At 48.5% G+C, this 108,741-nt stretch overlaps 3 long non-coding RNA genes across 6 annotated transcripts; 1 reads left to right on the forward strand and 2 right to left on the reverse strand.

Moving 5' to 3' along the window:
- Nucleotides 1–2,977: 2,977 nt before the first annotated feature.
- Nucleotides 2,978–64,786, reverse strand: LOC143975100 (uncharacterized). 3 transcript variants are annotated; one of them, XR_013272327.1, is made up of 2 exons: nucleotides 64,709–64,786; nucleotides 2,978–3,739 (listed from the first exon to the last, which is right to left on the reverse strand). It is a non-coding gene; the product is annotated as an uncharacterized LOC143975100 (long non-coding RNA). The 3 variants fall into 3 exon arrangements; XR_013272325.1 differs by lacking the exon at nucleotides 64,709–64,786 and adding an exon at nucleotides 64,554–64,701; XR_013272326.1 differs by lacking the exon at nucleotides 64,709–64,786 and adding an exon at nucleotides 29,771–29,999.
- A 6,495-nt stretch (nucleotides 64,787–71,281) lies between these two features.
- Nucleotides 71,282–108,086, reverse strand: LOC143975101 (uncharacterized). Its single transcript, XR_013272328.1, has 3 exons — nucleotides 107,955–108,086; nucleotides 87,164–87,339; nucleotides 71,282–71,447 (listed from the first exon to the last, which is right to left on the reverse strand). It is a non-coding gene; the product is annotated as an uncharacterized LOC143975101 (long non-coding RNA).
- LOC143976119 (uncharacterized) lies at nucleotides 88,268–95,167 on the forward strand. 2 transcript variants are annotated; one of them, XR_013272520.1, is made up of 4 exons: nucleotides 88,268–88,346; nucleotides 89,724–89,742; nucleotides 90,577–90,681; nucleotides 94,942–95,167. It is a non-coding gene; the product is annotated as an uncharacterized LOC143976119 (long non-coding RNA). The 2 variants fall into 2 exon arrangements; XR_013272519.1 differs by lacking the exon at nucleotides 88,268–88,346 and having other exon boundaries at nucleotides 89,653–89,742.
- Nucleotides 108,087–108,741: the final 655 nt, after the last annotated feature.

Consider the following 108,741-nt stretch of genomic DNA (forward strand, 5'->3'; position numbering starts at 1 on the left):
CTGTCATGTATTTCAGTTATCTTGCAAACCTGACGTGTAAAGGCCCATACACACGATCGGACTTTTTGACAACAAACATGCAAATTAGCTGTTTTGGAGCAACATCCGACCGTGTGTCTACGCTCCATCGGACAAACTTTTTTGGTTTTCATCGGACTTTTGTTGGCTATGCGAACGGACAAACTTTCTGGCAACAAAAGTCCGATGGAGCAAAGTCCGATCGTGTGTACAGAAAACCATCGGACTTTTGTACAAGGTACAAATACGCATGCTCAGAACTAATGCAAAAGATCAGACTACAATACAGAAGTTGACCAAAGGTGGCGCTGGAGTAATTGAACGTCCTCTTTTGAAGTGTCATCGGTACGTTGTGACATCACTACGTTCGTGTTTGTTGTCAAAAAGTCCGATCGTGTGTATGCAATACAAACTTGTGGACTATGCCCTTTGTACAAAAGTCCACGGGAAAGTTTGTACAAAGTCCGATCGTGTGTATGAGGCTTTAGTGGGCCCTGAGGACAGGGTTGATGACCACTGATTTAAAGGACAAAAAATGTCCTATGGATGTCATTCAAAATGTGAGAGCGCTGAAAATTGGTCTAGTTAGGAAAGGGGTTTAAGTGCCCAGTGGGTAAGTGGTTAATACTAATAACCGATAAAAAAACTACTGATAATATTAGCAGAGCTGTAATTCCAGCAATAAAATGCTTTGAAAATATGCTATATGGAACAATTGAACTGTACCAAATCAAATCAACATATTTTTAGTTTTATTTTTTGTCCTTTATTTCACACAAATAAAGCTTTCTTTTGGTGGTATTTAATCACCGCTGGGGGTTTTATTTTTTGCGCTATAAATAAAATAAAAAAAAGACCAAAAATTCTGCATTAATTTATTTTTTTATTTTTCTTAGTTTTTGTTATAAAATTTTGCAAAATTAGTAATTTCTCTTCATAAATTTTAGCCAACATGTATACTGCTACATATATTTGGTTAAAATAACCCAAATCAGTGTATATTATTTGGTCTTTGTGAAAGTTATAGAGTCCACAGGCTATGGTGCCAATGACTGAAAATTGATCACTTCTGATGTACTGACGGCCCATCTCATTTCTTGAGACAATAAGCCCTCTTTCACATGAGCGATCCGTTCAGGTCCCCATGTCAGTTTTTTAGGCGGACCTAAACGGATGCTCCATAGAGGTCTATGGAGCGTCGGATGTCAGCGGTGACAAGTCCGCTGACTTCCGACCCGCTCCGAAAAAGCATGACTGAGGAAAAACTTACTTTTCCATCCGTCATCGGATCGGATGACGACGGACTCTACGGTCAGTCGTCATCCGATCTCCCATAGGGGAAAGTGGCGCTATGACAGGTCCGTCCCTGTACAGTATGCAGAGACAGACCTGTCATCTTCCTGCTCAGCAGGGATCGATGGAGTGATCCCCGCTGAGCAAGCGGATGTCCACGGGGCCTCGTGTGAAAGAGCCTTAAAAGAAAAAAAAAAAAAAAAAAAACAGCAAATAACCCCCAAATGACCCCTTTTTGGAAGTAGACATTCCAAAGTATTTTTATTAAGAGGCATGGTGAGATTTTTTGAAGTTGTCATTTTTTCCTCACAATTCTTTGCAAAAATACATTTTTTTCTTTTCCACAAAACTGTCAAATTAACAGGTTATTTCTCCTCCTGAGTATGGCGATACCACATGTGCGTGACTTGCACAGCACGGCCACATACAGAGGCCCAACATGCAGGGAGCACATCAGGTGTTCTAGGGGCATACATTTCAAATCTAATTTAACTACCTATTACAATTTTGTGAGGCTCTGTAGTGGCACGGATGATAACTGATGTGGCGTAGATGAGCATGAATGAGGCATAAGTTAGCCGTGGATGGGGGTGGCTGAACATGCATGGGGGTGCCTGAATATAGAAGGATAAATGAGGCAGAAATGGGCACTACAGATCCAGCCCACATCGCTACTGCACCCGATCTCTCCCCTTTCATTGTATCGATCGGCACGGAGAGGGGAAAAGCTAAGCTGGGCATGCGCCGGCTTGTTAACAACTGATCGCTCCATCATTTGAGGAATCGATCACATGGTAAAGGGCCGCTGTCAGCTGTCATTTATCGTGATCTGCCGGGTCCTCTGGACCCGGATATTCCCTTGGGTGCGCGGGAGCAAGATCCTGGGAGGACATCATAGTACGCCGGAGTTATCCGACCATGCTGCAGCGATTTTTTTTTTTTGGAGTAGGAATACATATTTTAAAAGACTTTCAAAATCAGAGTTTAGTGTCACTTTTAAAGCCCTGTACACATGGGCCGAATGTCAGAAGACATCAGCCAGTTAAAAAAAATAAAAAATAAAACACACCGACATTCGGCCGGTGTGTATGCCACCCTGTCCAACAGAAGCCGGCCATTTGGTTGGCTTCTGTCAGACGAACATGCTGAAAACAAGGAGCCAACCGACTCTCGATCAGCGGCAATTGGCAATCAGCGCAGATCGCCAATTGGAGTGTTCTGGCGCGAAGGGCCATCCGTGGGGGAGATCGCTAAACTAACTTCACATAGTTAGTACAGCAGCTCTAACCGGAGCTGAAGTTTTTTTTCGTTTAACCCACTGGGTTGATTGGAAAAAAAAAAAATGTGTGCCAGGCTTAAGCCCATTGGGCTTAATGGAAAAAAACTGACAGTTCAGGAGGAGCTGCTGTACTATCTAATGTTAGTACAGCGCTCTTCCCTGCTGTGATACCGTGTTCAGACAGGGGGACGCCCCCCTACCCCTTGCCTGCCACAACACTCTGGTCAGCACACCTTTTTTGGTCATGCCCTCTTTGACAGAAGCTGGCTTTCATCGGACCGGCTGCAGTACACGGGTCGAATCCCCCCCGACATTAGGCCTGTGTGAACTAGGCTTCGGAGCCCCCTTCCCATCCAAGTATGAAATAATTTGGCTATAACACAAACATTAATACAATCATTGCATTTCTTTATTCAAAATTATTGTTTAACACTCGAGAGTCTATTGTTGTTCTCTCTAAGTTAATAAGATACCATAAAAAAACAAAAAATAAAAAATAAACACACACACAGGTCTGTTACATTACAGGGAGCACTGGGCAGGGTGGTCAAACTCTGGTACCCACATAGTCCTATTCAGACAACCTGCTCAACCATTACAAGGTTAGTGGAAGGAAGACCATGAAAATGTGAGTTTAGTATAACTGGCCAAATTCATGAAGCTTTACACAAGGATGATAAACTTTATTTTAGCCCATTTATCAATCATTTTTTTTTTAATTAGGTTCCTTATACTGATATTAAAGTTTTGTAAGCTGAGCCACATAACTGGCTGAATAGGACTTCAGTGGGGATTTCCAGATACAAAAGTGACATCACGAGCCTCATATCTCAATGATGTTACAAGTCTCCAGCTCCTGATGTTTGGCCAACAATGACCTCACAGTCCGCAAACTGGTACACACATTTGTCTAAAGAACATTTTGAAACAATGGACAATTTAGTGCAAAAGAGTCTGAATTCACATTATTCCAGTCAGAAAAGGTTGGTACAACAACATCTTTAATTATAGAGATGCTACTTCTTTATACATTGTGTGGTGCCCAGTCTGGGAAGGTGTCTAGATCAAACACGGGTATTCCTCAAGCATAAAGTCCAAAACATAAAACGCCAGCTTGCTGATGAATTTTGTCCCCAGTTCAGCTTTCATCTAAAAAAAGAAAATAAGGAAACAAAGATAAAGTATTAGAGCAAAGCCAATGTACACCATGTTCAAATACAATATATCAAAAGCTGCAATTGTGTCTAAATAGAAGAGGGGTGTGTATAGTTATTTGAATGTTGGTGTCCTTTGTGCATTTCTTCCAGATCTGTGCAGTAATCCAGCATGCAACAACTGCTGCACTTTCCCCTGTTCAGGAGCTTCCTATAATAAAAACCAGTCAGCGCTGCTCTCTCGCCCCGTTCAGGGTGACTGGCCTGGTGTCTGCCCCCCCCCCCTGCAGTTTCTTGCAGGCAGCCTGTAGTTTAAAGTGATTCTAAGAGGCAGAAGGTTTTTCAAAGCTTCTTTAAAGGCTGCCCGGGGACTCTGCTTCCTCATTGGCTGAGACAACAGCGGGCACCATTGGCTTTCGCTGCTGTCAAAGTCAGTCGGCCAATGAGTAGAGAGAGAGAGGGGGGGACCAAGGCCAAGCGCCGCTCTGCGTCTAAATGGACGCACAGAGCAGGGGCGAGGAAGCAAGCCTACTCGGGTGCCCCCACAGCAAGCTGCTTGCTCTGGGCAGGAGGGAGGAGCCAGGAGTGCCAGCAGGGGAACCGAGAAGAGGAGGAACAGGACTGCTCTATGCAAAACTACTTCACAGAGCAGGTAAGTATAACACAAGTATAGCATAACTTTAAGGATAAGTCCATCTTTGGGAACATGTGCCACACGTTTTTAGGGTGGAACATGTAACATGTTCCCAATTCTGTAGCCGCTGCCCAATTCCCCCTCCCTGTGACAGCAGTATGGGGAGAAGTTCCACGTACTATTGGTTAGTTTTTCAAATTAGCACAGCCATGCGGGGCTCTGCCCACACAGCTGCATCATTTATTCTTAGAGTTCTGTGAATGAACTACAAGTACCGACATTCTTTGCGGATGTCGGCTTGTAATTCTCAATGAACAACTACAGTGCTGTGGAGCTCTCTAGGTAGTTCATCGATTCTTCCTCTCAGTGTATCTGCATTGCCCATACGGGATGTACGGGCACACAAATGCACTGACAGGTCTGCAGGAGACCTGCACAGAACCAGCAATCTGCTGATCGCTAGTGCAATGTTTTTCAGGCTCAAAAAAAAAAATATATATTTTTTTTTAAAGCACTTTAACCTGCAAAAAAATGTTTTTTTCTTTTTAAAGTGAACTAATTTGAACAATTTTCAGCCCAGGTGTATTTTAGCATTCCTTGCCTACATGTAAAAATCATAATTTTTTGCTATAAAACAACTCCAAAGAACCCCCAAACATATATTTTTTAGCAGAGATCCCAGGGAATAAAATGGCGGTCAGTGCAACTTTTTATGTCACATGGTATTTGTGCAGCAATTTTTCAAAATGCATTTTTTTTTTAAAAACTGTTTCTTGATTAAAAAAATAAAAATAAATATAAAAAAAACACACACACACACACAAGCATTATGTTAGCCCAATTTTTTTGTATAATGTGAAAGATGATGTTACGCCAAGAAAATAGATACCCAACATGTCAAATTCGGTACTTAATCTCCATAGGCAACATTTTACAAATGTTTACAGGTTACCCGTTTATAGTTACAAAAGAGGTCTTGGGATAGAATTATTGCTCTCACTACAACATTCATGGCAATACCTCATATGTGTGGTGTGAATGCAGTTTTACATATGTGTTCACTTCTGTGTGTGGGACCGGGGTGCTCCAAAAAAAAAAAAAAAATTATATATATTATATATATATATATATATATATATATATATATATATATATATATATATATATATTTTTTTTTTTTACTCTTAAAAAAAAAAATATTGAAAAGGAAAAAAAGTGTAATCACTTTTATTCCCATTACAAGGAATGTAAACATCCCTTGTAATAGGAATAGTGCATGACAGGTCCTTGTTAGAGAGAGATGTGGGGTCTATAAGACCTCAGAAAAAAAAAAAAACACACACAATCTCAGCCGTTTCCGTTAAAAACACAGTAGTGTTTACATTTGCCGAGGCCGGAAGTGATGTCTTAACGTCGTACCCGGCCTCCGAAGGTCATAGAGATGGCCGGGGACCATCTGGTCCTTGGTCAGCTCTATGGTAAATGGCCCCTCCTGCCACCTGTAAAAACAGTGATTGTGATTGTCACTATGATTGTTTTTACTGTGCAGGGAATCACTGGCAGAAAAAAAAAATATCTGGATGATGCCTGCAACTCCATCATTCAGATATCTCCACTCAAAGTCCAGGACATCATATGACGGCCTTGTGAGGGAAGTGGTTAAGGACAGCTGTGCCCCTCCCAAAGCTCTGCTATCTGTACAGGATACATGCAGTACAATGATGATGCCAGCACTACTTTTACAAGGTAATATTGAGGTTTGCAAAGACCTTTGGTGCACACAAAGCGGCTATTGAGGAACATATTGAAAAAAAAATGTAGTTTGTTCTGCACTCGTGTAACCCGTTTTTAGCAGACAGTGGGCTGAAGTCCGCTGTCAGCTGACGTCACAGAACCGGTCCAGGCAAGATCGCGACACTGGAGGCGGGATCCGCCCACAAACCTGGACCAGCACCCGGCTTAGCCTCTCAGCGAGCCACTTAAAGCCTGAGCCGGCCGCTCCCTTCCAATCCACAGCCCAGCACTACAGTGAGCAGTGACTGAGCTCTCTACTCAGGGAGCTGTAAGAAAAGAGCGATCTGCGGTGTTAGATCTCTCAGTTCTCAGTGTTAGAGCCGGCGGGGGAGCGATGCAGCATCCACCTAGGTAAGTATAAATCTGCAAAAACCCCAAACCCCATACTTCTCTTTTAAATGCATGTCACAGCCACCATAGTTTGCCACTTAAAATGTTGGCAATGTATAGAGAATATGTCATTATGATATCCAGTGTTAGACGTGGATTGGCAGCAGGCAAAAGGAACGCACATGAGGCACTTTGGTTTCTTCAGCCCTTATCCAATGAAAACAAAGTTTAGTTTAATTTTAAATCTGAAATCTAGGCAGATATTAAAAGACAAGCATGAATGCAGTTCTGTAATTAATATATCAGTAAATGTGGGAAGTAGCTCCACAGGATGGTTTAGACGATGAGGAATCTATGAGGGAGTGGCTTGATTTTTTTAATGGGGTAGGTTTTAAGTTACAACAGTTGGTGTTAAGAAGAAAGGAAAGAAAGATGAATAAATTAAAGAAGGTGATCGACGATCTCTCGAAAGAAGTAGAGACCATAAAAGGAACACAACAATGGGTTGAATTTAACACACATATTAATAAAAAATTGGAGAAGATAGATAAAGACACTCAAAAAAAGAAAGTAAAAAAATTTCACAGAGATCTCAACGATTTCAGAAATGAAAGTATTTATATGTGGCAAAATAGACTAACCGGTAGAGCAGAGGAGAACGGGGCAACCTTAACCATTCCTCCTCAGCCCCCCAGAAGACATGCTTCAGGAAATAATTTCCAACAGACACATCAGTCATCTTCTCGGAGTGAATTGGGAAAAAACTCCCAGGCAGCACCGGGGGGAATTAGAAAAGATAAGAGAGGAAATAGCCTCAAAAGAAATGATACCTGGGGTCAGGCTAATGATATTCATATAGCTCCTCAACAACATTATAACATTCCCACGAATAATCGATTTGAGGCTCTGAGAGATATGGGTGGTCATTATCATAGCTCCCCCCGTCCTTTTTTAGGGAGAGGCGGGTGGAGAGGGAGATGGAAATCGCGGGGAAGGGGTCAAAGAGGAAGGAACAATTATATCCAAAGACCCTGGTTCCCACCGGGATATCAAGGTTGGAGCAATCCAACACAGAATCAAGGTTGGAGCAACCCAACACAGAATCAGGTGGATCCATTGCAATCAGTGGTCCCCCCACATCTATCCCAAAGAACGGGAACATGGCAATCAACACCCCGAAAAAAGACACCAGTAAAAAGATTACCCCCTCCCAGTTTAAAAGAAGGGGATGTAGAGCAGGCAAACGAATTCAACAAAAAAAGAAGAAGGGATCACGATCAACCGGAATCTACAATTTGAGCAAGGTATCACTAAATGTGCAAGAATCTAATATTTTACAATTAGGTCTTAAATGTGCCCCTAAAAAACCCATCAATAAATTTAGTGTGTATATGGACATTCATAAGTACATACGGAAGGTCAATATGAAAAAATATTTTTTAAATACGAATCGTGTACAACAGAATAATAGTGAAGGTGGGGTGATAGGGTTGGACAGTGGTCTGAAAAATCGATCACTGTTCAATCCTGCCAGTTCCACTAACCACCACATAGAGGTTTTTAAAAATTTAGTGATTAGGGATCTGGAAGCCATAGTACCCAAGAAAAACATTAATCCTTATTATATCAGTAACGGAATTAAATCATTGGAAGAGAAGAAAGAGATTATAGTGAGACCAGCAGATAAAGGTGGAGGCGTGGTTATTTTAGATAAATCATTTTATGAGGACCAATTACAAACCATGTTAGCCGATAAGGACACTTATGTGAAACTGAGTGGCGACCCGACAACAGCACATCATCGGAATCTAGAGAAACTGGTTTCTATAGGCTCTAGAAATAAAATTTTAAACAAAAAAGAAAGTCGGTACTTAGTCCCTAGTTTTTGTAAAGTACCCATCATTTACACGTTGCCAAAAATTCATAAGGATTCCACAGCACCTCCGGCAAGACCAATAGTGAATTGTATTGATTCAGTAACGGCTAGATTGGGCCAATACTTAGATCGTTTCTTGCAAACAAGCGTGCAGAACACAAGAGCTTTTTTGAAAGATACAAAGAATCTATTACAACTAATCGATCAAGTGATGCTTACTGACACCCAGGAGACTTTTTTGGTAACAGCAGACGTTTCCTCCCTTTATAGTGTAATCCAACACGACGACGTTCTTTTAGCCCTTAATTGGGCATTAAGCCAAAGAGAGGATATACCTCATGAGCAGAAAGTTTTTTTGGGCCAATCTTTAGATTTCTGCTTATCCCATAGCTATTTTTGGTACAACCAAAGTTTTTATGCTCAGAAAAGGGGTGTCGCCATGGGCGCTAAATTTGCGCCGAGCATAGCGAATTTATTCATGGCAGAATGGGAAGACAAAGCAGTATTCTCTAATCAGAATAGCTCCTTAATATTTTACAAGAGGTACATCGATGATCTGCTTATGGTGTGGGAAGGCACAGAGACCTCATTACATGATTTTATGAGACACCTGAACGCTAACACTAACAATATTCGTTTAGAATATCAATTCAGTAAAGACACCATTCATTTTTTGGATGTGGAAATAATGAGACGTGAACAAAGGTTGGTGACAAAGGCGTACTTCAAACCGACTGATCGCAACAGTTTTTTACCGATCTCGAGCGGCCATCACCCTCGTTGGTTAAGAAACATCCCAAAAGGGCAAATAATGAGGATACGCAGAAATTGCACAGAGAATGAAGATTTTCTAGTACAATCAGAAGTCATTAAGAACCGTTTCCTTGAGAAAGGTTATGATGAAGGTATGCTCAATAAAACAATTTTGGAAGTGGGCAATTTAACTAGAACCGAATGTCTGATTGACAAACCAAAAATAGAGGGATCCAAACAGGAGTGGAGCTTCTTTTCAGATTTCCATCATCAGTATAAAGATGTAGAGAAAGTGTTCAAAGATCACTGGCACATTTTACATCTGGATAAGAATTTAAACCAGGTGCTGCCAGTTAATCCATCTTTTGTATATAGGAAAGCTCCTAACTTGGGTGATAAATTAGTAAAAAAAGTTCTGAATCCTCCTAAACGCCCAGTCCCGTTCTGGGAACAAGATGGCTTCTTCGCCTGTAGAAGGTGTTCAACATGCGCGAAGACAACTCATCCGATTAGAGGGATGACTGTGTTCACTTCATCAGGTAATGATCGCACGTTTACGATTAAGGAATTCATTTCGTGTAACACGACACATGTAGTGTATGTGTTACAATGCCCATGCAATCTCATGTATGTAGGCCGTACTAAACGCACCTTAAAAAAGAGGGTATCTGAACACCAGCATAATATAGAAATAGGATATAAAGATCACAATGTCTCCCTTCATTTTAAGAAATTCCATAACCAAGACCCCTCTTTGTTAAAATTTTGGGGAGTAGATAAAGTTTCACCAAGTTGGAGGGGTTCAAATAGGGTTAGGGAGATTTCAAAGAGAGAATCACAATGGATATTCTCTATGAACACTTTATCGCCAAAAGGATTGAACGTTGAACTAGACGTAAATTGTTTTATTAGTAATTACTGATTCTGCAAACAGTCTTCTGCATTTTTTGGGGGGATCTGTTTTAACATTTTTTAACATTTTCTAGAATGCCTTTTTTAATATGTTCTAGAATGCAGTTTTTTTCATATACGTGGTTTTTTAGTTGTACTATGGATTGTTCATTTCATTTTGTCTCATTTTAGTATTTTCGTAATTATATTGATTTTCTATTTTTATATTCACTTTTATATTTATATATATATAATTCCCATCTTCATTTTTATATATATACCATCCAAGAGTTTGTAATTTCAATTTTAATTTTAAATTTTATATACACTTAGGATTTTATATAGATTCTCTTAGGAGTACATCTAATGTGTTTTAGGGGTTGGTATATCACGAGTATTTATTAATATCAAGGGATTCTCTGTTTATATATACATATAGACATATATATTTTTAGCTAGTCTGGACTTGGTATTAGCTGATGTTCCATATTTCAATCAATTTATATAGAGTCGTAGTCACTCTGAGAAGTATTATGGCCAGTAATTTCATTAATATTATTAAGTAATGTGTTGGGTAGAATATACAGTCCGCCAGTCATGCAATCAAATATGGATGGAAGTGAAAATGTGCATTTGTTTTCGATACAGTGTAATACTGTTGTTATGCTAGTTCTCTGTTAGTATCGCACAGAAGGGCGTTACAGCTGCTATTTTTAGTATCTTTCCCATTCCAATTGTAGGTCGCTGTGAGTATTGCTACTACCGACACGCATGCGTATCGGTGGTTGTGAGCGCATAGGAACTATGGGCGGAAGTATATCTCCCTTATTTTTTACGTTGGTAACTCAATATGGCGCTGTGCGTGACGCGCGCGTGCGCAGTAGTTAGAGTGGACGGAAGGGCAGTCTCTCTCGTCGAAGGAAGGGCGCATGCGCGGTTGAGTCGCTTGGTCACGTGAATGTGCGGCGCCGTGCAGTGACGTCACTAAGATGGCGACGCTGTACGATCCGAATAGGTAAGCGGGAAATTAGCACATAATTTGAGCCATTAAGCTGTGTCAAATTATTTGAGATGACACGGGGTATATACAGGAAGGAAGCAGACGTATCGGCACCCTCAGATGATGTCCATTAACGGACGAAACGCGTCAGGGTAACGATACAAGGACGCACTATAGTAAGAAGGTCAGAGGTACACATTCAGTTGTATGCCCGATGCAGTCCAGGGGTTAATGATCCAGTGGATTATACAGTGGTGATAATCTGAATTTGCCTGTTTTTGAATTATTGTTTGTGAGTGTATTCTTTGTTGCATTTAAATAAATCAGAGTGTTTTTACGGTATCACACTATATACCTTTTTTTGATTCTCCATTTACGTCATGTCACTATCATTGGGACGTCTGAAGTAATAGTCATAACTAAGATCTAAGGGAGGATGATGTAAAGAGAGGACCCCGTTGAGTATATGTGAAGCGCTGATTTGACCTATATATTCCGGTAAGGGTTTTACCAAAAGGGGGTGTTCTTTCCACCTGTCACTAAGAACCCCTGTGTGTGGAAACCACGTGTGGAGGTGTGATAAGAAGAACGGTGGCGGTGATTAATCTGTTTCAACACCAAAGAAACTTTTTGCTTGAAACGTGGATTGTTTACTCTCCCAGAAAGAACTGTGGCTTGTATACACAGGCGACATTGGTGCAGTGCCTCCTTCAGTGACATTGTATTTGATTTTGGGAGAAGAATAATAAAGGGAGAGTTTAAATATTCTCACCAGGACTGTATAACAATATCGTATTGCATTGTTCAGTGTATGATATATGAGACGGTCATACACATTTTTCATATGATTTGTATGTATTTACAGCAAAGGTGCACTGTTTTATAGCGCTGCTTGCCAGGGTACCAGTGGTAGTCTGTGGTCTATGTGGTCACTGATTGCCACTTCAGGTATATGGTATAATATATTATATCAGTAAATGTATTTTTAAAATTTCAAGGAGTGTAAGGACCTAAATCTGAGCTGGTGTCGGCCTATTGCAGTTTCTGTACAGTAAGTATGGAGTGTGATAAGAATAAGCAGCACAAGCAGCCAATCAGTTCATGTGCCAACAAGAATGTTGTTAGGAGAAAGCAGCGTGAAAGATTAGCTCATCGCTGTGTTGCTTCTCTTTTCACTGTCCAATCACAGGGGGTCCAGGGTGATCTGGGCTCAGAAGAAGTGGGTTGAATGATAATGGACATCAAACTCAGGTCATCTTGTGGCAGAAAAGACGTACTTACAGGGGAAATTCTCTGGATTGAAAGTGAATATTGCTAAAAAAGCGGCTTCATTTTTGCCAGAAGTTTTGCTTAAAGCGGAGTTCCACCCATATAAAAGTCAGAAGCTACAAAAAGTGTAGCTGCTGACTTTTAATAATCAGACACTCACCTGTCCCACGGTCCAGCGATGTGGGTGCAGGAAACCTCGTTCCTCTCCCCCTCCTCTCCACAGTGCCGTCATTCTGTGGGCGCCCGGCTGTGCCTTCACAGCCGGGCACGCACTGGGCATGCACAAACATTTAAAAAAGGGAAAGATCAAAGCTGATATTTTCCAGTTCCACCAGGTGGCAGCACATTACCAAAGTTTTTCAGTGCCAATGCTACTAGGAAGCCTGGGGGCTGCTTGTTATGATGTCTAAAAGGATAAACAATATTATTACTTTAGAACAGTTCACTAAAATTGTCTGTTTCATAATTCAATAAAAGCTTTCTCGGCAACAAGCGCGCACTTACTTTTGCACTCCTGTGACCCGGAGTCGGCTTATTATGGGCTATTGCCCGCTGTCAGCGAACATGGCAGGGAAGTTACAGCCTCTGGAAGGATCCCGACCATATTGTTGGGATCCACCCAGCTTCCTGATCAACAGCTTGCTCTGAATCTTAGAATACAGCCAAGAGCTGCAGCCAGCTGCGCCCACCCCTCTTCTTGGAGGAGTCGGAGGAGAACTGAGCGATCAGCAGTCTTGCGATTGCAAGTTTTCCCATCTTAACCGCATGCCGACCAGCCGCCGCAGTTGTACTCAGCAGTTGTTGGCTCAGCTGTGCGAATCACCGTTTTGCTACGTTGGTAACATAAACGGCCACTAGGGGGGACGTGCGCACCCAGCTCGCTCCCCGAGCCGCTCGGGGCACACGGAGAACCGGGAGCTGTGCATGTAAACACACAGTTTCCGGTTCTCTGAGCAGGGAACTGACAGATCGTCTGTACACACAGAGTATGGACAGCGATCTGTTAGTTTCCCTGCACAGTCCCATCCCCCCTTCAGTTAGAACACAAAATAGGATACATATTAACCTCTCTCCTGCCCCCTAGTGTTAACCCCTTCACTGCCAGTGACATTTTTACAGAAATCAATGCAATTTTAATCGCACTGATCGCTGTATTAATGCCAATGGTCCCAAAAACGTGTCAAAATTGTACGATGTGTCCGCCATAATGTCGCGGTCACGATAAAAATCGCAGATTACCGCCATTACTAGTAAAAAAAAAAAAATTTATGAAAATGCCATAAATCTATCCCCTATTTTGTCTATAACTTTTGCGCAAAACAAATCAATAAATGCTTATTGTGATTTTTTTTTTACCAAAAATATGTAGAATACTTATCGGCCTAAACTGAGGGAAAAAAAAAAAAACTCCAGGCTACTTTGTAAAAAAATTCAGCAGCTACAAATTCTGTAAATGCAACATTTAAAAAAAATAAAAAAAATAAGGACACTTACCTGTCCAGGGATCCCGCGATGTCCTATCCTGAGCCAATTCTTCAACTGGCTTTGGGTGCAGGCGCCAACACCTCTGGTAAGGGAAACAGGAAGTGAAGCCTTGCAGCTTTACAGCCTGTTACCTCCTGTGCATGCGCGAGTCACGCTGTGCCTTGTTAATGGTCCCGCAGTCTTCTGGGACCTGTGTGTAGGATGGGTAGGGGGCGAAGTTCCGGGTAAGTTCGCCATGGTGATCTGAGCCAGAAGTGGGAGCGAGTACTTGTCTAAACCAGGTAGCCCCCCGCCGCCCACAAAAGTGCCAAATGTGGCAGTGGAGGATGCAAACAAACAAAAAGGAGCTTTACCCTTTGGGTGGAGCTCTGCTTTAAATCCCGTATAAAGGTTTGTTTTTTCTTTTTATATACCCCAAACTTCTCCTATCAAGATAAAAAGCCTTCTCTGTTCAGCAGCCCCCCCCCCCCCAGCCCCCCTAATACTTGCCTCAGGTCCCTCTAAATCCAAAGTTGCAGAAGTGTCTTGGCTGCCCAGGACTCCCTTCCTCATTGGCTGAGACAGCAGAGAGGACAGACATTCTAATTAGTATTAATCACTTCAGCTCTGGAAGGTTTACCCCCCCTTCATGACCAGGGCAATTAACTGACAATTGCGCGGTTCTGCGACGTTGCACCTAAACAAAATTGACATCCTTTTTTCCCACAAATAGAGCTTTCTTTCGGTGGGATTTGATCACCTCTGCGGTTTTTATTTTTTGCGGGAAAAAAAAAGAATAATAGTTTTTACTTTCTACTATAAAATATATACAATAAAAAGATGTAAAACAAAACAAACAAAAAAATCAAATTTTTCTCATCAATTTATTGGAATATATATTCTGCTACATCCCAATAAGTGTATATTGATTGGCTTGCGCAAAAGTCATAGCGTCTACAACTATGAGATATATGATTTAGTTTTTTTGCTTTTTTACTAGTAATGGCGGCGATCAGCGATTTTTTAGCGGGATTGCAATAGACAAATCTGACACTAAGGCCCCTTTTACCTGAAAGTTGTGCAATTTTTGCCACGACTTAAAGCAATGCCTGTGTAATCTTTAGGTCTATGGACCTCAAGTCGGACCAAAGCAGGGCAGGGACTACTTTAAAGTTGCACAGATATGAATGGTACTCATTGGAAATCATGGGGTACGACTTGTCATGCGACTTTGTAGTCCCAAGTGTGAAAGGGGCCTAAGGTCCTTATCACACTTGTGCGACTTTGGACATAGGAATCACATGACAAGGCGTACCCCATGATTTCCAATGATCATCATCCATATCTGTGCAACTTCAAGTTGCACCAACTTCAAAGCAGTCCCTGTACTACTCTCTTCGACTTTGATGCAAATTGACATCCGTAGACATTAAAGCGGTTGTATACCCGCTAATGTTTTTTTTTTTGCCACCTGCAAAGGAAATGGCATAATGAGCTAGTATGCACCACATACTAGGTCACTATGAAATACTTACCTTAGAACGAGGCCCGACATCTGGCCCCGATCCACGCCGAGGGAGCTGACATGCTCCCTCAGCGTTTCTTCCGGGTATCGCGGCTCCGGCGCTGTGAGTGGCCGGAGCTGCGATATCGTCACTCCCGTGAATGCGCGCGGGAGATTTCATCCCGGTAGGGTCCGGCGACTGCCGGGCTTTCAGCCGAGTATCCCCTTGTGCGCATGCGCCGCTGCAGTCAGCGGCGCATACCGAGGGGAATATCTCCTAAACCGTACAGGTTTAGGATATATTTTTTTTACCTACAGGTAAGCCTTATTATAAGCTTTCCTGTAGTAAAATAAATTACTATACAACCACTTTAAGTTTACACAGGCATTCCCTGAAATCGCATTCCCTGAAGTCGCATGAAAATCGCACAACTACCAAGTCGGATGAAAGATCTCACTTTTTGGGGACCAGTGACACTAATACAGGGCAAAAAAATGCTCGGTATTAATGACACTGACAGAGAAGGGGTTAACAGTGGCCGCGATCAAAGCATAATATGTGCTCGTAGGGAGTGCTTTATAACTGTGTGTGGGGGTGGGGTGGGGGTGCCTTGACTGGAGGAAGACAGATCACATGATCTCCATCATCCTCTCTGAGGGAATGGCGGTCTGCCTCTCCTGAGAACGATCAGCGTGTCCGGGTGGACATCACATCCACTGGACCCGCTGATTGGCTTCCGCCGTGTCCAATCACAGCGGGAGCGGGTTCACTGGCGGTGCACGCCCCTGATCCAGCGCACAGAATCATGTACAGGTATGTGACCTTGTGTAGGAGGGTCGCCCCCCGCAGTTGATCTGCATGGAGAGCTCCATATCAGAGTAATACATAATTACTTCTCTCTCCTCCTTTCTTTATACACAGATTTCTCTTCTATCTCTATCCCTACTGGCTGCATCTAGTGCAGATTTATGGACATACCTGAGGACTGTGTGTATATAAAACCTCTAGAGACGGTATATACACCCCATATCATTATCACCTATATACAGTCTACTTGCATAATATCAAGGTCTCCATATATGGCTGAGAACAATTGTATTTTATCTCCAGGGCTCTACTCTCCCCCCACTTTTTCTCACCAAGCTCCTTTCATGTTTAAGTCAATCAGATGGAGGTCCCTCCCCTGTCACCTTTCTTTTTGGTGTCAGCAATGATTCATGCAGATATCAGAGGAACGAGGCAGTAGACAGAAATGAGCCTTAGGGTGCTTTCACATGGGGAGGATCAGTGCTGATCCGCCCCGGGGATATCCGCTTGCTCAGCGGGGATTGCTGGAGTGATCTCCGCTGAGCAGGAAGATGACAGGTCTGTCTCTGCACACTGCGCAGGGGACGGACCTGTCACAGCGCCGCTCTCCCCTATGGGAGATCGGGTGACTACGGACCGCAGTGTGAAAGGGGCCTTACTGCTCTGGACTGAGACAAGTACACACTATAGAGGGATATGCTTTGATCAGATTTCATTACAACTACTTCAACCCCCCAAATTAGCAGTCATGGAAGTGTCATTTATCCATCCCCACATTAGATGTCTGTGGCAGGAAAAAGGTGGGGTAAGACTTGCTGGTACACAGACTGGGGGGGCAGATGACACAACACGGCTGGGGGGGGGTTTGGCAGATGACAGAACACGGCTCGGGGGGGGGGGGGCGCGATGACAGAACACGGCTCGGGGGGGGGGCGATGACAGAACACGGCTCGGGGGGGGGGGGGGGGCGATGACAGAACACGGCTCGGGCGGGGGGGGGGGCGATGACAGAACACGGCTCGGGGGGGGGCGATGACAGAACACGGCTCGGGGGGGGGGGGGGCGATGACAGAACACGGCTCGGGGGGGGGGGGGCGATGACAGAACACGGCTCGGGGGGGGGGGCGATGACAGAACACGGCTCGGGGGGGGGGGGCGATGACAGAACACGGCTCGGGGGGGGGGGGGGCGATGACAGAACACGGCTCGGGGGGGGGGGCGATGACAGAACACGGCTCGGGGGGGGGGGCGATGACAGAACACGGCTCGGGGGGGGGGGGGCGATGACAGAACACGGCTCGGGGGGGGGGGGCGATGACAGAACACGGCTCGGGGGGGGGGGGGCGATGACAGAACACGGCTCGGGGGGGGGGGCGATGACAGAACACGGCTCGGGGGGGGGGGGGGCGATGACAGAACACGGCTCGGGGGGGGGGCAGTGACAGGACACGGCTCGGGGGGGGGGGGGGGGTGACAGGACACGGCTCGGGGGGGGGGCTGGGCGATGACAGAACACGGCTCGGGGGGGGGGGGGCGACAGAACACGGCTCGGGGGGGGGGCGACAGAACACGGCTCGGGGGGGGGGGGGGGTTGGGGCGACAGAACACGGCTCGGGGGGGGGCGACAGAACACGGCTCGGGGGGGGGGCCACAGAACACGGCTCGGGGGGGGGGGGGCGACAGAACACGGCTCGGGGGGGGGGGGGGGGGGCGACAGAACACGGCTCGGGGGGGGGCGACAGAACACGGCTCGGGGGGGGGGCGACAGAACACGGCTCGGGGGGGGGGGGCGACAGAACACGGCTCGGGGTGGGGGGGCGACAGAACACGGCTCGGGGGGGGGGCGACAGAACACGGCTCGGGGGGGGGCGACAGCTCGGGGGGGGGGTGACAGAACACGGCTCGGGGGGGGGGGCGACAGGACACGGCTCGGGGGGGGGGCGACAGAACACGGCTCGGGGGGGGGGGGGGGCGATGACAGAACACGGCTCGGGGGGGGGGGCGACAGAACACGGCTCGGGGGGGGGGGGGCGACAGAACACGGCTCGGGGGGGGGGGGGGCGACAGAACACGGCTCGGGGGGGGCGACAGAACACGGCTCGGGGGGGGCGGGACAGAACACGGCTCGGGGGGGGGCGACAGAACACGGCTCGGGGGGGGGCGACAGAACACGGCTCGGGGGGGGGCGGGACAGAACACGGCTCGGGGGGGGGGCGACAGAACACGGCTCGGGGGGGGGCGACAGAACACGGCTCGGGGGGGGCGACAGAACGCGGCTCGGGGGGGGGCGACAGAACACGGCTCGGGGGGGGGGCGACAGAACACGGCTCGCGGGGGGGGGGCGACAGAACACGGCTCGGGGGGGGGGCGACAGAACACGGCTCGGGGGGGGGGGGCGACAGAACACGGCTCGGGGGGGGGGGGGGGGCCACAGAACATGGCTCGGGGGGGGGGCGATGACAGGACACGGCTCGGGGGGGGGGGGTCGATGACAGAACACGGCTCGGGGGGGGGGCGATGACAGAACACGGCTCGGGGGGGGGGGGGGGGGGCGATGACAGGACACGGCTCGGGGGGGGGGCGACAGAACACGGCTCGGGGGGGTGGGGCGACAGAACACGGCTCGGGGGGGTGGGGCGACAGAACACGGCTCGGGGGGGTGGGGCGACAGAACACGGCTCGGGGGGGTGGGGCGACAGAACACGGCTCGGGGGGGTGGGGCGACAGAACACGGCTCGGGGGGGTGGGGCGACAGAACACGGCTCGGGGGGGTGGGGCGACAGAACACGGCTCGGGGGGGGTGGGGCGACAGAACACGGCTCGGGGGGGGTGGGGCGACAGAACACGGCTCGGGGGGGGTGGGGCGACAGAACACGGCTCGGGGGGGGTGGGGCGACAGAACACGGCTCGGGGGGGTGGGGCGACCGAACACGGCTCGGGGGGGTGGGGCGACAGAACACGGCTCGGGGGGGTGGGGCGACAGAACACGGCTCGGGGGGGTGGGGCGACAGAACACGGCTCGGGGGGGTGGGGCGACAGAACACGGCTCGGGGGGGTGGGGCGACAGAACACGGCTCGGGGGGGTGGGGCGACCGAACACGGCTCGGGGGGGTGGGGCGACAGAACACGGCTCGGGGGGGTGGGGCGACAGAACACGGCTCGGGGGGGTGGGGCGACAGAACACGGCTCGGGGGGGTGGGGCGACAGAACACGGCTCGGGGGGGTGGGGCGACAGAACACGGCTCGGGGGGGTGGGGCGACAGAACACGGCTCGGGGGGGTGGGGCGACAGAACACGGCTCGGGGGGGTGGGGCGACAGAACACGGCTCGGGGGGGTGGGGCGACAGAACACGGCTCGGGGGGGTGGGGCGACAGAACACGGCTCGGGGGGGTGGGGCGACAGAACACGGCTCGGGGGGGTGGGGCGACAGAACACGGCTCGGGGGGTGGGTGACAGAACACGGCTCGGGGGGTGGGTGACAGAACACGGATCGGGGGGTGGGTGACAGAACACGGCTCGGGGGGTGGGTGACAGAACACGGCTCGGGGGGTGGGTGACAGAACACGGGGGGTGGTGTGACAGAACACGGCTCGGGGGGGGGTGGTGTGACAGAACACGGCTCGGGGGGTTGGGTGGTGTGACAGAACACGGCTCGGGGGGTTGGGTGGTGTGACAGAACACGGCTCGGGGGGGGTGGGGTGGTGTGACAGAACACGGCTCGGGGGGGGGGTGGGGTGGTGTGACAGAACACGGCTCGGGGGGGGGTGGGGTGGTGTGACAGAACACGGCTCGGGGGGGGTGGGGTGGTGTGACAGAACACGGCTCGGGGGGGGGGGGGGGGGTGGTGTGACAGAACACGGCTGGGGGGGGGTGGTGTGACAGAACACGGCTCGGGGGGGGTGGGGTGGTGTGACAGAACACGGCTCGGGGGGGTGGGGTGGTGTGACAGAACACGGCTCGGGGGGGGGTGACAGTACACGGCTCGGGGGGGGGGGTGACAGAACACGGCTCGGGGGGGGGGGGGTGACAGAACACGGCTCGGGGGGGGGTGACAGAACACGGCTCGGGGGGGGGGGGGTGACAGAACACGGCTCGGGGGGGGGGTGACAGAACACGGCTCGGGGGGGGGGGTGACAGAACACGGCTCGGGGGGGGGGGTGACAGAATACGGCTCGGGGGGGGGTGACAGAATACGGCTCGGGGGGGGGGGTGACAGAACACGGCTCGGGGGGGGTGACAGAACACGGCTCGGGGGGGGTGACAGAACACGGCTCGGGGGGGGGGGGGTGACAGAATACGGCTCGGGGGGGGGGGTGACAGAATACGGCTCGGGGGGGGGGGGTGACAGAACACGGCTCGGGGGGGGGGTGACAGAACACGGCTCGGGGGGGGTGGTGTGACAGAACACGGCTCGGGGGGTGGATGACAGAACTTGGCGCGCGGGGGGGCGATGACAGAACATGGCTGGGGGGGGGATGACAGAACACGGCTCGGGGGGGGGGGTGACAGAACACGGCTCGGGGGGGGGGTGACAGAACACGGCTCGGGGGGGGGGGGGTGACAGAACACGGCTCGGGGGGGGGGGACAGAACACGGCTCGGGGGGGGGGGGGGTGACAGAACACGGCTCGGGGGGGGGGGGGGTGATAGAACACGGCTCGGGGGGGGGGTGACAGAACACGGCTCGGGGGGGGTGACAGAACACGGCTCGGGGGGGGGGTGACAGAACGCGGCTCGGGGGGGGTGTGACAGAACACGGCTCGGGGGGGGGGGGTGACAGAACACGGCTCGGGGGGGGGGGTGACAGAACACGGCTCGGGGGGGGGGGGTGACAGAACACGGCTCGGGGGGGGGGATGACAGAACACAGCTCGGGGGGGGGGATGACAGAACACGGCTCGGGGGGTGGATGACAGAACTTGGCGCGCGGGGGGGCGATGACAGAACATGGCTGGGGGGGGGATGACAGAACACGGCTCGGGGGGGGGGGTGACAGAACACGGCTCGGGGGGGGGGGTGACAGAACACGGCTCGGGGGGGGGGTGACAGAACACGGCTCGGGGGGGGGGGTGACAGAACACGGCTCGGGGGGGGGGGATGACAGAACACGGCTCGGGGGGGGGGGGGATGACAGAACACGGCTCGGGGGGGATGACAGAACACGGCTCGGGGGGGGGGGATGACAGAACACGGCTCGGGGGGGGGATGACAGAACACGGCTCGGGGGGGGGATGACAGAACACGGCTCGGGGGGGGGATGACAGAACACGGCTCGGGGGGGGGGGGGATGACAGAACACGGCTCGGGGGGGGGGATGACAGAACACGGCTCGGGGGGTGGGGTGACAGAACACGGCTCGGGGGGGGGGTGACAGAACACGGCTCGGGGGGGGGGTGACAGAACACGGCTCGGGGGGGGGGTGACAGAACACGGCTCGGGGGGGGGGGTGACAGAACACGGCTCGGGGGGGGGTGACAGAACACGGCTCGGGGGGGGGTGACAGAACACGGCTCGGGGGGGGGGGGGGGGGGGGGTGACAGAACACAAACTTCTGTCAGATTAGCAAACATGTGAGATGAGAAGGGTTGCCGCTACTTTTAAAATTCAAGATCTAAGTAGTCAGACAGAGTTGTAAGTCCTGTATTTCACAATATAAACTGACTTTACTGTGCGTTATAATTAATTGAAATTAGTTGATTAAAAAAATAATCGATTAATCGAACACAAAAATTTTAATCAGTAACAGCCCTAATATTTATATATATATATATATATATATATATATATATATATATATATATATATATATATATATATATATGTATATGTGTGTGTGTGTATAACAGATATTTTCTTTTTATACAGCATGCTTGTTGTAGTAATTGTAATTTTTTATGCTTGTAGTATATAGTAGTTTAAAAAAACATAAAAAACATAAACAAAAAAAAAAATAGTATAAATATATATGTATAAATGCGCAAGTATAACATATTTTCTTTTTTTTATGCAGCATACTTGTAATAGTAATGGTAAGTACTTGAAGTTTTATGATATTTTTGAAAAAAAATAAAAAAAACATTTTTATAAATATATATGTATAAGTATAACAAATATCTTCTTTTTATACAACATGCTTGCAATTGTAATTGTTTATGCTTGTAGTAGTTATATAGTTTAAAAAAACTATACTAAATATATATGCATAAGTATAACAGATATTTTCTTTTTTATACAGCATGCTTGTAGTAGTAATGGTAATTGTTTATACTTGTAGTAGTTTTGAAAAATAAAATAAAAAACCCCAAAAAAATGTATAAATATTATATGTATAACAAATGTTTTCTTTTTGTTTTATACAGCACGCTTGTAGTAGTAATTGTAATTTTTTTATGCTTGTAGTAGTTTTATAGTAGTTTAAAAAAAACATAAAAAGCAAAACCAAAAAAATTGTATAAATATATATGTATAAATGCGCAAGTATAACATATTTTCTTTTTTTATGCAGCATGCTTGTAATAGTAATGGTAAGTACTAGAAGTTGTAGAAGTTTTATGCTATTTTTGAAAAAACAAAACAAAAACATTTTTATAAATATATATGTATAAGTATAACAAATATCTTCTTTTTATACAACATGCTTGTAATTGTAATTGTTTATGCTTGTAGTAGTTATATAGTTTAAAAAAAAACTATACTAAATATATATGCATAAGTATAACAGATATTTTCTTTTTATACAGAATGCTTGTAGTAGTAAATGTAATTGTTTATTCTTGTAGTAGTTTTATAGTAGTTTTGAAAAAACAACCCCCCAGAAAAAAAAATGTATAAACATAATATATATATATATATATATTCTTTTTATACAGCATGCTTGTAGTAGTAGTAGTTGTAATTGTTATGCTTGTAGTAAATTGTATAAATATATACATATAAATGCATAAGTATAACAGATATTTTCTTTTTTATACAGCATGCTTGTAATAGTAATTGTTTATTCTTGTTGTAGTTTTATAGTAGTTTTGAAAAAAAAAAGAAGTATAAATATATATATGTATAAGTATAATGGATATTTTATTTTTTATACAGCATGCTTGTAGTAGTAATGGTAATTGTTTATACTTGTAGTAGTTTTGAAAAAAAAAATAAAAAAACAAAAAAATAATGTATAAATATATATGTATAACAAATGTTTTCTTTTTATACAGCATGCTTGTAGCAGTAGTTGTAATTGTTATGCTTGTAGTAATTTTTATAGTAGTTTTGAAAAAAAAAAGTATAAATATATATGTATAAATGCATAAGTATAACAGATATTTTCTATTTTATACAGCATGCTTGTAATAGTAATTGTTTATGCTTGTTGTAGTTTTATAGTAGTTTTGGAAAAAAAACAAAAAAAAGTTTAAATATATATGTATAAGTATAACAGATATTTTCTTTTTATATACAGCATGCTTGTAGTAGTAATGCTAATTGTTTATAATTGTAGTAGTTTGACAGTAGTTTTGAAAAAAACAAATAAAAAAAACAAAAAAAAAATGTATAAATATATATGTATAACAGATATTTTCTTTTTATACAGCACGCTTGTAGTAGTAATTGTAATTTTTTATGCTTGTAGTAGTAATGGTAAGTACTAGAAGTTGTAGAAGTTTTATGCTATTTTTGAAAAAACAAAACAAAAACATTTTTATAAATATATATGTATAAGTATAACAAATATCTTCTTTTTATACAACATGCTTGTAATTGTAATTGTTTATGCTTGTAGTAGTTATATAGTTTAAAAAAAAACTATACTAAATATATATGCATAAGTATAACAGATATTTTCTTTTTATACAGAATGCTTGTAGTAGTAAATGTAATTGTTTATTCTTGTAGTAGTTTTATAGTAGTTTTGAAAAAACAACCCCCCAGAAAAAAAAATGTATAAACATAATATATATATATATATATATTCTTTTTATACAGCATGCTTGTAGTAGTAGTAGTTGTAATTGTTATGCTTGTAGTAGTTTTATAGTAGTTTTGAAAAAAAAATAAAAAAACAAAAAAAATTGTATAAATATATACATATAAATGCATAAGTATAACAGATATTTTCTTTTTTATACAGCATGCTTGTAATAGTAATTGTTTATTCTTGTTGTAGTTTTATAGTAGTTTTGAAAAAAAAAAAGAAGTATAAATATATATATGTATAAGTATAATGGATATTTTATTTTTTATACAGCATGCTTGTAGTAGTAATGGTAATTGTTTATACTTGTAGTAGTTTTGAAAAAAAATAAAAAATAAAAAAAAAATAATGTATAAATATATATGTATAACAAATGTTTTCTTTTTATACAGCATGCTTGTAGCAGTAGTTGTAATTGTTATGCTTGTAGTAATTTTTATAGTAGTTTTGAAAAAAAAAAGTATAAATATATATGTATAAATGCATAAGTATAACAGATATTTTCTATTTTATACAGCATGCTTGTAATAGTAATTGTTTATGCTTGTTGTAGTTTTATAGTAGTTTTGGAAAAAAAACAAAAAAAAGTTTAAATATATATGTATAAGTATAACAGATATTTTCTTTTTATATACAGCATGCTTGTAGTAGTAATGCTAATTGTTTATAATTGTAGTAGTTTGACAGTAGTTTTGAAAAAAACAAATAAAAAAAACAAAAAAAAAATGTATAAATATATATGTATAACAGATATTTTCTTTTTATACAGCACGCTTGTAGTAGTAATTGTAATTTTTTATGCTTGTAGTAGTTTTATAGTAGTTTAAAAAAAACATAAAAAACAAAAAAAAAAAATTGTATAAATATATATGTATAAATGCGCAAGTATAACATATTTTCTTTTTTTATGCAGCATGCTTGTAATAGTAATGGTAAGTACTAGAAGTTTTATAATATTTTTGAAAAAAAAAAAACATTTTTATAAATATATATGTATAAGTATAAAAAATATCTTCTTTTTATACAACATGCTTGTAATTGTAATTGTTTATGCTTGTAGTTAGGGATGAGCCGAACACCCCCCGGTTCGGTTCGCACCAGAACTTGCGAACGACCAACGCGTTCGGTACGAACGTTAGAACCCCATTGAAGTCTATGGGACTCGAACGTTCGAATTGGAAAGTGCTAATTTTAACGGCTAATATGCAAGATAGTGTCCTAAAAAGGGTTTGGGGACCTGCCTCCTGCCTCAGGGGACATGGGTCACTGCAAAAAAAAGTTTTAAAAACTGCCGTTTTGGCGGGAACACTGATTTAATGACGATTAAAGTGAAAAAAAAAAGTGAAATATTCCTTTAAATATGGTGCCTGGGGGGTGTCTGTAGTATGCCTGTGAAGTGCCACGCGTTTCCCGTGTTTAGAACAGTCCCTGCACAAAATGACATTAAACGGAAATAACACCATTTAAAACTGCTTGCGGTTTTAATGTTATATCTGGTTCCTGCAATATGGTTGAAAATCATTGAGAAACATGGCATGGGTAGCCCTCCCTGCCCATTACCAGCCTATTTGGGTCTTGTACGCATATTAAGGGGAACCCCGTACCCATATTAAAAAAAGGAAATGCGTGTGGCCCCCAGGCCCTATATACTCAGAACAGCAGTATACAGGCGGTGCAAACAAGACAGGGACTGTGTAGGTTTGTTGTGTTAAGTTGAATCTGTTTGTCATTTTCAACCGGTACATTTTTAAAGTGTAGCTCCAGTCAAAAAAACTATCTTTAAGCTTTTTGGAAAACATAGGGAAGGGTTATCACCCCTGTATAATTTGTTTTGTCGTCCATCTTTTTTCATCTCACTTGCTGCTGTCTCCTTGCGTTTGCAAGTAGGAGATGTTTGTAAGTTGGATGTTTGAAAGTAGGGGCCTGCCCTATATTATAGCGGTATGTACTGGGTACAGAGCACGCAGACAGCACGCACTATCTCCTAACACTACTGACTGCAAGCTCTATTATTAACCACTTGTTAGCCCAATGTTTGCATGAAGTGAAAGATGAAGTTATGCTGAGTAAATGGATATCAAACATGTCACTCTTCAAAATTGCACATGCCCGTGGAATGGCGCCAAACGTCGCTACTTAAAAAATCCCCATAGGCTACGCTTTAATTTTTTTTTTACTGGTTACATGTTTTGAGTTGCAGAGGAGGTCTAGGACTAGAATTATTGCTCTCGCTCTAACATTCTCGGCGATACCTCACATGTGTGGCACATGCGAGCACATGGGGACATAGGCGCTTTAATTTTTTTTTTTTTTTTTTATTGTTCATTTTACTTTATTTATTTTAGTTTGACATTTTTTTCCCCAAAAATATATTTTTGATCACTTTTATTCCTATTACAAGAAATGTAAACATCCCTTGTAATAGGAATATGGGTTGACAGGTCCTCTTTACAGTGAAATCTGGGGGGTCAATATGACCCCACATCTCACCTCTAGGCTCGGAAGCCTGAAATAAAAAATAAAAAAAAGATTCTGGCTTTGATCGTACTGGCGAGTTGGTAGAAGCACGGGAGGGCGGTGAGGGGTGGGGGGCGTCTATGGCTGGGTATTTCAGGGTATCACCGAGTATGGCTGGGTATGGCAATTTATGGCAGGGTATTACAGAGTATTGGCGGGGTATTGGCGGGGTACTACAGAGTAATAGCAGGGTACTGCAGAGTATTGGGGGGTACTACAGAGTAATGGCAGGGTACTGCAGAGTAATGGGGGGTACTGCAGAGTAATGGGGGGTACTGCAGAGTAATGGGGGGTACTGCAGAGTAATGGCAGGGTACTGCACTGCAGAGTAATGGCGGGGTACTGCAGAGTAATGGCGGGGTACTGCAGAGTAATGGCGGGGTACTGCAGAGTAATGGCAGGGTACTGCAGAGTATGCACTGGTATTGCAGAGTATTGGCAGGGAATTGAGGGGTTAAATTCGGTGAGCAGCGATGTGGGCACTGCAGATGCAGCCCACATCGCTGCTGACACCGATCTCTTTCCCCTCCGCTGTACCGATCGGTACAGAGAGGGGAGGGAGGAACCGGCGTCATAACATGACGCCGGTTTGTTTCCAAGTGATCACTCCGTCATTTGACGGAGCAATCACGTGGTAAACGGCCGCTATGAGCGGCCGTTTACCGTGATCCGTGATGCGCCGGGTCCTGTGGACCCGGCGGTCACGGATGCTCTCGAGTGCGCACACCTCGGGGCACGCGAGAGCAGAATTCTGGGAGGCCGTTAATTAACGGCCTCTCAGAGTTAAACAACCGCCCTGAAGCCGTTAATCGGCAATGGGCAGTTGTTAAGTGGTTAAAGCTAGATCACTAGCTATATAGGTGAGGTGAATATAGTGGTGTATACTGCAGTCAGGGCACAGACAACAACCACTACACAGCAGCAAGATAGGAAATCAGCCAAAAACGATTGGTGTGTACTGTGTTGAAGGTACACAGAACACCCACTGCTTCAGATGCTAAGTAACACACTACACGAAGCCGCCTCAAAGGCGGCCTTATATAGTGTGGGGCGTGCACTACACAGCCTGAGCTATGATTGGCCACAGGCAGGATGCCTGTGGCCAATCATGGCTCTCCTCGTTGCCGGCGCTGCGATTGGCCAAGCATGCGGGGTCACAGTGCATGCTTGGCCAATCATCGGGCAGCAATGCACTGCGCCAACGCAGTGCATTATGGTCCGTGCGCGCGTCATTTGAATTTTGACGCGTACGTTCGACTCGAACACGAAGCTCATCCCTACTTGTAGTAGTTATATAGTTTAAAAAAAACTATACTAAATATATATGCATAAGTATAACAGATATTTTTGTTTTATACAGAATGCTTGTAGTAGTAAATGTAATTTTTTATTCTTGTAGTAGTTTTATAGTAGTTTTGAAAAAACAACCACCCAGAAAAAAAATTGTATAAATATAATATATATATATATATATATATATATATATATATAATTTTTTTTTTTTTTTTTTTTTTATACAGCATGCTTGCAGTAGTAGTAGTTGTAATTGTTATGCTTGTAGTAGTTTTATAGTAGTTTTGAAAAAAAAAAAAAAAAAAAAAAAAAAAATTGTATAAATGCATAAGTATAATAGATATTTTCTTTTTTATACAGCATGCTTGTAATAGTAATTGTTTATTCTTGCTGTAGTTTTATAGAAGTTTTGAAAAAAAAAAAGTATAAATATATATATGTATAAGTATAACGGATATTTTATTTTTTATACAGCATGCTTGTAGTAGTAATTGTTTATACTTGTAGTAGTTTTGAAAAAAAAAAAAAAAAATGTATAAATATATATGTATAACAAATGTTTTCTTTTCTTTTTATATAGCACGCTTGTAGTAGTAAATGTAATTTTTTATGCTTGTAGTAGTTTTATAGTAGTTTAAAAAAAACATAAAAAGCAAAACAAAACAAATTGTATAAATATATATGTATAAATGCGCAAGTATAACATATTTTCTTTTTTTATGCAGCATGCTTGTAATCGTAATGGTAAGTATTAGAAGTTGTAGAAGTTTTATGATATTTTTGAATAAATATATATGTATAAGTATAACAAATATCTTCTTTTTATACAACATGCTTGGAATTGTAATTGTTTATGCTTGTAGTAGTTATATAGTTTAAAAAAACTATACTAAATATATATGCATAAGTATAACAGATATTTTCTTTTTATACAGAATGCTTGTAGTAGTAAATGTAGTTTAAAAAAAAGAAAAAGTATAAATATATATATGTATAAGTATAACGGATATTTTATTTTTTATACAGCATGCTTGTAGTAGTAATGGTAATTGTTTATACTTGTAGTAGTTTTGAAAAAAAAAAAAAAAGTATAAATATATATGTATAACAAATGTTTTCTTTTTATACAGCGTGCTTGTAGCAGTAGTTGTAATTGTTATGCTTGTAGTAATTTTTATAGTAGTTTTGAAAAAAAAAAGTATAAATACTGTATATATGTATAAATGCATAAGTATATCAGACATTTTCTATTTTATACAGCATGCTTGTAATAGTAATTGTTTATGATTGTTGTAGTTTTATAGTACTTTTGAAAAAAAAACTAAAAAAGTTTAAATATATATGTATAAGTATAACAGATATTTTCTTTTTTATACAGCATGCTTGTAGTAGTAATGGTAATTGTTTATAATTGTAGTAGTTTGACAGTAGTTTTGAAAAATAAAATAAAAAGAAACAAAAAAATGTATAAATATATATGTATAACAGATACTTTCTTTTTATACAGCACGCTTGTAGTAGTAATGGTAATTGTTTATGCTTGTAGTAGTTTTATCGTAGTTTTGAAAAAAAACAAAGAAAAAAAACAAAAATTGAATAAACATATATGTATAAATATATAAGTATAACAGATATCTTGCAAAGGGGGGGGGGGGAACTTCTATTGACGGCCTCCTGGCAAAGTAGATCTGCGATACAGCCGTCATTCGGCTATAGCACGGATCTGAGGGGGTTAAATATTAAATCTCACTCCATTCCTTTTTTTCCCCAGCCAGGGACACAAAGCCCTGGAAATTATGTTGAGGAGATTGCCAGCAGGGGACCCATCAAAAAGAAGGTTAGGGGCCGTTCTGTACAAAACCATCGCACAGAGAAGGTAAGTATAACATGTTTGTTATTTTAATTAAAACAAAAAAAACTGATGGCACCTGCCATGCTGGTCCTGGGTTCGCTGATAGGGAGGAAGACTGAAACAGAAAAAGGAGATAAGGTCACGTTTGCTGATCTTCTTTCCTGCTACCCAGTTGCATTCGCCATGCAGATTCTGGGTTCACCAATGGGTACATGGAGCCTGGAAAAATGTGGCGACAGAACAAGTAGGAGACCAGCATTTTCTGGGGTATGCGGAAGTGATCTGCCAGAAGAATAAAAAAGTAAAAAAAGGAATCAACCAGCGCAAAATACAATAAACCCGAAAAATACTGCCGCTGAATTACTAAGGGTCAAAATATCAAATCCCAAATAAATCAATGTAAATAGGAAGTACAGCGCAGATAGAACTCACTATTACAAACTAAAACTAGAATCAAAGAGAGAAATAGTCCATTTTCTTTATAATGAAAAAAATCATTGATGAAAACAGCAGAGAAGACAGCAGAAATCCAGTGAGATAGGTGATCTAAGAGTCAAGTATGGTGACTTAAGTGACAACCTCCACCACCGATAGTAATGGCTGCTCACCTCAGACAATGGACCCCTGAGTGAATCAACAGTCCGGTCAAACACAGCGGTCCCTTTAAGGGATTATGTCAGCAGAGTCAGCAGGATCAAATACTGGTAACGAATATTGGGCTTGCTATATCTCAGGCATATCATCATCACCAGCTCCCAGATAAGGTACATGAAATGAAAGCAACGAAACATAGTGCTCTCTGAATACTAAAAACTATTTTAGAGTGCTAAGGGGAAATCTGGGATGTAGAGGAGTCACAGTGCTGGGGGGATATCTAGGGTGTAGAGGGGTCAGAGTGCTAAGGGGAAATCTGGGGTGTAGTGGAGTCACAGTGCTGGTGGGATATTGTCACGATCTGGAGTCAGGCTCAGAGACCAATAGCTATAGCAACAGAGCAGATATTCACACAGGTCACCCTGGCTGATGGCACGGGTTCACCTGAGGTGCGGGGTCTAAGCACTAACCGGTATTCACCAGAGCTCCCAAAGGTGGAGATGGGCTTGGCTGCGTGTTAGTGCCAGGTCGCGGTCCTCAGGATAGCCCCACCAGGAGGTGAGCAAGCCGGGGGTCTGGTAGCAGATATAGCAGGTAGAGATCAAGCAGAAGCGTAGTTGAGAAACAAGCCAAAAGTCGGTAACCAATAGTTGCAGGTTGGGATTCAGCAGAAGCGTAGTCCAGGAGCAAGCCAAATGTCGGTAACGGAAGGTAGCAAGGATACGGTCGGCAGCAGGAGAGATAGAAGCAAGATATTGGCTGGTAAAGGCACAATATTCTGGCAAGGAGGAAGTGCAGAGACATGGCTTATATAAGAAGTTCATGGGAGGAGCAAAGGGTTCAAGGTTCAAGGCAAACAAGATTCAAGACATGATCACTAAAGGAATTGTCCAAGGAACTGTCCAAGGAACTGTCCAAGGAACTGTCCAGCATTCCAGGTGGCTCAGCAAGCAGAGTCACTGCCAGACACAACAGAGGTCCCAGGTTCAAGCCCAGGTCCTAACAGTACTCCCCTCCTCCCAGGACGTCCCCTGGACGTCTTAGGGCCAGGTTTCTGAGGAAACCTCTGGTGGAATTCCCTTGTTAATCTAGGGGCATGAACATTCTCCTCAGGCTCCCAAGAATTTTCTTCTGGCCCATATCCTTCCCATTGAACCAAATATTGCAATTTGTTCCTAGAGATCCTGGAGTCAAGAATTTTTCCCACCACAAATTCTTCTTCACCCTGTACCTCGACAGGTGGGGGAGGAGGATGAATTCTTCCAGAAAAAGTATTTTCATGAAATGGTTTGAGTAGTGATATATGAAACACAGGGTGAATCTTCATATTGTCAGGAAGTTTTAGGCGAAAAGTGACCGGGTTGATTTGAGCAGAAATCTCAAAAGGTCCCATAAACTTTTGACCCAACTTAGCACATGGAACTTGAACTTTTAAATTTTTGGTAGATAACCAAACTTTCTCACCTACTTGAAAAGTGGGAATTGACCTACGATGTCTGTCAGCAGCCCTCTTGTAATATTCCTGCGCCTCCTTCAATGTATCAGTCAATTTCTCCTGGATCTCATGTAATGAAGTTAGTCTGTTGGTAACAGCAGGAATTGAAGTTGAGATGGGGAGATCAGGAATAAAAACTGGATGATACCCCGTGTTTAAGAAAAATGGGCTTTGGGATGTGGAACTATGTTTAGAGTTATTATAAGCAAACTCTGCCGTAGGAAGGTAGTCCACCCAGTCATCCTGAAGATAACTCACGAAGCATCGAAGGTATTGCTCCAGAGTTTGATTGGTCCTCTCGGTCTGACCATTAGACTGCGGATGAAAAGCCGAGGACAGATTAACTGTTACACCCAAAGCTGAGCAAAAACTTCTCCAAAATTTTGAGGTAAACTGTACCCCTCTGTCAGACACCACATCATCAGGAATTCCATGAAGTTTAAAAACTTCTCTAACCATTACCTCAGCAGTATGTTCGGCGGAGGGTACCCCTTTAACTGGAATAAAATGAGCCATCTTAGTGAGACGGTCAACGACTACCAGAATGGTGGTCATCCCTTTTGAAAGAGGAAGGTCAACCACAAAGTCCATAGAAATTGACCCCCATGGTCTTGATGGAACAGGTAGTGGTAGAAGTAACCCCAGAGGAGAAGATCGAGGTGTCTTATTGCGAGCACAGGTTAGACATGAAGCCACATAACTCTTAACATCTTTCTTGTACCCAGGCCACCAAAAGGAACGTGATAAGAGTTCTTCTGTTTTAGAAACCCCAAAATGACCAGCAAGCTTAGAGTCATGTACCAACCTGAGGGCTTCTACCCGAACTGATTCAGGTACATAGAGGCAATGCGCTTGAGTCCAAAAACCATTGTTGTACTTGAGGTTAATGTCCTTAGGAGGATTATTAAGAAGTGGGTCATTCTCATACCCCTCCTTGAGAAGATTAAGAAATGTCTTTGAACTCATGGCCCCTAGAAAGTTCTTTTGAGGCAGGATTGTACATTCAGAGGTGCTTTCCTGGAGAGGCCCAGACAACATCCGTGATAGGGCATCAGCCTTACCATTCCTTGACCCAGGGCGGTATGAAATAACAAAATTAAACCTGGAAAAGAAAAGGGTCCAACGTGCTTGTCTAGATGACAACCTTTTAGCAGACCTAATAAATTCTAAATTTTTATGATCGGTGAGAACGGTTACAGGGTGCTTAGCTCCTTCCAGCAGATGCCTCCACTCAGAAAATGCTTCCTTAATTGCCAGCAGCTCCTTGTTTCCAATGTCATAATTCATCTCGGCTGAAGACATCAGTCGAGAGAAATAAGCACAAGGATGAAGCTGCATTTTTTCTCCCATTCGCTGAGAAAGGATGGCTCCTACAGCAGAATTAGAAGCATCAACTTCTACGATGAAAGGTAGTTCTGGATCTGGATGTACCAGGATTGGTGCAGAAGTGAAGAGAGTCTTCAGTTTACTAAAGGCAGCCTGTGCCTCAGGAGACCACAAAAAGGGCACCCCTTTCTTTGTCAACTGTGTGATTGGAGCAATTACCCTAGAGAAATTCCTTATAAATCTTCTGTAAAAGTTGGCAAAACCAACAAATCGCTGTATCTCTTTAACATTCTTAGGGGCGGGCCAATCCACCACAGCTTTGATCTTATCGGGATCCATGCTTATCCCTTCAGAAGAGATTATGTATCCCAAGAACTGAATCTGAGTTTGTTCAAACTCGCATTTCTCTAATTTTATGTAAAGTTGATTTCGCCTTAATCTCTCGAGAACAATACAGACATGCTTGCGGTGTTCTTCCAAAGTATCAGAGAAAATGAGAATGTCATCCAAATATGCTATTACAAACTGATCAAGCAAATCTCGAAAGACATCATTAATAAAATGTTGAAAAGTTGCAGGAGCATTGCAAAGCCCAAAGGGCATGACCAAAGACTCAAAATGTCCATATCTGGTTCTGAAAGCAGTTTTCCATTCATCACTGGAACGAATGCGGACAAGGTTGTATGCCCCCCGTAAATCTAATTTGGTAAAGAGCTTGGCAGAGCGGAGTCTCTCAAGCATTTCTGGAATCAGTGGGAGTGGATAGCGATTCTTAATTGTGATCTTATTTAAATCTCTGTAGTCAATACACGGACGCAGGGTGGAGTCCTTTTTCGTCACGAAGAATAAGGCTGCGCCAGCAGGAGAGGTTGAGTGTCTGATAAAACCCTTCTCAAGATTCTCATTAATCCACTCCCTGAGCACTTTCAGTTCAGGTTCTGATAAAGAATAAAGGCGACCAAATGGTATTTCTGCCCCTGGAAGCAATTCAATGGGACAATCATAAGAGCGATGAGGAGGCAGCTGATCTGCGTTCTTTTTATCACAAACGTCCCGAAACTCAAGATATTGTGGAGGTAGCTTGTCATATGACTGGATAGTTGCCAAAACTGCTTGTAAATCTTGGGTTGGTGGAGGGCTTATTTGATCAGATTCTTTGCAATGTTTCTTGCAATGGTCAGATGTAAAGCTTAAAGAACGTGTCTCCCAGTTGATGGAGGGATTATGGATAGAGAACCAAGGAATGCCCAGGATAATAGGGAACTTGGGTGATGTAATCAGCTCAAAGCTGATAGTCTCCTGATGGTCAGTTTCAATTAGGAGTTTAAGTGGGATTGTCTCGTGGGTAACAGGGCCTGAAGTCAAAGGTGAGCCATCCACAGTTTCCATATCAATTGGGGCAAGTTTATTTCTTATTTGAATGTTATTACTTTGGGCAAATTCGATGTCGATGAAGTTTCCCCCAGCCCCTGAGTCCAGCATAGCAGAGCAAGGTATTTCATTGCTTTCAACAATAAGCTTTATAGGGATGACAAAATGAGTTGATAAAGAATTAACTTTATTTGCTTCCTGAATAGTGATGGACGAACTTCCGACGGGACGTTTCGCGAACGCGAAACGCGAACGGACACAAACGTTCGCGAAAACGACCGTTCGCCGCGGGCTCCATTGACTTCAATGGGAGGCGAATTTCGCAAACCTTTAGGTCGAATTTGCGGCCACGGGGTAATTATTAGGGGGTAGCACGTAGTCCCACCACCTGGACAATAGCATAATACATGTATGAGGTGAATTTGGGATCGATAACTACAAGCATTTTTTTTTTATTTGGGAAATTGTTCTGACAATTCAGGACTATGGAGCTAATGAAGGCAATGGAGGAGAGGGAAGGTCAGGGACCAGGGTAGGCAAACAAGAGGGTGCAGGAGATACAGAGCACTGACAGCAGCACCGTAATACAGAGCACTGACATCAGCACCGTGACATACAGCGCTGACAGCAGCTCCGTGACATACAGCGCTGACAGCAGCTCCGTGACATACAGCGCTGACAGCAGCTCCGTGACATACAGCGCTGACAGCAGCTCCGTGACATACAGCGCTGACAGCAGCTCCGTGACATACAGCGCTGACAGCAGCACCGTGACATACAGCGCTGACAGCAGCTCCGTGACATACAGCGCTGACAGCAGCTCCGTGACATACAGCGCTGACAGCAGCTCCGTGACATACAGCACTGACAGCAGCTCCGTGACATACAGCGCTGACAGCAGCTCCGTGACATACAGCGCTGACAGCAGCACCGTGACATACAGCGCTGACAGCAGCTCCGTGACATACAGCGCTGACAGCAGCTCCGTGACATACAGCGCTGACAGCAGCTCCGTGACATACAGCGCTGACAGCAGCTCCGTGACATACAGCGCTGACAGCAGCTCCGTGACATACAGCGCTGACAGCAGCTCCGTGACATACAGCGCTGACAGCAGCTCCGTGACATACAGCGCTGACAGCAGCTCCGTGACATACAGCGCTGACAGCAGCTCCGTGACATACAGCGCTGACAGCAGCTCCGTGACATACAGCGCTGACAGCAGCTCCGTGACATACAGCGCTGACAGCAGCACCGTAAGCAGCCCCAGGAGGAAGTCAGCACAGCACAGGGATGGTGTGATCCCCTCATAATAAGAACCCCCAGGAGGAAGTCAGCACAGCACAGGGATGGTGGGAGCCCCTCATAATAAGAACACCCAGGAGGAAGTCAGCACAGCACAGGGATGGTGGGAACCCCTCATAATAAGCAGCCCCAGTAGAAATATGACACCGCTCAACCTCTTCAAAGAGGAGGGTAGGGGCATATAGTACGGTGTGCTTTTTTGGGTCAGGGAAGTGAGCCAAATGAATTAAGAAGGTCTGTGTGCTTGATTCCAAAAATTGTTTATAGACATATACATGGTCTACTGATCACATGTGTTGAATTCCTCCGAGATCCATGCCTCATTCATTTTTAGAAATGTGAGGTAGTTAACACTGTGGTGAGCTAGGCGAGTACGCTTATCGGTCACAATCCCCCCTGCTGCGCTGAACGTCCTTTCGGACAGGACACTGGATGAGGGGCAAGCCAACAGTTCGATTGCAAATTGGGCAAGCTCTGGCCAGAGGTCAAGCCTGCCCACCCAGTAGTCTAGGGGTTCATCACTCCTCAGAGCGTCCACATCGGCCGTTAACCCAATGTAGTCGGACACCTGACGGTCTAGGCGTTCCCTGATGCTGGATCCGGATGACACCTGTCGATGGGTCGGCTGAAAGAATGACCTCATATCCGAAGTCACCAACACATCTTCAAACCGGCCTCTTCTTGCAGGCGCTGTTGGATTGGTACCCGCAAATCCTTCTCTGGGAGTGGGAATTGCTCCTCTGCCAGCGCACGCAAAAGCAGAATGCAGCATTTCTCGAAGCAAGGCCTGGAAGTGCTGCATTCTGACAGCCCTCTGCGACGGCGGTAACATTTCCGCCATTTTGTGTTTGTACCGGGGGTCTAAGTACGTTGCCACCCAGTACTGGTCCTTGACCCTCATGCTTTTTATACGGGGGTCCCTATTAAAACACTGGAGCATGAAGGCCCCCATTTGCACTAAAGTGGAAGCGGTGTGGTGGCCTGGCTCCTGCTCATCATCCAGGATAATGTCGTCCTCTTCATTCTCCTCTCCCCATCCTCGCACAACAGGGATCCCAGAAAGGTTTAAAGCATGCTCTTCTTGCTCCTGCTCATCCGCCCCGGCACCATCCTCCTCTGACTCCTCATCAGACTCCTGTTGTTGACTTGTCTCAGATAGAGTAGCCCCCCCTGGGAATTCATCCAGCATTGCGACTTCCTCATCTTCCCGCTCCTGCTCCTCCACAGCCTGATCAATGACACGACGCAATGCACGCTCCAGAAAGAAGGCATAAGGTACCATGTCACTGATGGCGCCATGGCTGCGACTGACCAGTTTGGTGATCTCCTCAAATGGCCGCAGAAGTCTGCATGTGTCGCGCATGAGCAGCCACTGGCGCGGTGAAAAAAAACCCAGCTCCCCAGAACCGTTTCTTTCGCAGAGTTCATACAGGTAGACGTTAACTGCACGTTTCTGCTGGAGCAGCCTATCAAGCATATAGAAGGTTGAGTTCCATCGCGTCGGGCAATCGCAAATAAGACGTCTGACCGGCAGATGGTGTCGCCGCTGAATGTCAGCAAGGCGAGCCATGGCCGTGTAAGATCTTCTGAAATGGGCCGAGATTTTCCTTGCCTGCCGCAAGATGTCCTGGACCCCAGGGTATTTGACAAGGAATCGCTGCACGACCAAGTTTAAGACGTGTGCCATGCACGGCACGTGCGTGATTTTGCCCTGTTTCAATGCGCTAAGCAGATTGGCACCGTTGTCACACACCACTTTACCAACTGTCAAATTGAGCGGTGTTAGCCACTCATCTGCCTGTGAACGCAAAGCTGAAAGGAGTGCCGGGCCAGTGTGGCTCTTTGCTTCCAGGCACAACAGACGCAGCACGGCATGGCAACGTCTCACCTGGCATGTGGAATAGGTTCTGGGGAGCTTGGGCGGTGCAGTGGAAGAGACGCTAGCAGCGGAAAAGGAGGAGGCAGCTGAGGAGGAGAGGGAGGAGGATGGAGTAGGAGGAGGAGAAGAAGAGTCAGGCCTGCATGCAATCCGTGGCGGTAAAACCAAATCTACACGGGTGCCACGGGTTACATGCTTGACGGCCGTCAGAAGGTTCACCCAGTGGGCAGTAAAACTGATATACCTTCCCTGCCCGTGTTTGCTAGACCACGTGTCTGTGGTCAGATGTATCTTGGCACCGACACTGTGTGCCAGAGATACATTCACTTGCCGCTGAACATGGCCATATAGCTCTGGGATGCCCTTCTCTGAGAAATACTTCCTTCCTGGGACCTTCCATTGTGGTGTTCCAATGGCCACAAATTTGCGAAAGGCCTCCGAGTCCACCAGTTTATATGGCAGTAGTTGGCGGGCTATGAGTTCTGACAAGCCAGCCGCCAACCGTTGGGCAAGAGGGTTATCCGGCGTCATCATTTTTTTACGCTCAAACATTAGGCCCACGGAAGCCTGCCTTTTTGCAGAAAAATGTGAGCTTGGCGTGATGGAAGGTGGAGTGGAGGACAATTGTGAGGAGAGAGGAGAAGGAGAAGTAGAAGACGAGGCTGGACGGTGAGAGCCTGCAGTGTGGCTTTGTGTGTTCCGTTGCTCCCACTGGGCTCGGTGATGGCTGCTCATGTGCCTTCTTAAGGCGGTCGTCCCTAGGTGAGTATTGGGCTTACCGCGACTAACGCGTTGACTGCAAAGATTGCAGATGGCAACGCTATTGTCAGCAGCGGACACGTTAAAAAAAGCCCACACTGCGGAGCCATGTGCCGGTGTCCTGGGAGCGCCAGATGTGACCGTACATGGTCGATGACTCGCTCCTGATACATTTGCAGTCTGCTTTGTCCCTGCTGTGCAATGTAAGTCATTGCTGCTTCTCCTCCCTATCTGCTGGTCCATATCTCCCTCTGAACTCCCCTCCTCTTCCTCTCTTGTGGGCACCCACGTGACATCACTAGACACGTCATCATCAACGTCACCTTCCCCACCGCTATAAGTAGAGTAGGCAGCAACACCGGGGACCAACCTCCTCCTTGGGCTGATCTGGGTACTGGCGTCAGACTGCTGAGTAGCGCTTGTTGCTACCTCCTCTTCCTGATCCAATACCAAGAGTGGCTGCGCATCAGAAATGTCCTCTTGATATGGATCGGAAAATAATTCCAGTGACTCAAGCGGAAGGTATGTGGTGGTGGTGGTGGTGGTCGTGTTGTTGGTGGTAGTGTCTTTGGGGGTGCACATAGCAGAGAGTGAAGAAGAGGGTGCAGATCGAGAGGATGAGGAGGGTGCAGAAGAGTAAGGCTGAGCGAGCCACTCAACCAAGTCTGGTGCATCCTTTAAAGTAATTGAACGCACCTTCTGCAACTTCCCACTTTGGCTCAAGCCTGTTGCTCCTGCCCTACCCCTACCACCCCTGCGGAAGGGCCTGCCTCTTCCTCTGCATGTCATTTTTTAAATGACCCTGTGACAAAACTCTTAGTCCCTATACCGCTGAAGGACTGCTGCAGTATAGGTGAGCGGTCAGCAGTGGTGCACGTCAACCCTATCTATTGTGGACCTATAGCGGTCCTTACAGAACAGCAGACTGTACCGCACTCAAGCCTATGTACCGTAGCACCCTATACCAAGTTACCAGTCCTTATAAGAACTTTTGTGGACCAAGCAGGTTGTGTATTAGTGTTTAGCAGACTGTACGTCAGTCCCTATACCGCTGAAGGACTGCTGCAGTATAGGGCAGCGGTCAGCAGTGGTGCACGTCAACCCTATCTATTGTGGACCGATAGCGGTCCTTACAGAACAGCAGACTGTACCGCACTCAAGCCTATGTACCGTAGCACCCTATACCAAGTTACCAGTCCTTATAAGAACTTTTGTGGACCAAGCAGGTTGTGTATTAGTGTTTAGCAGACTGTACGTCAGTCCCTATACCGCTGAAGGACTGCTGCAGTATAGGGCAGCGGTCAGCAGTGGTGCACGTCAACCCTATCTATTGTGGACCGATAGCGGTCCTTACAGAACAGCAGACTGTACCGCACTCAAGCCTATGTACCGTAGCACCCTATACCAAGTTACCAGTCCTTATAAGAACTTTTGTGGACCAAGCAGGTTGTGTATTAGTGTTTAGCAGACTGTACGTCAGTCCCTATACCGCTGAAGGACTGCTGCAGTATAGGGCAGCGGTCAGCAGTGGTGCACGTCAACCCTATCTATTGTGGACCGATAGCGGTCCTTACAGAACAGCAGACTGTACCGCACTCAAGCCTATGTACCGTAGCACCCTATACCAAGTTACCAGTCCTTATAAGAACTTTTGTGGAACAAGCAGGTTGTGTGTTAGTGATTAGCAGACTGTACGTCAGTCCCTATACCGCTGAAGGACTGCTGCAGTATAGGGCAGCGGTCAGCAGTGGTGCACGTCAACCCTATCTATTGTGGACCGATAGCGGTCCTTACAGAACAGCAGACTGTACCGCACTCAAGCCTATGTACCGTAGCACCCTATACCAAGTTACCAGTCCTTATAAGAACTTTTGTGGAACAAGCAGGTTGTGTGTTAGTGATTAGCAGACTGTACGTCAGTCCCTATACCGCTGAAGGACTGCTGCAGTATAGGTGAGCGGTCAGCAGTGGTGCACGTCAACCCTATCTATTGTGGACCGATAGCGGTCCTTACAGAACAGCAGACTGTACCGCACTCAAGCCTATGTACCGTAGCACCCTATACCAAGTTACCAGTCCTTATAAGAACTTTTGTGGACCAAGCAGGTTGTGTATTAGTGTTTAGCAGACTGTACGTCAGTCCCTATACCGCTGAAGGACTGCTGCAGTATAGGGCAGCGGTCAGCAGTAGTGCACGGCAACCCTATGTATTGTGGACCGATAGCGGTCCTTACAGAACAGCAGACTGTAACGCACTCAGGCCTATGTACCGTAGCACCCTATACCAAGTTACCAGTCCTTATAAGAACTTTTGTGGACCAAGCAGGTTGTGTGTTAGTGATTAGCAGACTGTACGTCAGTCCCTATACCAATGAAGGACTGCTGCAGTATAGGGCAGCGGTCAGCAGTAGTGCACGGCAACCCTATGTATTGTGGACCGATAGCGGTCCTTACAGAACAGCAGACTGTAACGCACTCAGGCCTATGTACCGTAGCACCCTATACCAAGTTACCAGTCCTTATAAGAACTTTTGTGGAACAAGCAGGTTGTGTGTTAGTGATTAGCAGACTGTACGTCAGTCCCTATACCGCTGAAGGACTGCTGCAGTATAGGTGAGCGGTCAGCAGTGGTGCACGTCAACCCTATCTATTGTGGACCGATAGCGGTCCTTACAGAACAGCAGACTGTACCGCACTCAAGCCTATGTACCGTAGCACCCTATACCAAGTTACCAGTCCTTATAAGAACTTTTGTGGACCAAGCAGGTTGTGTATTAGTGTTTAGCAGACTGTACGTCAGTCCCTATACCGCTGAAGGACTGCTGCAGTATAGGGCAGCGGTCAGCAGTAGTGCACGGCAACCCTATGTATTGTGGACCGATAGCGGTCCTTACAGAACAGCAGACTGTAACGCACTCAGGCCTATGTACCGTAGCACCCTATACCAAGTTACCAGTCCTTATAAGAACTTTTGTGGACCAAGCAGGTTGTGTGTTAGTGATTAGCAGACTGTACGTCAGTCCCTATACCAATGAAGGACTGCTGCAGTATAGGGCAGCGGTCAGCAGTAGTGCACGGCAACCCTATGTATTGTGGACCGATAGCGGTCCTTACAGAACAGCAGACTGTAACGCACTCAGGCCTATGTACCGTAGCACCCTATACCAAGTTACCAGTCCTTATAAGAACTTTTGTGGAACAAGCAGGTTGTGTGTTAGTGATTAGCAGACTGTACGTCAGTCCCTATACCGCTGAAGGACTGCTGCAGTATAGGTGAGCGGTCAGCAGTGGTGCACGTCAACCCTATCTATTGTGGACCGATAGCGGTCCTTACAGAACAGCAGACTGTACTGCACTCAGGCCTATGTACCGTAGCACCCTATACCAAGTTACCAGTCCTTATAAGAACTTTTGTGGACCAAGCAGGTTGTGTGTTAGTGATTAGCAGACTGTACGTCAGTCCCTATACCAATGAAGGACTGCTGCAGTATAGGGCAGCGGTCAGCAGTAGTGCACGGCAACCCTATGTATTGTGGACCGATAGCGGTCCTTACAGAACAGCAGACTGTACTGCACTCAGGCCTATGTACCGTAGCACCCTATACCAAGTTACCAGTCCTTATAAGAACTTTTGTGGACCAAGCAGGTTGTGTATTAGTGTTTAGCAGACTGTGCGTCAGTCCCTATACCGCTGAAGGACTGCTGCAGTATAGGGCAGCGGTCAGCAGTAGTGCACGGCAACCCTATGTATTGTGGACCGATAGCGGTCCTTACAGAACAGCAGACTGTACCGCACCCAAGCCTATGTACCGTAGCACCCTAGACAGACCAAGTTACCAGTCCTGATAAAGAGCTTTGTGGAACAAGTGAGTTGTGAATGATTAGCAGACTGCAGCAGAAGGGCAGCAGTCAAGTATAATATTCTTTCTATATTTGGAAGAAAGAATATTATACGTGTACAAGCCTATTACCGTACCACTGATACCAGTCCTGAAAAGAACCTTTGTGGAACTAATAGTAACAGCAAGTCTTTAAAATTATCCTCACTGCCTGACACACTGCTTCCTGCCTGTCCCTATACAAATTGGCAAAAAAGAGTAGGCTGGAACGATTAGCTGGAACAGCTCTTTTGTGGACCTGATAGTAACAGCTAATGATGATGATGATGATGATGATGAAGAAAGACTAATCTGGCTGAGCTGTCCCTAAAATAGCAGCATACAGCGCTCTGTCCCTTTATCTAAACTGACAAAAGAAACTCAGGCTGCTGACCTAACACCTATACCAGTCCTGAAAAGAACTTTTGTGTACCAAATAGCTAGCGTTTTCTCTGTCCCTACTCCACACAGGATCCTTTCCCTACAGTGACAGAAGAAAGAATGTAAAATGGCCACCGGATCGGGTGTATTTATAGGTTAGGGGGAATGTCCAAGTGTCCATGAGCTGTCATGTCTCAATTGGTTGTCCTGTAACACATGATAAACGTGTCACGAAAGGTTAAAGTTCTTGTATACATTAAACACGTAAGTCCGCCGGGGCGAACGACGGAAAAAGGCGTTCGAACCCGCGGACGGCGAAAGTCGGAAATTCGCCGCGAAACGACCGCCGGGCGAACCGTTCGGCCATCACTATTCCTGAATCAAAGGAGAGATGGACTGAGAAATTGAGTTTATTTGTTCAGATACTGTAACATCCATTGCTGCAATTGTTCTTTTAAATTTATTGGGACAATTAACTGCGTAATGTCCAGAGTCTCCACAATAAAGACATAAGTTTTCTGAACGTCGTCTTTCTTTCTCCTGAGTAGTAATAGATCTTTTAATAGCATCCACCTGCATAGGTTCAGGAGTGTCAGAATCAGGAAAAACTCTTGGAACCTTAGGAGGATACTGAGTAGTAGAAAAACGCATGCCACCATTACTGCCTAGGATTCCGAAGTCTCTCCTTTCTCCTTTCAGTAAGTCTCTGATCAATTCGAATACATAATTTAATAAAAGCTTCAAGGTCATCAGGACTTTCTACTCTGGCAAGCTCATCTTTTACTTGTTCCGAGAGTCCTTGACGGAACTGACTCTTCTGTGCTGCTGGATTCCAATTGGTATCTGAGATCCAACGTCGGAATTCAGTTGTGTACTCTGCAACAGAGCGTCTTCCCTGACGTAAATTGTGCAATTTTGCCTCAGCAGTAGCACAGCGGTTAGGATCATCGAAAACTTGGTTCATCGCAGTCACAAAAGAATCAAAATTATCCAGGATGACATCATCTTTCTCCACATAAGGGGAGGCCCAGGCTAAGGCTTCCTCAGTCAGGAGGTTGATAATAAACAGCACCTTTTTCCTGTCAAAAGTGAATGCAGCAGGTTGCATCTGAAAGTATATACGACATTGATTAAGGAATCCTCTATAATGGCGGCGGTCTCCGCTAAACTTGAGTGGTAGGGGCATTCGTGCATTAATTTCTATGGCAGCAGTATCTCGGGCATGAAAATCCCGCAATTGTTTGTGTAGATCAAGGATTTCCTCTTGTAGACCTTTCATTTCAATTTGTAACTCAGAAAATTTTTCCTGGTAGTCAACACCAAATGCCTGTAACTCAGCGATTTGAACCCTGAGAGGAGCCACGGCAGCTGCTACAACGGCCTCCATGTTTTTGGCCAGAATATTCTGTCACGATCTGGAGTCAGGCTCAGAGACCAATAGCTATAGCAGCAGAGCAGATATTCACACAGGTCACCCTGGCTGATGGCACGGGTTCACCTGAGGTGCGGGGTCTAAGCACTAACCGGTATTCACCAGAGCTCCCAAAGGTGGAGATGGGCTTGGCTGCGTGTTAGTGCCAGGTCGCGGTCCTCAGGATAGCCCCACCAGGAGGTGAGCAAGCCGGGGGTCTGGTAGCAGATATAGCAGGTAGAGATCAAGCAGAAGGGTAGTTGAGAAACAAGCCAAAAGTCGGTAACCAATAGTTGCAGGTTGGGATTCAGCAGAAGCGTAGTCCAGGAGCAAGCCAAATGTCGGTAACGGAAGGTAGCAAGGATACGGTCGGCAGCAGGAGAGATAGAAGCAAGATATTGGCTGGTAAAGGCACAATATTCTGGCAAGGAGGAAGTGCAGAGACATGGCTTATATAAGAAGTTCATGGGAGGAGCAAAGGGTTCAAGGTTCAAGGCAAACAAGATTCAAGACATGATCACTAAAGGAATTGTCCAAGGAACTGTCCAAGGAACTGTCCAGCATTCCAGGTGGCTCAGCAAGCAGAGTCACTGCCAGACACAACAGAGGTCCCAGGTTCAAGCCCAGGTCCTAACAGATATCTAGGGTGTAGAGGGGTCAGAGTGCTAAGGGGAAATCTGGGGTGTAGAGGAGTCACAGTGCTGGGGGGATATCTAGGGTGTAGAGGGGTCAGAGTGCTAAGGGGAAATCTGGGGTGTAGAGGAGTCACAGTGCTGAGGGGATATCTAGGGTGTAGAGGGGTCAGAGTGCTAAGGGGAAATCTGGGATGTAGAGGAGTCATGGTTCTGGGGGGATATCTAGGGTGTAGAGGGGTCAGAGTGCTAAGGGGAAATCTGGGATGTAGAGGAGTCACAGTGCTGGGGTGATATCTAGGGTGTAGAGGGGTCAGAGTGCTAAGGGGAAATCTGGAGTGTAGAGGAATCACAGTGCTGGGGGGATATCTAGGGTGTAGAGGGGTCAGAGTGCTAAGGGGAAATCTGGGGTGTAGAGGAGTCACAGTGCTGGGGGGATATCTAGGGTGTAGAGGGGTCAGAGTGCTGGGGAGTTGAGAATCCAGGGGTGTGGAGGTGGTAACAGGATAACAATGGTAGGGGGAAACCTGGTGTATGTGTGTGGGGGGGTTAGTTGGATGGAGTTAGGAGTGATGAATGTATATAAGATGTAGAGAGGTTACAATGTTGATGGTATCTGAAGCCCTGTGAGGCTGGATGGTGCTACATGATTTTTATTGGCGGCCATGTCTATACTTGTTACTGAGCATCATTCTAGCAGATATATTATATGCACAGGACAGCTTTGTTACTTTATGTATGTAGTATTTCCCCACTGTTTCTTTGCTGTACAGAATGATTGTTCATGTAGTTAAAGCGGAGCTCCACCCAAAAGGGAAGCTCCGCTTGTCTGCCTCCTACCTACTTGATGTCTGTTACCTGCGCTGTCTCCATTGTAGGGGGCCCAGAGCATTACTTTGTCCAGGGGGGCCCATGATGCTATTAAGACGGCCCTGGTGACAGGTTCTCTTTAATGAGACATCTGAGGTCTCACCTGTCATCACTGATCTTCTCTTCCTCTACCTGGTGGCACCCACCATGCAGCTTCTGGGTTCACCACTGGGCACATACCATGGAGCCCAGAAAAATGTCAACGGAGCATGTGAGGGGGGACCGGAATCTGTGAAAGCGATCCGGCAGAAGCCCTTGGGTGTAAATTAAATTCTTTACACTTTTCTCTTACTTTTTATATTTCCTATGTGATGCCTTTTTGGTAACAGGTTCTCTTTGATGAGACATCAGGAGTCAAAAAGAGCCCTGATGTGACATCTCACCTGTCCTTTAATAAAACTAACAGGACTCAGAAGTGATGTTTTAGATGTTGCTTTTGGTTTATTAACAGGAAGGGGAGATCATCAAAGAGACATTGCTGATCCCCCTCTCATCTACCTGGTCCCAGGTTTTCTGATGGACACGGAGCCTGGAAACCTGATGGAGGAGGACCCAAAATCCCCCAAAAAAGGAGGTTCAGGGCCGCTCTGTGCCATCTTGTTGCACACAGAAGGTTAGTATAACAGGTTTGTTATTTTAACCACTTCAGCTCTGGAAGGTTTTACCCCTTCATAACCAGGCCATTTTTTGTGATACGGCACTGTGTAGCTTTACCTGACAATTGCACAGCAGTGTGACGCTGCACACAAATACAATTGATGTCCTTTTTTTCCCACAAATAGAGCTTTCTTTTGGTGGTATTTGATCACAGCTACAGTTTTAATTTTTTGCGCTATAAACAAAAAAAGACAGACAATTTTGAAAAAAAAAAACAATATTTTTTTACATTCTGCTATAAAACATTCCCAATAAAAAAAATCCAGAAATCTAATTTCTTTATCAATTTAGGCAAATATGTATTCTGTTACATATTTTCGGTAAAAAATCCCAATAAGCATATATTGATTGGTTTGTGCAAGAGTTATAGCATCTACAAACTATGGCATATATTTATGGATGTTTTTTTTTATAATTTTTTTTTACGAGTAATGGCAGTGTTCAGCGCTTTAAAGCGGGACTGCGACTTTAAAGCAGACAAATCTAACACTAAGTTACACTTTTTAGGGACCTGTGACACCAATACAGTGATCAGTGCTTAAAAAAATGGACTGTCACTGTATAAATGACACTGGCAGGGAAGGGGTTAACACCAGGGGCGATCATGGGATTAAATGTGCTCTCAGCAAATTCCTTGGGGTGTCAAAAAGGGGTATTTTGGGGCGTGGTGCACTGTACTGCCCTGCCATTTTAGCACCTCAAGAAATGAGACAGCAAGAAAGTAAAAGCTGCGTGAATTCCAGTATACAGTATATACCATAGTTTGAAGACGCTATAACTTTTACGCAAACCAATCAATATATGCTTATTTGGATTTTTTTTACCAAAGAAATATAGCTGAATACATTTTGGCCTAAATGTATGACAAAATTTTAGTTTATTTGATATTTTTATAACAAAAAATAGAAAATATTGGTGATCAAATATCACCAAAAGAAAGCTCTGTTTGTGGGGAAAAAAGGACATCAATTTTGTTTAGGTGCAGCGTTGCTTTACCGTGCAATTACCAAATTGCAAAAAAATGCTCTGATCGGGAAGGGGCTAAAAGCTTCCAGGGGTCAAGTGGTTAAAAACGCTTTAACAAGAAAAGGAGATAAGCAAACAGACGTTCACTAATCTTCTTCCCCTCTACCCAGTGGCACCCACCATACAGGTTCTGAGTTCACCGATGGGCACAAAGAACCCGGAACAAATGGTGACAGTGCATGTGAAAGGGGGACAGGCATCACCTGTGATATGTGTAAGCGTTCCGACAGAAGCAACTAACAGAGTGCAGATCGCAATCCATTCGTGTTTTCTCTAGCCATGGGAAAATGAAACCAGGGCCTGAAAGTGGCATTTATATGTCGCATCTGAGTCATCAACAGGAGGGGAAGATCAGCAAACAGAAGTCCACTGATCTCCCTTCCAGCTACCCAATGGCACCCACCATACTGCTCCCAGGCCTGGAATTTTGAAGGAGGAGGAGCCAAGATCACTGACGGTGAACCCCAGAAGAGGAGTTTCAGGGCTGCTGTTTGCTTTGCAGAAATGCCAATCAGCTGCAGCACTGATCTGTGTGTTCTGACAGCAGCAGTTGTGACATAAATAGTTGTGGGTTTAACAAACATTTTTAGCATATGGAATCTTCATGGTCTAAATCAGTGGTTATCAACCCTGTCCTCGGGGCTCACTAACAGGCCAGATTTTATGCATTACCTTGGGGAGAAGCAGACTAAAATACTGCAATCACTGATCAGCGAATGATATCACATGTGATGTATTTTAGTTATCTTGCAAACCTGGCCTGTTTGTGGGCCCTGAGGACAGGGTTAAATGACCACTGGTCTAAATAACAGGACATGGGAGGGGTGTATCATTTGCTTACATGGTACTTAGTTGCTCCACAATGATGTATATCAGGTCATGTAAATTTTATACATGTATAAAACTATAAATATATGTATGTTTCCTTTCTTATTGTTGTTTTTGTATTGCAGAGCTATTTATCCATTTTGTCGGTTCATCTTGTTCACCTGAGGAAGCCAATGCTTTGGCGAAACATGTAGGGAAGTCCCAACTTGAATATCTAATCAAAGGCCGATTACCACACTGGGGCCTTTACTATCTGGACTCTGCTCCCCAATATCATTTGTTTTTTATTATTTATTGTTGTTTGTAATTAAATTGTGATTTAATAAAATTAATTATATAATATTTTACAAATCATGGTGTACACATGTCTTTTTCCTCCCACTTTTTTGATTCTTTCTTATTGGGATGAGGTGCCCTGTCTAAATACAGACCCTATCGCCCCACTTTCTCTCCAATGTTCTACTATATTAGGTGTTCCTCTTTTCAACTCAAAAAGTTGGGAGGTATGGAACAGGTACACTTACTTGCAAGTGTTTTTCCTATAAGATTAGCATTTTGCATTTTTACCCACAAGCTCCCGTCTCAAATCAATTGTTACCAATTGTTTCTCTCTTTGGAAATGACATAAGGGAGGTTATTTACGAATGGCAAATCCACTTTGCACTATAAGTGCAAACTACAAGTGCAAAGTGCACTTGAAATCCGAGGGGGACATGCAAGGAAAATAAAAAACAGTATTTTAGTTGCACATGATTATGATTATGATAAAATCAGCAGAGCTTCCCCTCATTTCAGATCTACCCCTCAGATTTACAGCGACTGCACTTCCAAGTACACTTTCAGTCCAATCTCAAGTGCACTTTGCACTTGTAGTTTGCATTTGTAGTGCAATGTGGATTTGCCTTCAGTAAATAACCCCACATAGAAGTGCATCCGCTTTTATATCCAATACATACTGTACCACAATGCATGCCAAAATATACAACAAACGTATATTATTGCATACTGAACATAGCATGAATCATTAGTATCACGATACAGTAAATATCTGTTCTTTATGACTACACTTATATTTATCACTAGATGGTACTCTTCATGAAAATTTGAGATGCTTAAAGAAATATAAAAAAAATAATCTTTTGAATATATTTTCCTTTTGGAATTCAGTGATAAAAGCCTAAAGGCCCGATACACATCTGTGTGTGTGTGTGTGTGTGTGTGTTAACATGTATTAAAACCTGCAATTTCCCTTAAAGTGTTACTCAACCCACAACAGTAAAATCAGTCTGTCTTCTCTGATCTTCCCCTTCTTAGCCCTTGTACACACGGTCGGACATTCCGACAACAAAATCCGACGGATTTTTTCCAACGGATTTTGTCCGAAACTGGTGTTGCACACACACGGACAAAGTTGTTGGAAAATCCGATCGTTCGTAACATGATGACGTTTGTACGTTAGGACGGGACTACGTTCAGGCTAGTAGCCAATAGCTTTGGCCTCGTAATTTGATCTGAGCATGCGTGGCACTTTGTCCGATCGGAATTCTCTACAAAGACAAAGTCCTATCGGATCATGTTTCAATTTGATATCCAGCTCTCAAACTTTGTTGGTCGGACATTCCGACAGAAAAAGTCAGATGGAGCCCAAACACGGTTGGATTATTCGACAACGTGGTCCAATCGGACATTTTCTGTCTGAATTTCCGACCGTGTGTACAAGGGCTTACACTGTCTCAAATCCTTGTGCTGATAGAACAGAGCCTTGGGGGCACTCTGAACATGCTCAGTTTGGTGTTTTGCTAGAGTGTTTTTTTTTTTCTTGGGAAGGTGCATGTGATCAGTACAGGGTGAATCGGCACTGTCCAGACAGAGGGTCAGAGGACATGCAGCCAAATAGGACAGTCCGAGGAGAATGCAAACTCCTCCTATGAGCTTTAACTAGTCCTTGGCCAGACACTAATAGAAGTCATAAGACTGCTATATACTACTGATGAGAAAAGGAACTTAGCGGTTTATATTGTATTTCTATGTTTTGTCTACTGTGGTAGACCAGATATAGTGAATGCAGGGTCCTGGGTTTAGTAACACTTTAACATAATACACAGTATATGAGCCTTGCCTTTTGGTGTGTTGTGTTTTACATACATTTTTAGGCACACTACCATTGAACTCTATTAGAATGCAGATTTTTTTGAAAGCACATCAAAGTCCTCCATGCTTTGCTGTGCTTTCTAATAGAACTCAATAAGAGCATGCCCAAATATGTGCGTAAAATGTGCCTAAACTCGCACTGCACCAAAAATGAAGCACACATATGTGAACCTGGTCTAAAAAAAAAGCGCATCACAACACATGTAAACACCTGTTCCTTTAACTCTTTAGGATGGGAACTCCACTATCATTGGACATATTTCCTGCCATTTCTTGTTGAACATCCAGGACAGGAAGTGAAAAAAATAAATAGATTAGGGTTTTATCCCTTCCCTACTTTATCTAAATCTAAAACAAAAAAAAATGCTTTATATACACTTTAAGGCTTTTTTCGCCTAGGTGCTGAGGTCCATTGACCCTGAATGGGCTGCGGGTTTATGTGGCTTGAGATGCCAGGTGCTGTGTGCAGGTATCGTTAAAACTTGTCTGAGAGTTCAAAAAATGAGGGCAGAGAGCTGAAGTTACACTCAGTGAGGGGAGCTCTGACAGCTGATTGGAGGGAAGGGACACACCCTCCTCCACGCAGCACACAGGAACGGAGCTGAGGCTGTCAATCAGCTGGAGATCCCTCCCCTGTCACCATTTTTTTCTTGGTGTCAGGAAAACTTGTCAGAAGTGAATCACACTGATAGCAGAGGAACAATGCAGCTAACAGAAATGACACTTAGTGCTCTTAACCAATTCAGCCCCGGAAGAAATTACCCCCTTTCTGACCAGAGCACTTTTTGCGATTCGGCACTGTGTCGCTTTAACTGACAATTGCGCGGTCATACAAAGTGGCTGCCAAACAAAATTGGCGACCTTTTTTCCCCACAAATAGAGCTTTCAGAATTTCACATATAAAAAAAGAATGCTTGTAGTTGTCGATCCCAGATTCACCTCATACATGTGTTATGTCACAGTGCTGGTGTCAGATCACTCTATCACGGTGCAGGTGTCAGTGCTCTATATCACGGTGCTGGTGATCATCTCATGCACCCTCTTCTTTGCCTACCCTGACCTTCCCTCGCCTCTATTATCTCAAGATTCCTTAATTTTCAGAATTTCACATATAAAAAAAGAATGCTTGTAGTTGTCGATCCCAGATTCACCTCATACATGTGTTATGTCACGGTGCTGGTGTCAGATCACTCTATCACGGTGCAGGTGTCAGTGCTCTATATCACGGTGCTGGTGCTGGTGATCATCTCCTGCACCCTCTTCTTTGCCTACCCTCCCCTCCATTGTCTCAAGATTCCAGAATTTTCAGAATTTCACATATAAAAAAAAGAATGCTTGTAGTTGTCGATCCCAGATTCACCTCATACATGTGTTATGTCACGGTGCTGGTGTCAGATCACTCTATCACGGTGCAGGTGTCAGTGCTCTATATCACAGTGCTGGTGATCATCTCCTGCACCCTCTTCTTTGCCTACCCTCACCTACCCTCGCCTCCATTGTCTCAAGATTCCTGAATTTTCAGAATTTCACATATAAAAAAAGAATGCTTGTAGTTGTCGATCCCAGATTCACCTCATACATGTGTTATGTCATTGGCCATGTGGTGGGACTATGTGTGCACAGCTAGTAATTATTTTGTGGCTGCAAATATGACCTGTAGGTTTGTAAAGTTCACCATCCCTGTGATGTGCTGAAAATGCTCCTGGGGCTGCTTATTATGAGGGGCTCCCACCATCCCTGTGCTATGCCGACTTCCTCCTGGGGCTGCTTACGGTGCAGGTGTCAGTGCTGTATATCATGGTGCTGGTGTCAGTGCTGTATGTCACGCTGCAGCCCACTGAAGAAGAAACATTGTATCACTTTGATCTTTCCTTGGCAGCCTGCCCAGAGAGGAGGAAAGTCCTTCACTGATGTCTTCAGGCAACTTACATTGACTTCTATTACAGAAGTCATTTACAAGTCATAATACATCCGTAATTCGTAAACAAACGTACGTATTCCGTACAGAATTCGGACACACGGCAATTCTTATTTCGGATCTTCCCGAACGTACGAATTTTGGGATATTCGTACGAATTTGAGATTCGTACGAAACGAATTGCACATGTCTAGAAAACATCCGACACCTTCATATTACATCAACACTGGCCTTCAATGAATACATCCGTCCCCTTCATGTGAGATCAGCACTGGCCATCAATGAAAACATCCATCCCCATCATGTTAGATCAGCATTGGCCATCAATGAAAACATCCGTCCCCTTCATGTTAGATCAGCACTGGCCTTCAATGAAAACATCTGCCCCCCTCATATTAGATCAGCACTGGCCATGAATTAAAACATCCGCCCCCCTTCATTTGAGATCAGCACTGGCCTTCAATGAAAACATCCCCCCCTTCATGTTAGATCAGCACTGGCCTTCAATGGATACATCCGTCCCCTTCATGTTAGATCAGCACTGGCCTTCAATGAAAACATCCGCCTACTTCATGTTAGACCAGCACTGGCCTTTAATGAATACATCCGTTCCCTTCATGTTAGATCAGCACTGGCCATCAATGAAAACATCTGCCCTCTCCATGTTAGATCAGCACTGGCCTTCAATGAAAACATCCACCCCCCTCATATTAGATCAGCACTGGTCATCAATTAAAACATCCGCCCCCCTTCATGTTAGATCTGCACTGCCCATCAATGAAAACTTCCGCCCCCTTCATGTTAGATCAAAACTGGCCTTCAATGAATACATCCGTCCCCTTCATTTGAGATCAGCACTGGCCATCCTTGAAAACATCCGCCCCCTTCATGTTAGATCAGCACTGGCCATCAATGAAAACATCCGCCCCCCTCATATTAGATCAACACTGGCCATCAATTAAAACATCCGCCCCCTTCATGTTAGATCACCACTGGCCATCAATGAAAACATCCGTCCCCTTCATGTTATATCAGCACTGGCCTTCAATGAAACTGTCACGTACCTGGTGGTAGGAGCCCGGAGTGCAGGGAGCGGCCTCTCGTAAGCCTCTGGCTCGAGACCCCCTGAAGGTGAGAACAGGGGTTCTGGAGGGCAGAGGGCACAAGTGCCAAGTCCGTGAAGGTGGGCCTTGGTCAGGAACTGGCGTAGACAGCGAAGGACGAAGTCAGGTGACTCAGGAACGGTAAGACGTCAGCAGCTGGAAGCAAGCAGGTGGGCACCAACACGAAGTGGAACAGCAGGCAGAAGCGAAGTGGTCACAAGCCGGGTCGTCAACGGGCTGGCAGCAGAGGTACCGAAGGATAAGGCAGAAGAGTAGTCAGGAGGTCCGAAGGTCAGGGCAGGCAGCAGGCAGGATAATCAGGAACAAGCCGAGGTAAACAGAGACAGGAACAATCAGGCAAACAGAGCAACTCTCAGGAACGCTGTAGACAGGACAGCAACGAGCCCCTAGAGTGAATCACTTAAGAAGCCTTCTGGGCGCCAAAGACGGTCGCACGGCACGTCAGTTCGTGCCCACGTCAAACCGTGCAACCGAGCGTGGCCCCGCGCACCCGCGTGCGCACGTCTGCAACTCTGCGCACCCGCGTGCGCCCGATCGTACCAGCTCGCACTCGCGTGCGTACGTCTACAACTCTGCGCACCCGCGTGCGCCCGAACGTACCAGCTCGCACCCGCGTGCGTCCGCTCGCGCCAACGCGCGCCCGGGAAGACCCATCAGCGCTCAACGGACCGACATTGTGGGTAAGTCTTCCACGGGCTGCAGGGACTCGGGACCGACCATGACATTGCCCCCCCCCGAGGGGCAGCCTCCGGATGCCCAATTGGGCTATTCTATCAGGATGGGCCCTTCTGAAGGCGAGAATCAATCTTTCGGCATGAAGGTTGGATTCAGGTTCCCAAGAATTCTCCTCGGGTCCATACCCCTTCCATTTTACCAGGAACTGGACTTGATTCCGTCTACGCCTGCAGTCCAGGATAGACTCCACCTCGTATTCGATTTCACCGTCGACGACCACAGGTTCCGGTGGGACAATCCTCCGGCTGACAAAGGGGTCTGGAACGGCTGGCTTGAGTAACGCCACATGGAACACGGGGTGAATCCGGAAGGACTCAGGCAATTTCAGCTCAAAAGTTACCTCGTTAATTCTTCTAATAATAGGGAAGGGACCCACAAACCTTGGTCCCAACTTCTTGGTAGGGCAGGCCATCTTCAGGTTTAGTGTGGAGAGCCACACCTGGTCTCCAATTTTAAGTTCAAGCTCCCCCCTTCTTTTCCTGTCAAAGATTTCCTTATTACGTTTTTGAGTTTTCGCCAAGGTCTCCTGCAGAAGCTTATTATTGGCACTAAAGAAGTTGATACTCTCCTGGACAGCAGGTACCGGGCTTTCAGGCAGGTCTTGGGACAAGAATGAAGGGTGGAAGCCGTAATTAGCAAAGAATGGAGACTGACTTATGGCAGAATGGATGGAATTGTTGTAAGCGAACTCCGCTAACGGGAGCAAGGAAGTCCAGTCGTCCTGGGAGAAGGACGAAAAGCAGCGTAAGTATTGCTCTAGCGTCTGGTTTGTCCGCTCTGTTTGCCCGTTGGTCTGCGGGTGGTAGGCTGATGAAAGACAGAGGTCAATCTTTAAAGCCCTGCAGAGAGCTCTCCAAAACTTGGATGTGAACTGCACACCCCGATCCGAGATAATATTCGCGGGAACACCGTGCAGCCTTACGATTTCCTTAATAAAAACCTCAGCGGTCTCTGCAGCAGACGGGGTGCCCTTCATTGGCAGGAAGTGGGCCATCTTCGTTAGCCTATCCACCACCACGAAGATAGTGGAGTGACCTTCTGATGGAGGAAGTTCTACGATGAAATCCATCGAAATCATTCGCCAGGGCCTCTCTGGAACAGGTAATGGCTTCATCAGACCCCAGGCCCTGGACTTGCTGTTCTTATTACGGGTGCAAATGACACAAGCTTCCACATACCTCTTGCAATCGGTTCTCAGCTGGGGCCACCAAAAGGAGCGCTTGACCAACTCGGTAGTCTTGAAGGCGCCGAAATGACCGGCCAACGGGTGGTCATGACATGCACTGAGGACTGATACCCGAGCTTCCTGGGGGACAAAAATTTTATCTTCATGCCAGAGAAGTTCGTCTTGGGTCAGAAGCGTGACATTTGGCGGAGGAGTGGCACCCACGGAGGCTTGTTTGATCAGGGACAATAAATCGGCCTGAAGAAAAAGAAAGTTCCCTGAGGCCAAGATGGTATCCGGGTGTGGAGTAGTCTCAGGTTCATTGTACATTCGGGACAGGGCGTCCGGTTTGGTGTTCTTGGAACCCGGACGATACGTTATGTGGAACAGGAACCTGGAAAAGAAAAGAGCCCATCTGGCTTGGCGTGGTTTCAACCTCTTAGCGGATTTCAAGTATTCCAGGTTCCTGTGATCCGTATAGATGAGGATTGGATGCGTAGCTCCCTCCAGTAGGTAACGCCATTCCTCGAGAGCCGCTTTAATGGCCAATAGCTCCCGATCTCCGACATCATAGTTAGCTTCTGCCTCCGTTAATTTGCGGGAGAAAAATGCCACCGGGTGTAAGCGGGCCCTAGGACCATGTCTCTGGGAGAGAATTGCCCCAACCGCGATCTCAGAGGCATCAACCTCTAAAATATAGGGCCGGGTTGGATCAGGGTGTTTGAGGATGGTAGCTGACACGAATAAGTCCTTCAGGGTGGAGAAGGCTTTCTGAGCTTCTGGAGACCATTGGAATTTTAGACTCTGCCTGGTCAGTCTGGTGATGGGGGCAATGATAGTAGAGAACCCCTTGATAAATTTCCTATAGAAATTTGCGAATCCTATGAAACGCTGGACGCCTTTTCTGTCAGTGGGAGCGGGCCAATCCTGGATAGCGGAAACCTTCTGAGGGTCCATCTTGATGCCATCTACAGAGATTATCAACCCCAGGAATTGAATGCTAGATTGCTCAAAGGTACATTTCTCCGGCTTGGCGTATAACCCATGCAGACGAAGTCGGGATAGCACCTTCCTGACATGCTCCCGGTGCTCTGCCAGAGAGGAGGAGAAGATCAGGATATCGTCCAAGTAAGTGATGACGAACAGGTCTAGGTAATCCTTGAAAATGTCGTTAATAAAATGTTGGAACGTGGCGGGAGCGTTGCATAATCCAAAAGGCATGACAAGGTACTCGAAGTGCCCGAAGCGAGTACGAAAAGCCGTCTTCCACTCATCACCATCACGGATGCGGACCAGATTGTAAGCCCCCCGGAGATCCAGTTTTGAAAATACTGCTGCTGATCCCAGTCTCTGAAAAAGCTCCGGTACGAGTGGTAGGGGGTAACGATTTTTGATCGTTATTTTATTAAGGGCCCGGTAATCAATGCAAGGGCGCAGGGTCTGATCCTTTTTTTCCACGAAAAAGATCCCTGCCCCTGCCGGAGAAGTGGAGGGGCGGATAAATCCCTTCCTGAGGTTATCGTCCAAATAAGACTTCAGAGTCACCAACTCAGTTTCAGACAGCGGGAAGATCCTCCCAAAAGGAATTTCTGCCCCAGGAAGTAACTCAATGGGGCAGTCGTATGGCCTGTGAGGGGGTAAGGTCTCTGCACCCTTCTTGCTAAATACGTCTAGGAAATCGTGGTAGGCAGCGGGTACAACTTGGCGGGTTTCTTCGTCAGCTTCCAGACAGAACAAGGAAGAAGAAGAGGCCTGGTCGGTTCCCGGAAGGCAGTGTTGGAGGCAGTAAGGAGAAGGAAATCTCAGCTCCCCAGTGGTCCAGTCAATACAGGGGTTATGTGCCCTCAGCCAGGGCATGCCGAGAATGATAGGGAAGAGAGGAGAGGTGATAATGTCCAGGCAGAGTAATTCTTGATGGACTCCAGCAGTTGTAGTTAACAGGGGTTGAGTCTGTTGGGTAACAGGTCCGGACTTGAGAGTGGAACCATCGGCCAGGTGTATAGAAAGACCCCTTGCCCTGGGCCGAAGTGGTATATTATGTTTAGAGGCAAAGGTTGAATCCATAAAGCCACTGCAAGCACCGGAGTCAATAATGGCGTTGGTCTGGACGTTCCCTCCTGGTAGCTGCAAAGAAATGGACACAGTCAAATGGGAAGCAGCACTAGGACAGTCTAATGTGAGGGCAGGAGAAACACGGAGGGACTTACGGAGCTTAGCAGGGCAATTGCGCACAAAATGTCCAGACCCACCACAGTAGAGACAGAGGTTTCCTTCCCGACGGCGCTGGCGTTCTTCAGGCGTTAAAGAAGGCCGGAGTAAACCCAGCTGCATGGGCTCAGGGAGGTCTTGACTGGTCGTGGTGGTAGCAGGAGGGATGAGATGAGGAGAGCTGGGGACTCGTGGAAGCATCCAGACCGGACGAGATGTGGTTGTAGACCGCTCCAGACGGCGTTCCCTCAGCCGTCTGTCAATTTGGATTGCCAGATCTATTAGGGCTTCTAGAGTCTCTGGGATGCCTACTCGGGCGAGCTCATCCTTTAATGGTTCCGATAGGCCCATCCGGAACTGGTAACGTAATGCTGCATTATTCCAGTCCGTGTCAGAGCTCCAGCGTCGGAACTCCGACACGTAGTCCTCTACAGGCCGACGGCCTTGCTGCAGCGAGTGCAGAGCTGCTTCAGCGGTGGCGGTTAACTGTGGGTCCTCGTACAACCGCGACATGGCCTGGAAGAAGGTGTCCAGGGTCTCGAGGGAGCGATCTTTTCTTTCAAGAAGACGGTGGGCCCAAGACTGAGGTTCACCGGTCAGCAAAGAGATCACATAGCCCACCTTAGTGGCCTCGAGGGAGAAAGTCCTTGGCTGTAGGGCAAAGAACAGTTCGCAAGAGTTCCTGAAAGACCGGAATTTCCCTCGATCTCCGGAAAATCTCTCGGGTGTAGGCACCCTGGGTTCGGGTGGCAGCATTACTACAGCAGGAGTAGCAGGAGATCCGGAGGAAGCAGGAGAGGAAGCGGATAGGGCCTGAACCCGTTCCTCCAGTTGACTGTAGCCTTCCTGTAAGCTTTTCACCGCTTGAGTGAGACCTGCGAGATGGTGGCAAAGTTCGTCCATTGGAGACGCTCCCTGCGTGGGCTCGGGCATGGCTGTCCTGTACTGTCACGTACCTGGTGGTAGGAGCCCGGAGTGCAGGGAGCGGCCTCTCGTAAGCCTCTGGCTCGAGACCCCCTGAAGGTGAGAACAGGGGTTCTGGAGGGCACAAGTGCCAAGTCCGTGAAGGTGGGCCTTGGTCAGGAACTGGCGTAGACAGCGAAGGACGAAGTCAGGTGACTCAGGAACGGTAAGACGTCAGCAGCTGGAAGCAAGCAGGTGGGCACCAACACGAAGTGGAACAGCAGGCAGAAGCGAAGTGGTCACAAGCCGGGTCGTCAACGGGCTGGCAGCAGAGGTACCGAAGGATAAGGCAGAAGAGTAGTCAGGAGGTCCGAAGGTCAGGGCAGGCAGCAGGCAGGATAATCAGGAACAAGCCGAGGTAAACAGAGACAGGAACAATCAGGCAAACAGAGCAACTCTCAGGAACGCTGTAGACAGGACAGCAACGAGCCCCTAGAGTGAATCACTTAAGAAGCCTTCTGGGCGCCAAAGACGGTCGCACGGCACGTCAGTTCGTGCCCACGTCAAACCGTGCAACCGAGCGTGGCCCCGCGCACCCGCGTGCGCACGTCTGCAACTCTGCGCACCCGCGTGCGCCCGATCGTACCAGCTCGCACTCGCGTGCGTACGTCTACAACTCTGCGCACCCGCGTGCGCCCGAACGTACCAGCTCGCACCCGCGTGCGTCCGCTCGCGCCAACGCGCGCCCGGGAAGACCCATCAGCGCTCAACGGACCGACATTGTGGGTAAGTCTTCCACGGGCTGCAGGGACTCGGGACCGACCATGACAGAAACCATCCGCCCCCTTTCTGTTAGATCAGCACTGGCCTTCAATGAAAACAACCAATCCCCTCATATTAGATAAGCACTGGCCATCAATTAAAACAACCGCCCCCCTTCATATTAGATCTGCACTGCCCATTAATGAAAACCTCTGCCCCCTTCATGTTAGATCAACACTGGCCTTCAATGAATACATCCGTCCCCTTCATGTGAGATCAGCACCGCCCATCCTTGAAAACATCCGCCCCCTTCATGTTAGATCAGCACTGGCCATCAATGAAAACATCCGTCCCGTTCATATTAGATCAGCACTAGCCTTCAATGAAAACATTCGTCCCCTTCATGTTAGATCAGCACTGGCCATCAATGAAAACATCCATCCCCTTCATGTTAGATCAGCACTGGCCTTCAATGAAAACATCCGCCTCCCTCATATTAGATCAGCACTGGCCATCAATTAAAACATCCGGCCCCCTTCATGTGAGATCAGCACTGGCCTTCAATGAAAACATCTGCCCCATTCATGTTAGATCAGCACTGGCCTTCAATTAATACATCCGTCCCCTTCATGTTAGATCAGCACTGGCCTTCAATGAATACATCCGTCCCCTTCATGTTAGATCAACACTAGCCATCAATGAAAACATCCGCCCCCTTCATGTTAGATCAGCACTGGCCTTCAATGAAAACATCCCCCCCTTCATGTTAGATCAGCACTGGCCTTCAATGAAAACATCTGCCCCATTCATGTTAGATCAGCACTGGCCATCAATGAAAACATCTGTCCCCTTCATGTTAGATCAGCACTGGCCATCAATGAGAACACCCCCCCCCCCCCCCCTTCATGTTAGATCAGCACTGGCCATCAATGAAACATCCGTCCCCTTCATGTTAGATCAGCACTGGCCATTAATGAAAACATCCGTCCCCTTCATGCACGGATCTGAGGGAGTTAAATATCAAAGTTCACTCCATTCGTTTCTTCCCCAGCCAGGGACACGAAGCCCTGGAAATTATGTTTTACATGTCGAGGAGTTTGCCAGTGGGAGACCCATCAAAAAGAAGGTTAGGGGCCGTTCTGTACAAAATCATCGCACAGAGAAGGTAAGTATAACATGTTTGTTATTTTAATTTAACCACTTCAATACAGGGCACTTAAACACCTTCCTGCCCAGACCAATTTTCAGCTTTCAGCGCTGTCGTACTTTAAATAACAATTGCGCAGTCATGCTACACTGTACCCAAATGAAATCTTTATCATTTTTTTCCCACAAATATAGCTTTCTTTTGGTGGTATTTGATCACCTCTACGGTTTCTATTTTTTGCTAAACAAATAAAAAAATACCGAAAATTTTGAAAATAAAAAGGGTTTTTTTTGTTTCAGTTTCAAAACTTTGTAAATAAGTACGTTTTCTCCTTCACTGATGGGCACTGATGGGACTGACACCCCGCAACAACGATCGCCGCGATGCGCGCCCCCCGGCTCAAAATCCAGATCACGTCATATGACGTCCGGTCAGGATTTTGAAACCACTATGCCGCCATGCTTTTGTTATAGGGTGGGCGGCAAGTGGTTAAAAAAAAACTGATGGCACCTGCCATGCTGGTCCTGGCTTCGCTGATAGGGATGAAGCTTGAAACAGAAAAAGGAGATAAGGTCACGTTTGCTGATCTTCTTCCCTTCTACCCAGTGGCATCGGCCATGCAGATTCTGGGCTCACCAATGGGTACATGGAGCCCAGAAAAATTTGGCGACAGAACAAGTAGGAGACCAGCATTTTCTGGGGTATGCAGAAGTGATCTGCCAGAAGACTAAAAAAGTAAAAAAAAAGGAATCAACCAGCGCAAAATATAATAAACCCTAAAAATACTGCCGCTGAAATACTGAGGGTCAAAATCTCAAATCCCAAATAAATCAATGTGGCTTCCCTGCATACAATTCACAATAGCAGGAGATTTTGACCAGCTCTCTATGGAGCCGGTTCACATATCTCCGCTGTGGCTCCGATGTAAATTTGTACAGGAGCCCTGTGCGTCTTTTGGTCCATTTCAGGTCCGAATTTGGACCTGAAACGGTGAACGAGGACACACCGGACACCTGCTGTGAGCCATATGCGGCGATAGTGTGAACCCAGCCTAGTTCACCTTTGGGAACATGGTACACCTGATGTTAGGATGGAACATGTTGTTCCCAGTGCTGCTGCCCACTAATCCCCCCCCCCTCACCCCCTCCTCATGACAGCAGTAAAGGGAGAAGTTCCCCATACTAGCTGTCTGTTTGAAAACAATGTCATTCCTACACAGAGCTCTATGTATCTGAATTAACTACAAACCCTGTGGAGCGCTGTGGTAGATCATTGAGTCTTACCTGTACGGGATGTACGGGTAAGCGGATAACACTGGTAGTGGGCAGGAGACCTGCATGGCATCAGAGATCTGGTGAACGCTGGTGTAATGCTTTACAGGCTCCTGCTACAAAAAATAATACATCTATTAGATTGTAAGCTCTTCCACGCAGGGCCCTCTTAATCCTCTTGTATTTTATTGTATTGTAACGGTATTGTCTCCTTTTTATATTGTAAAGCACTGCGTAAATTGCTGGCGCTATATAAATCCTGAATAATAATAATAATAATAATAAATACACATTTGTTTCCCTGCAAAAAAAATGGGCATTCATAATTTTTTTTAAAAAAGTGAACTTATCTTTCAACCACTTGCCGCCCACCATATAGCAAAATGACGGTGGCAAAGTGGTTTTAATATCCTGACCGGACGTCATATGACGAGATCAGGATATTAAGTCGTTGCGCGCCCCCAGGGGCGGGCATCTCGGCAATCGTTGTTGCGATGTGTCAATCTGACACACTGCAACTACGATCTCGGTAAAGAGTCTCTGACGGAGACTCTTTACCATGTGATCAGCCGTGTCCAATCACGGTTGATCACAGTGTAAATAGGAAGAGCCGGTGATCGACTTTTCCTCACTCGCATCTGTCAGATGCAAGTATAGGAGAGCCGATCAGCTGCTCTTCTGACAGGGATGCCCACACTGGACCACCAGGGATGCCACCAGACCACCAGGGATGCCCAGCACCAGGTATGCCTCCTAGACCACCAGGGATGCCAGTCAGTGCCCACAATGGATGCCAATCAGTGCCCACAATGGGCATCACTGATTGCCATGCATTATTGTTTGGCACTGACTGGCATCCATTCCTACAATACTGTATACTACCATTCCACCTATCAGTGTCCATCCGTGCTGACTATCAGTGCCCATCCGTGACGCCTATCAATGCCCATCCATGCCACCTATCAGTGCCAATCCGTGTCACCTATCAGTGCCCATACATGCCACCTATCCATGCCGCCTATCCATGCCGCCCATCCATGCCAATCCATGCCACCTATCAGTGCCTATTTTTGCCACCTATCAGTGTCTATCTGTGTCGCATATCAGTGCCACCTATCCGTGCCACTTCATCTGTGCCCATCAGTGCCACCTTATCAGTGCCCGTCACTGCAGCCCAGTAAGTGCCCATCAGTGAAGGAGAAAACTTACTTATTTACAAAGTTTTGTAACTGAAACAAAAAAAGCATGTTTTTTTCAAAATTTTCTGTCTTTTTTTATTTGTTTAGCAGAAAATAAAAATCCCAGAGACGATCAAATACCACCAAAAGAAAGCTCTATTTGTGGGAACAAAATGATAAAAATTTCGTTTGGGTACAGTGTAACATGACCGCGCAATTGTCATTCAAAGTGCTGAAAGCTCAAAATTCGTCTGGGCAGGAAGGTGTATAAGTGGCCTGTATTGAAGTGGTTAAGGTATTCTGGTCCGTATTCATATTCATTTTTCCTACAACATGATAAAAGACATTTTTTTAATCTAGTTTTGGAGAGATTGGGGAAGGGTTAGAACCCCTGTAAGATTTTCATTGCTGTGTACCTACCGAGCAACCAAAAAGTCCACACTCAAATCTGTACATTAGCACGGCAAAGCTGGCCATACACTGATCAAAATTCAGCTGGTTCAGCATGGACCGGCCAAATTTCGATCAGTGTGTGTGGCCATCCCTATTCAACAGGCTGATTGTTTGATCGACTTCTGTTAAAGGGACATGTTGGAATATTGCAGCTGAATTGAGCTGCTGTCAGACTATAATGTCCCGGGGAGGGGGAATTCCTCCATCCACCTTGTGTGTGGACAGAAGATGTTTGGCCAGCTTAAAGAGGATGTAAACTCACTCTGCAGGCGTGTGCCTATAATAAGGCTTACCTGTAGGTACTATGAATATCTCCTAAACTTTCACGGTTTAGGAGATATTCGTACTTCATGCAGCCAGTTATGTCATCGGCGCATGCCCTCTGAAGGGATGGTATACCTGTGCCGTCCCTTCAGAGCGCTGTGCTGCAGTCCGTGACTCCCATGCACGAGTGCTGTTATCATGGCACGGCCAATCAGACGGAGGACGCAAACCCGCAAAGAAGACCGGGTGAAGATGGAAGGATTTGTCAAAGCCGACAGCAGGGCAGTGCAGGGCTTTGTTCTAAAGGTATTTCATAAGGTGTTAGTATATTATGCCTTTACTGTGCAGAGTTTAAAAAAAAAAAAAAAATTGGGCACGGTTTACTTCCTCTTTAAGGCCTTCTTATAACAGAAGGTGTTTAGCTGGGCTGTGTGATGTAATGAGATATGTGAATACCTTTTGCTTTAGGTAAGCCTTATGCCCCTTACACATGAGCGGAATTTCCATCAGAAAAACAATCCAAGATTTTTCTGACAGAAATTCCGCTCAAGCTTGCATACACACGGTCACACAAAAGTTCTCTGAACTTTTAACCGTCAAGAATGCGGTGATGTACAACACTACGACGAGCCGAGAAAATAAAGTTCAATGCTTCCGAGCATGCATCAAATTGTTTCTGAGCATGCATAGGAATTTTGCGTGTGGGAATTGCTACAGACGATCGGAATTTCCAAACTGAACTTTTTCCGTCGGAAAAATAAGAGAACCTGTTCTCAATCTTTTGCTGGTGGAAATTCCGTCAGCAAAAGTCAGATGGAGCATACACACGGTTGGAATTTCTGACCAAAAGCTCACATCGGACTTTTGCTGGTGGAATTTCCGATCGTGTGTACGGGGCATTACTGTGCTAACACATTGATTTGGTTGGAGGGCTATGTGACTGACGTCTTGTTGGGCCCTGAGCCCTACTCCACAGAAGTTATGGTTGCCATACACTGCACTGATGATTGCCTGAAATATTGCACTATAATAGACTATACAAGAGCAGTTCTGGATGTGCAGCTGGCCAGAGGGACAAAAAGTAATAATTTGTATGGTTCCCCCACTGCCCTGAAATGAGGAACAATCGTCTTATTTTGAGATGTGATGGAATGAGACATATGAATACCTTCTGTTTTAGGAAGAACTTCCGGTGTACCCATTGGAAAGATTTCCACTCTCTTCCTGTCCTGGTAACACCTTTTGGCTGAAGTTCAGCCAGTTTTAAGAAAAAATATAAATAAAAATTTTACAAAGATTTCCAGAGTTGTTTGAGATCCTTACCTTTTCTTTATTGAAAGAAATTTCTGTTTCACAATGTTATTTCTGATACAATCATTAATGGGACACATTATAACCACCTGTGAAAAAAATAAATCAGTGCGGTAATGAGAAAAGCTGCAGGATTCGCATCTTTCGTAAAGAATCAGCCTAAGCCCACGTTCACATCGGGCCGATTTGACATGTCAAAAATCACATGCTAAATCGGTGGCTATTGCCAAGAACGGCACCGCCTGAATCAGTGCGACAACAAATTTGCGGCGCTGCACCGATTCCCAAAAGTAGTTCCTGTAAACTTTTGGCGACTTTGGGGGCGATTTGAATAGACATCTGTGCATGATCCCGCACAGATGTGTCAAATCACCTTCGAAGTCAGACTGCATTGCTAGTTTGAAATCGTGCGAGTTCAGTTGAACTTGCATGATTTCAAACTCACATTAGTGTGAACCTGGGCTCAAGACCAGTTCACACCATAGAAATTCGTTCCAGATGCATTTCTGCATACGTTTCCAGTGCGGTTTGATGCTTTCCAGTGCATTTGTCCTTTTTCTTCACCTTAAATTGAGACATGTGCATTTTTTGATGCATTTTACTGCGTTCAAGTACAGTTCAGTGCAGAAAAACTGCAGCATGTTCTGCTTTTATTTCTGGAACTAGAACACACTGGAACTGCACTGGTGTGCAATATGCCATTGGAAATCCTATAACCTACTCTCCATGTGTTTGATGAAAAAAAAAAGGCACTGATCTGCATGAAAGACAAAACCAGAGAAAATTCCCAGCTCAACTCACCAACCAGTCTGACTACCAACCAAATTAACGTGTCCAACAGTAAGCGCTAAAAACAGTGGTTTAGTTAGCACAGATTTGCAAATGCATACATAAGCTGCAAGGCCTCTTCACGGCACCCTGTATCGATTAGGATCCTTTCACACGGGGTGGATCCATGATGATCCGCCCTGTGGATATCCGCTTGCTCAGCGGGGATTGCTCCATCACCGCTGACATCCGACGCTCCATAGACCTGTATGGAGCATCCGTTCAGGTCCGCCTGAAAAACTGACAGGCGGACCTTAACGGATCGGCTGTGTGAAAGAGGCCTAAGGCTGGATTCACACCTATGCATTTTTTGTGTTTTTTTGCATTTTGCAGATTTGCACTACAGAACATGTTCCATAGGAAATCATGGTAAATGGACTGTAGTGCAAATCTGCAAAATGCACTAAAAATGCATAGGTGTGAGTCCTAACCTTTCTAAATTTGTGTGAATCAGCCCTAGAGAGTATCTAGTGAAGATAAAACTCCTGCAGGGGATGCCTTACATTTGGTATCCTGGGAAAAAGCAGCAAGAATAACGCGATATAGCAAAACTGTTGGCGCTACATAAATCCTGTATAATAGTCATAATTTGCAACTAATGAAACGGCTGAGGTTCATTGAAAATGTGTTCTTGGCATCTATAGGTGTCATTACATCACAGTGTTACCCCCTTAGAATATTCTCCCTCACCTGATTGGATTATATAAGGCAATAGAACAAATTGGTCATTTGATTTGATTTGGTACAGTTCAATTGTTCCATATAGCATATTTTCAAAGCATTTTATTGCTGGAATTACAGCTCTGCTAATATTATCAGTAGTTTTTTTATCGGTTATATGTATTAACCACTTACCCACTGGGCACTTAAACCCCTTTCCTAACCAGACCAATTTTCAGCGCTCTCACATTTTGAATGACATCCATAGGACAGTTTTGTCCTTTAAATGGTAATATTTTATTCCTGCGCTACCACTGGTGATCTGTCAAATAGCAAGTGCTGCTGCAACTACCGAAATGGGTCACACCGTATCCACTTAATATAAAACTAAAAATATGTTGGCGTTGCGCTGCTCTTATATTGAATAAAGGAACTAACCCACAAGGGGTGGTAAATAAAATGACTAATTACACAAATCATTAGTGAGGAATATATGTATGTAAATATCTAATCTTATATAAAGTAAAAAAAGTTATATCAAGAAAGTGCAAAGTGCTAATTTCAAATAAGCAAACACACCACAGAGGTGCTAAAAAAATCAGAGTAAGTGAAAACAAAGTGAACAAAGGTAAGTATCTAGAGACAATCTTTAAAACAAAAATTACTCACTTGATAAAGTGCAACGGAGGGAAAAAAAAAAAGTATAAAAAAAGTGAACGCACTACAGAGGCGGTTATATCAAACATCCACAGAATCACTCCCAACTACGTGGATTGAGTGCAAAACCAAAGATAGTGAATTAATCATGAAGTGCCAAGTGCTTCTTATAAACTGTGCAGCTATATAAACACTCTCCAGAGGTGATATAAAAGAGACACGCCAATAAAAAGAATACTAAAAGCAGATATAACAGCCTCTGTAGTGAGTTCACTTTTTTTTATAATTTTTTTTTCCTCCGTTGCACTTTATCAAGTGAGTAATTTTTGTTTAAAAGATTGTCTCTAGATACTTACCTTTGTTCACTTTGTTTTCACTTACTCTGATTTTTTTAGCACCTCTGTGGTGTGTTTACTTATTTGAAATGAGCACTTTGCACTTTCTTGATATAACTTTTTTTACTTTATATAAGATTAGATATTTACATACATATATTCCTCACTAATGATTTGTGTAATTAGTCATTTTATTTACCACCCCTTGTGGGTTAGTTCCTTTATTCAATATAAAAGCAGCGCAACACCAACATATTTTTAGTTTTATATTAAGTGGATACGGTGTGACCCATTTCGGTAGTTGCAGCAGCACTTGCTATTTGACAGATCACCAGTGGTAGCACAGGAATAAAATATTACAATTTAAAGCAGTGGCCATCAACCCTGTCCTCGGGGCCCACTAACAGGCCAGGTTTTATGTATTACTTTGGGAAGATGCAGACTAGAATGCTGCAATCACTGAGCAGCAAATGATATCACCTGTCATGTATTTCAGTTATCTTGCAAACCTGACGTGTAAAGGCCCATACACACGATCGGACTTTTTGACAACAAACATGCAAATTAGCTGTTTTGGAGCAACATCCGACCGTGTGTCTACGCTCCATCGGACAAACTTTTTTGGTTTTCATCGGACTTTTGTTGGCTATGCGAACGGACAAACTTTCTGGCAACAAAAGTCCGATGGAGCAAAGTCCGATCGTGTGTACAGAAAACCATCGGACTTTTGTACAAGGTACAAATACGCATGCTCAGAACTAATGCAAAAGATCAGACTACAATACAGAAGTTGACCAAAGGTGGCGCTGGAGTAATTGAACGTCCTCTTTTGAAGTGTCATCGGTACGTTGTGACATCACTACGTTCGTGTTTGTTGTCAAAAAGTCAGATCGTGTGTATGCAATACAAACTTGTGGACTATGCCCTTTGTACAAAAGTCCACGGGAAAGTTTGTACAAAGTCCGATCGTGTGTATGAGGCTTTAGTGGGCCCTGAGGACAGGGTTGATGACCACTGATTTAAAGGACAAAAAATGTCCTATGGATGTCATTCAAAATGTGAGAGCGCTGAAAATTGGTCTGGTTAGGAAAGGGGTTTAAGTGCCCAGTGGGTAAGTGGTTAATACATATAACCGATAAAAAAACTACTGATAATATTAGCAGAGCTGTAATTCCAGCAATAAAATGCTTTGAAAATATGCTATATGGAACAATTGAACTGTACCAAATCAAATCAACATATTTTTAGTTTTATTTTTTGTCCTTTATTTCACACAAGTAAAGCTTTCTTTTGGTGGTATTTAATCACCGCTGGGGGTTTTATTTTTTGCGCTATAAATAAAATAAAAAAAAGACCAAAAATTCTGCATTAATTTATTTTTTTATTTTTCTTAGTTTTTGTTATAAAATTTTGCAAAATTAGTAATTTCTCTTCATAAATTTTAGCCAACATGTATACTGCTACATATATTTGGTTATAATAACCCAAATCAGTGTATATTATTTGGTCTTTGTGAAAGTTATAGAGTCCACAGGCTATGGTGCCAATGACTGAAAATTGATCACTCCTGATGTACTGACGGCCCATCTCATTTCTTGAGACAATAAGCCCTCTTTCACATGAGCGATCCGTTCAGGTCCCCATGTCAGTTTTTTAGGCGGACCTAAACGGATGCTCCATAGAGGTCTATGGAGCGTCGGATGTCAGCGGTGACAAGTCCGCTGACTTCCGACCCGCTCCGAAAAAGCATGACTGAGGAAAAACGTACTTTTCCATCCGTCATCGGATCGGATGACGACGGACTCTACGGTCAGTCGTCATCCGATCTCCCATAGGGGAAAGTGGCGCTATGACAGGTCCGTCCCTGTACAGTATGCAGAGACAGACCTGTCATCTTCCTGCTCAGCAGGGATCGATGGAGTGATCCCCGCTGAGCAAGCGGATGTCCACGGGGCCTCGTGTGAAAGAGCCTTAAAAGAAAAAAAAAAAAAAAACAGCAAATAACCCCCAAATGACCCCTTTTTGGAAGTAGACATTCCAAAGTATTTTTATTAAGAGGCATGGTGAGATTTTTTGAAGTTGTCATTTTTTCCTCAAAATTCTTTGCAAAAATAAAAATTTTTCTTTTCCACAAAACTGTCAAGTTAACAGGTTATTTCTCACACACAGCATAAGCATACCACAAATTAGACCCCAAAACACATTCTGCTACTCCTCCTGAGTATGGTGATACCACATGTGCGTGACTTACACAGCACGGCCACATACAGAGGCCCAACATGCAGGGAGCACATCAGGTGTTCTAGGGGCATACATTTCAAATCTAATTTAACTACCTATTACAATTTTGTGAGGCTTTGTAGTGGCACGGATGATAACTGATGTGGCGTAGATGAGCATGAATGAGGCAAAAGTGAGCCGTGGATGGGGGTGGCTGAACATGCATGGGGGTGCCTGAATATAGAAGGATAAATGAGGCAGAAATGGGCACTACAGATCCAGCCCACATCGCTACTGCACCCGATCTCTCCCCTTTCATTGTATCGATCGGCACGGAGAGGGGAAAAGCTAAGCTGGGCATGCGCCGGCTTGTTAACAACTGATCGCTCCATCATTTGAGGAATCGATCACATGGTAAAGGGCCGCTGTCAGCTGTCATTTATCGTGATCTGCCGGGTCCTCTGGACCCGGATATTCCCATGGGTGCGCGGGAGCAAGATCCTGGGAGGACGTCATAGTACGCCGGAGTTATCCGACCATGCTGCAGCGATTTTTCTTTTTTTGGAGTAGGAATACATATTTTAAAAGACTTTCAAAATCAGAGTTTAGTGTCACTTTTAAAGCCCTGTACACATGGGCCGAATGTCAGAAGACATCAGCCAGTTAAAAAAAATAAAAAATAAAACACACCGACATTCGGCCGGTGTGTATGCCACCCTGTCCAACAGAAGCCGGCCATTTGGTTGGCTTCTGTCAGACGAACATGCTGAAAACAAGGAGCCAACCGACTCTCGATCAGCGGCAATTGGCAATCAGCGCAGATCGCCAATTGGAGTGTTCTGGCGCGAAGGGCCATCCGTGGGGGAGATCGCTAAACTAACTTCACATAGTTAGTACAGCAGCTCTAACCGGAGCTGAAGTTTTTTTTCGTTTAACCCACTGGGTTGATTGGAAAAAAAAAAAATGTGTGCCAGGCTTAAGCCCATTGGGCTTAATGGAAAAAAACTGACAGTTCAGGAGGAGCTGCTGTACTATCTAATGTTAGTACAGCGCTCTTCCCTGCTGTGATACCGTGTTCAGACAGGGGGACGCCCCCCTACCCCCTGCCTGCCACAACACTCTGGTCAGCACACCTTTTTTGGTCATGCCCTCTTTGACAGAAGCTGGCTTTCATCGGACTGGCTGCAGTACACGGGTCGAATCCCCCCCGACATTAGGCCTGTGTGAACTAGGCTTCGGAGCCCCCTTCCCATCCAAGTATGAAATAATTTGGCTATAACACAAACATTAATACAATCATTGCATTTCTTTATTCAAAATTATTTTTTAACACTCGAGAGTCTATTGTTGTTCTCTCTAAGTTAATAAGATACCATAAAAAAACAAAAAATAAAAAATAAACACACACACACAGGTCTGTTACATTACAGGGAGCACTGGGCAGGGTGGTCAAACTCTGGTACCCACATAGTCCTATTCAGACAACCTGCTCAACCATTACAAGGTTAGTGGAAGGAAGACCATGAAAATGTGAGTTTAGTATAACTGGCCAAATTCATGAAGCTTTACACAAGGATGATAAACTTTATTTTAGCCCATTTATCAATCATTTTTTTTTAAATTAGGTTCTTTATACTGATATTAAAGTTTTGTAAGCTGAGCCACATAACTGGCTGAATAGGACTTCAGTGGGGATTTCCAGATACAAAAGTGACATCACGAGCCTCATATCTCAATGATGTTACAAGTCTCCAGCTCCTGATGTTTGGCCAACAATGACCTCACAGTCCGCAAACTGGTACACACATTTGTCTAAAGAACATTTTGAAACAACGGACAATTTAGTGCAAAAGAGTCTGAATTCACATTATTCCAGTCAGAAAAGGTTGGTACAACAACATCTTTAATTATAGAGATGCTACTTCTTTATACATTGTGTGGTGCCCAGTCTGGGAAGGTGTCTAGATCAAACACGGGTATTCCTCAAGCATAAAGTCCAAAACATAAAACGCCAGCTGGCTGATGAATTTTGTCCCCAGTTCAGCTTTCATCTAAAAAAAGAAAATAAGGAAACAAAGATAAAGTATTAGAGCAAAGCCAATGTACACCATGTTCAAATACAATATATCAAAAGCTGCAATTGTGTCTAAATAGAAGAGGGGTGTGTATAGTTATTTGAATGTTGGTGTCCTTTGTGCATTTCTTCCAGATCTGTGCAGTAATCCAGCATGCAACAACTGCTGCACTTTCCCCTGTTCAGGAGCTTCCTATAATAAAAACCAGTCAGCGCTGCTCTCTCGCCCCGTTCAGGGTGACTGGCCTGGTGTCTGCCCCCCCCACCCCCTGCAGTTTCTTGCAGGCAGCCTGTAGTTTAAAGTGATTCTAAGAGGCAGAAGGTTTTTCAAAGCTTCTTTAAAGGCTGCCCGGGGACTCTGCTTCCTCATTGGCTGAGACAACAGCGGGCGCCATTGGCTTTCGCTGCTGTCAAAGTCAGTCGGCCAATGAGTAGAGAGAGAGAGGGGGGGACCAAGGCCAAGCGCCGCTCTGCGTCTAAATGGACGCACAGAGCAGGGGCGAGGAAGCAAGCCTACTCGGGTGCCCCCACAGCAAGCTGCTTGCTCTGGGCAGGAGGGAGGAGCCAGGAGTGCCAGCAGGGGATCCGAGAAGAGGAGGAACAGGACTGCTCTATGCAAAACTTCTTCACAGAGCAGGTAAGTATAACACAAGTATAGCATAACTTTAAGGATAAGTCCATCTTTGGGAACATGTGCCACACGTTTTTAGGGTGGAACATGTAACATGTTCCCAATTCTGTAGCCGCTGCCCAATTCCCCCTCCCTGTGACAGCAGTATGGGGAGAAGTTCCACGTACTATTGGTTAGTTTTTCAAATTAGCACAGCCATGCGGGGCTCTGCCCACACAGCTGCATCATTTATTCTTAGAGTTCTGTGAATGAACTACAAGTACCGACATTCTTTGCGGATGTCGGCTTGTAATTCTCAATGAACAACTACAGTGCTGTGGAGCTCTCTAGGTAGTTCATCGATTCTTCCTCTCAGTGTATCTGCATTGCCCATACGGGATGTACGGGCACACAAATGCACTGACAGGTCTGCAGGAGATCTGCACAGAACCAGCAATCTGCTAATCGCTAGTGCAATGTTTTTCAGGCTCAAAAATATATATATATTTTTTTTTTAAAGCACTTTAACCTGCAAAAAATGTTTTTTTCTTTTTAAAGTGAACTAATTTGAACAATTTCCAGCCCAGGTGTATTTTAGCATTCCTTGCCTACATGTAAAAATCATAATTTTTTGCTATAAAACAACTCCAAAGAACCCCCAAACATATATTTTTTAGCAGAGATCCCAGGGAATAAAATGGCGGTCAGTGCAACTTTTTATGTCACATGGTATTTGTGCAGCAATTTTTCAAAATGCATTTTTTTTTAAAAAACAGTTTCTTGATTAAAAAAATAAAAATAAATATAAAAAAACACACACACACACACACACACACCAAGCATTATGTTAGCCCAATTTTTTTGTATAATGTGAAAGATGATGTTACGCCAAGAAAATAGATACCCAACATGTCAAATTCGGTACTTAATCTCCATAGGCAACATTTTACAAATGTTTACAGGTTACCCGTTTATAGTTACAAAAGAGGTCTTGGGATAGAATTATTGCTCTCACTACAACATTCATGGCAATACCTCATATGTGTGGTGTGAATGCAGTTTTACATATGTGTTCACTTCTGTGTGTGGGACCGGGGTGCTCCAAAAAATATATATATATATATATTTTTTTTACTCTTAAAAAAAAAAAAAAAAAATATTGAAAAGGAAAAAAAGTGTAATCACTTTTATTCCCATTACAAGGAATGTAAACATCCCTTATAATAGGAATAGTGCATGACAGGTCCTTGTTAGAGAGAGATGTGGGGTCTATAAGAAAAAAAACAAAATAAAAAACACACAATCTCAGCCGTTTCCGTTAAAATCACAGTAGTGTTTACATTTGCCGAGGCCGGAAGTGATGTCTTAACGTCGTACCCGGCCTCCGAAGGTCATAGAGATGGCCGGGGACCATCTGGTCCTTGGTCAGCTCTATGGTAAATGGCCCCTCCTGCCACCTGTAAAAACAGTGATTGTGATTGTAACTATGATTGTTTTTACTGTGCAGGGAATCACTGGCAGAAAAAAAAAAATATCTGGATGATGCCTGCAACTCCATCATTCAGATATCTCCACTCAAAGTCCAGGACATCATATGACGGCCTTGTGCGGGAAGTGGTTAAGGACAGCTGTGCCCCTCCCAAAGCTCTGCTATCTGTACAGGATACATGCAGTACAATGATGGTGCCAGCACTACTTTTACAAGGTAATATTGAGGTTTGCAAAGACCTTTGGTGCACACAAAGCGGCTATTGAGGAACATATTGAAAAAAAAATGTAGTTTGTTCTGCACTCGTGTAACCCGTTTTTAGCAGACAGTGGGCTGAAGTCCGCTGTCAGCTGACGTCACAGAACCGGTCCAGGCAAGATCGCGACACTGGAGGCGGGATCCGCCCACAAACCTGGACCAGCACCCGGCTTAGCCTCTCAGCGAGCCACTTAAAGCCTGAGCCGGCCGCTCCATTCCAATCCACAGCCCAGCACTACAGTGAGCAGTGACTGAGCTCTCTACTCAGGGAGCTGTAAGAAAAGAGCGATCTGCGGTGTTAGATCTCTCAGTTCTCAGTGTTAGAGCCGGCGGGGGAGCGATGCAGCATCCACCTAGGTAAGTATAAATCTGCAAAAACCCCAAACCCCATACTTCTCTTTTAAATGCATGTCACAGCCACCATAGTTTGCCACTTAAAATGTTGGCAATGTATAGAGAATATGTCATTATGATATCCAGTGTTAGACGTGGATTGGCAGCAGGCAAAAGGAACGCACATGAGGCACTTTGGTTTCTTCAGCCCTTATCCAATGAAAACAAAGTTTAGTTTAATTTTAAATCTGAAATCTAGGCAGATATTAAAGACAAGCATGAATGCAGTTCTGTAATTAATATATCAGTAAATGTATTTTTAAAATTTCAAGGAGTGTAAGGACCTAAATCTGAGCTGGTGTCGGCCTATTGCAGTTTCTGTACAGTAAGTATGGAGTGTGATAAGAATAAGCAGCACAAGCAGCCAATCAGTTCATGTGCCAACAAGAATGTTGTTAATAGAAAGCAGCGTGAAAGATTAGCTCATCGCTGTGTTGCTTCTCTTTTCACTGTCCAATCACAGGGGGTCCAGGGTGATCTGGGCTCAGAAGAAGTGGGTTGAATGATGCTGGACATCAAACTCAGGTCATCTTGTGGCAGAAAAGACGTCCTTACAGGGGAAATTCTCTGGATTGAAAGTGAATATTGCTACAAAAGCGGCTTCATTTTTGCCTGAAGTTTTGCTTAAAGCGGAGTTCCACCCATATAAAAGTCAGAAGCTACAAAAAGTGTAGCTGCTGACTTTTAATAATCAGACACTCACCTGTCCCACGGTCCAGCGATGTGGGTGCAGGAAACCTCGTTCCTCTCCCCCTCCTCTCCACAGTGCCGTCATTCTGTGGGCGCCCGGCTGTGCCTTCACAGCCGGGCACGCACTGGGCATGCACGAGCCGTGCTGTGAATGGCCAGACAATCTTCTGGGACCTGTGACAAGTCCCAGAAGATTGCAGGGAGGGAGGTGATCTTCCTTCTGGCGCCCTGGAAGTGAGAGCTGGGTGCCTGTAAAAACAGGGTACCCCCCCTCCTCCCCCAAAACAATGACATGTCAAATGTGGCATGTCAGGGGGTCACCTGTACTTAAAGCAGAAGTTCCATTTTTGGGTGGAGCTCCGCTTTAAGTTAAAGAGTTCCAGAGTGTAAAAAAAAAAAAAAAAAATTAAAAAAGGTCAGCTGCTCTGCAAATACTATAGCTGCTGTCCTTTAATACAAGGACACCGCTGTGTGTCCCAGAAGGTAGCGGGGAGGGGGACAACCGCTGTGCGGCAATCTTACTAGGAAGTGGGAGCGTGTACCTGCCAAAACCACGTACCCGCTCCCCCCCTGCCAAAAAATGACAAATGTGGTGGTGGAGGGTGCGAACAAACGGAGCTCTGCTTTAAGATTATGTTGCTGATACAAATGTACCAAAACCTCAGCTGGGAGAATGTAGTGATAAAACCATCTCCCAAAAAAACATTTTATGACACTGAGACTGAATTTTTAGACGTAAAATAACCATCCTAGACAGTGTCGTACACCCTCCTTATAATGAAATAGTAAAGTCAGTGTAAGCTGCACACCCACAATAATTATCTCCAGCATGCAATCACAGTATAACAATTCGAACTCAAGGGTGTTGTGAGGAGTCTAAAGGGGAATAAATATACCCAAAAACTATTGTACAGTTCAAATAGCATCAGAATAAGGCTAATGGGGTATTAGTAACATTGAATATTACACAGATAAATAAAATATGTGAATTACTGTAAAACCTGAACGGAACCTGCATTCAGTTTCAAATTTTGGACTTTGCTGGCTGCATGCTTGTTCCAGGCCAGTGACTAAGGAAGAAGATTATAAGGATGACAGTCTGTACCAATGCCATGCCGGGCCAAACATTTAAAATAGGGAAAGATCAAAGCTGATATTTTCCAGTTCCACCAGGTGGCAGCACATTACCAAAGTTTTTCAGTGCCAATGCTACTAGGAAGCCTGGGGGCTGCTTGTTATGATGTCTAAAAGGATAAACAATATTATTACTTTAGAACAGTTCACTAAAATTGTCCGTTTCATAATTCAATAAAATCTTTCTCGGCCTACTTCTCTTGTGGGCAACAAGCGCGCACTTACTTTTGCACTCCTGTGACCCGGAGTCGGCTTATTATGGGCTATTGCCCGCTGTCAGCGAACATGGCAGGGAAGTTACAGCCTCTGGAAGGATCCCGACCATATTGTTGGGATCCACCCAGCTTCCTGATCAACAGCTTGCTCTGAATCTTAGAATACAGCCAAGAGCTGAAGCCAGCTGCGCCCACCCCTCCTCTTGGAGGAGCCGGAGGAGAACTGAGCGATCAGCAGTCTTGCGATTGCAAGTTTTCCCGTCTTAACCGCATGCCGACCAGCCGCCGCAGTTGTACTCAGCAGTTGTTGGCTCAGCTGCGCGAATCACCGTTTTGTTACGTTGGTAACATAAACGGCCACTAGAGGGGACGTGCGCACCCAGCTCGCTCCCCGAGCCGCTCGGGGCACACGGAGAACCGGGAGCTGTGTATGTAAACACAGTTTCCGGTTCTCTGAGCAGGGAACTGACAGATCGTCTGTACACACAGAGTATGGACAGCGATCTGTTAGTTTCCCTGCACAGTCCCATCCCCCCTTCTATTAGAACACAAAATAGGATACATATTAACCTCTCTCCTGCCCCCTAGTGTTAACCCCTTCACTGCCAGTGACATTTTTACAGAAATCAATGCAATTTTAATCGCACTGATCGCTGTATTAATGCCAATGGTCCCAAAAACATGTCAAAATTGTCCGATGTGTCCGCCATAATGTCGCGGTCATGATAAAAATCACAGATTACCGCCATTACTAGTAAAAAAAAAAAAATATTAATGAAAATGCCATAAATCTATCCCCTATTTTGTTTATAACTTTTGCGCAAACCAAATCAATAAATGCTTATTGTGATTCAATTACCAAAAATATGTAGAATACTTATCGGCCTAAACTGAGGGGAAAAAAAACTTTTTTTAAAAAATATATTTTTAAGGGATATTTATTATTTCAAAAAGTTAAAAATAATGCGTTTTTTTCAAAATTGTCGCTTTTTTTATAGTGCAAAAAAAAAAAAAAAAGCAGAAGTGATCAAACACCACCAAAAGAAAGCTCTATTTGTGGGGGAAAAAAAAAGGACGTCAATTTTGTTTGGGAGCCACGTCGCACGACCGCGCAATTGTCAGTTAAAGCGACGCAGTGCCGAATTGCAAAAAGCGGTTTGGTCTTTGGCCAGCCAAATGGTCCGGGTGGTTAAAGAGGAGCTCCAGGCTACTTTGGGAAAAATTTAAAGTCAGCAGCTACAAATACTGTAACTGCAACATTTAAAATAAGGACACTTACCTGTCCAGGGATCCCGCGATGTCCTATCCTGAGCCAATTCTTCAATTGGCTTTGGGTGCAGGCGCCAACACCTCTGGTAAGGGAAACAGGAAGTGAAGCCTTGCAGCTTTACAGCCTGTTACCTCCTGTGCATGCGCGAGTCACGCTGTGCCTTGTTAATGGTCCCGCAGTCTTCTGGGACCTGTGTGTAGGGTGGGTAGGGGGCGAAGTTCTGGGTAAGTTCGCCATGGTGATCTGAGCCAGAAGTGGGAGTGAGTACTTGCCTAAACCAGGTAGCCCCCCGCCGCCCACAAAAGTGCCAAATGTGGCAGTGGAGGATGCAAACAAACAAAAAGGAGCTTTACCCTTTGGGTGGAGCTCTGCTTTAAATCCCGTATAAAGGTTTGTTTTTTTCTTTTTATATACCCCAAACTTCTCCTATCAAGATAAAAAGCCTTCTCTGTTCAGCACCCCCCCCCCCCCCCACAGCCCCCCTAATACTTGCCTCAGGTCCCTCTAAATCCACCAAAGTTGCAGAAGTGTCTTGGCTGCCCAGGACTCCCTTCCTCATTGGCTGAGACAGCAGAGAGGACAGAAATTCTAATTAGTATTAATCACTCCGGAAGGTTTACCCCCTTCATGACCAGGGCAATTAACTGACAATTGCGCGGTTCTGCGATGTTGCACCTAAACAAAATTGACTTTTTTTTCCCACAAATAGAGCTTTCTTTCGGTGGGATTTGATCACCTCTGCGGTTTTTATTACGCAAAAAAAATAAAATAAAAAAAAGAACAATAGTTTTTACTTTCTACTATAAAATATATACAATAAAATTTATTCGCATATATATTCTTCTACATCCCAATAAGTGTATATTGATTGGCTTGCGCAAAAGTTATAGCGTCTACAACTATGAGATATATGATTTTGTTTTTTTTTGCTTTTTTACTAGTAATGGCGGCGATCAGCGATTTTTTAGCGGGATTGCAATAGACAAATCTGACACTAAGGCCCCTTTTACCTGAAAGTTGTGCAATTTTTGCCACGACTTAAAGCAATGCCTGTGTAATCTTTAGGTCTATGGACCTCAAGTCGGACCAAAGCAGGGCAGGGACTACTTTAAAGTTGCACAGATATGAATGGTACTCATTGGAAATCATGGGGTACGACTTGTCATGCGACTTTGTAGTCCCAAGTGTGAAAGGGGCCTAAGGTCCTTATCACACTTGTGCGACTTTGGACATAGGAATCACATGACAAGGCGTACCCCATGATTTCCAATGATCATCATCCATATCTGTGCAACTTCAAGTTGCACCAACTTCAAAGCAGTCCCTGTACTACTCTCTTCGACTTTGATGCAAACTGACATCCGTAGAAATTAAAGCGGTTGTATACCCGCTAATTTTTTTATTTTTTTTGCCACCTGCAAAGGAAATGGCATAATGAGCTAGTATGCACCGCATACTAGCTCATTATGAAATACTTACCTTAGAACGAGGCCCGACATCTGGCCCGATCCACGCCGAGGGAGCTGACATGCTCCCTCTGCGTTTCTTCCGGGTATCGCGGCTCCGGCGCTGTGAGTGGCCGGAGCTGCGATATCGTCACTCCCGTGAATGCGCGCGGGAGATTTCATCCCGGTAGGGTCCGGCGACTGCCGGGCTTTCAGCCGAGAATCCCCTTGTGCGCACGCGCCGCTGCAGTCAGCGGCGCATACCGAGGGGAATATCTCCTAAACCGTACAGGTTTAGGATATATTTTTTTTTACCTACAGGTAAGCCTTATTATAGGCTTTCCTGTAGGTAAAAGTAAAAAAAAAAATACCATACAACCACTTTAAGTTTACACAGGCATTCCCTGAAATCGCATTCCCTGAAGTCGCATTCCCTGAAGTCGCATGAAAATCGCACAACTACCAAGTCGGATGAAAGATCTCACTTTTTGGGGACCAGTGACACTAATACAGGGCAAAAAATGCTCGGTTTTAATGACACTGACAGAGAAGGGGTTAACAGTGGCCGCGATCAAAGCATAATATGTGCTCGTAGGGAGTGCTTTATAACTGTGTGTGGGGGTGGGGGTGCCTTGACTGGAGGAAGACAGATCACATGATCTCCATCATCCTCTCTGAGGGAATGGCGGTCTGCCTCTCCTGAGAACGATCAGCGTGTCCGGGTGGACATCACGTCCACTGGAGCCGCTGATTGGCTTCCGCCGTGTCCAATCACAGCGGGAGTGGGTTCACTGGCGGTACACGCCCCTGATCCAGCGCACAGAATCATGTACAGGTATGTGATTTTGTGTAGGAGGGTCGCCCCCGCAGTAGATCTGCATGGAGAGCTCCATATCAGAGTAATACACAATTACTTCTCTCTCCTCCTTTCTTTATACACAGATTTCTCTTCTATCTCTATCACTACTGGCTGCATCTAGTGCAGATTTATGGACATACCTGAGGACTGTGTGTATATAAAACCTCTAGAGACGGTATATACACCCCATATCATTATCACCTATATACAGTCTACTTGTATAATATCAAGGTCTCCATATATGGCTGAGAACAATTGTATTTTATCTCCAGGGCTCTCCTCTCCCTCCCACTTTTTCTCACCAAGCTCCTTTCATGTTTTAGTCAATCAGATGGAGGTCACCTTTCTTTTTGGTGTCAGCAATGATTCATGCAGATATCAGAGGAACGAGGCAGTAGACAGAAATGAGCCTTAGGGTGCTTTCACATGGGGAGGATCAGTGCTGATCCGCCCCGGGGATATCCGCTTGCTCAGCGGGGATTGCTGGAGTGATCTCCGCTGAGCAGGAAGATGACAGGTCTGTCTCTGTACACTGCGCAGGGGACGGACCTGTCACAGCGCCGCATTCCCCTATGGGAGATCGGGTGACTACGGACCGCAGTGTCCGTCATCACCCGATCCGATGACGGATGGAAAAATAGCTTTTTCCTCCGTCACACTTTTTCGGATCGGAGCGGATCGGATGTCAGCGGACTTGTCACTGCTGACATCCGACGCTCCATAGACCTCTATGGAGCATCCGTTCAGGTCCGCCTGAAAAACTGACATGGGGACCTGAACGGATCGTCCGTGTGAAAGGGGCCTTACTGCTCTGGACTGAGACAAGTACACACTATAGAGGGATATGCTTTGATCAGATTTCATTACAACCACTTCAACCCCCCAAATTAGCAGTCATGGAAGTGTCATTTATCCATCCCCACATTAGATGTCTGTGGCAGGAAAAAGGTGGGGTAAGACTTGCTGGTACACTGACTGGGGGGGAGGGGGGGGAATGACACAACAAGGCTGGGGGAAGGGGGGGGTTTGGCAGATGACAGGACACTGCTCGGTGGGGGGGCCATGACAGGACACTGCTCGGTGGGGGGGCCATGACAGAACACGGCTCCGGGGGGGGGGCATGACAGAACACGGCTCCGGGGGGGGGGGGGCATGACAGAACACGGCTCGGGGGGGGGGGGGGGGGGGGGGCATGACAGAACACGGCTCGGGGGGGGGGGCATGACAGAACACGGCTCGGGGGGGGGGGGGCATGACAGAACACGGCTCGGGGGAGAGGGGCATGACAGAACACGGCTCGGGGGAGGGGGGGGGCATGACAGAACACGGCTCGGGGGGGGGGGGGCATGACAGAACACGGCTCGGGGGGGGGGGGGCATGACAGAACACGGCTCGGGGGGGGGCATGACAGAACACGGGGGGGGGGGGGGGGGCATGACATAACACGGCTCGGGGGGGGGGGGGCATGACAGAACACGGCTCGGGGGGGGGGGGCATGACAGAACACGGCTCGGGGGAGAGGGGCATGACAGAACACGGCTCGGGGGAGGGGGGGGGCATGACAGAACACGGCTCGGGGGGGGGGGGGGGCATGACAGAACACGGCTCGGGGGGGGGCATGACAGAACACGGCTCGGGGGGGGGGCATGACAGAACACGGCTCGGGGGGGGGCATGACAGAACACGGCTCGGGGGGGGCCATGACAGAACACGGCTCGGGGGGGGCCATGACAGAACACGGCTCGGGGGGGGGGCCATGACAGAACACGGCTCGGGGGGGGGCCATGACAGAACACGGCTCGGGGGGGGGCCATGACAGAACACGGCTCGGGGGGGGGGGCCATGACAGAACACGGCTCGGGGGGGGGCCATGACAGAACACGGCTCGGGGGGGGGGCCATGACAGAACACGGCTCGGGGGGGGGGGGCCATGACAGAACACGGCTCGGGGGGGGGGCCATGACAGAACACGGCTCGGGGGGGGGGCCATGACAGAACACGGCTCGGGGGGGGCCATGACAGAACACGGCTCTGGGGGGGGGGCGATGACAGAACACGGCTCCGGGGGGGGGGGCGATGACAGAACACGGCTCCGGGGGGGGGGGGGGGGGCGATGACAGAACACGGCTCGGGGGGGGCGATGACAGAACACGGCTCGGGGGGGGGGGGCCATGACAGAACACGGCTCGGGGGGGGGCCATGACAGAACACGGCTCGGGGGGGGGGCCATGACAGAACACGGCTCGGGGGGGGGGGCCATGACAGAACACGGCTCGGGGGGGGGGCCATGACAGAACACGGCTCGGGGGGGGGGCCATGACAGAACACGGCTCGGGGGGCCATGACAGAACACGGCTCGGGGGGGCCATGACAGAACACGGCTCGGGGGGGCCATGACAGAACACGGCTCGGGGGGGCCATGACAGAACACGGCCCGGGGGGGGCCATGACAGAACACGGCTCGGGGGGGGCCATGACAGAACACGGCTCGGGGGGGGCCATGACAGAACACGGCTCGGGGGGGGGGGGGCATGACAGAACACGGCTCGGGGGGGGGGCCATGACAGAACACGGCTCGGGGGGGGGGGCCATGACAGAACACGGCTCGGGGGGGCCATGACAGAACACGGCTCGGGGGGGCCATGACAGAACACGGCTCGGGGGGGCCATGACAGAACACGGCTCGGGGGGGGCCATGACAGAACACGGCTCGGGGGGGGCCATGACAGAACACGGCTCGGGGGGGGCCATGACAGAACACGGCTCGGGGGGGGCCATGACAGAACACGGCTCGGGGGGGGCCATGACAGAACACGGCTCGGGGGGGGCCATGACAGAACACGGCTCGGGGGGGGCCATGACAGAACACGGCTCGGGGGGGGCCATGACAGAACACGGCTCGGGGGGGGCCATGACAGAACACGGCTCGGGGGGGGCCATGACAGAACACGGCTCGGGGGGGGCCATGACAGAACACGGCTCGGGGGGGGCCATGACAGAACACGGCTCGGGGGGGGCCATGACAGAACACGGCTCGGGGGGGGCCATGACAGAACACGGCTCGGGGGGGGCCATGACAGAACACGGCTCGGGGGGGGCCATGACAGAACACGGCTCGGGGGGGGCCATGACAGAACACGGCTCGGGGGGGGCCATGACAGAACACGGCTCGGGGGGGGCCATGACAGAACACGGCTCGGGGGGGGCCATGACAGAACACGGCTCGGGGGGGGCCATGACAGAACACGGCTCGGGGGGGGGCCATGACAGAACACGGCTCGGGGGGGGGCCATGACAGAACACGGCTCGGGGGGGGGCCATGACAGAACACGGCTCGGGGGGGGCCATGACAGAACACGGCTCGGGGGGGGCCATGACAGAACACGGCTCGGGGGGGGCCATGACAGAACACGGCTCGGGGGGGGCCATGACAGAACACGGCTCGGGGGGGGCCATGACAGAACACGGCTCGGGGGGGGCCATGACAGAACACGGCTCGGGGGGGCCATGACAGAACACGGCTCGGGGGGGGCCATGACAGAACACGGCTCGGGGGGGGCCATGACAGAACACGGCTCGGGGGGGGCCATGACAGAACACGGCTCGGGGGGGGCCATGACAGAACACGGCTCGGGGGGGGCCATGACAGAACACGGCTCGGGGGGGGCCATGACAGAACACGGCTCGGGGGGGGCCATGACAGAACACGGCTCGGGGGGGGCCATGACAGAACACGGCTCGGGGGGGCCATGACAGAACACGGCTGGGGGGGGGCCATGACAGAACACGGCTGGGGGGGGGCCATGACAGAACACGGCTGGGGGGGGGCCATGACAGAACACGGCTCGGGGGGGGCCATGACAGAACACGGCTCGGGGGGGGCCATGACAGAACACGGCTCGGGGGGGGGGGGCATGACAGAACACGGCTCGGGGGGGGGGCCATGACAGAACACGGCTCGGGGGGGGGCCATGACAGAACACGGCTCGGGGGGGGCCATGACAGAACACGGCTCGGGGGGGCCATGACAGAACACGGCTCGGGGGGGGGGGGCGATGACAGAACACGGCTCGGGGGGCGATGACAGAACACAGCGCGCGGGGGGGGGGGGCGATGACAGAACACGGCGCGCGGGGGGGGGGGATGACAGAACACGGCGCGCGGGGGGGGGCGATGACAGAACACGGCTCGGGGGGGGGGGGGGGCGATGACAGAACACGGCTCGGGGGGCGATGACAGAACACGGCTCGGGGGGGGGGGGGCGATGACAGAACACGGCTCGGGGGGGGGGGGGGGCGATGACAGAACACGGCTCGGGGGGGGGGGGGGGGGGGGCGATGACAGAACACGGCTCGGGGGGGGGGGGGCATGACAGAACACGGCTCGGGGGGGGGGCCATGACAGAACACGGCTCGGGGGGGGGCCATGACAGAACACGGCTCGGGGGGGGGGGGGGGCCATGACAGAACACGGCTCGGGGGGCGATGACAGAACACGGCGCGCGGGGGGGGGGCGATGACAGAACACGGCGCGCGGGGGGGGGGGCGATGACAGAACACGGCGCGCGGGGGGGGCGATGACAGAACACGGCTCGGGGGGGGGGGGGCGATGACAGAACACGGCTCGGGGGGGGGGCGATGACAGAACACGGCTCGGGGGGGGGGGGGCGATGACAGAACACGGCTCGGGGGGGGGGGCGATGACAGAACACGGCTCGGGGGGGGGGGGGCGATGACAGAACACGGCTCGGGGGGGGGGCGATGACAGAACACGGCTCGGGGGGGGGGGGGGCGATGACAGAACACGGCTCGGGGGGGGGGGGCGATGACAGAACACGGCTCGGGGGGGGGGGGGGGCCATGACAGAACACGGTTCGGGGGGGGGGGGGCCATGACAGAACACGGCTCGGGGGGGGGGGGGCCATGACAGAACACGGCTCGGGGGGGGCATGACAGAACACGGCTCGGGGGGGGGGGGGGGCCATGACAGAACACGGCTCGGGGGGGGGGGGGCCATGACAGAACACGGCTCGGGGGGGGGGGGCCATGACAGAACACGGCTCGGGGGGGGGGGCCATGACAGAACACGGCTCGGGGGGGGGGGGCCATGACAGAACACGGCTCGGGGGGGGGGGGCCATGACAGAACACGGCTCGGGGGGGGGGGGCCATGACAGAACACGGCTCGGGGGGGGCCATGACAGAACACGGCTCGGGGGGGGGGGCCATGACAGAACACGGCTCGGGGGGGGGCCATGACAGAACACGGCTCGGGGGGGCCATGACAGAACACGGCTCGGGGGGGGGGGGGGGGCCATGACAGAACACGGCTCGGGGGGCGATGACAGAACACGGCGCGCGGGGGGGGGGGGGGCGATGACAGAACACGGCGCGCGGGGGGGGGGGATGACAGAACACGGCGCGCGGGGGGGGGCGATGACAGGACACGGCTCGGGGGGGGGGGGGGGGCCATGACAGAACACGGCTCGGGGGGGGGGGGGGGCCATGACAGAACACGGCTCGGGGGGGGGGGGCCATGACAGAACACGGCTCAGGGGGGGGGGGGCCATGACAGAACACGGCTCGGGGGGGGGGGCCATGACAGAACACGGCTCGGGGGGGGCCATGACAGAACACGGCTCGGGGGGGGGGGGGCCATGACAGAACACGGCTCGGGGGGGGGGGCCATGACAGAACACGGCTCGGGGGGGGGCCATGACAGAACACGGCTCGGGGGGGGGCCATGACAGAACACGGCTCGGGGGGGCCATGACAGAACACGGCTCGGGGGGGGGGGGGGCCATGACAGAACACGGCTCGGGGGGCGATGACAGAACACGGCGCGCGGGGGGGGGGGGCGATGACAGAACACGGCGCGCGGGGGGGGGGGATGACAGAACACGGCGCGCGGGGGGGGGCGATGACAGGACACGGCTCGGGGGGGGGGGGGGGGCGATGACAGAACACGGCTCGGGGGGGGGGGGGGCGATGACAGAACACGGCTCGGGGGGGGGGGGCGATGACAGAACACGGCTCGGGGGGGGGGGGGCGATGACAGAACACGGCTCGGGGGGGGGGGGGGGGGCGATGACAGAACACGGCTCGGGGGGGGGGGGCGATGACAGAACACGGCTCGGGGGGGGGGCGATGACAGAACACGGCTCGGGGGGGCGATGACAGAACACGGCTCGGGGGGGGGGGCGATGACAGAACACGGCTCGGGGGGGGGGGGGCGATGACAGAACACGGCTCGGGGGGGGGGGGGCCATGACAGAACACGGTTCGGGGGGGGGGCCATGACAGAACACGGCTCGGGGGGGGGGCATGACAGAACATGGCTCGGGGGGGGGGCCATGACAGAACACGCCTCGGGGGGGGGGGGCCATGACAGAACACGGCTCGGGGGGGGGGGGCCATGACAGAACACGGCTCGGGGGGGGGGGGGCCATGACAGAACACGGCTCGGGGGGGGGGGGCCATGACAGAACACGGCTCGGGGGGGGGGGCCATGACAGAACACGGCTCGGGGGAGGGGCCATGACAGAACACGGCTCGGGGGAGGGGCCATGACAGAACACGGCTCGAGGGGGGGGGCCATGACAGAACACGGCTCGGGGGGGGGGGGGCCATGACAGAACACGGCTCGGGGGGGGGGGGGCATGACAGAACACGGCTCGGGGGGGGGGGGCCATGACAGAACACGGCTCGGGGGGGGGCCATGACAGAACACGGCTCGGGGGGGGGGGGCCGTGACAGAACACGGCTCGGGGGGGGGGGGCCGTGACAGAACACGGCTCGGGGGGGGGCCGTGACAGAACACGGCTCGGGGGGGGGCCGTGACAGAACACGGCTCGGGGGGGGGGGCGTGACAGAACACGGCTCGGGGGGGGGGGGGGGCCATGACAGAACACAGCTCAGGGGGGGCCACAGCTCGGGGGGGCATGACAGAACACGGCTCGGGGGGGGCCCCATGACAGAACACGGCTCGGGGGGGGGGCCCCATGACAGAACACGGCTCGGGGGGGGCCCCATGACAGAACACGGCTCGGGGGGGGGGCCCCCATGACAGAACACGGCTCGGGGGGGGGCCATGACAGAACACGGCTCGGGGGGGGCCATGACAGAACACGGCTCGGGGGGGTGATGACAGGAGGGGAGGGGGGTGATTAGTGAACACGGAGGGGGGGTGATTAGTGAACATGGAGTGGGGGGGGGATTAGTGAACATGGAGGGGGGTGTTGAGGATGATTTGGGGTCTCCAGCTCTGTCTCCTCCCCGGACTTTTCTCCTCACCATTCCCGCGGTCTCCTCTCCCCCCCCTCTCCTGCTCACCTGCACAGCTCTGCGCCCCCCAGCCGCCATTTCTGCCCCCCGGGACCGTTCCTCTCAGCTCCCCCCTCAGTAACAGTCTCTCGTCACTCCTCCATAGAGATTTCCAGTACTAAAGATGGCCGACGGGTGATGATGAAACCAAAAAATCACTGTCGGCTGATCGGGATAGGAGACACCTGTGGCGGAGATCGGTATTACAGCCGGAGAAGACAGAGATTGCCATCTTGTGGCCAAATTCAAGAATAACCATTAAAATCACCCAATACTGTTGAATTAGAATTAAAATCAATAAAATGATATAAAATTGATATGGGTTTGTGTTATATGACATAGTTGGTGTGAGGCGCATCAGGTCAGGTGCTTCAGTAAGAGGCGCTGTGATTGGTCACAGGATCTTATTTAACTCCAGTCTGAGGCGGTCTCAGGTCACTTCTCCTTAGCGAGTTGACGGAGTGACATTCAGAGAGGATAGCTCCTGCATTTCACTGCGATTTTCAGCGACTGACAGCGAATAACTGCGATTTTTATTGATATTCATCGCTATTACTAACCCCTATTATAATATTATTGTTAATATTATAATTTTTTAGCCTTTTTCAGGTATACAGGCATCCAACACCAACAGGATGCCTCGGCCTTCACGTCCCGGATCCCGGCGAAGGCGTTCACGTCAGGACGGCGACGAGTCACCAATCGCCCACCGGACGCGATCCAGAGCTCCACATCGGCGGAGACAGGAGGCAGAGCCACCCAGGAACAGGAGCCGTTCGCCAAGACACCGCGACAGGCCTGCTGAACATCTCCCAGCACCGCCGCCGGCCATGGAGCCGCGTGGCGAGGAGCAGGTAATCTGTATCATCTGTTTTGCAGGGTATGAAGGTGGAGAAGACACGACCACTCTGACCTGCACTCACCAATTCCACACGACGTGCATCCAGCGGTGGATGGAGGAAAGCGCAACCTGTCCACTGTGCCGGGCTGCTATCCCCATCCCCCAACAGGACCACGGCCATCAGGGGATCAACAGGTTTGACATTCGGGTTGATGAAAATGGTAATATGTGGTTCATTGACATTGAACAGCAGCTGATCCGCAGGATTGACTTGGAGTATGGACTAATGTGGCAAAGGTTCATTGAGAATCTATAGAGTAACATCTTTTTCTTTATATATACAGGATTCCAGTAGGTTTTTTTTTTTTTCTTAAATGGAAAAAAACTAATTTTTTTTTTATAAATATATATAGAAATTGTATAAATGTATATGTATAACGATAACAGATATTTTCTTTTTATACAGCCTGCTTGTAGTAGTAATTGTAATTGTTTATGCTTGTACTAGTTTCCTAGTAGTTTTGAAAAAAATAAATAAAAAAATTGTATAAATATATATGTATAAATGCATAAATATAACAGATATTTTCTTTTTATACAGCATGCTTGTAGTAGTAAATGTAATTATTTATGCTTGTTTTAGTTTTATAGTAGTTTTGAAAAACAAAAATAAAAAAACAAAAAAATTGTTTAAATATATATGCATAAGTATAACAGATACTTTCTTTTTATACAGCAAGCTTGTAGTAGTAATGGTAATTGTTTATACTTGTAGTAGTTTTATAGTAGTTTAAAAAAAAAAAATATATATATATATATATATATATATATATATATATATATATATATATATATATAATTAGGGCTGGGAAATTTAAAGATTAATTCCTTGATTAATCGTTAAATTTTTTTAACGATCAAATTTTTTTTTTGATCGATCAAAATTCTTTTGATCGTTACTCATCTCTCCACCGGCTTCTGGGTCTTCAGGGAGTTCTGTCAGAGATCTGGTGACGTCACTGACATCAACGTCACCGGCCTCCCCCCCCCTTCCCCAAATGCCTCTGTAACGACATATTTGGCGACCCATCGCAGTTTGCTACGGAAGTGACATTCCGTCACCGCCATCTTGCTACACCCCACACTCGTCCACAGTAAGGATACACAAAGAAGGGGGAAAGCGAACATGTTGTTGCACCCACCGGAGTTTCGCATTTTAGACCTATTTATAACAGGAAAGTCAGTTTATATAGTGAAATACGGGACTTAGAACTCCGTCTGACTGCTTAGATGTTGAAATTTAAAAGCAGCGAACTTCTGTCAGATTAGCAAACCTGTGAGATGAGAAGGGTTGCCGCTGCTTTTAAAATTCAAGATCTAAGTAGTCAGACAGAGTTGTAAGTCCTGTATTTCACTATATATACTGACTTTACTGTGCGTTATAATTAATTGAAATTAGTTGATTAAAAAAATAATCGATTAATCGAACACAAAAATTTTAATCAGTAACAGCCCTAATATTTTTATATATATATATATATATATATATATATATATATATATATATATATATAAACAGATATTTTCTTTTTATACAGCATGCTTGTTGTAGTAATTGTAATTTTTTTATGCTTGTAGTAGTTTTATAGTAGTTTAAAAAAACATAAAAACCAAACAAAAAAAATTGTATAAATGCGCAAGTATAACACATTTTCTTTTTTTATGCAGCATGCTTGTAATAGTAATGGTAAGTACTAGAAGTTGTAAAAGTTTTATGATATTTTTGAAAAAAAAAAAACATTTTTATAAATATGTATAAGTATAACAAATATCATCTTTTTATACAACATGCTTGTAATTGTAATTGTTTATGCTTGTAGTAGTTATATAGTTTAAAAAAACTATACTAAATATATATGCATAAGTATAACAGATATTTTCTTTTTATACAGAATGCTTGTAGTAGTAAATGTAATTGTTTATTCTTGTAGTAGTTTTATAGTAGTTTTGAAAAAACAACCCCCCAGAAAAAAATTGTATAAATATATATTTCTTTTTATACAGCATGCTTGTAGTAGTAGTAGTTGTAATTGTTATGCTTGTTGTAGTTTTATAGTAGTTTTGAAAAAAAAAAAAAAAAGTTTAAATATATATGTATAAGTATAACAGATATTTTCTTTTTTATACAGCATGCTTGTAGTAGTAATGGTAATTGTTTATAATTGTAGTAGTTTGACAGTAGTTTTGAAAAAAAATAAAAAAAACAAAAAAAAAAATGTATAAATATATATGTATAACAGATATTTTCCTTTTATACAGCACGCTTGTAGTAGTAATGGTAATTGTTTATGCTTGTAGTAGTTTTATCGTAGATTTGAAAAAAACAAAGAAAAACAAAAATTGAATAAATATATATGTATAAATATATAAGTATAACAGATATCTTGCAAAGGGGGGGGGGGGGGGGCTTGTATTGACGGCCTCCTAGCAAAGTAGATCTGCGATACAGCCGTCATTCGGCTATAGCACGGATCTGAGGGGGTTAAATATTAAATCTCACTCCATTCCTTTTTTTCCCCAGCCAGTGACACAAAGCCCTGGAAATTATGTTGAGGAGATTGCCAGCAGGGGACCCATCAAAAAGAAGGTTAGGGGCCGTTCTGTACAAAACCATCGCACAGAGAAGGTAAGTATAACATGTTTGTTATTTTAATAAAAAAAAAAAAAAAACTGAAGGCACCTGCCATGCTGGTCCTGGGTTTGCTGATAGGGAGGAAGACTGAAACAGAAAAAGGAGATAAGGTCACGTTTGCTGATCTTCTTTCCTGCTACCCAGTTGCATTCGCCATGCAGATTCTGGGTTCACCAATGGGTACATGGAGCCTGGAAAAATGTGGCGACAGAACAAGTAGGAGACCAGCATTTTCTGGGGTATGCAGAAGTGATCTGCCAAAAGAATAAAAAAAGGAATCAACCAGCGCAAAATACAATAAACCCTAAAAATACTGCCGCTGAATTACTGAGGGTCAAAATATCAAATCCCAAATAAATCAATGTAAAAGTACAGCGCAGATAGAACTCACTATTACAAACTAAAACTAGAATCAAAGAGAGGATCAAATACTGGTAACGAATATTGGGCTTGCTATATCTCAGGCATATCATCATCACCAGCTCCCAGATAAGGTACATGAAATGAAAGCAACGAAACATAGTGCTCTCTGAATACTAAAAACTATTTTAGAGTGCTAAGGGGAAATCTGGGATGTAGAGGAGTCACAGTGCTGGGGGGATATCTAGGGTGTAGAGGGGTCAGAGTGCTAAGGGGAAATCTGGGATGTAGAGGAGTCACAGTGCTGAGGGGATATCGAGGGTGTAGAGGGGTCAGAGTGCTAAGGGGAAATCTGGGGTGTAGAGGAATCACAGTGCTGGGGGAATATCTAGGGTGTAGAGGGGTCAGAGTGCTAAGGGGAAACCTGGGGTGTAGAGGAATCACAGTGCTGGGGGGATATCTAGGGTGTAGAGGGGTCAGTGCTAAGGGGAAATCTGGGGTGTAGAGGAGTCACAGTGCTGAGGGGATATCTAGGGTGTAGAGGGGTAAGAGTGCTAAGGGGAAATCTGGGGTGTAGAGGAGTCACAGTGCTGAGGGGATATCTAGGGTGTAGAGGGGTCAGAGTGCTAAGGGGAAATCTGGGGTGTAGAGGAGTCACAGTGCTGGGGGGATATCTAGGGTGTAGAGGGGTCAGAGTGCTAAGGGGAAATCTGGGGTGTAGAGGAATCACAGTGCTGGGGGGATATCTAGGGTGTAGAGGGGTCAGAGTGCTAAGGGGAAATCTGGGGTGTAGAGGAGTCACAGTGCTGGGGGGATATCTAGGGTGTAGAGGGGTCAGAGTGCTAAGGGGAAATCTGGGGAGTTGAGAATCCAGGGGTGTGGAGGTGGTAACAGGATAACAATGGTAGGGGGAAACCTGGTGTATGTGTGTGGGGGGGTTAGTTGGATGGAGTTAGGAGTGATGAATGTATATAAGATGTAGAGAGGTTACAATGTTGGGGGTATCTGAAGCCCTGTGAGGCTGGATGGTGCTACATGATTTTTATTGGCGGCCATGTCTATACTTGTTACTGAGCATCATTCTAGCAGATATATTATATGCACAGGACAGCTTTGTTACTTTATGTATGTAGTATTTCCCCACTGTTTCTTTGCTGTACAGAATGATTGTTCATGTAGTTAAAGCGGAGCTCCACCCAAAAGGGAAGCTCCGCTTGTCTGCCTCCTACCTACTTGATGTCTGTTACCTGCGCTGTCTCCATTGTAGGGGGCCCACAGCATTACTTTGTCCAGGGGGGCCCATGATGCTATTAAGACGGCCCTGGTGACAGGTTCTCTTTAATGAGACATCTGAGGTCTCACCTGTCATCACTGATCTTCTCTTCCTCTACCTGGTGGCACCCACCATGCAGGTTCTGGGTTCACCACTGGGCACATACCATGGAGCCCAGAAAAATGTCAACGGAGCATGTGAGGGGGGACCGGAATCTGTGAAAGCGATCCGGCAGAAGCCCTTGGGTGTAAATTAAATTCTTTACACTTTTCTCTTACTTTTTATATTTCCTATGTGATGCATTTTTGGTAACAGGTTCTCTTTGATGAGACATCAGGAGTCAAAAAGAGCTCTGATGTGACATCTCACCTGTCCTTTAATAAAACTAACAGGACTCAGAAGTGATGTTTTAGATGTTGCTTTTGGTTTATTAACAGGAAGGGGAGATCATCAAAGAGACATTGCTGATCCCCCTCTCATCTACCTGGTCCCAGGTTTTCTGATGGACACGGAGCCTGGAAACCTGATGGAGGAGGACCCAAAATCCCCCAAATAAGGAGGTTCAGGGCCGCTCTGTGCCATCTTGTTGCACACAGAAGTTTAGTATAACAGGTTTGTTATTTTAACCACTTCAGCTCTGGAAGGTTTTACCCCTTCATAACCAGGCCATTTTTTGTGATACGGCACTGTGTAGCTTTACCTGACAATTGCACAGCAGTGTGACGCTGCACACAAATACAATTGATGTCCTTTTTTTCTCACAAATAGAGCTTTCTTTTGGTGGTATTTGATCACATCTACAGTTTAAATTTTTTGCGCTATAAACAAAAAAAGACAGACAATTTTGAAAAAAAACCCAATATTTTTTACCTTCTGCTATAAAACATTCCCAATAAAAAAAAATCCAAAAATCTAATTTCTTTATCAATTTAGGCAAATATGTATTCTGTTACATATTTTCGGTAAAAAATCCCAATAAGCATATATTGATTGGTTTGTGCAAGAGTTATAGCATCTACAAACTATGGCATATATTTATGGATGTTTTTTTTTATAATTTTTTTTTACTAGTAATGGCAGTGTTCAGCGCTTTAAAGCGGGACTGCGACTTTAAAGCAGACAAATCTAACACTAAGTTACACTTTTTAGGGACCTGTGACACCAATACAGTGATCAGTGCTTAAAAAAATGGACTGTCACTGTATAAATGACACTGGCAGGGAAGGGGTTAACACCAGGGGCGATCATGGGATTAAATGTGCTCTCAGCAAATTCCTTGGGGTGTCAAAAAGGGGTATTTTGGGGCGTGGTGCACTGTACTGCCCTGCCATTTTAGCACCTCAAGAAATGAGACAGCAAGAAAGTAAAAGCTGCGTGAATTCCAGTATACAGTATATACCATAGTTTGAAGACGCTATAACTTTTACGCAAACCAATCAATATATGCTTATTTGGATTTTTTTTACCAAAGAAATATAGCTGAATACATTTTGGCCTAAATGTATGACAAAATTTTAGTTTATTTGATATTTTTATAACAAAAAATAGAAAATATTGGTGATCAAATATCACCAAAAGAAAGCTCTGTTTGTGGGGAAAAAAGGACATCAATTTTGTTTAGGTGCAGCGTTGCTTTACCGTGCAATTACCAAATTGCAAAAAAATGCTCTGATCGGGAAGGGGCTAAAAGCTTCCAGGGGTCAAGTGGTTAAAAACGCTTTAACAAGAAAAGGAGATAAGCAAACAGACGTTCACTAATCTTCTTCCCCTCTACCCAGTGGCACCCACCATACAGGTTCTGAGTTCACCGATGGGCACAAAGAACCCGGAACAAATGGTGACAGTGCATGTGAAAGGGGGACAGGCATCGCCTGTGATATGTGTAAGCGTTCCGACAGAAGCAACTAACAGAGTGCAGATCGCAATCCATTCGTGTTTTCTCTAGCCATGGGAAAATGAAACCAGGACCTGAAAGTGGCATTTATATGTCGCATCTGAGTCATCAACAGGAGGGGAAGATCAGCAAACAGAAGTCCACTGATCTCCCTTCCAGCTACCCAATGGCACCCACCATACTGCTCCCAGGCCTGGAATTTTGAAGGAGGAGGAGCCAAGATCACTGACGGTGAACCCCAGAAGAGGAGTTTCAGGGCTGCTGTTTGCTTTGCAGAAATGCCAATCAGCTGCAGCACTGATCTGTGTGTTCTGACAGCAGCAGTTGTGACATAAATAGTTGTGGGTTTAACAAACATTTTTAGCATATGGAATCTTCATGGTCTAAATCAGTGGTTATCAACCCTGTCCTCGGGGCTCACTAACAGGCCAGATTTTATGCATTACCTTGGGGAGAAGCAGACTAAAATACTGCAATCACTGATCAGCGAATGATATCACATGTGATGTATTTTAGTTATCTTGCAAACCTGGCCTGTTTGTGGGCCCTGAGGACAGGGTTAAATGACCACTGGTCTAAATAACAGGACATGGGAGGGGTGTATCATTTGCTTACATGGTACTTAGTTGCTCCACAAGGATGTATATCAGGTCATGTAAATTGTATACATGTATAAAACTATAAATATATGTATGTTTCCTTTCTTATTGTTGTTTTTGTATTGCAGAACTATTTATCCATTTTGTCGGTTCATCTTGTTCACCTGAGGAAGCCAATGCTTTGGCGAAACATGTAGGGAAGTCCCAACTTGAATATCTAATCAAAGGCCGATTACCACACTGGGGCCTTTACTATCTGGACTCTGCTCCCCAATATCATTTGTTTTTTATTATTTATTGTTGTTTGTAATTAAATTGTGATTTAATAAAATTAATTATATAATATTTTACAAATCATGGTGTACACATGTCTTTTTCCTCCCACTTTTTTGATTCTTTCTTATTGGGATGAGGTGCCCTGTCTAAATACGGACCCTATCGCCCCACTTTCTCTCCAATGTTCTACTATATTAGGTGTTCCTCTTTTCAACTCAAAAAGTTGGGAGGTATGGAACAGGTACACTTACTTGCAAGTGTTTTTCCTATAAGATTTGCATTTTGCATTTTTACCCACAAGCTCCCGTCTCAAATCAATTGTTACCAATTGTTTCTCTCTTTGGAAATGACATAAGGGAGGTTATTTACGAATGGCAAATCCACTTTGCACTATAAGTGCAAACTACAAGTGCAAAGTGCACTTGAAATCCGAGGGGGACATGCAAGGAAAATAAAAAACAGTATTTTAGTTGCACATGATTATGATTATGATAAAATCAGCAGAGCTTCCCCTCATTTCAGATCTACCCCTCAGATTTACAGCGACTGCACTTCCAAGTACACTTTCAGTCCAATCTCAAGTGCACTTTGCACTTGTAGTTTGCATTTGTAGTGCAATGTGGATTTGCCTTCAGTAAATAACCCCACATAGAAGTGCATCCGCTTTTATATCCAATACATACTGTACCACAATGCATGCCAAAATATACAACAAACGTATATTATTGCATACTGAACATAGCATGAATCATTAGTATCACGATACAGTAAATATCTGTTCTTTATGACTACACTTATATTTATCACTAGATGGTACTCTTCATGAAAATTTGAGATGCTTAAAGAAATATAAAAAAAATAATCTTTTGAATATATTTTCCTTTTGGAATTCAGTGATAAAAGCCTAAAGGCCCGCTCACACATCTCTGTGTGTGTGTGTGTTAACATGTATTAAAACCTGCAATTTCCCTTAAAGTGTTACTCAACCCACAACAGTAAAATCAGTCTGTCTTCTCTGATCTTCCCCTTCTTAGCCCTTGTACACACGGTCGGACATTCCGACAACAAAATCCGACGGATTTTTTCCACACACACGGACAAAGTTGTTGGAAAATCCGATCGTTCGTAACATGATGACGTTTGTACGTTAGGACGGGACTACGTTCAGGCTAGTAGCCAATAGCTTTGGCCTCGTAATTTGATCTGAGCATGCGTGGCACTTTGTCCGATCGGAATTCTCTACAAAGACAAAGTCCTATCGGATCATGTTTCAATTTGATATCCAGCTCTCAAACTTTGTTGGTCGGACATTCCGACAGAAAAAGTCAGATGGAGCCCAAACACGGTTGGATTATTCGACAACGTGGTCCAATCGGACATTTTCTGTCTGAATTTCCGACCGTGTGTACAAGGGCTTACACTGTCTCAAATCCTTGTGCTGATAGAACAGAGCCTTGGGGGCACTCTGAACATGCTCAGTTTGGTGTTTTGCTAGAGTTTTTTTTTTTCTTGGGAAGGTGCTCAGTACAGGGTGAATCGGCACTGTCCAGACAGAGGGTCAGAGGACATGCAGCCAAATAGGACAGTCCGAGGAGAATGCAAACTCCTCCTATGAGCTTTAACTAGTCCTTGGCCAGACACTAATAGAAGTCATAAGACTGCTATATACTACTGATGAGAAAAGGAACTTAGCGTTTTATATTGTATTTCTATGTTTTGTCTACTGTGGTAGACCAGATATAGTGAATGCAGGGTCCTGGGTTTAGTAACACTTTAACATAATACACAGTATATGAGCCTTGCCTTTTGGTGTGTTGTGTTTTACATACATTTTTAGGCACACTACCATTGAACTCTATTAGAATGCAGATTTTCTTGAAAGCACATCAAAGTCCTCCATGCTTTGCTGTGCTTTCTAATAGAACTCAATAGGAGCATGCCCAAATATGTGCGTAAAATGCGCCTAAACTCGCACTGCACCAAAAATGAAGCACACATATGTGAACCTGGTCTAAAAAAAAACCGCATCACAACACATGTAAACACCTGTTCCTTTAACTCTTTAGGATGGGAACTCCACTATCATTGGACATATTTCCTGCCATTTCTTGTTGAACATCCAGGACAGGAAGTGAAAAAAATAAATAGATTAGGGTTTTATCCCTTCCCTACTTTATCTAAATCTAAAACAAAAAAAAATGCTTTATATACACTTTAAGGCTTTTTTCGCCTAGGTGCTGAGGTCCATTGACCCTGAATGGGCTGCGGGTTTATGTGGCTTGAGATGCCAGGTGCTGTGTGCAGGTATCGTTAAAACTTGTCTGAGAGTTCAAAAAATGAGGGCAGAGAGCTGAAGTTACACTCAGTGAGGGGAGCTCTGACAGCTGATTGGAGGGAAGGGACACACCCTCCTCCACGCAGCACACAGGAACGGAGCTGAGGCTGTCAATCAGCTGGAGATCCCTCCCCTGTCACCATTTTTTTCTTGGTGTCAGGAAAACTTGTCAGAAGTGAATCACACTGATAGCAGAGGAACAATGCAGCTAACAGAAATGACACTTAGTGCTCTTAACCAATTCCCCGGAAGAAATTACCCCCTTTCTGACCAGAGCACTTTTTGCGATTCGGCACTGTGTCGCTTTAACTGACAATTGCGTGGTCATACAAAGTGGCTCCCAAACAAAATTGGCGACCTTTTTTCCCCACAAATAGAGCTTTCAGAATTTCACATATAAAAAAAGAATGCTTGTAGTTGTCGATCCCAGATTCACCTCATACATGTGTTATGTCACAGTGCTGGTGTCAGATCACTCTATCACGGAGCAGGTGTCAGTGCTCTATATCACGGTGCTGGTGATCATCTCATGCACCCTCTTCTTTGCCTACCCTGACCTTCCCTCGCCTCTATTATCTCAAGATTGCACCAACTTCAAAGCAGTCCCTGTACTACTCTCTTCGACTTTGATGCAAATTGACATCCGTAGACATTAAAGCGGTTGTATACCCGCTAATGTTTTTTTTTTGCCACCTGCAAAGGAAATGGCATAATGAGCTAGTATGCACCACATACTAGGTCACTATGAAATACTTACCTTAGAACGAGGCCCGACATCTGGCCCGATCCACGCCGAGGGAGCTGACATGCTCCCTCAGCGTTTCTTCCGGGTATCGCGGCTCCGGCGCTGTGAGTGGCCGGAGCTGCGATATCGTCACTCCCGTGAATGCGCGTGGGAGATTTCATCCCGGTAGGGTCCGGCGACTGCCGGGCTTTCAGCCGAGTATCCCCTTGTGCGCATGCGCCGCTGCAGTCAGCGGCGCATACCGAGGGGAATATCTCCTAAACCGTACAGGTTTAGGATATATTTTTTTTACCTACAGGTAAGCCTTATTATAAGCTTTCCTGTAGTAAAATAAATTACTATACAACCACTTTAAGTTTACACAGGCATTCCCTGAAATCGCATTCCCTGAAGTCGCATGAAAATCGCACAACTACCAAGTCGGATGAAAGATCTCACTTTTTGGGGACCAGTGACACTAATACAGGGCAAAAAAATGCTCGGTTTTAATGACACTGACAGAGAAGGGGTTAACAGTGGCCGCGATCAAAGCATAATATGTGCTCGTAGGGAGTGCTTTATAACTGTGTGTGGGGGTGGGGTGGGGGTGCCTTGACTGGAGGAAGACAGATCACATGATCTCCATCATCCTCTCTGAGGGAATGGCGGTCTGCCTCTCCTGAGAACGATCTGCGTGTCCCGGTGGACATCACATCCACTGGACCCGCTGATTGGCTTCCGCCGTGTCCAATCACAGCGGGAGCGGGTTCACTGGCGGTGCACGCCCCTGATCCAGCGCACAGAATCATGTACAGGTATGTGACCTTGTGTAGGAGGGTCGCCCCCCGCAGTAGATCTGCATGGAGAGCTCCATATCAGAGTAATACACAATTACTTCTCTCTCCTCCTTTCTTTATACACAGATTTCTCTTCTATCTCTATCACTACTGGCTGCATCTAGTGCAGATTTATGGACATACCTGAGGACTGTGTGTATATAAAACCTCTAGAGACGGTATATACACCCCATATCATTATCACCTATATACAGTCTACTTGTATAATATCAAAGTCTCTATATATGGCTGAGAACAATTGTATGAGAACAATATGTATTGTAACAATCGATGACAGAACACGGCTCGGGGGGGGGGGGAGGGGCGATGACAGAACACGGCTCGGGGGGGGGGGGTTGTGGGCGATGACAGAACACGGCTCGGGGGGGGGGGTTGTGGGTGATGACAGAACACGGCTCGGGGGGGGGGTTGTGGGCGATGACAGAACACGGCTCGGGGGGGGGGGGGGGGTTGTGGGCGATGACAGAACACGGCTCGGGGGGGGGTTGTGGGCGATGACAGAACACGGCTCGGGGGGGGGGGGTTGTGGGCGATGACAGAACACGGCTCGGGGGGGGGGGGGGGGTTGTGGGCGATGACAGAACACGGCTCGGGGGGGGGGGGGGGGGTTGTGGGCGATGACAGAACACGGCTCGGGGGGGGCGATGACAGAACACGGCTCGGGGGGGGGCGATGACAGAACACGGCTCGGGGGGGGGGGCGATGACAGAACACGGCTCGGGGGGGGGGGCGATGACAGAACACGGCTCGGGGGGGGGGGCGATGACAGAACACGGCTCGGGGGGGGGGGGGAGATGACAGAACACGGCTCGGGGGGGGGGCGATGACAGAACACGGCTCGGGGGGGGGGGGGGCGATGACAGAACACGGCTCGGGGGGGGGGGCGATGACAGAACACGGCTCGGGGGGGGGGGGGCGATGACAGAACACGGCTCGGGGGGGGGGCGTGACAGAACACGGCTCGGGGGGGGGGGGCGTGACAGAACACGGCTCGGGGGGTGGGGCGTGACAGAACACGGCTCGGGGGGGGGGGGCGTGACAGAACACGGCTCGGGGGGGGGGCGTGACAGAACACGGCTCGGGGGGGGGGGCGTGACAGAACACGGCTCGGGGGGGGGGGCGTGACAGAACACGGCTCGGGGGGGGGCGTGACAGAACACGGCTCGGGGGGGGGGGGCGTGACAGAACACGGCTCGGGGGGGGGGGTGACAGAACACGGCTCGGGGGGGGGGGGGGTGACAGAACACGGCTCGGGGGGGGGGGGGGTGACAGAACACGGCTCGGGGGGGGGGGGTGACAGAACACGGCTCGGGGGGGGGGTGACAGAACACGGCTCGGGGGGGGGGGTGACAGAACACGGCTCGGGGGGGGGGGGGGTGACAGAACACGGCTCGGGGGGGGGTGACAGAACACGGCTCGGGGGGGGGGGGTGACAGAACACGGCTCGGGGGGGGGTGACAGAACACGGCTCGGGGGGGGGGTGACAGAACACGGCTCGGGGGGGAGCGATGACAGAACACGGCTCGGGGGGAGCGATGACAGAACACGGCTCGGGGGGGAGCGATGACAGAACACGGCTCGGGGGGGAGCGATGACAGAACACGGCTCGGGGGGGAGCGATGACAGAACACGGCTCGGGGGGGAGCGATGACAGAACACGGCTCGGGGGGGGGGGAGCGATGACAGAACACGGCTCGGGGGGGGGGAGCGATGACAGAACACGGCTCGGGGGGGGGGGTTATGGGCGATGACAGAACACGGCTCCGGGGGGGGGGGGGGTTGTGGGCGATGACAGAACACGGCTCGGGGGGAGCGATGACAGAACACGGCTCGGGGGGGGGGGGGAGCGATGACAGAACACGGCTCGGGGGGGTGACAGAACACGGCTCGGGGGGGTGACAGAACACGGCTCGGGGGGGTGACAGAACACGGCTCGGGGGGGTGACAGAACACGGCTCGGGGGGGTGACAGAACACGGCTCGGGGGGGTGACAGAACACGGCTCGGGGGGGGGGGATGACAGAACACGGCTCGGGGGGGGGATGACAGAACACGGCTCGGGGGGGGGATGACAGAACACGGCTCGGGGGGGGGATGACAGAACACGGCTCGGGGGGGGGATGACAGAACACGGCTCGGGGGGGGATGACAGAACACGGCTCGGGGGGGGGATGACAGAACACGGCTCGGGGGGGGGATGACAGAACACGGCTCGGGGGGGGGATGACAGAACACGGCTCGGGGGGGATGACAGAACACGGCTCGGGGGGGGATGACAGAACACGGCTCGGGGGGGGGGATGACAGAACACGGCTCGGGGGGGGTGACAGAACACGGCTCGGGGGGGGGGGGGGGTGACAGAACACGGCTCGGGGGGGGGGGGGGGTGACAGAACACGGCTCGGGGGGGGCGATGACAGAACACGTCTCGGTGGGGGGGGGGAATTTGTGGGCGATGACAGAACACGGCTCGGGGGGGGGGGGGTTGTGGGCGATGACAGAACACGGCTCGGGGGGGGTTGTGGGCGATGACAGAACACGGCTCGGGGGGGGGGGGTTGTGGGCGATGACAGAACACGGCTCGGGGGGGGCGATGACAGAACACGGCTCGGGGGGGGGGGGGGGGCGATGACAGAACACGGCTCAGGGGGGGGGGGGGGGGCGATGACAGAACACGGCTCGGGGGGGGGGGGGGGCGATGACAGAACACGGCTCGGGGGGGGGGGGGCGATGACAGAACACGGCTCGGGGGGGGGGGGCGTGACAGAACACGGCTCGGGGGGGGGGGGCGTGACAGAACACGGCTCGGGGGGGGGGGGGGGCGTGACAGAACACGGCTCGGGGGGGGGGCGTGACAGAACACGGCTCGGGGGGGGGGGGGGCGTGACAGAACACGGCTCGGGGGGGGGGGGCGTGACAGAACACGGCTCGGGGGGGGGGGGCGTGACAGAACACGGCTCGGGGGGGGGGCGTGACAGAACACGGCTCGGGGGGGGCGTGACAGAACACGGCTCGGGGGGGGGGGGCGTGACAGAACACGGCTCGGGGGGGGTGACAGAACACGGCTCGGGGGGGGGGGGTGACAGAACACGGCTCGGGGGGGGGGGGCGATGACAGAACACGGCTCGGGGGGGGGGGGGGGCGTGACAGAACACGGCTCGGGGGGGGGGGCGTGACAGAACACGGCTCGGGGGGGGCGTGACAGAACACGGCTCGGGGGGGGGGCGTGACAGAACACGGCTCGGGGGGGGGCGTGACAGAACACGGCTCGGGGGGGGGGGGGGCGTGACAGAACACGGCTCGGGGGGGGGGGCGTGACAGGACACGGCTCGGGGGGGGCGTGACAGAACACGGCTCGGGGGGGGGGCGTGACAGAACACGGCTCGGGGGGGGGGGGCGTGACAGAACACGGCTCGGGGGGGGGGCGTGACAGAACACGGCTCGGGGGGGGGGCGCGACAGAACACGGCTCGGGGGGGGGGGGCGTGACAGAACACGGCTCGGGGGGGGGGTGACAGAACACGGCTCGGGGGGGGGGGGGTGACAGAACACGGCTCGGGGGGGGTGACAGAACACGGCTCGGGGGGGGGGGTGACAGAACACGGCTCGGGGGGGGGGGTGACAGAACACGGCTCGGGGGGGGTGACAGAACGCGGCTCGGGGGGGGGGGGGGTGACAGAACACGGCTCGGGGGGGGTGACAGAACACGGCTCGGGGGGGGTGACAGAACACGGCTCGGGGGGGGGGTGACAGAACACGGCTCGGGGGGGGGGTGACAGAACACGGCTCGGGGGGGGTGACAGTACACGGCTTGGCGGGGGGGGTGACAGAACACGGCTCGGGGGGGGGTGACAGAACACGGCTCGGGGGGGGTGACAGAACACGGCTCGGGGGGGGGGTGACAGAACACGGCTCGGGAGGGGGGGTGACAGAACACGGCTCGGGGGGGGGGGGGGGGGTGACAGAACACGGCTGGGGGGGGGTGACAGAACACGGCTGGGGGGGGGGTGACAGAACACGGCTGGGGGGGGGGTGACAGAACACGGCTGGGGGGGGGGGGGTGACAGAACACGGCTGGGGGGGGGGGTGACAGAACACGGCTGGGGGGGGGGGGTGACAGAACACGGCTGGGGGGGGGGGGGTGAAAGAACACGGCTCGGGGGGGGGGTGAAAGAACACGGCTCGGGGGGGGGTGAAAGAACACGGCTCGGGGGGGGTGAAAGAACACGGCTCGGGGGGGGTGAAAGAACACGGCTCGGGGGGGGGGAAAGAACACGGCTCGGGGGGGGGGGGAAAGAACACGGCTCGGGGGGGGGGGGGAAAGAACACGGCTCGGGGGGGGGGGGAAAGAACACGGCTCGGGGGGGGGGAAAGAACACGGCTCGGGGGGGGGGGAAAGAACACGGCTCGGGGGGGGGGACAGAACACGGCTCGGGGGGGGGACAGAACACGGCTCGGGGGGGGGGACAGAACACGGCTCGGGGGGGGGACAGAACACGGCTCGGGGGGGGGACAGAACACGGCTCGGGGGGGGGACAGAACACGGCTCGGGGGGGGGGGGACAGAACACGGCTCGGGGGGGGGCAGAACACGGCTCGGGGGGGGGGGGGGACAGAACACGGCTCGGGGGGGTGGGGGACAGAACACGGCTCGGGGGGGGGACAGAACACGGCTCGGGGGGGGGGACAGAACACGGCTCGGGGGGGGGGGACAGAACACGGCTCGGGGGGGGACAGAACACGGCTCGGGGGGGGGACAGAACACGGCTCGGGGGGGTGGACAGAACACGGCTCGGGGGGGGGAGCGATGACAGAACACGGCTCGGGGGGGAGCGATGACAGAACACGGCTCGGGGGGGAGCGATGACAGAACACGGCTCGGGGGGGAGCGATGACAGAACACGGCTCGGGGGGAGCGATGACAGAACACGGCTCGGGGGGGAGCGATGACAGAACACGGCTCGGGGGGGAGCGATGACAGAACACGGCTCGGGGGGGAGCGATGACAGAACACGGTTCGGGGGGGAGCGATGACAGAACACGGTTCGGGGGGGAGCGATGACAGAACACGGCTCGGGGGGGAGCGATGACAGAACACGGCTCGGGGGGGAGCGATGACAGAACACGGCTCGGGGGGGAGCGATGACAGAACACGGCTCGGGGGGGGGGAGCGATGACAGAACACGGCTCGGGGGGGGAGCGATGACAGAACACGGCTCGGGGGGGGGGGAGCGATGACAGAACACGGCTCGGGGGGGGGGAGCGATGACAGAACACGGCTCGGGGGGGGGATGACAGAACACGGCTCGGGGGGGATGACAGAACACGGCTCGGGGGGGGGTGACAGAACACGGCTCGGGGGGGGATGACAGAACACGGCTCGGGGGGGGGGGGGTGACAGAACACGGCTCGGGGGGGGGGGGGGTGACAGAACACGGCTCGGGGGGGGTGACAGAACACGGCTCGGGGGGGGGGGGGGGACAGAACACGGCTCGGGGGGGGGGGGGGGGGGGACAGAACACGGCTCGGGGGGGGGACAGAACACGGCTCGGGGGGGGGGGGGGGTGACAGAACACGGCTCGGGGGGGTGACAGAACACGGCTCGGGGGGGGGGGACAGAACACGGCTCGGGGGGGGGGGACAGAACACGGCTCGGGGGGGGGGGACAGAACACGGCTCGGGGGGGGGACAGAACACGGCTCGGGGGGGGGACAGAACACGGCTCGGGGGGGGGACAGAACACGGCTCGGGGGGGGACAGAACACGGCTCGGGGGGGGACAGAACACGGCTCGGGGGGGGGGGGACAGAACACGGCTCGGGGGGGGGGACAGAACACGGCTCGGGGGGGGGACAGAACACGGCTCGGGGGGGGGGACAGAACACGGCTCGGGGGGGGACAGAACACGGCTCGGGGGGGTGGGTGACAGAACACGGCTCGGGGGGGTGGGTGACAGAACACGGCTCGGGGGGGTGGGTGACAGAACACGGCTCGGGGGGTGGGTGACAGAACACGGCTCGGGGGGGTGGGTGACAGAACACGGCTCGGGGGGGTGGGGGACAGAACACGGCTCGGGGGGGTGGGTGACAGAACACGGCTCGGGGGGGGACAGAACACGGCTCGGGGGGGGGGACAGAACACGGCTCGGGGGGGGACAGAACACGGCTCGGGGGGGGGGACAGAACACGGCTCGGGGGGGGGACAGAACCACGGCTCGGGGGGGGGACAGAACACGGCTCGGGGGGGGGGACAGAACACGGCTCGGGGGGGTGGGTGACAGAACACGGCTCGGGGGGGTGGGTGACAGAACACGGCTCGGGGGGTGGGTGACAGAACACGGCTCGGGGGGTGGGTGACAGAACACGGCTCGGGGGGGTGGGTGACAGAACACGGCTCGGGGGGTGGGTGACAGAACACGGCTCGGGGGGGTGGGTGACAGAACACGGCTCGGGTGGGGGACAGAACACGGCTCGGGGGGGGGGGGACAGAACACGGCTCGGGGGGGGGACAGAACACGGCTCGGGGGGGGGGACAGAACACGGCTCGGGGGGGGGGGACAGAACACGGCTCGGGGGGGGACAGAACACGGCTCGGGGGGGGGACAGAACACGGCTCGGGGGGGGACAGAACACGGCTCGGGGGGGGGGACAGAACACGGCTCGGGGGGGGAGCGATGACAGAACACGGCTCGGGGGGAGCGATGACAGAACACGGCTCGGGGGGGAGCGATGACAGAACACGGCTCGGGGGGGAGCGATGACAGAACACGGCTCGGGGGGGAGCGATGACAGAACACGGCTCGGGGGGGAGCGATGACAGAACACGGCTCGGGGGGGAGCGATGACAGAACACGGCTCGGGGGGGAGCGATGACAGAACACGGCTCGGGGGGGAGCGATGACAGAACACGGCTCGGGGGGGAGCGATGACAGAAACACGGCTCGGGGGGGAGCGATGACAGAACACGGCTCGGGGGGAGCGATGACAGAACACGGCTCGGGGGGGAGCGATGACAGAACACGGCTCGGGGGGGGGGGAGCGATGACAGAACACGGCTCGGGGGGGGGGGGGAAGCGATGACAGAACACGGCTCGGGGGGGGATGACAGAACACGGCTCGGGGGGGGATGAAAGAACACGGCTCGGGGGGGGGATGACAGAACACGGCTCGGGGGGGGGATGACAGAACACGGCTCGGGGGGGGATGACAGAACACGGCTCGGGGGGGGATGACAGCACACGGCTCGGGGGGGGGGGGGTGACAGAACACGGCTCGGGGGGGGGGGTGACAGAACACGGCTCGGGGGGGGGGTGACAGAACACGGCTCGGGGGGGGGGGGTGACAGAACACGGCTCGGGGGGGGGGGGTGACAGAACACGGCTCGGGGGGGGGGTGACAGAACACGGCTTGGGGGGGGGTGACAGAACACGGCTCGGGGGGGGGGGTGACAGAACACGGCTCGGGGGGGGGTGACAGAACACGGCTCGGGGGGGGGGGTGACAGAACACGGCTCGGGGGGGGGGTGACAGAACACGGCTCGGGGGGGGGGGGGGTGACAGAACACGGCTCGGGGGGGGGGGGGTGACAGAACACGGCTCGGGGGGGGGGGGGACAGAACACGGCTCGGGGGGGGGACAGAACACGGCTCGGGGGGGGGACAGAACACGGCTCGGGGGGGGTGACAGAACACGGCTCGGGGGGGGTGACAGAACACGGCTCGGGGGGGGGGTGACAGAACACGGCTCGGGGGGGGTGACAGAACACGGCTCGGGGGGGGGGGTGACAGAACACGGCTCGGGGGGGGGGGTGACAGAACACGGCTCGGGGGGGGGGTGACAGAACACGGCTCGGGGGGGTGACAGAACACGGCTCGGGGGGTGACAGAACACGGCTCGGGGGGGTGACAGAACACGGCTCGGGGGGGTGACAGAACACGGCTCGGGGGGGTGACAGAACACGGCTCGGGGGGGTGACAGAACACGGCTCGGGGGGGTGACAGAACACGGCTCGGGGGGGTGACAGAACACGGCTCGGGGGGGTGACAGAACACGGCTCGGGGGGGTGACAGAACACGGCTCTGGGGGGTGACAGAACACGGCTCGGGGGGTGACAGAACACGGCTCGGGGGGTGACAGAACACGGCTCGGGGGGGTGACAGAACACGGCTCGGGGGGGGGGGGGGGTGACAGAACACGGCTCGGGGGGGGGGGTGACAGAACACGGCTCGGGGGGGGGGGTGACAGAACACGGCTCGGGGGGGGGGGTGACAGAACACGGCTCGGGGGGGGGGGTGACAGAACACGGCTCGGGGGGGGTGACAGGACACGGTTTGGGGGGGGGGGTGACAGAACACGGCTCGGGGGGGGTGACAGAACACGGCTCGGGGGGGGGGGTGACAGAACACGGCTCGGGGGGGGGGGGGTGACAGAACACGGCTCGGGGGGGGGGGGTGACAGAACACGGCTCGGGGGGGGGGGGTGACAGAACACGGCTCGGGGGGGGGGGTGACAGAACACGGCTCGGGGGGGGGGGGGGGTGACAGAACACGGCTCGGGGGGGGGGGTGACAGAACACGGCTCGGGGGGGGGTGACAGAACACGGCTGGGGGGGGGGGGTGACAGAACACGGCTCGGGGGGGCCATGACAGAACACGGCTCGGGGGGGGGGCATGACAGAACACGGCTCGGGGGGGGCCATTACAGAACACGGCTCGGGGGGGGTGATGACTGGAGGGGAGGGGGGGTGATTAGTGAACATGGAGGGGGGTTAGTGAACACGGAGGGGGGTGATTAGTGAACATGTTGGGGGGGTGATTAGTGAACATGGAGGGGGGGGGAATAGTGAACATGGAGGGGGGTGTTGAGGATGATTTGGGGTCTCCAGCTCTGTCTCCCCCCCGGACTTTCCTCCTCACCATTCCCGCGGTCTCCTCTCCCCCCCTCCTCTCCTCCTCACCTGCACAGCTCTGCGCCCCCCGGCCGCCATTTCTACCCCCCGGGACCGTTCCTCTCAGCTCCCCCTCAGTAACAGTCTCTCGTCACTCCTCCATAGAGATTTCCAGTACTAAAGATGGCCGAGGGGTGATGATGAAACCAAAAAAATCACTGTATACGGCTGATCGGGATAGGAGACACCTGTGGCGGAGATCGGTATTACAGCCAGAGAAGACAGAGATTGCCATCTTGTGGCCATATTCAAGAATAACCATTAAAATCACCCAATACTGTTGAATTAGAAGTAAAATCAATAAAATGATATAAAATTGATATGGGTTTGTGTTACATGACATAGTTGGTGTGAGGCGCATCAGGTCAGGTGCTTCAGTAAGAGGCGCTGTGATTGGTCACAGGTTCTTATTTAACTCCAGTCTGAGGCGGTCTCAGGTCACTTCTCCTTAGCGAGTTGACGGAGTGACATTCAGAGAGGATAGCTCCTGCATTTCACTGCGATTTTCAGCGACTGACAGCAAATAACTGCGATTTTTATCATTTTTATTGATATTTATCGCTATTACTAACCCCTATTATAATATTATTGTTAATATTATAATTTTTTAGCCTTTTTCAGGTATACAGGCATCCAACACCAACAGGATGCCTCGGCCTTCACGTCCCGGATCCCGGCGAAGGCGTTCACGTCAGGACGGCGACGAGTCACCAATCGCCCACCGGACGCGATCCAGAGCTCCACATCGGCGGAGACATGAGGCAGAGCCACCCAGGAACAGGAGCCGTTCGCCAAG

The sequence above is a fragment of the Lithobates pipiens genome, unplaced genomic scaffold (assembly GCF_037356315.1).
Source record: "Lithobates pipiens isolate NorthernLeopardFrog02 unplaced genomic scaffold, aLitPip1_a1.2 Scaffold_13, whole genome shotgun sequence".
NCBI classification, from domain to species: domain Eukaryota; kingdom Metazoa; phylum Chordata; class Amphibia; order Anura; family Ranidae; genus Lithobates; species Lithobates pipiens.